Raw genomic sequence first — 144,179 nt, forward strand, 5'->3', positions numbered from 1 at the left:
ATAGATCTTAAGATTCAAGGTCCCAGTTGTGACCTATTCTGTATGTTCTACCAGGCCTGTGAGCCAATATGTTGTAACCCGGTTGTTACTGGTTGGTTGTAATCAATTTTTAAGAAATAAAACAATTTGTTCTGCATTTGCTCCATCGTATCTTTGTGTTTCCATTGTGTTTACTCTTGCTGGCCAGTCCAGATTGGTCTCTTTGAGGTCCCTCCTCACCGGTGACTCCTTTAAAAGTAGAGAGGGAGATACCTAAGAGAGAGAGAGAGAGGTATGGGTTAAGGAAGAGAGAGGGGGAATGTAGGGAAGAGACCAAAGAGATAATGTTGATATGAGCATGCTGATTACTGAAATTTGATTAAGTTTGAAACTTATATGAATACTCTAAAAACTAGAATCTGCATTATAACTCCTAGAGATTTGGAACCACTCTCAAACATCCTAACAATATATACATAAAATATAACTTAAAGTATAAACTTAAATGCTATATTTTATGTATATATTCACAGAGAGAGAACACTTTGTGCTTTCTAAGATGAAAAATTGCTATGAAATACATTTGGCATGTGCCTTTTTTGGCATGTGCCAAATATGGCACACACTAAATAAGGAGCACACCAAATGGTTTTTTGAATTTTTTCCATTTGGAGTGCTTTAAATTTGGCACATGCCATATTTGCGTGAGCCAAACTTGTTGCCTTGGAAAACACCAAGCCAAAGGCTTGGACTTGCCTTGGGCATCCAACCCAAAATCTTGGACACCCTTCTCAAGCTTGAGACGTGTTTTCTAACCAATATTGAAAATTTCTATCTTTTTTATTCGTGCTCTTCGTTAGGTTTATACATGTTTTGATACAATAAAAAAAATCATCATAAAATTGTCAAGCTCTCTCTTAGATATCCAACCATATAACTCTTTTCAAACTTTGATAATGTTAAGGTCTTCATCCATAATTTCTTTTGTTAGCGTGTCTGTTTTTTTGTCAAAAACCAACATCTCGTATTTTAGCTATAACTTTTTACCCATTTATCAAATTTTGAAACAAATTACTTTTTTAGAAACTAGACTCCATTCTACACATTTAAAAAAACTGATTTTTGATTAGTTTTCACAAATTTTTGGGGGGAGCACGCTCAAATTTTTTTTTTCATGATGTGTCCACTTCAAAAACTGGTAAAAAATCATATATTCATTAAAAATTTAGCTGAAAAATCTGGCATAAACTACATGGTGCTAGCTAATTTCTCACTGGAGCAATCATACAAATTCAAAAATAAGGGGACACTTTAGGGGGAGCACACTAGGTACTTTGTTATATTTTTCTTAAAAAAATAGGACCACTTTGTGGGATCCCCATTTTTGAAACCTCTAATATCCACCATTTTAAAAAAAAATTAGTAGTTTAGATAGTAGACTCAGAGCACTACAACTCTTGTTCTTGTTGCATCCTCATATTTTGAGTGTAACTATCTTCATTTTCTTGTCGAAGTTTAGACTTTGCTGATTTCTAGAAAAAAGGTGGCATCTTAAGACCCCTTTTTGGTCCCCCGTCTTTGTGCACTTAGCTTGTGATCTAGATTTACATACTAAATAGGGAACACCATACATGAAGGTTGTAGCCAACATATGGTAGCTCTAGTTATGTAAGACACAACACTATTCTCATAAGGCTATTATTTTGAGGTCACCAAACCAATCTCTTCGTCGAAGGGTCAGGTCGCTTCTATTAGAAGAGGCACGTGGAAGTCTAAAGTCTTGGTTGGGTATAAAATCGCTTGAGTGATGCTCTTCCTCATGCAGTTGGCTGAGATTTGAGGATGTATGCTAACATGGACATCTGGACCATTTGTTTCTCTTATGTTTCAAAGCTCATAGAAGCTTTATATGTACTCAAATATTCCTAAAGTAAATGGAAATTTGAAAAGAAAAATGTAAATACTTTCATATGTTTATGAATATGATATTATATATGATTTATGATACAATGAAAAAGTTAAAATGGGATTTATTTCAAATATGCATCTTGTTTATGAAATAGAAAAAGGAAAAATTCTATTACTTGTATGTTGGCAATTTGTTTCATTCACTTGTGGGTTAAAAACTTAGTAAATTGAATGGGTAGAGCAATGGGCATGTTACACCATCCATTTCTCTTCTTCCATATATAAGTACACTTAAAGAGTAAATATCTCACAACAGAGCTTTTGTGTCTTTGATCCTTCTTCATCACTTCATTATTTAATTTAAATTAGATTGATTTGGCTAGTCAATTGTTATTTTTAGTATATATATATATATATATATATATATATATATATATATATATATATATATTCTAGGTTTTGCATATAGACTTATTTTTTCTATTGGTTTGAGATGATAACAAACCTATAGGATGATATTACAAACATGTTAATGCCAACTTAGATGAATAACCGTTTGAATCATTTTCTATATTTTCATTGCCTCATATTTACTATTTTATAAATAGTTCTTAGATTCATCTTTTTGTATCCCTTGTTATTTCATTTTTTTCCTTTCTAGCTTCATTAATGTGATGTAAGTTTAATGTAGATTAAAATAAAAAGGAACTAGATAATATTTCTAAGGCATAGACCTCAAAAACCTACCTAAGACATGTCTAGAGAATAAAACATGTGCTTGATGATTAGGAACTATTGAAATTAGTGCATAAAGATAGCATTGAGAGAGTTATCAAACATACTTGATTCTATCCTTTAGATATTTTGCATGTTTTTTTAGAAATAAATAAACTTACAACAAAACCCTAGAATGACAACACTAATTTCACCTTTGACACCAATGACAACACACCAACACAATGAACATCTAGGTTAAATGAACAAGATGAAAGTTGGATAGAGGTCTTTACCGTACTCATTTTGAAGGTCAAGTTCATTGTTGTGTGTGATAGTGATGATAGGGAAAGATATAAGCCTATATGAGTATGAAAATAGTCATATCCTAACTTATGAAAATTCAAGGCTATATACTATATGGAAGAGACAAGTGTTGTGAAGTCCAAGTATGAAAAAATATTATTGCATTTGTAATTTTAGATTACAAAGAAACTATTGAATGTAAAGATATAAAATATTGGGCCAAGATTGTTTAAGAAGTATATAATGGAGTTAATTTTGTCCATGGTGGGACTTTTGGCACAACTATAGTTTGTAATAATGAAGTTGTTGTGAGTTGTCATAACATTGTTTTGCAGTGTGTTGAATTGTAATACATACTAAAGTTACAATTATAAGAAAATAAAAGTTGAGTTGTAGATAACTTTGCATCAAGTAGAAAGCAAGGAAGTGTTAGTCAGTTGTCAATTTATGTCTATAGTGAAAAATCATACATATAGGAAGATTTTCCACTAAGGAAACAAAATCAAGAAAGAACATAACCTTTAAGGTGTCATGCTTCTAATCATTATCTTAATATACAAATATCTCATCACTTGCTTTGAATTGAAGAGATATCCATGAATTTATGCAAATGTTGGGCCAACCAAATTGTCTCCTTGAAAATATGCTTGATTCCATGCAAATGCAAGACAACTTTCCTCTTTGAGGATGACAAAAAACTTATTGTAAACTATGGACCATGGTAGTTTCCAAGTCCCGGTTTCACTATAGAGAGTTATTGGGAAATATAAGTGCATAAGTTCAAAAAAATATTGGATAATAAATTGTCCTCAACTCCATAATATAATTCAACAGCTCCATATTATCAACTTTATTATAGTAAATATTATATTAGCTATTTGACTAATACTTCAACAACTCTTCAAGAAAATCATGGTAGTACGACATGCAACATAACCAAGATTCTTATATTATATCAAATTAACATAGGAAAACCTAAATCTCTAAAGTTGATTTGATCCTATTATTGGAAAATGATTTAGTTTGATAGATTAAGACCAACATTGTTTGAGGAAAATAAATATTGGGAAGGGTAAGCTATCATGGCCCTTGCCATTTCACAAAATAAATCACAACTTTAATAGCAAATAAAACTAGGTGATAAAATAAAACAATGATAGCAATTCAATATGAAGGGCCGACCAAGAACAAAAGAAATTAGAAAAAAATGAAGTGATTTATTTTAAAGCAGCCAAGTATGATTAAAGAGTCTATATTTGCTAGTGATTTCTTAAAAGGCATTATAGGGAAATGAATCATTATGAAGGGATGTATATCCCTTGCAAAGGCTATAGTGAAGAGGTGTGAATCCCTCCCATTTTTAAGATATATAAAAAGGGGATACACACACACACACACACACACACATACATATACATATACATTCACTTTCTTCTAAGTTGGAGATTCCAAACAGATGTTCCTTTTAGTGTTTTCTCATTCAGCAATGAGAAAACTCTAAAAGGAGCATTCTTTTGGAACTATAAGCCCAAATCGGATCTACCAGCTATGGTGGACAAGTACATTTCCATGAACAAGGTAAGCATTACAGATTTTAGTTTTTAATTGATCTATGGTATTATGGCCAAAAACTATTACTTCTGAGAGGGTTCAAAGATTTATTTGTAAATGGAGGCAAAATATGGTAGAACAAATAGAGGTAGCGTTTTCTCAAATTTTCTATTCATTTTTTTAAAAATTTGTAATGCAGTTTTAAACTTGATGAACGGAGGGGAAGTTTTCTTCTTTGGCAGAAGTTGATAGTACTAGAAGTAGTAGCGAGGGATCAAAATTTTGGGGTGGCCAATGAAAGTTATGTTCTGAGCCATCTCAAGAGGAGTTGTCAAATGAGGATTGTGGGTCCAATCCAACTGAGAATCTTTCATTCCCCCAAACTGAGACTGCATCATATTTTTTTCTAAATTATTTTTCTTTCATCTATAGAGTAGTTTTAGTTATCTGATATAGGAGCATGAGTTGTAGGGCTGAATCTCTGTGGTTAAGAGTCAAGGACTAAGGGATCCATTTAGCCAAATTTGTTTGGGGCACGATCCTGACCTCATCTCTTTTTGATGTTGGAGTCTTGCACTCAGCAAAACATGATTCATCGTGGACTCACTAAAGAACCTTTCAACTTCACCAACAGAAGAAGGGCCCATTGATTCTCTGAACTGTTTTGAACTATTTCTTTTTATTGTTTTGAATTATTTGAAATTTGAAATTTTTATATCTCTATCAAATGCACTAGGGAACAAGTTTGACAATGTGAAACAAATTCTAATTGTTGTAGTCAACTGAATCTCCATTTATTTGTTTAGATACATGAAATTCTCCTACCAATAATACATGACTATGTATTTTTGAAGCTAGGGAAGACCCAAAAAGATTATAAATACAACTGTATAAAAAATAAAAAATAAAAAAATTTCTGGTTCCAGTTTACCTTTTGCAGTTTGAGTGCGATACACATATATTCTAATCTATGTAGAAATTAGTAAAAGTACTTCAAAAGATGTTTTATGTAAGTTTATGCACGTATAAAAATAGTTTTATTGATTAAGACATCTCTTAAAGCAGTTTAAGTTTTAAGAAAAACAAGTGCTTGGAAGGAAAGAGATTGTTTCAAACATTTTTTTTGATAAAGGAATATTGAATCTAAAAATATATAGAAAAGATGAACTTGATATAATCATTCATATCAGTTTAATAGAACTCAAGTCAATAATAGCATAAATGCATAATAGATTCGTGATATTGATATTCTTAAATCGATCTAGACATCTCTTGCACTTCATTTTTAAAGAAAAACTAATATTTGAAAGGAAGGATGCTTCAAAGAATTTCTTTTGATAAAATAATATTGAATCTAAATATATTTCTAAAATTATTTATGCTAATAAGAAATAAAGAGAAACTCTTGGTAAATGTCAAGGATGAATTTGATATAATTTTTTTTTTTTTTTTTGATAAATGTGGAATATCCACTAAACTTATATATTAATGAAAAAAGAGTTTACATCGGGTTCAGACAGGGCATACCGGTAGGAAAGAACCCGCAAGAAAACCTCCGGTTGTAGCTCTTTAAAACTGACACAAATATACACTACCCTTACAACATATATGCTGACCAACCCCCCACCCTCCTATTTCTACCATTTTTACAAGAGTCCCATAGGACAACTTCAAAAACCAGAGTAACCCCAACAAAAGAATAGGTGAACATGGAGATCCACTAAGTAGAAAAATGAGAAAAATTCTCTGTCAGGACCATAGCTAACCAACCGAGCAATAAAGAAGCCTTGTAGCCTTCAAGCCTACAAAAAACCAAACCACCAGCTACAAAAAAGAACTTTGTTAGTTATCCAAAAACTAGTAGCTAGAACTCTCTTTCGGAGGTTCATGAGATGAGGACGAAGGTGGAATCACCCTCAGAGGGAATGCCATGCAGGCAGGAGCAGAGCACAAAAAACCCAGAGAGATTAATGAATGTAATGCCTAGAAAACAACCCAAGCTTTATCCACATACTGATCAGGAGCCAAATACAACAAAAAATCCATAGAGGCCCGAGTGTTTTCCATGGAATCACATATCAATCCCATTCGTAATTCATGAAGTAAATAACCAGACCAGCCATTAGCCAAAAGCTCATGCTGAGGAAGAAATCCACCATAATGAAAAGAACCCATATCAAACCGATATCCAACCAATGTAGGAGAAACCAAAGCCCAATTGCATACTGTCGAAAAAACAAACGTGGACACCAAGAGGTGGACCAAATCCATATCAAGTAAAACATCAAAACAAATAGTAACAAAGCGAGATATAAGCTCAGCATAAGAAACTTGAGGACAAACCTGTAACCACCGACATCCCAAAAGCCTACAAAATTCAAAATCCACCACAGGAGTAAACAGATTGAAAACCTTACCAAGTTTAACAGAATTGTCCTCATTTGCATTTTCTTCCCCCAATGATTAGGCTTCTAAAACCACTCTGTAAACCCCAATTGGCAGAGAAGAAGACATTTGCAGTATGGAGGGCTTCGAAAAAACCAGAAAAAAACATAAACTGCTTTGATAATGACATAAAGTAATGTATTTGAAAGAGAAACTATCCTAAATTTCCCATAAAGATACTGTGAAAAATCCATTTCAAGCATGCTTGAATAAATCAATTCGCATGAAGTAATAGCCTTCCACTAAAATCCATAATTGGCTCTCCCTCAAGTAAGGACACCAACTACAAAAATGATTTACCCATAAGCTAATTCTGACAGGACTGGACAAACACAAGGTGGCCAACAATATGGTACTTACATCAAAGAATAATACCTCGAGAACGTACTGACTTCTTAAGAGGTTATAAGCATGTGAAATCTTAATGAAGGACTGAAGATAAGGAATGCACAGATCACACATGCCACAAACTATAAATCTTATAAATGTCGTTATTACTGACAAAGACACAAAGTCATATCAATATCAAAAAATATAATCTTAAGGAAATCTCTCCTCGACCTGTGGTATAGAAACATTTGAAGCTTTAGATTAACATGCATGCTTCAATAATCTACAAAAAATCCCTTTTACCCATAGCACCCAGGGTATGCACCCCATCCTTCTGCTCAAACCAAATTTTAGAACACACCATATGTAAATAATGACGTAAGCCAACTAATTACACTTGTGATGCAAATATAATCTGAACCGAGAGGAGGATGACATGTATACCACGAGCAGTAAAAGAAACAGATGATGTAACATAAATTCCATGGCCACATAATTAAACCATTGAGCATAGAGGGCAACCACATCAGATAAAAAATAGCTCTTAAGATGAAATGCCAACTGAAAATTACCTGTCCATACCTCATGAAATACACACATTAACATCTAGCCCAGATGCAAAGTTGTAAGAATACACCATATGCAAATAGAAACATAGAAACCTCCTATCAACACATGAAGTACAAATACAATCTGATCAGAGGAGAGGATAATATGTATACCTCAATAGGAAATGGAGAGAATATCTCAAGATAAGTAGCTTAATCTTTGGGATGGGGCATATACTCGAGGAGGACATCTTGAGGAATGCCACAAACTACTACACTCTTATGGTGGGCACTAGAGTCAATAGCCAAATTAGCCAGAAAATCTGCCAGTTTATTTAACTCTCAAAAACAATGAGATAATACAAAAGTATCTAAGAAGGATAATTTCTCCAAAATATGATCAATTATGTACTTCAAGTGCCAACAATTACTCTTGCAGTTCAAAACACTTTGAATGACTACCATTGAATCCCCTTGGATCGAAAGGTGTTTGATCCCTAAGGAAATAGCCAAATCAATCCCAAGTGACAAAGCTTGACATTCAACAAAATTGTTTGATTGAGATCCAAGGGCATGAAATTGGGCAGCTATTAGGACTGCATTATGGTCAAAAATGGCCATACCAACCCTAGCCAGACCCGGATTTCCCCTAGAAGCCCCATCAAAGTGAAGCTTGAAATGACCTAGAGGAGGAGGAGCCCATCTAGCCGCAATTCTCTTATTCCTATTAGCCAAACCCCTTGCAACAGACCCATGAGAAGGGATGCTAGACAAAGATTTCCATGTCCTTGTAATCATGCCATCCCAATGAGAAAAAGACGTCATATTTTCTAAATTCTTATGAATATATGAAAAGGCCACCTCTGAAATAGAAGCCTCTATCTTGACTAAGATATCAAAAAGCGAAGCAGATGACTTTTTAAAGATCCTATTGTTTCTTTCTAACCATATGCTCCAAATAATAATCGATGGAGATATGAGACAAAGGCAGGCATAAAAGGAAGAGGAGAACAAAATAGGCCATGCTCTGAAGTGGGAGAGAAGGTCATTGCCAATAACAAAAGATAGACCTAGTTTCTCGAATAGCCATTGCCAACAACCTAAAGAAAAATCACAATGAAGGAACAGATGAGAGGACGATTCCAATTTCTGATTGCACAAAACACAAGGGAAAACAACAGATAAACTCATCCTATCCAGTCTCATCCTGGTAAGAACCCTATCTTGAAGAACAAGCCAAGCAAATGCTCTAGCCTTCAGGAGGCATGCTGGATGCTAGAATAATTTGTAAGGCCAAGAAAAAAAATCCTTAGCCGACATAAGAGAATTATATCCATCTTTCACTGAGCATTTGCCAGATGTGTTCTTGGTCCAAATCAGCTCATCTTCTTTCTCAGACAAGATGATAATTCTATCTTTGAGAATAGAACAAAAATTTGCTTTCATGTTAGGGCTAATACGGAGAAAATCAATCGATTTCCATTTAGCCATCATCATATGTCCATTATGTACTACATTAAAATAATCAGATAAAAAGACCCCCCATTTATCTAGAAGAATTGATTTCAAAGGTGACCAATCCCTAATAGAATCCATAGGACAATGACCATTCCAAGCATCATCCCAAAATCTAATTTTACTACCATTATGCACAACCCAAGAAAGATGTGGCAACAAGACACTTCTACATTTCCCCATGAAATTCCAAATAGCCGACCCCTGAGGCAAAGTCGAGGCCCTAAAAACAGACTCCCTAGTTCCATTATAAAGATACTTGGTGAACATGATCCTAGCCCAAAGGGAATCTAGTTTATCATACAATTTCCATACTAACGTGGCCCCCAGGGCCTTATTTTGATTTTCCAAACTACGAATTCCAGACCCCCCAAGCTCTTTAGGAAGACAAACCTTATCCCAAGCTAACAAGGGGATCCTAGATTTCCCATCCTTATTATTATTCCAAAGAAAAGATCTCAGAATATCCTTTAAACTGACAATAACAGCCTTTGGAGCTTTTAGAATTGACATTAAATAAATTGGCACCACATTCAACATAGACTTAATCAACACAATTTTCCCAGCCATGGTGAGCCATTTGTGGTTCCATGACAAGATTTTCTTTGACACCCCTGCAACTACTTTATCCCAGAAACTTATCTTATCCTTTTTAACAAAAAAGGGGATTCCTAGGTAGCTGCAAGGGAAATCCCCAAGTTGGAAACCCCAAAACTTCTGAAGCTTATCTTGGATCAGGGAGTGAGTGTTTAAGAAGAAGATATTAGATTTTTCCTTGTTGACCTTTTGAACTGAAAATGCTACATAAGTCCTAATCACTTGATCTATAGCTCTAGCCTCCTTCAAGGTTGCACAACCAAACAATAGGGTGTCATCAGCAAAAAGGCAATGGGAAATCCTCTTATCAAAGTTATGAATTCTGATACCCTTCCATAAACTGTTCTCATGAGCTGAGCGGATTGCCCAACTCAGAGCTTCAGCTAATAATATAAATAAAAAAGGAGACAGTGGATCCCCTTGCCTTAATCCCCTAGAAGAGTGAAAGAAGCCACAAGGGGACCCATTGACAAGAACCGAGAATCTTGTCGAGGAAATACAAGACATGATCCATTTTATCCAAGCCAAGGAGAAACCCAACCTTGACAGTACAACTTTTAATGCATTCCATTCAACCCTGTCATAGACTTTCATCATATCTAACTTAAGGATCATGGTAGGGTATTTCTGGGTTGAAATTGAATGTAAGACCTCATGAGCAACTATAGCCCCTTCAGAAGTTTCCCTTTGTGGAACAAACCCTCCTTGCTCAAGAGAAATTATTCTTGGTAAAAGTTTGGCCAACCTCATAGCAATTACTTTGGCAAATATCTTATAAATGGTGTTACATTATAAATGGTGTTACATAGAGCTATAGGATGAAAATCTATAAAGGTTTTAGGGTCCTCCTTTTTAGGTAAAATAACAATTAAGGTAGTGTTCATTTATTTAAGGATAGACCTATTTCTCCTAGCTTTCTCTAGAGCCAAAAGGACATTTGAACCCACAAAATCCCAACATTTCTGGAAAAATAAAGGAGTGAAACCATCAGGCCCAGGTGCCTTATCCAGGTTCATAGCAAAAACAACCCCCTTAACCTCATCTATTGAGAAAGGAGACCTTAACATTCTATTATCATTGTGAGAGACAAGAGAGGGAATGTGAGAAGAGATATTGTTAAAGTCATCGATATTCTCAGATGAAAGAAGGTTCTTAAAAAACTTTATCGCTTCCCTAGAGATGTCCCCTTCCTCTGAGAGAATATTCCCCTGACAATCCTGAATACAAGAGAACCTACTCCTGACCCTTTTCATTTTAGTAGTAGCATGGAAAATTTTTGTATTCTTATCTCCATCAGCTAGCCAAAGCTCCCGGGATTTTTGTCTCCAATAAACCTCCTCTCTTGCCAAGATTTCTTCTAGTTCACTCCCGAGAGACCTGATTTCATCCAACACCTTAGAGCCCATACCATGCCGCAATACGTGCTTATTCAAAACCTCTAACATATCTAAGATCCTTTGTTTTTCTTTAAAAATATTCTTGAAGTGAAGGGAGTTCCACCCCCCAATATTTTTTTAAAAAAAACTGATCTTCTTGACAATATTGAACATTCTAGAATCACTAATGAATGGAGCCTCTCCCCACCATTGTCGTAGGAGGGGAAGAAAGAGGGATCCCTAAACCACATGGGTTTTAACTTAAAAGGCAGTTTGTGAGAAGGTCTGTCTGTCACAACAGACAGGTAAATCAGAAAATGATCAAACCCAGACAGGGGAAGGATGGAAGAGAAAAACTCAATGTCTGAATCGAACCAATTAGAGGAAAGTAAAAATCTATCCAATCTTTCCGCAATTTGAGAAAATTTCTTCCTCATGTTTGTCCATGTGAAAAGACCATTATTTGGCTTGTAATCAAAAAGAGACATGTCAGAAGTGAATGCATTAAAGTCATCCATAGACTTCTTATTTGGACAAATACCCCTTGATTTTTCTCGTAAATCCAAAATTACATTAAAATCTCCCCCAAAAATGATAAAGGAGTGATTCCTAAGGGGGGATGAAACCCTAATGAGTTCTTGCCAAAGATTGTATTTAGCCAAGATACCTGAGGGGGCATAAATGTTAAACACGCATACTTTAAATCTAGAATCTGTGTATGATACTAATGATAACATCCAATTTGGCGTAGATGCAACCAATTTCACATCAACTATAGAGTCATTCCATAATAATGCCAGGCCTCCCGATGCCCCAGAGGCCGGGCAAGATAAACACTTCCACCTCTTCCAAGCATAAAATATGAACTTCGAATTCTCCAACGAGAGTTTAGTCTCCTGAAGCATACCTAGATCCCACTTAACCAAGTCTAACTGAGACTTGATCAAGCATCTCTTGTTATGGGCATTTAAGCCCCTACATTCCATGAGATAATCCTTATTGGTCTCGAGGGGAGGTCAACACTCCCCTCTTTTCACTAATGGGAGAAGAACAGTTCTCCCCAAAAATTTTGTGTAAGCTTCTCTTGACTACCACAGATCTAGTAACCGAAGGATTGAGAACACACTTTTTTTTCTTTTTAATGGAGCACGAGTCACGACCACTACTTTTTCCATTACCTAAAGACAATGTGGAAGCCTTCTTAAACCCAGAGGAAGTAGACAAGACTTGTTGAATACCTGCATCAATTTCTAGCTAAGTTTTACTGTTCTTTGGAGGTCTACCCTGCTCGGGGACACTACAGCGTTAGGTAAATTCAACTCAACTTGGGCAATAGAAGAACTAATAGGCATTTTAAGAGGAGTTGACCGATGATCCTGGGAGACATTGATAGGAACCTCAGAGGGATTTAAAGAAGGAGAAATTGGCAAACTCTTATGAATTAAATCCAGGTCATTTACAATAGAGCACATTATCTTGTCCGAGACCTCCTCTTCCACAAGATCCTTATTAGATTTAAGCAATTGCTCAACTTGCTAAACCCTGTGTTCATCTGGAGAAATATGTAAAGACACCTGAGGCATACCGCACTCCCTGATAGGCTCATTATGCAGTAACTCTTTTACTTGTTGAATTAGAGCATCATCATTAAGACTAAAGGGGGTAGACACAACCAAAGCAATCCCCCCGATATCTGCAATATGATGAGGAATATCCATATGACCAGTCGACCATTCTAAGGAACAAGGGGCCTCATCCCCTAGATTGACACCAAGCCCCTCCTTCTAAACAGGGCAAAAATTGGAACCTTGTAAAGGAGGAAGACATGTCTGGCTATCTAGATTAGCAATGCCATCTTTAACCTGAACGACAGACTTGGGAATACTAAAGCCTTCCAACTCAACCTGAGTTAAAGTGTTCACATCACTTTCTAGTATATCAGTGGTGGTTTTATGTTTAAATTGAGCGGCATTGTTGAGACCCTCCTTGGATGAGTAATCAGACTCAACGAAGACTTGAATGGATTCTTTAGCAGGGGCGGGATTGAAAGGAACAGACAGATCTTCCTTATTGTTTATACTAGCTTTTGCATAACAAAAATCCAAGAACAGGGGAGCATCCACAACAATCAAATTTTGACAAAGATCATCATTCATCTTCACAATAGGTTATTTCCAAATGCCTTCATTTGATTTAAGATTACATGAAATTGGGTATACTGAAGTAGGGGAAACTAGCACACATATTTTTACCAGAACCTTCCCTTCCTCAAAAATAGATTTAGAAGTAAAAAAATTCCCAAAGTTATCCCCTATGGATTTCAGCACCTCTGGATCTATGAATTCAAAAGGAAGCTGTGGTAGTCCAAGTAAAACCGGTAGAGTTTTAGGTTTGACCCATTCTGGGACAAAAAAGGGTTTCCAAGCGAAAACCCTAAATAAAACATTACCAAACCAATCATATGAATTCGCAAGAACATCATCCTTAAAATGGGGGGATTCAAAAACCAAAACACAGGAATTTGATGATAACAACTGAAAACAAATTAATGCAGGGCAACGTTTGTGCAATTTAGAGTGCAATTTAGATAAATTGGTTGGAGGGACCCATAATTCCCCTAAGATAGCCACAGAATGTAACTTAGAGGCCCTTTCGACCACAATAGAACCAGTGAAATCAAAAAAGGGCCGTGGAAACCAAACCTCTTTCGTTGGGACTGTATCAACCAAGTTACCATTTTCCATATGAGCTTTACTACTCGAGCTTCACGCGTCTTTACCAACAATACCAGCAACAACCGCCTGTTTTATAGACCCAGATGCCCTAGGAGCAGCTTGGACTCCCTCGACCACCACTTCAGCAAAATAATGGTTCGCAAAAATGAAGATTCCCTACTGCTTTCGCCTATTAATGTTTCTCCCATTGCCATTTAGACCTCGCCAGTTGAAGCTACCCATACGACGCCGCGGGAAACTCTTAAAAAAACCCTGAAAAAATTTGGAGACCGGATGGAATTCTCTACGCTGCCTTCCCGAATGCGGAGCCCTATCTTCCCAATGCCCCTTGTAGAACACCCACTGTGGCACATGTGGCGGATCATCCCATGCTACATCTATCCAAGCGTCAAACTGCCTATTGTCTCCTTCTTGCAGAGCCATTTTTAATTTATTATTATCCCTTGGTTTATTTTATTGGGCTTGATGAATTTGATATAATTATTCAAATTAGTTTAACAAATAAAATGAACTCAACCCAACAATAGCACACATGTGTAGTATATTTGTAATATTGATATTTTTAAATTTGTTTCTCATAAATCATAATATTTTAAGTTTTCATTAACATATCGAATTGTATTTGAGTTTATGATTAATATATGATATCTAATCCAACATCCAAAACTAATTAAGTCATCCCAATAGAGTCTCCAAAATAAAAACCTCTAGTGACAAAATTGTTAGATTGATGAAATATGATACATGCACTAATTTGTGCCCATAGAAAAACAAATTTTGTTTGGTAAACATGAACTTATAATTTTCACCTTTTGTGGGTGATACATACCATCCCAGAAAACTTTATTTCATTTTCTCTACAAAATAATTTTGATAATATAGTTTATTTATTAATAAAGCTATAATTGGGAGTGTCTATTTAGAACATGACCTACAAATTCAACATAGTGGGAAGATTCTCATTCATAATTGTCTAACTTTCATACTCTATATACTTTAATAGTCATTTATATATGTTCTAAATCATCCCAATATATTATTTGCATAATAAAAGCTTCTAGTGATAAGATTGTTGGACCACAACATTAGAATAAATACACTAATTCATGACCATAGAAAAGTATACATTGTTTGGGTGAACATAATGTATGTAATTTTCACTTTTTGTGGGAAATACATACTATCTAAAGAAACTTGATATAATTAGGCATGAAGACTTAAATTTAACAATAATGATGTATATAGTTTTAATAATACATAGTATTTATAACCAAATAGGATCTATATAGAGCACCATCTCTAAATTCAACATAAAAAAAATAATACTTACTTGAAGAAATTGTCCAACTTAGATATTTTGCATAATTTTAATTATATTATTTTTTGTATAATTAATTTATATCTCAATAACCCAATATTGCAAGTGAATTGCTGGACTAGGGTTGTTGTTCTGGTGTTGGTTCTCTGCTAGCTTTTCTGTGTTTTGTGCTCTTCGCTCTTTTTTGTGTTGGTTTTTTGCTTTGTCTGATCTTTGCCCCTTTGATGTAATGTTGTTTATTTCTATTATGGGGTTTTTTAGTTTTTGTGTTCATTGTTGGATTAATTTCTTGTTAAGACTTCATTGAGCTTTGATACTGTTAAAGGGTTTTGGGTCCCTTCAAAACCTATATTTGCCTTAATAAAAAACATGTTATTGACTTCAAAAAGGCAAAAGGTGAATATTAAAAAATAGCAATTTGTTATCAATTGGTTGGGAACATTGACATAGAGTATATAAATGATTGATTAGAGTCAAATCTCCAATCTCTCTTGATTTCATCGATAAATTAGTTAGTGGGTTTAGGAAAGCTAAGCTTATCAAGAAAGAATTCCATACACACCTTTTGGTAGCATTTAAAGACTACACAAAATTTGAAAAAACTCCTAAAAGTTAACCCATGTAGATTTAGTCATGTTTAGGGAATATTAGATAACAACTTTACAAACTCTAGATCAAAATTAACATATTCTCACTATTTGAATTCTTTTTCACCAAAACCACAAAATACAATTATATTTGATGAGTAATCAATTCAATTAGCTTCTCTAACTTTGAATACTTTATACATTCAACATTTCTATAAAATAAATAGAAGATACACCATACATCTACATATAAATAAGCCACAAGGAGCTTCATTATTTCGATAGAAGGTATTAGCAACAAAGAAAGAGGGTGATTATTCAAGAAATGCAAAGAGAAAGAGAAAAAGCATATGGACTAGAAGCATAGAAGAATTGTAAAATCTTCTAAACAACCAAGACAAGATAAATTTTTATCTCTCTTTAGCTATTTTAAAAACTAAAAAAATAAAGATAAGTAGGTAACTATTAGTTATGGCTACGAGAATGTAATGAAATATGAAATTTCTATAATAAATGGTTAGGACAAAAGCACACCAATGAGGGCATTCATACAACTCTACTACCTTCCAAATTAACTTTTTAATATTTTTCTTCACACTTCATTGTGATGAGGATTTAGGAACTAATGATATTGTGTTGAATAATTGAATTGTATTTATGAATTGTGTTATATTTTTCACTATGATTCAATTCTACAAGCATGTCTCCATGTTCTAGATTGCAAGAATATTTTTTAATCATCATCCTTTGTAGGATATTTCATTCCTCACATCAGGCCACATCAACCCCTTGCATCATCATCCTTATGGAAAAAGGTACTTGAGATGATTTGTTATTTATTTGATGCTTTTGGATATTTTTATCTTTATTTGATCTTCCTATTATACCTAATTAGATTCACCATGATCACTCATATCATGGGGTGTTCTTTGAAAGGTGAAACTAGGGGCACAGTCTTGGCTTTTATGTACTTTTATTCATGATTTTTCCCATGTTGTTCCCACCAAGATATTTTTTGATCTCGTGTTCCACTAGGGCAATACTTTTGTTTATGGTTTTCTAGCACTATTCCTATTGAATTTCCTTGTGACTTTGCTAGATTTTGGACTAGCCTTTGTATTTATTGAGTTATTCCTATGCATGTGATACAAAGTTACCTTGGTTTCTCGTACCCTGGTGCATGGTATCTCATATTAAATCAAATTAAGTGTTCAATTTTGTAGCTTGCACCCATGTCCTATTTTTTAACTTGACCAAATAGGGGCCCATCTATCCTTTTTCTTCTCCTTATATTTTTTCTTTTGTTTGTTTTATTTTCCCTTGTAATTTTTCTTATTCCTCTCTTTCATTTCTCAAGGATTGACATTTTCGCTTTTGAATTTCTAAGAGTGAAAGTTTGGACCCCCCAAAAATCTTTCTTTTCCCTTTTTTCTCTCTCATTGGTTAGACAATTGTGATTTGTCAATTTTACTTTAAAACTTTGAAATTCAACCCTTGACCTTTGCATCTTTGTTTCTTTCTCATCTCCCTATGTCAGGTAAGAAAATGTGAAACTCGACAACCCCAATCCCTGACCTCACCTAATGTCACTCCACCTAGTGTTTATGATGGTAGGTAGAAAAGAAATGTTTTGTATTTTTTATTTCTTCTAGTTCTATTTCTCTTTATTAGGTTTGTTTATTTTGGGATCATTTGGGGTCTTTGGTGCTATGTTTCTAGGTTTTTCCTTGATTTTTTTTGTTTTTTGTTTTTTATGGTTTTTAGTTTTGCCAAAGCCCTCGATTGAGCCCATCCTTCATTATGAATTAGATCATGGATTTTGTGCCCTTTCATTGTCTTGTTGTTCCCTACAACTAAGTGTACTCCTGCTTGTATTTTTTTCTCAAAATGACACTAATGCAAAAAAAAATAGGGTTTAATTATTAGAAATATTGCCTTGAGAAGAAGATAATAAATGTTGCAATCTTAAGCATCAAAATTTTCTCTTAAGATCTTCACAAGACATAAGATATTTATTTTTGCACACGTTCCCTAAAACTTCACAAAATGACCTAGTCTTCAAAACCTAAATTAGACTTTTCGGCACATGGATATGCCTTAGCAATTTATAATTTAGACAAACACAATAATTATAAACCCCGATTCTTGATCATTACAAAAGATCCCTTGAGGAAAATTACTAAATAAAAAAGGTATCAACAATCGGACTTCAAATTTTTCCTTTAGAAATTAAGCTCAAATCAAAAAATGAGAAAACATAAATCTTTATCATTGACCACCTTGAAAATCCCTTAGAAAAATAAGAAAAATAAAGGAAAGATTAGAGATCACCCTTTAGATTTAAAGAGTTAACTTTAAGTCATGCAAATAGAAAATAGTATCTATGATCCTTAATACCCAAAGAGAAAAGGTTCTTTAAATTAATCATCAATAGTTGGACATCAATGATCAATATTTCACCTTTCAAATTTAATTTTGTAATATGTGAACAATATCTACAAACACCAATCCTTGACTTAACCAAAATTCTCAGCCATAATAAAGACCATTGGGCATCAAATATTAGTGTTCATATCGATGACATTCTTCTTAAGTGAGAAAATGAAGTCCTTGATACCCTTAGCTATCAATCTCCAAGAATTTTTCAATCATTATTCTTATTATCAGCCATTGGTGATCAGTGGTTGAGGTGTTTGGTATACTAGTGCATGAGGAGTATGTAAATGTATACTTTTAAAAGGGAATAGAGTACTGTGAGAAAATAAAGTCTACTCCCGATTACATCAACAATATCTTACTAAGTAAGTCCAGTAGAGTAGTGATTAAATATCTAAGATATTACACAAGAGAGATTTCCATATTGATGTAAGAGGTTAGATTACATTAATTAGTTGGGTTTTAGGACACCCTAGTGATAAATACTGGCACCGATGGATGTTTCTAATTCTTAAATCCATCGTAAGCAATAGACACAAGATTGTTGGACAACCATCATCAATGAAACCATTCACCAATAGTTGAAAATAATGAGAAAGAGGCAAAGTTCTACATGACTTCTTACCTTGTCTACTTATTAGCTTCTCAAGCCATTTTACTTGTCCTAGAGAGAGTTGGCTACCAAAGAGACCCTAACTCAAGGATATACAAGTATTATCCTCAATTGAAATTGGAAAGTGTAATGGAGGGTAATAGGGATTCACTAGCCTAACATACAAACTAGGAATCAAGACAAATCCCATTACATTACACTAGGGAACAATCAATTAGACCTCAACTTCAAATCTATTGGTGAGAGTTGGGCACTAGCTTGTTTGATTGTTCTCCTTACTGAATTGATTTGAATTGTTTTAAAATTTAATGTAAAGCTAAGCCAAAAGGTCGAACATTGATAATGAACAACGTAAACTAGTAAATGTAGATCTAAAAATGAACTAACATGTACAAAATTAGAAAGAGGAAGTAGAGAGGAACCTATCACAAAAATCTAATTAAAACTAGGTGGACCCTGATACAAGGCATCCCTAACCAATTGGTGAATGTTTTAGTACTAGAATTGGCTCTGAAACACTAAGAGCTTGTGCCTACTTCCCACCAAACATGGGCCTAAAATAGGAGGAGAGGGATGCTAGGAACCCTTTTCTACATGATTCTAGGTGAAATTTGAAGAGGTTCTCTATTTCTAGGTCTCGAGTAATTTTTTCGTCTTTCCTCTCCATCAAAAACATGTAGCTAAACCTAGATCTACACATAATAGGAAAAAAATAGTGTTTGGTTTGTATAGGACTTTATCGTAGTCAAACCCTAATTTGGGACTCAACCCTACAACCATGATGATTAGAAAATAAAAAAATCATTTGAAATTCTTTAATGGAAATCATGAATTGAAAAGATTATACCTTTTGTGTTGGAGGGAAAATTAGGGTTTCACCAATTAAGATAATAAAACCACTAATCATGTTGGTGTTTCCAACTAATTACTCCAAGATCCCTCTATGAGAAACCAACCTCAATCTTCAAGGTCTTGGATCAGTGAACCAATTGACAGAGAAATGACTAGGGATAAGGAACTAGTCACTCTCTCTGTACTTTAGGCTTTGTAAGACCTAGGTGGGTATCCCTTTTAACAACATCTTTGGTATTTTAATTTATTTGATGTTGTAACAGATATATTCTCATCCTATTAAGTGATTCAGTAAACGTTAAAACCTTTAGGATGTGGCTTTCACCCTTGTGGAGATTTTGATCACTATGAGAACTAACTATCCCAATTTCTTCAAAATGAAATTTATGAAATGAAAATATCTTAATTGAATAGTAGATACAAATTTCCCTTTTCCATAGTTAACAACACAATACCATGATCAGTGCATTATCTGTTTGGATAGATGAACCATTATTAGAATATAAATTGTACAAACTTTGCACCATCTTTTTCCTATTATGAATAGTATCTGATATTAATATGAATCTCACAATTGCAATGCACTACTTGTTCTCTACATAGAACTCCTTTGAATAAAATTAGCAAGTTTAATCTTCTATGTTAGAAGAAGGTGAAATTTATTCAAGCTCAACAACACAATGAAGACATGTGAATTAAAAATTCTTAATTTTACTGATTCATATAAGATTTCGGATTACAAGTAAAGAAACAACTTGGAAATTATTAGATTGGATTTCAAGATGTTTATACAACTACATAGTACTTCTACCTATCCTTTGCAAAAACACTACAATTAGGACATGAGACTTCAAATTATAGTATTCTATTGCAAGAAATATGAATTTTGTTGCATATTATTCACCCTTAGTGAATGAGTATATATTCTTCTCTCTTAAAATAGTAGGTTGCCTATATCTCGAAGAAGAAGAAGAAGAAGAAAATAAGGCCTTGATTATCCTTTTATAGAAAAATTTAGGATGCAACAAGCTTCGAGCCTTTTACAATATCAAAATTTAGGTAACTGCCTAATAGGAAAAAGACAAACAACTTTTTGAGTTCCCTGCCAAGGACAAACATTCCTTTATCTTTCTCTATAGGTGCTAGTTGTTGGAGATGATCTGGAAACATTATTTTCTTTGCTCAAGCTCCCTTATTAGGTTGAAAATTATGATAACCCTACAAACCTATTAAATACACATTGACAAAGAGAAACTTACAAATCCTTCTCAAAGATATGCATTTAATAAGAAGGATAAAGGTCAACATATTTAGGAAGATATTAAAGATTTGTGATTCATTCATGAAATACACCTTTTCAATCTCATTACATTCAAAGTTGAAGAAAGGAAACAACATCTTCAAAAAGGTGGGAAACTAAAAATTCAAAAATTCAAATAAATTTAGAAACAAAAGAAAGAGGGATTACGAGAATTCAAATCAATATTGCTTGAACCCTTGCAACCTCCCGATATATTGCATATAGCTATCATCTTCTATCTTTGACCTTGCAACTTCCATCTTTGTCATTCCACTGTCAAATATTGATAGTACATCCATATGTGACTGCAACTTCCCGTGTATCTATGCGTCATCTATGAAGACATCTATCAATATTGGATTCACAATTTCCCTAATTTTTATCTTCCACTTTGCCTTTGATCTCAACACCTTTCTTCCTTTTGTATTGCTATGTTCTCTGTCAAATATGACTGGAATGTGGCTTGTGACTAGGCACTAAAAACCCTTGAGTTCAAGCTTTATTCTATGAGTTTACATCTTATAAGTAATGAAGACGCTTAGTTATTTCAAACCTTGTACTGAACTAAATCAAAATGTCATACAAATAAGCAGGAAGAGACCCGACCAAAGAAATCAAAATGTCATACAAATAAGTAGGAAGAGACCCGACTAAATCAAAATGTCATATTAAAGATTTATGATTCATTCATGAAATACACCTTTTCAATCTCATTACATTCAAAGATGAAGAAAGGAAACAACATCTTCAAAAAGGCGGGAAACTAAAAATTCAAAAAATCAAAAAAATTTAGAAACAAAAGAAAGAGGGATTAAGAGAATTCAAATCAACATTGCTTGAACCCTTGCAACCTTTTGATATGTTTCCTGTAGCTATCATCTTCTATCTCTGATCTTGCAACTTCCATCTTTGTCATTCCACTATCAAATATTGATAGTACATCCATATGTGACTGCAACTTCCCATGTATCTATGCGTCATCTATGAAGCCATCTATCAATATTGGATCCACAATTGCCCTGATTTTTATCTTCCACTTTGCCGTTGATCTCAGCACCTTTCTTCCTTCTATACTACTATATTCTCTGTCAAATATGGCTGGAATGTGGCTTGTGACCAAGAACTAGAAACCCTCGAGTTCAAGCTTTATTCTGTGAGTTTACATCTTATAAGTAATAAAGATGTTTCATTATTTCAAACCTTGTACTAAACTAAATCAAAATGTCATACAAATAAGAAGAAAGAGACCCGGCCAAAGAAATCTCCAAATAAATCTCCAATATGGAAAATTGTTGAGAGTATCAATGCCAGGGTTGATGAATCCCTTGAGGAGCCTGAGGAAACCTGCAGCAAGCAAGCAGAAGATGAACCGGGTGTAGCCTTCTGGGAATTGGTTAAGAAGGAAACAAGTTGCAAACACCAGAAAGACCTCAATGTTCCTATACTGGTAGAAGCTGCAGCAGGTGAAGAAGAAGATGAAGTGGAAGAAGAAGAGAAAAAGCAAGCAGAACCATCTAGGGTCATTCCTAGGTATGTGAAACTACATCATGATCCGAAGTAGATCATAGGAGATAAATATGCAGGGATACTCACAAGAAGAAAGGTGAAAGAAAACTCTTCTATGATTTCTAAATTTGAGCCTAAGACCACTAGAGAGGCACTTACCGATGAAGACTGGATAAAGGAAATGGAAGAGGAGATGGACTAGATAGAAAAGAATGCAACATGGTCCTTGGTAACCAAACTAGAACACAAGAATGTAATAGGTACCAAATGGGTCTTTAGGAATAAGCTGAATGAAGAAGGCACACTAGTAAGGAACAAGGAAAGACTTGTATGCAAGGGATATGCTCAGGAAGAAGGAGAAGACTATGGAGAAACCTTTGCCCTAGTGGCTAGATTGGAAGGTGTCTAAATGCTACTTGCATTTGTAGCATTCAAGGGGTTTAAGGTATAACAGATGGATGTAAAATCTACCTTCTTGAATGGAATCCTGGAAGAAGAAGTGTATATTGAGCAACCAGATGGGTTTGCTTTGTCAGAAGATAGTAAAATAGTGTGTAGATTACACAAGGCCCTATATGGATTGAAATAGGCACCAAGGGCATGGTATGAATGGTTACACTCTCATCTTGTGAAAATAGGATTTCAGAGAACAAGTAAGGAAAGCAACATATACCTTAAATCTGAAGGTGATCAGATACTGATCTGTGAAGTATTTGTAGATGACACAATCTTCAAAGGAGATGATGAAATGAGTCATGCATTTGCAGATGAAATGAAGAAAGAGTTTGAGATGTCTCTCATTGGAGAGATAAAGTTATTCATTGGTCTACAGATTCAACAGATGAAAGAAGGAATCTTCATTACCCAGTCCAAGTATATCAAAGAGGTATTGAAGACCTTTGGCATGGAGGAGAGCAAACCAGTTGGAATTCCGATGGTGATCGACTGCAAACTGACTAAGGAGGATGACTCAACATTGGTGAATGAGAAGGAGTACCGATCAATGATCGGTAAGCTACACTATGTGGTGCACAGTAGACCGGATATTGCTCATGCAGTGGGCATAGTAGCTCATTTTCAGAAGAGTCCAAGAGAATCCCACTTGGTAGCGGTAAAGAGGATTCTTAGATACTTGAAAGGGATAGCTGACTATGGATTGTGGTATCTATACAATGGTGACTTTGATCTCAAAGTATTTACCGATGTAGATTGGGCAGGTAGCATTCTTCCTTGGTGGAAAACTAGTCCCCTGGACGAGCAATAAGAAGAGATGTATTTCCCAGTCTATAGATGAAGCAAAATATGTGGCAACATTTATGAACTGCACTCAGGCAATCTGGATGAAGCATGTACTAAATGGCTTGAAAGTGCCTATATCTGAACCAATGAGTATTTTCTATGATAATACTAGTGAAATCAATATTTCTAAAAATTTGGTATTGCATGCTAGGACAAAGCACATTGAACTCAATTATCATTTCTTGAGAGAAAAGGTTCAAAATAAAGAGGTTGTATTAGAACATGTTTCCAGTAAGGAGCAGTTAGCAAACATATTCACTAAGCCCTTACCGAAGACTACATTTACCTATTTGAGAGGTGAATTAGGGGTTCTGCCCCTTCATGAAGTAAATTAAAAATGTGTGCTCAAAATCAGTCAGGTACTACAGTGACAAATCTTACAAGGTTGATGTGTTGAAAGATGCTACTCCACAGGGGGCGCAACATAGCGGAGCTTGGAAGCTTGTGCCTCCACTTTGGCATTGTTGTCAAAGGGGGAGATTATATCTAGAGGAGAAGATATTTGACGTACAGGGGAGAAGATATCTGATGATGAAGATATATGGCAGAGTACACACTAACCAATCCAGATGGTGGTGGTTGTGATCTTTGAACCGATATATGACAATTGATATATGTTATTGAGCATGGTGTAGATACTGAGCAATGATACACTGAGTATTGCCATCAATGCCAAAGGGGGAGATTATTGGCATATGATGAAGTGGTGACAATGTATGTTGTCATTGATGTCAATACAGTGCTCAAGCAGGTACACCAATATGCACCAGTATGAAGATTGGAAGCGATTTTGGTCAATCGAGATGGAGTGGACTGGTGTCGGGGCTCACTAAGTGTAATTACCAGTTGGCAGTCTCTGTTTAGTTTTAGGTTTTCTGGTATGGCCTGTGCAGTGCAACCAATGGTGTTTTGTGAATGTTAAGGATAAGGATAAGGATACCATGCCAGTTGTGTGCACATGAAGGATTTCCTTGAGGATTTTGCGCGTGGAGATCAAATGTATTGAATGCCTACCTTGGGAATGCACGATTTTTTGAGCGATGTATGAAGAGCACGTGATTGGTTACCGTTTTCCAGATGCGGTGAAGATCGGACGATTTTGAGTGACTTGAGATCTATTTAGATCATTTCATTCTATGTAATGTGTTTGGACGGTCAGATTTGGATCACTTGAAATTGTAAACCTTAAATACTTAGGGTTTAGGGTTGATGTTACTGACCTAATTTTTGTCTATAAGGTCGATGAGTTTTGATATTGTTAGTGTTGGCAAATGTTGTGTTTGTGTCTGCATGTTGAGATACTTGCCAAACCAGAGTGTGGAACTTGTAGAGTGTGATTGTAGAGGAGAGGAGCTGAAAAGGATCTACCTTAGCAAGTAGTGTTGTTATCAGATCAAAGCTTTACCTGTTGACTTCTAACCATTTCAACAGAAGGAAAATCCCTTGACCGGGTAGCTTTAATAGGCTTGTTGTAATTCCTCTAACTAGGTGACTCAAGTTCATTGAGTTCTTTAAATCCTCTAGCAAGGTAACCTTTAACAGGGTTCAACCTTTAACAAGGTTTATAGCCATCCCTTAACTGGGTGATCCCTAACAAGATTGGTTCCTAATAGAACCTCATTGTAAATTCTTTAACCGGACTAGGCTCCTAACAGAGTGGACTTCAAAAGAGTTCAAAACAAGCTTGTGGGTATTCATCTGCACCATGGTTTTTCCCATTTGGGTTTCCACATGAAAAATCTGTGTTATGGCTTGTGAGTTTTCATGTGATGATTGAGTAGTTTTTTATTAAAGTTGAATATGCATGTAGTGCTAAATTATTGTGGTATTATTAAAGCTACTCATGCATGACTAAACTGGTAAAGTTGCTATCAAAATCTGAGATCTGTTAAAATACTTTTGCTTAACCGGTTTAGTTGTCTGAAGTATTTTTGTGTTTAACCGGTATACCCATGGTTAAGCTCAGTGATGAAGACAACTAGTCAGCATTGTTTTAATATGATAAAGTGTTGAGAATGTTTTTTCTTGTACTGATTCACCCCCCCCACTCAGTACCAGTTAGGGTATCATTTGTTCATCATTATTCATCAAGCCTAAATTTATAGAAAATTCAGAGAGAAACCAACGGCTGAGATAAAATGATGATGAGCGGTCAAGATTTTCCAAGAGGAAGCACAATCCAGGTGAATTGATATGATTGGTTGCTTTTCTCAGTTTTAAAGGAAATTGAACTAAAATTAAGATAAAATGAAAAAACTAATTTATTCTTTGTTTCATTCAATTTTGATATTTAAATGTTTTAATTGCTTTCTTTGAGATTATTCTTCAATTTTTAATTTGATTTTCAAGATTATCTCCAATTGATTTCTTTTCTCAGATTTTAATTCTTTTTTGTCAATTAATTCCTTTTTTGATGATTTAATGGCAAATTGATTTATTTAATTAAATATACTAAGATATTCAATAAAATAAATAGGATAATTGTTTAAAAATGATTTACTTGGAATGATCAATTAATTAAATAAATATTTATTTAATATTGGTTGATTAATTTGCCATGTGACATCTAATGATTTAAGAAATTAAGTGTGTGCTCAAGATTAATTTAAATTGCCTTTGGTTAGGACCTTGGTGATGTTGTCGAGATTAGGGGCCCATGGTTTAGGTGACCATTTTTAGGGTATTACATTTTCCCCTCTTTGAATTAATGTGCGAGCAGTGCGTTGGTTCAAAGAATAGTTGATGTATGGGAGATACCATTTTTGAATTTGATTGATCATGAACCAGATGAAGAGCAAGGTATTCAGCTTGATTTGAAGCTATAAAAGTGAATAGAGTTTGATTAAAGAAAAACCAATCTCGAACTTGATTGAACTAGGACTGATGAAGAGCAAGGATACCGAACTTGAACTTGATTAATCAAGAAGTGGATCTTACTAATATAGAACTTGATTGAACTAGACACAATGAGCGAAGAGAAAAACCGGTCTTGAACTTGATGGATCAAGACACAATGAGTGAAGATAAATTGTCCATGCGATGAAACTGAACACCTGCTTAGATTGAGCATGTGATCAAAGAAACTCTTTAAAACCTTGATTGAGTTTAAATGAATAATCAGCTTGATGAAAAGAAATGCAACTGATTAATGTTAAGAGACTAATTCAGACAAAGACAATATCAGCTTGATATGAAGCGATGAAACTGATATGCCCCTAGAGATTGATTTGATTCAGATGATTGAGAAATCTCAACTTGATATGAAGCGATGAAGTTGAGATGCCCCTAGCGATGAGGTCTTATTTGATGTTCGGTAAAGATTACTTGCTCGACTTGCAATCAAGGTTTTGAAATAAATTCTCGACTTTGAGGATGATGTCATGAGTATGCCCCCTCTGGAGTGAAATTGAAAGATAGCGAGGGTTGTGCAGTCATTTTAAGTAATTATTTGGAGCGATTATAAGTTATTTGAGCACAAAGATTAATGTTGATGATTAAAATTAGAGTTGATTTGAGAATTAAATTGAGATTTAGCATTGATTAATGAGAAATTGAGTGCAAATTGAAGAAGAGAATGAGCAGGTGATGAAAGTGCTAAGTGGTCTCATTTGTGTGAAATTGACTAGGAGGATGATCTCAGATTTTGATTTTGATCTCGAAAATGGAATCAGGATGGTCGATTTAGCTTAGGGTGCAAGTTTGACGTCTATCGGAGCAAGTTGAAAAATTAGGGTTTTGGCTATATAAGGGGTCCGAGTGTCATTTTCAAGTCATTTTCACCTCTCCAAGTTTGAAATTTCAAAATCCCTCTGCGAAGAAAAATGGCCATTCCAATCCTAGAGCACCATTTTGAGCACCAGAGATGTCACAATCAACCGCGAAACTACGACCCGATAATAAGTGATCAATCTTAAGCCTTTTGGATTTCTTAAATTTTGAGTTTTGATTAATTTTTTTGTATTTTTGAGCCGTTTGAAGTCATGTGCCACGGTTTGTCATATGGTGAGACACCGTTTCTCGTATGATAAACTGTCTCTCATGTAGTTTATTGTATGGGCTTGTAGGGTTTGTCGTATGAAGTCGGTCCATGTCTCGTACGAACTTGTTCTTGAGTGCCCCTTTTGTCGTGTGATGTCTAATGTTGTTTTGTATGGGAATGTTTTGTCGTGCGATGTCTAATGTTGTTTCGTATGGGAATGTTTTGTTGTGCAATGTATAATCTTGATTCGTACGAAATTCTGCCTTTTTGTGAAAACTTGTATGAAAAACAACAAGCATGTTTTAGGGTCAAAATATCAATTTTTTATTTTGAATTTTGTATATTTGGCTTTGCAAGCATGTTTAGCATATTTGTAGCACAATTTAGATCACATGCTGATAGTGTTTATGTTTGATTTTGCAGATATGGTTGTCGGATATCTTGTTTCGATGTGTGTATCCACCTACTATGGGATTAGTTTGAAATTTGTCAGACATAGACAAGGCTCATATTGAGGCATGTGGATTTGGATACCTTCTTCAGATGCCAGATATCCGTGTTAATCACGGGATGTTGACCGCACTAGTAGAGCGATTCCATTCAGAGCATAATACATTCCATTTTCGCATAGGAGAGATGACTATCACACCTGAGGATGTCTATCGTATTCTCAGGATTCCATTTGCTAGTGATAAGGTAGATTATGATTCTACTCAGTGACCTGGGATTTTAGCTTTGAGACATATATTTCATGATGAGACCGTCCTTGAGTGGGCCATTACATGGGATGTTATGATGGCTAGATATAGTGAGCAGATTCCATTAGCATGTGTGTTAGCAGGTATGATAGGATTTTTTGTCATGCCATATAGGGGACAACAAGGATTTCTATGTGGTTGGGATAGGATACTGGAGAGACTACTAACTCATCCTCAGAGATTAAGGTGGGGTTATTATTTGTTAGCCCACATGTATCATGAGATGCACAAGGTTGCATATAGGGATGGGAAGAGCATGGCAACATGAGTCCTAGTTTTGCAAATTTGGGCCTGGGAGCACATCCCAGTATGTCGACCAGTAGTAGATGATGCTTGAAAGCCTCACCAGCCTATTGTATATTGCTATTCAGGTTATGCCACTCATCCCCATCTGGGCAAGATAGATTACTAGAGGAGATAGCTCGATGATTTGATTGTGGTAGTATGGAGACCATATAGGGGTTTGGAGCTATGGGATGATTGGAGAGGGCAGAGGAAGGATATGTTTATGAAACATCCTCTTATTGGTCGGTCAATGTCCATCATTGATCATTTTGCCATTTCTAGGGTTATGAGGCAGTATGGCAGACCACAGGGTATGTCACAGGAGTTTACAACCTATGCCCAATATGGAGATGAGGAGAGATGAGGATGGGCATCGAGGTTATCCTACGCATTGAGCATGTAGGAGCTAGTTTGTTTATAGAGACTGAGATGGGATTACTTGGAGGATGTCATGGATGCAGGGGTATTGCCCCAATATAGGGATTGGTTCCAGAGGTATACGTTTATGAGATTCATAGATTTCACATAGCACACACCTCTTATAGAGGAGGCTGAGGATGAGGCACCGGCCTAGGCACAAGTACCAGGTTAGGTATAGGGGTGAGGATAGGTGCAGGGACAAGGATAGTTGCAGGGTCTGAGAGCAGAGGCACCTAGGCAAGCAAGAGGTGATCTTGGGGCTAGCAGCAACAGTATATCAACCAGAGGGAGACAATGATAGAGAGGGGAGGGTGGATCGTTAGGGGTTGAGATTGGTGGTTCTAGGGTGGCAGAGGATGGAGGGAAGGAGGAGAGAGTAGCTCCTCAGCAGGTGAGACAACGAAGAGATGAGTAGGAAGGCAAAGAGGGAGGCAAAGAGCTTATGAGAGAGCAAGGGGCAGCAGATGCAACATGGTCTCTGAGGGCTAGATTGAGAGATTTGCAGTCACAGTTGACAGTGGAGCGGACACAGCTTGCAGAGCGGGATCGACAACTTGCAAAGGTCAGAGCAGAGCGTGATCAAAAAATTGTTGAGATCAAAGCAAAGAGTGATCGATAGCTTGCGGAGGTTAGAGCAGAGTAGGATACTCTCCAATGTGAGGTTTTGCATCAGACTAGCTGGGCAGCCTATTATGTTGCCATGTATAGCATAGTAGTTCCAGTGGCACAACAGGTTGTTCTATATTCGTAGTATATGGCTCAATCTGAGGGAGATAGGGCACCTAGATAGGACATCGGTCAACCGACACCACCTCCTCCAACTGGCGATGAGGGAGAGGTAGAGAGCTAGATTTTGATATCTCCTAGATTTTGTTATATGTACCCCATTTTTGTAGCCTTATTCGATGATTTCTCCGATGATACATTGTATATGATAGTTGATATCATTTGTACTCTGAGACTTTTATGATAATATATACGAGATTTTGGTTTGATTTCATCGTACTCATGTTGATTGATTATGAGATGTCTTTCTATATGCTTTATTATATATGTATGTATATTTTTCAGAATGGATGTATGCAATGGAGATGTGTATGGATGTTTGTTTTTGTTTCTTTTTCATATGCAAATAAATGATGAAAATGAGTAATGAGTAATGAAAATGTTTATTTTTCTTCATGCAATAATATGAATGCAAATAAGTAATAATGAAATGTATGGATTTATATAAGATGCTCATGTATGTAGCTAACATCTCAATACACAAGTACTCGATTGGAGAAATGATGATGAAAAAGAGACATTTAGATGAGAAATGATGATGCTTCAAACTCTCATTAAGAAGATAAAGAGATCATTGTTATTATGCCGAAATTACTCAAAATGCATAAAATTTAGAATGAATGCAACCTAAACCTAGTCATTGGATTTGGAATGCTTAATTTTCATCACTGAGCATTTTACAAACACAACAAGCAGAATAGAGTTCCTCTCTTTTCATATGCAATATTAATTATCTTGTCCGCAATGACCCTTTTTTCGTTCATATCCTTGGACAAATTATGCATGCTTCCAGATTGCACATTAAAAAATTCCCTCAGCAGACAAAGAAATGACTCCAACCTCCCTATAGCATACAAATAAGCAGAGTCGAGGTATGTGTGGCGATTTCACCTTGATGTGAAGGCACTTATCACAGACACCCAGCTAATTAGATGTTTCCAAATTATTGGATTCATTCCTACAAGAAGAAAACAAAGAAAAGTATTATGCCCCCAATTCTTGCTCCTCTTAGTCAAGATGTACAACTTTGTTTCTTGCTTAACCATGAAATTAATCTGCTACCAAGAAAAAATGCTTTGTTGGTGGTGCTTTTTTTGTCATCTACATCTCTTGCCCAATTTTCATCTGTGTATGCACATAAATCAAAATTTTCATCTCTAGGATACCATAAACCAAGATTTGTAATTCCTTGTAGATACCGGAAAATCCTTTTCAATACTGATTCATGATTTTCTTTAGGATTACTCTGAAATCTTGAAACAATACATACTGCATTCATAATATCAGGTCTTGTTTGTGTCAAATACAGTAAACCTCCTATCATAGACTTGTACCTAGTCAGATTAACAAGTGTTGATTCATCCTTCAATGATAGTTTATCAGTTGTAGTCATAGATGTGCTTACCAGTTTAGAGTTTTCCATGCCAAATTTCTTAAGTAATTCCTTCAAGTACTTTGATTGATTTATGAATATACCTTTATCAGTCTGTGAAATCTGCAATCCTAAAAAGAATTTTATCTCTCCAATCATAGACATTTCAAATTCTTCCTGCATCTTTTTAGAAAAGTCTTTACACAATCCATCTTCTCCTCCAAAGATTATATCATCAACAAAAAATTCAATAACCAAGATGTCATCATTAGTCACTTTGTAATATAGATTGTTGTCAACATTACCTTTAGTGAAACCAATCTTCAAAAGATATTTTTCCAATCTAGCATACCAAGCTCTAGGAGCTTGCTTCAATCCATATAAAGCTTTCCTTAACCTGCAAACCATATCTTTGTCATCTGTCAAAAAAAATCCATCAGGTTATTCAATGTAAACTTTTTCTTCAAGATCACAATTCAGAAATGCACATTTAACATCCATTTGATATACTTTATAGTTCTTGTGTGCTACAAAAGCCAAGAATAATCTGATTGCCTGAATTCTATCTATCGATGCAAAGGTTTCATTATAATCAATTCCTTCTTTCTATGAATATCCCTTACACACTAATATTTCTTTATTTCTGATTACCTTACCATCTTCATTAAGTTTATTTCTGAATACCCATTTAGTTCCAATTACATTTTTATCTTTAGGCCAGGGAAATAATGTCCATGTGTTATTCTTTTCAATTTGTTCCAATTCATCTTCCATAGCTTTAATCCACTATTTATCTTCACATGCCTCATTAATTGATGCTAGTTCAATTTGAGAAATAAGACATACCTCTTCATTTTCCAGTCTTCCTCCAGTCATAACTCCTTGATATTTGTTCCCAATTATCTAATTTTTGGAGTGATTCAATCTTACATACCGAGGTGTTTTTACTTGTTGTTTTTCTTTAGTCACTATAGAATTCTCAGATGATGTCAGTGTGACTGGATCAACATTTTGTACCGTTGTGCTCGTAGTAGGTTCATTTGTGATTATCTCAACTGTCGATTCAAAGTCTATAGACCCTCTAAACTGTTCATCAATCTTCACATTTGCACTTTCAATAATTTTTTGTAATCTCTTATTAAAACATCTATATGCCTTGCTCTTAGATGAATAACCAAGAAATATTCCTTCATCACATCTATATGCCTTTTAATTCCATTCACTTCACATAATGTATTAAATTCCTTAGATGTGAATTCACCTCCTTGATTTGATCTCAAACATTTAATTTTCTTACCTGTTTCATTCTCTACCATCACCTTGAATAGTTTGAACTTCCCAAAAGCTTTTGATTTCTCCCTGAGAAAAGTAACCCAACACATTCTAGAATAGTAATCAATGATTAGCATAAAATATCTATCTCCTTGTAAACTTCTAGTTCTTGTTGGACCACATAAATCAGTGTGAATTAAGTCAAGAACATTATTGGATTTCTCTGGTATACTCTTAAAAGTTTCTCTAACTTGTTTTCCATATTGACATTCCTTACATACCGGATTGTGAGGCTTAACAATCTTAGGTAAATCTCTTACTGCCTTAATTGTACTGATTTTCACAAGGCAATCAAAATTTACATGACACAGTCTCTTATGTCATAACCAACTCTCATCAATATGTGCAATCAAGCATGTCTTCTCATTGTTATTCAAATGAAAGATATTACCTCTAGTCTGATTACCGGTTACAATTTCTAAACCAGTTTTGTTCATGATTTTGCATTTACCATTCTTGAATTGTAACTAAAATCCCTTTTCAACTAATTGACCAATACTCAAAAGATTATGCTTCAAACTTTCAACATAGTAAACATTATCAATATTATGCTTACCATCAAAAGATATAGAGCCTTTTCCTCTGATCAAACAAGCTTTGTCATCTCCAAATCTTACTAGACCTCCATTGTATTCCTGAAAAAGTTAAGAATTTACTCTTATCACCAGTCATATGATGTGACCATCCTAAATCAGTAATCCATTCATCCTTATCTTCAATTTTAGTTGCCAGGGCCTGCTCTACCAGTTGAACAATAGGTGTTGGTTGATCTTCTGTTATAGCAACAAAAGCCCATCCATTGTCTACCGGTTCCTCATCAGCATCATCAGTAACTCCTTCATCAACATAGTAACATGATTTGTCTCTATTCTTCTTAAATCTGTATCTCTGATATTCAAGGCTAGGCTTATATGTTCTTTTAGCTTCTTCATTCAATCTTGCATGTCTATCAGGACACCTAGAAGCCATATGACCAATCTTATTGCAGTTAAAACATTTAAATGGTGCTTTACCTTCATACTTACTTCCAACTGGACCTTTAGGCATTTTCCTTGCAAATAGTGCTTCAAGCTCTTCCAGTTCTTCATTCTCCTTTCTAATTTCTTCAAGTTCTCTTGCATAAACGACTTTCCAATCAGATTTCTTAGATGATGATGATGCTTTGAAAGCTAAATCTGTCTTAATGGTAGCAACATGACCAAATTCCTGAAGTTCAAAAGCTTAAATTTTTCCAACCAAAGTGTCTCTGGATACTGATGCATTAGGCATTGTTCTCAATTCATTAATAGCAGTAACTTTCATTTTATATGCCAGTTGCAAAGCTCTTAAAACTTTAGAAACAATTTCATCTTCACTTAAGGTTCCTCCACAACATTGTATACCCAAAACAATTTCATTTACTCTTTCCATAAAAGCAGAAATTCTTTCATCTTCTTCTATTTTTCAGATTTTCATACCTGACCCGGAAGCATTCCAGTTTTGCAATTTTGATTGTGGTATCACCTTCATTCAATGTTTCCAACTTGTCCCAAATATCTTTAGTAGTAGATCTATATGATAATCCCATGATTTGCTGATCTGACAATGTGCTCAAAAGTGCTTCTCTTACTTTGCAATCATTTTCCTCATCTTTAGCCAAGGTTGGTGGAATAGGTTGACCTTGAGTAGGAACAACATAGCCATTCTTTGTAACATCCCAAATGTTCTTCCCAAAACAATTCAAATGTGTCTCCATCCTGATCTTCCATATGCTTCGAACTGTCCTTCCTAAAATAGTTAGAAGACATTGGATCTCCTTAGGTTGTTAAACTTCTGAAAAAAGAGGACTAGGCTCTGATACCAATTGTTAGGTCCTGAAGGCAACTGAGAGGGGGGGTGAATTATTTGTCCAATAAATACAAACCAAAACTAACTTAACCAAACTTAATGCTTAATGCCAGTAAATCAAACTTTAATGTCGACAGACAGTTTAATAGTTAATTGCAGTACCGGTAAAGTTTAATGCATGAAACAGAAAGACAAATAACATACACAACACATAACACAATTATTTTTACGTGGAAATCCTGTAAGGGGAAAAACCATGATGTGAAACCTTACCCACAATCAAATGATACTACTGCAGATAGTATGTGTGTACAATATGGAGTCTGCACATGTAGAAAGGCCAACTGCCTAGAGCTCACTGCTCAATCACAAAATGGGAGTCACATTGACTACAATTGGATTGTTAAATCCAATGATAATGTACTACCTAAAATAGCATCTTCATATGCTGGATTTAGTACCGGTTAAGCTATGATTTCTGCATGTATAGCTCTACTTATATTCGCATATACCTTATTACAATCCCTTTTTCCACACTCTATATTAATCTCATAAATGAGATCTTACATTTATACCATAACCTAAGACCAAATGTGTAGGTCGGCTCACTAAAAGATATTACAATAAAATTAATTACAAATGAATCAATATGCGATGCATGATGTTGGCTCAATGCATTTACAATAACAATAAATCATCTTCATGATGTGTCGTGCTAATCTAGAATAGATATGCTTGTCGGTCCATAATCTAGACCTATTTGCCAATAACAACAAATATGCAAACCCGATTAGACGAATGAATAAATCACCAAAACAAAACTGTCCAAACAATGTCTTCAACATAACCAAGTAATCTCCAAGTCATTCCAAGTGTCGGTGAACAATATAACCTACCAGTGAACCAGATACCAATGACTGTGCATAAGTCACTAAACATGTCGGTGAACATAACCAAAGATCTCCAAGTGCTAATAAGTGTTGACAAGTGTTGACATCAATGACAAAACCATATCAACATATCCAAAATACCAACAAAGAGACCATCATAAATGACATTTGGAGTTGAAGTTTGTGGCTTCATAACCTCAGATGGTTTTCCTAACTATCTTGGTGATGGAGGAAGAGACATTAGTGAGAGTACAGGTTCTATTTTATATCCGTCCATGTCAGTATTTGTAATTTTCAATTTCTTCTCTGAATCTTTTAACAAAGTTTCTGAACTTTTAGCTGTAGAGGTTACTTTATTATGAGGAACAAAACCATCATCACTCTGCGTTAATGCATTATAAGTATATCTTGTATTAGCAAGAACACTGACTTCAACTCTGTTGTAAAGAAATTTCAAGCACTGATGATATGTAGATGGTACTGCTTTCATTTTGTGAATCCATGGCCTGCCCAGTAAGATGTTGTATGAAAGAGGAAGGTCAAGGACCTAAAAAATAACATCTCTTTCCATAGGTCCTATCCTGATTGGTAATAGTACCAGACCTTTAGAGGTTCTTTCTTCTTCATCATAAGCTTTGATCATTATTTTCTTTGTTGGATCAATGACATTTTTTAGAAAATCCCAACTGTGTCAGTAGATTGTGGGTACAAATATTCAACCTAGAGCCTCCATCTATCAAAACACGTTTAACTTGATGTTTATGGATCATAGCTTCGATGTGTAATGGCTCGTTATGCGGGTGATTTAGTGAGTTACCATCTTCTTCAGAGAAAGTGAGGTAACGAGGAGAAGTTAGGTGACCCACCATAGATTGAAACCGATCTACATCTAAATATTTAGGAACATTAGTAGTGAGCAAAGTTTTGTCTTGGATCTCCTTATGAGTAGAAGAGATCTTAAGCAGTTCTAAAATAGAGATTTGAGCGTTAGTTCTTTTCAGTTGTTCAACAATGCTATAACTAGGAGAGGATGATGAAGCCAACTGCTTAGACTAAGGTGTGATTGTATATGTTTGTCTGTTTAAAGAAGTTGGTAGATTTGATGTTGTTTGAGCAGAAGTTGATGAACTAGCTCCTTGGAGAGTAACCTTCTTCTAAGTGTGGGTCACAACATTGATAGTTTGTGCTTGATTTTGTTTATCTTTGATTATGATCACATTGAAATATTCAGGTTGGGAAGATTCAATCATGTTGATCACGTTGTCATTGTTAGTGTAGGTGTAATTGACTTTAGCACCTCCCTTGGGTTTTGAGGAATCACCTTGTTCATAAGAAGGTAAGGGATCTTTAAAAGCCTTGTGATTAGCATTAGTCGTGTGATTTCCAACAACGATTTTGCCAGCATTGATGAGATCTTGAATTTCATGTCTAAGCTTCGTGTAGTTGTTTGTGGTATGACCCTTATTTCAATGGTATTCATAATATTCATTTTCTCTCCACCATTTAGGTTTAACTTCTGGATCATATGGTCTAGAATTGTCTAGCAATGTTATCAGGTCATTTGCTAATAAAGTTTTAAAAGTTGATTCATATGATTCATCTAGAGGAGTAAAATCATGCTTAGGCTTTGAAAGCCAAGGTTTTTCTGTAAACCATTCTTTTGATTTTTTTGGAGGATTTTCTGTTACAGTCTCAGCTGCTTTGAGTGCTTGTGTGCCACTAGCCAGGTTAAATATTGTGGATTTTGATTTTGATTGAACATTGTCTACCACTCTATCATTAACAACGTTCCTGTTATTATCTTTGTCGTATTTCCAATATTTGTTCTATTCTTTATAAGTAGAACCTTGTGATGTTTCTTTCCAAAGTGATATATCTCCTTTCTTTATGAGTACATCTTCCATTTTGTTTAATGAAGGATACACTTGCATTTGGATATTATATTTTAATTCAAGGATTAGGTTATTGACAAAGATATCCATCTTCTCAGAATTTGTAATAGGTCATGAATATCTAGAGAACATCTTTCTCCAACGTTGAAGAAAGGTGAGAAAAGGTTTTCCTATTTTCTGTTTAGTGTTGCAAAGCTCAATCATAGTGTCTGGATGACGAATGTTATAAGATTATTGTTGTAGAAACAATTGGATTAATTCCTCAAAATTTTTAATTCCCATAGGTAGGCTTGAAAACTATTCCATAGCTTGTCCTCCTAAACTTCTCGGGAAGAGGCGCATAAGGTATGTTTGTTCGTGCATGAATTCCATACATAAAACACAAAATTCTCTAGCATGGTCTTGAGGATCTGTAGTCCCATCATATTCGTCAAACTTGGGAATCTCCACTCTTGAAGGGAATGGAGGCATGTAGAGGTTTTTGTCAAATGGGAACGAACATATTGTGTCCAGAGAATATTGCTTTGATGTTTTATCCTTGTTTTTCAGTTCTATGATTTATGTTTGTAATGTTTGTAATTGTTTATTTACCAGCACTAAAGGTGTCTCTTCCTCTTTGGTGATGAGGGTTTCAATGTCATAATTTATAGGAAGTTTAGCGCCTTGCTTTTCTAGCTCTAAAAAATGTTCTTCCTTTTCTCTAGACATGATTATCTTCATCATTTTCTGGAAATGTTTATCATTTAGACATTTATTGATAACAGTTTCTATAGGTTCAAAGGCTACATATTTGTCTAATGAGGAATCACTGTAAGTAAGGTTGTCATAAGTATCTCATTTAGTAGCTTGTCTTTCTTGCCTTTCTCTAGACATGGTGGGAGAGAGGGGCTGATAAAAAAATGGTAGATTAAAAATTGGTATTTGTGACGATGAAGGTTTATTTGGGACGAGTTCTTCTACAAAGAATGGATTGTCATTTGATGAAAAAGATACTCATTTACCTTTGTCTACTTTCTTACGAGAACTTCTAGTTTGAACAAGCATTTATAACCGACGAGATCGAGAGCTAGATGTGATGCAGAAGTCAAGATCAAATTGAATCTAGTTGTTCATTTAACGTAGTGATTAAGATAAGTAACTAAGATCTGGTTTGGTTTTAGGAATGATCTATCCCGTGTAAGACGTTATCTAAGTTAACTTAGGTTTGATAAGATGTTGATTGAACTAGCTGGAAGATTATCGACAAAATTGTGCAACGCAACGATAGGGGTACACTATTGAGATTGTTTATGCTCAGAATTATGTTAGCCAGTTTTGTGTTTGTTGTAAATTGATCTGGGCAATTTTGACTATTTTGACTGACAAGATCAGGGATTCGTACGATAGAGTTTTTAGACTCAGATGACAGTTTAGCTATTTACAGACGATAAAGAAAGTTATTCATATGAGTTTCTACTTGATTTCGTACGACAGTTGGACAGACTCCAAACGATAACCTACTGACTATGATGTATATTCGTATGACAGACGGTTAGAGATCAAACGATAGTTTTTCAGATTCGTACGACAGGTTTAGCAGAGCCAGACGACAAACTATTATGAGCAATGAAAAATGGTAGGACAAGAGGTATGTAGTAGGACAATAATTCAGTAGACTCATATGACAAAGGACTGGACAGAAATGAAATTCTGACAGACAGAGTTTGCATGACTGATGAGGACTAGTTTTTGGACATAGACTGATGTTTCGATGACTGACATAGACTAATTTTGGACACAAATAGAGTTTTATCACTAAGTTGTTGATTTGTTTTCTCTAGTATCAGTATTTTAGTTTTAGTTTCAGTTTCAGGGATGAAAACACAGAAAACACACAAGATATATATAATGACTTCAATCACAACACACTAACCCTATGAAAGTTGGCTTAGAGAAGAAAACCTTTGCTTGCTGACTTAGGTACACACGTAATAGCTAATCAAAATACGGTCATTGAGTCTCATGCAATGGATTTTCAATGTCGTATTAGCTAACTCCAAATGCTAATGGGGGCACGATATGACAAGTGTCTTGGGAGAATTACTATCTCTCTTGCAAAAAGATTATCCCCCTTTCGGAGGTGAATCTGATAGCTTCTATCTTATAGTTCTTAGTCAGAAATTCCATTTGAAATTACCCCTTGAAGTCATGCAAGCATGATTGAGGCCTATAGCCTGACAAGGTACTGAAACAAACTGTAGTCACATAAACGTGATTGAGACTATGAGGCCCTACAAAATGCTCGATATGAGAGATCTCAAAGAGAAAACTCAAATAATCCCATCCTATGAGACTTTAATCACCAGAGGCCTATTTATTATAGTGAGTTGGAATGTTCAGGTCCAGTTGTACTCACAGGGTGATTAATTTTTCCCACTGTGATAGGCCCGCTAAAGGTACGCAAATCTCAAAATTTAGAAAAACCTTCAAGGGTCTAGATTTCCAATTGTTTGTAAAAGACAAGAGCATACTCTCCTACCTCTATGATTTTTCTGAAAACACAAAAGACAGATTTGTTCTTTAACCAGATAGCAATTTAAGGGCCTAAAAAAAATAAATTTAAAGAATACACGAAGTTTGGTCGATTCTCTTTCAAGCAACCTACAAAACCAATGCATCGGTAGTCATTTTTCTTTTGATTCTTTGATAGGCGTATGTTCGATTGATAGATTCTTCGGCAAGCGTTCTCCATAAAATTAGTTAGGCTTCTTGTACGAGTATTCTCACAGGCCCAATTGACAAAACACAGAGTCAAATAATCAAAGAAGAAACTCGTACGAGCTCTTTTTTGGATTTGCACGATAAAACATAGGCCTTGATAGAATGTTGTACAATGAAGGAAGTAGACTCGTACGATATTTAGCAGAGACTATACAGACGACACCTGAAAGATAAAAAAGTGATTTTTGAGGCTGAAGGATTGAATTCTGAGCCCCACGATGGGTGCCAAATATGTGTGTGTGAAAAGTGGACCTGTATCTGTATCTAAATACACAACACTTCAATTAAGTCATTAGATGCATGGTTAGTAAATAAATAATCAATAAATAATAAACCATTACAAAGAAACCTATTGCATTCTAGTAGATGCGAGTTTAGCCTTGCTCTCAGATTTTATATCCAATACCAGTGACTATGCGACATCTAAATGAAAGATTTAATCTATATGAGCATGAATTTGAGCTAAATGAATGCAAGATTTAAGTTAGATATGCATGATTAATCTAACATGATTTAAACAATATTTAAGCTAGATGATTTAATAAGGATGCAACAACTAATATGTAATATCTCAATGCATAAATCTCAATGAACCTAGAGCAAAAACAACATAATAACAATATATTCTCTAGGATCCTTGAATGAGAGATGAGAGCCTGAACTTATAGAAAATTCAGAGAGAAACCAATGGCTGAGATCGAATGATGATGAGCACTCAAGATTTTCCAAAAGGAAGCACAATCCAGGTGAATTGATGTGATTGGTTGCTTTTCTCAGTTTTAAAGGAAATTGAACTAAAATTAAGATAAAATCAGAAAAAATTGATTTATTCTCTATTTCATTCAATTTTGATATTTAAATGTTTTAATTGCTTTCTTTGAGATTATTCTTTAATTTTTAATTTGATTTTCAAGATTATCTCCAATTGACTTCTTTTCTCAAATTTTAATTCTTTTTTGTCAATTAATTCCTTTTTTGATGATTTAATGGCAAATTGATTTATTTAATTAAATATGCTAAGATATTCAATAAAAATAAATAGGATAATTGTTTAAAAATGATTTACTTGGAATGATCAATTAATTAAATAAATATTTAATTAATATTGGTTGATTAATTTGCCATGTGACATCTGATGATTTAAGAAATTAACTGTGTGCTCAAGATTAATTTAAATTGCCTTTGGTTAGGACCTTGGTGATGTTGTCGAGATTAGGGGCCCATGATTTAGGTGACCATTTTTAGGGTATTACAGGGATAAGTTCCCAAACTGACCATTATGATCTGAGAAGTTTTAGACATATACAATCATAGCAACTATCCATGAAGGTCATAGAAGCATCAGAGCAGTGGTAAATGAGATTGACAGTCCATTCAATGATTGTGAGAATCAAAGTGAGTAGTCCAATTGATAGAGGAATACAGTGTCGTCAACTCATCACAAAGACATGAACCTTAAGAACTTTATGTTAACAATGAAAAGTACATTAAGGAGTTGATCATCAAGAGAGTAAGGTAATATTAAGCTATGATGATTGCAGTTCATCAAACACTAGATAGTCGTTAACATCATCCAATAGATTCATAAAAGACAGTCACCATGAGAAATGATAAGGGTAACAACCACACGAACTAAACAATATAGCCTTAGAAAGATTGCAGCATTCTACAATCAGTTTATAGAAGGATTGAAGTCAATAACAATAATAAATTATCATCAATGGGAAGTCCAAATACCCCTGAGACAATGATAACAACAAAACCTTGATTTAAGGGAAATAAAAAGAAAGCTACAATTCATGAAAGTTACTGCTAATAGAAAAAGAGCAGACTTAGTATATGAAAAGGGAAAAGGTTGCAGTCTTAAGGGTTACACTATCAAAACCATATTAAACAAAATAAATTTTGCAGACCTAGAATAAATGCAGTCATGATCCATGTGATAGAAAGTATATACGAGGGTTCTTATTGAAACCCTAATTATATATTACAATAACTCTTTCCAAAAGATAAGCCTGCGTAAAGTGAAGGAACGATCATGCATACCATTCATGCCTTCATGCAGAAGAATTATCCCCTATTCATGTCTAAGTTAGACCTTCAAAACCCACAAGCTGCAGTTCAAAGCCTCAGGGATCAAAGAGCACATGCATGGCAGTGACGGCACAGCAGTAGGTCCTCAACAAAGAGATGCAAAATGAAATAATACATAAGGAATTAGGGCTCAAGTTTTCTTGTTTTGCATTCCCTAACTCAAGATTAAGTTGGGATTTTCTTTTATTTGTTTTTGGAAACAAATCATGTATCTTATTATTTTCCCCTTGGTAAAGGATTTTAAGATTTTTCCATGCTGTGCATGTAAAACTCTAAAATAAAGGGCTCCTTATTTTACTTCGTATTTTGATTATAATTTAAAAATATTTATTAAGGTTTATTTGAAAAACTTAATAAATATATTTTAAGTTATAAAAAGAAAAATAAAATAAAAGGAAATAATAATTTTTTTAAATCATTTATTGAAAATAATATTATCAATTATTTGAATAATTGTTAAAATAAAAATTATTAAATGATGAAAAGAAAATATATGCAACATGTAGTTTTAGAAGGACATGATCTTTTAGGAGCTATTTTTGGCACCACATAACATGCAGATTTTGCAGACAGATAGTTCTTTTTAGAAAGCTATTTTAGCAGTTCAGATATCATGCAAAATTTCAGAAGGGGGTGTTTGCTTTCTTCTCAGGGCTATATTTGGCATGATCAACATCCAATTTTTTGAAAGGGATTAGTTCTTTTTGGGAGTTCACAGTAGTCAGAGTATCAGTTGCATATTTTATGAGTTAAGGGGCTATTTTTATCATCAAAGACTATTTTTAGCAGATTTTGGCATGTGTTTTACACACTATTTTAGGCAAATTCACCTAGGGTTTCTTCATGCAGACTTTCAGTTCAGAGTTTAGTTATCTTCTATATATTCTCGTCTCTTCTTTATTATTAGGAGTCATTTCTTTCCTCGACATGATTGTGGACTTTATTCAGACCCTTTCATGCTAAAGGATGGTATGGTAGCTCACATTTTTGAGTTTGTAACAACAACAATTCTTTTATTTTCAATAAAATAGAAACAAATTCCTTCTCAATACTTTTTGTCTAGTGTTGAATGAAAGATATTGATGATTTTTTTGTGATTTATTCTTCAAATTCTTTACTATTGTATCTTTCAAGTAGTATTATTTTTAGGAGGATACATGATAGATGCAGGTTATAGTTTGTGTAATCTAATTTTGATGGGTTTGTAGTTGTGAATCTATAGTTTATTTTCCTTCAAGCAAGCTTTTCTAATTAGGCCCTTTCTATGAAATATTTTTGTATTCACATATTCAGTTGAGTTGTGAAACTTTCAAAGTTATTTGTTAAAGATTTTGTGGGTTAAGTGGTTGCTGATTTCAAAAGCAATATTTGGTGCATCACCTGGTAAGATAGGTTTGATTTCAGTATTATTTCTATCTCTTTTCTCAAGAAAGTTTACAGGAGATTCATCAGATAGGAAGTTGGCTTTGATCTCCAGATGTCTACTTTCAATATAGGCAAACCCACAAGCTTGAAAGTATTCCCATGTTTCGTTGGATTGTTGGGTTTTACACTTAGAACATCAGGCGCAATCCTTCGTGACATCAGTCTTAAAATGACATGTGATAGGACTAGATCAATTATTAGTTGTATATTGCACTGTCATGCAGCCAAATACCAATGCAATAAAGGAAAATTTGCACAAGGTGCACCTTAAAATTGACCTCCTAGTCAAAAAATAATTGCAAAATTCTCGTATGTAAGATATATGCATCCCACTGATTACACTAAATGAATTATCAATAGTATACTAATTATAAAAATGACTAAAAGGATACAAATTTATACACATTTTTGTAGAATCAAAAAGGCATGTGCCCTAAGGATAGTTTTATCTTTTTCAATATTAAAATTATAATTGAATTTGTAGTGGATAATGAAATATTATCCCTTGTGGATGGGTTCTCTAGTCATAATCAATTTAAGGTACTAGCATGTTAATATTAGCACAAAATGGCCTTCATAACACCATAGGAAATATTTAATTAGTATGTTATGTCCTTTAGATTGGGTGCAAGATACACCCATTAAAAGGCTATGACTATCATGTTCCATCATAAATATAAAGATTATATTGATGACATATTGGGAAAACCTAAAACTAGGGTCAATTATCTTACAATTTAATGACAAATCCTCTAGCAACTAAAATAATATTATTTCTATGTAAATATAAAGAAGAATGTATTTGGGTACCTTTAAAAATATTGAGATACATTATCTCTTAATGGAGTATTGATAGTGATCTTGCAAAAGCCAAAGCTATCATGGAATTACCTCTACCTCATAACCTCTAGAAACTCAAAAATCTCTAGGGGAAGATGCAAGCTATCGGATGGTCCATTACTTAACTTATAGATAAATACTAGCCATATGCTCTTTATTTTAAGAACACAAAATTCTATTGATATTAGCCATGCTAGAAGGCCTTTAAACAAATCAAGTAATATTTGGCCAATTCCCTAGTTCTCATGGGACTCAGTCTAAACCATCCCTTATTGTTATACATCTTAGATACTCAAAATTATTTGGGTTCCTTATTAGCTCAACACAATGATTATGGGTGAGAAAGATAAATTTATTACTAAAGTAAAACATTAGTTGGTTATGTATCTAACTGCACATCCATGGAAAAAACATGTCTAGAATTCATAGTTTTGGCCTTTCCAAAACAAAGATACTATATGCTCACACACAAGACAAAACTAATGTCCATGATTGATCCATTGAAATGTCTTCTATCTAAAACTAATTTGATAGGAAGAATGACCAAATTGGTTATACTTAGTGAATTCTATATTGAGTATGCTAGTGAAAAGATTATTGAGGGACAATAAATTGCAAATTACTTAGTAGAGGCACCCTTGAAAAACACTTGCTCTCTAACTATGGATTTTATAGATGAGTCCATCTCCACTCTTGCTACAACACAAGAATCACAATATAATTTGACAGATCTTTCACCACTAACAACTTAGGAGCATGCATATGTTTTCTTACAAAACAAGGTGAACTTATTCCAAAATCGTTCAGGATCAACTTATCATGTACCAATAACATAGGAGAATATAAGAAATTGATAGGTTTCAAACTACAATTTCAATGTAATGCCCACCATCTATTAGAATTTGGTGACTCCCAATTTGTCATCAAACAATCCAATGATGAATATCATGTAAAAGATGGCAATCTCATTCCATACAAATAGACGGTGGATAGATTCAAATAATACATCAATGAAATATCTTTTGAAAACATCTTTTGAATTATTAATAAAATTATTTATACTCTAATTGTAACAGGCTCTCTTGTTGACGTGTAAATAGACACAAAAGAGTACTAGTTTCTAGTGGAGTATTTATTCATCCCAACATATGATGTCCTTGAATCTAAAATGGTAGGTGATATTGTTGGTCCTAATAATCCATAGTACCATGACATCCATACCTATCTCACCCATCAAATGCTTCCATCCAACAGTAACCATTAATTACTAGATAATACATTGAGCTACTATAAAGCGAGATTTTCTTTTTGAAAGAGTTTTTGTTTGTAAATCGCTACATCATAGCATATTTCTTTTATGTTTATTTTCCTGTAGTTGTATGATCAATTATTTAATTTTTTACACTTCTCTCCTCTCATAGACAGATGTAGAAAGTTTATTTGTTAGCTCTCCTTCATTTCAAAATTATGCAAAGAGAAAGGAATAAGCTTTGGAGTAGGCACATAAAGAATTTTAACAAATAATAGAGTGGGTCGGTATTGCCATGATTAAAGTTGAATATTTAGTTGGGACTCGATCTTACAATTGATGAGTTGGAGACGCTCAATGCATGAGATATATATTTTCTACAATGAATGGTCATGAAGAGAAAGACACACACTACCATACTTATGCTTGAGTGAATACAAACTTGTGCTATAACTACAAATGATGATTTATGATTTTGTGTAGTACTTTTGATATGAAGATATGAGTTGGTGAGGACACAAATGAGACCTCATCTCCTAAATAAGCATTCAACAATAACACCTTAAATGGGGTTTGAACTTTGATGGAAAGAACAACAAGGAGGCAACTTAACCAACACATTACACCAATACCAACAATGTATAATCACAACACTTTACTAATTGAAAAATGAATTTATTTGACATTAATTTGTTAATATAAAAGATGAAAGAATGCTTGGCTTCTAGCCTCACCATTTTGTTTGCAAATATCACCAATTATATACTTCTCATTATATAAAAGATAACCATATTCAATATGATTTTTTTGTTGTTAATAAAGGATTTATATCATTCATAATATCATTTTTACTACTCAATATACAACACAAGTTTTAGATTTAAACCTCTTCGACTAAAAATCAAAGATTCAGCGATATTCATTCTGCAAAAATTCTTTGAAATACAATTCTAATCCCATCCCTTATGATGTCACTATTTCTTCATGACACCTAATTCTTAATATAATCCATATAAAATTCTTCAACTAAAAACATGGGCATGTGACAGCACCACATTCTAGACGGCTCGACTGTGAAAGTATTTGTTTTTCACGAGTCCAAATCTGATCCAACACATTCAAATTCTTTTCTCAAACTTTGTTTTTTCTTCATTATTTATATCTCGCACCAACTTTATAATATGATGTGAGTGGTACGACACAAGAAGAATAAATGACGAAAAAGATAAAAAAATGTTCATTCCAACTGCCGGCTGTATATAATCGAGATATAAAATGTTCTGTTTCATACTGCCATCTGTATTCAATCGAGATATTCAAAAGTTGATTTCATACTGCCGTCTGTATTCAATACCTGTTGTTTTTGGCATAGTTTGGCATAGTTTGGTTTAATATCTTTCTGAAATTGTTTTGATTCAAATCCAAGCATCATATTAGACAGATATATCTTTGACAAAAAAAAATACTAATTAAAATAGATAAATCTAAACAATATGTTTTTATATTTTAATTTTTTTATTCAAATCTAAGCACCATATTAGATAGGTATACCTTTGAAAAACAAAAGTACTAATAAATTATGATAAATCTAACCAAATTAATTATTATTTTGGAGAAAACGTGCATCTAATATAGTTTTGTGGGCTTTTATATAAGGGAGGTTTTATATGAAAGGGCGGAGTTTATTAGGGTTTCGCAGCTATTTCGTCTGAATTTCTCTGATCAGTTTTCAGAAGATCGTTAGAGATTAAATGGGTGGTGGGCAAAGTGTGGAGATGGTGGAGAGAGAAGCTTCTTCTTGTGGAGGAGATTATTTACCAATCTCTGCTGAGGTGGAGAATGGGAAGGTTCAAGGAAAGCCGATGAAAAGGCTCCCACCAAGGAGAGGCGATGTAAAACGGCAGATCTTTGCTTCGATGGGTCGGTCATTAGCAGAATTGGTGAGATCCCTGAAAGAGAGAGGACAAGATTTGAGCAAGCTGATATATAATCAGATTGTTGTCCTCCTTTCTAAAATGTCTCGGTCAAAGACTAACCCCATGACTGCTTCACAGGTGGAGGCTGAGAATATTTTAAAGCTTACAGATATTCAAAACTTGTAATATATAACCTAAGTAGCAAATTTTGCCCTTGTTTCAAGTAGCTTGCAGGGGCAGTCATTATTAATGTGCACGGGTGATTAGTAGTTGTTTTTGAATAGGAGCATTGTTTTGGAAATCAGGGATTTCCCAGTACAATTTGAAATGGTGTATACTCTTATAAAAGGATACATTTTTCAATGAAATAACAGAGATTTTTGTTATTGATTTTGTCTCTGTTTAGCCAAGGCATAATTGCCAAATATGTTTGAATATAAAGTATACATTATTTATTGTATTTATTGGGCATTGCAAAGTAGAGAGATACTTTGTTGTTGATTTTGTGACTAGTAGTTGTTTTCTTAATAGTAGCATTGTTTTGAAAATCAAGAATTTATTTGTACAATTTGAAATGGTGTATAATTTTGTAAAAATATCCATTTTAAAATGAGAGATGTTTAAATAAATGCCTGGACATGAAATATGTCTAAATATGGAATACACACTGTCTATTGAGCATTTCAAAGTAGAGATATTTTGTTGTTGATTTTTGTTAAATATGTTTTATATAAAAAGAACTCTATTTATGGAGCAATGCAAAGTAGAGATATTTAATTGATGATTTTGTCGATGTCCAAACATATCACAATTGTGAAATGTGTCTAAAAACCATATTACACATTATTTATAGAGCATTGAAAAGTATAGAGATATTTTGTTGATGATTTTGTCTATGCCTAGATATAACACAATTGTGAAATATTTTTTTGATATATTAAGAAGGGAAAGGGTCATGATCCCAAGTTTAAAACAGTAGAAGAACCACCTAAAATACTAAGAGCCATATAAGATCCAATCAAGATCAAAATGACACATAAGCCACAAACAGTATCAAAGTTTTAACAAAATTGACATGTAGGCCTTTATCAACAGTAACAGAAACAATAACATAAATAGAAAGATAAAAAAGATAGGAGAAAGTTTTTGAAATGTTGATGAGAGTAGGAGCAAAGGCTAGAGTACGCAAAACCATAGCCTCTTGTAAAGGAGGCATAGTTGGATGTGATCCATGCAGGAAAAACACAAATGATGAAGATGGTAACAAGGATGTTGATGATGATCTCCTTTTCGAGACCCTATTGGGTGCCCTCTTGCATACTCATCTGGAGTCAAAATCCATTATTTTTTATTAAAGTAAAATAGGCTTTTGAAGGGACCCCAAAACCCTTTACAAAAAAGGACAACCAGCACCAAGAGAGAACCAGACACACACCAACAATTGACCAATAACTAAAAAGAAGGGAAACCAAAAGATTTATAGAAACGAAAACCCATTGAAGATTCTTTAACATTGTTGTAGCTTCTACATTCTTGCAAATCACACCTTCATTGATGTTCAAAACACCATGGAAAATATGGGCTTGATAAATCTTACCTTTATCATGGTTGCGCCTTCTAGTAAAGGGGCCAAGAAAAGGTGTTGTACTCATGCCATGTTGATCAGCAATAAAATTCTTCCCATCATTCTCCATAGAAGTTGAGGGGGAGCCAAAGTTACCCTTTCTCAAACCTTTAAGGTTCCATGCCTTGTCATTCAGTTGTCTGAGACCATCCAAACTATTATGTATGGCAATTCTACTCATAGCTACAATAGCTCTAAGATTATCATGAATCTTATCAATGGTCCCTTCTAGAGACTTGATCTTATCCTCATGATACATCTTCATAGTTTTCACATCCTTGGTAATATTTTGGATAAGAGAAAGCACTTTATTTGCATTGTCCAAAGGAGTCTTATTCAAACTATTCTGCCCCAATTCCAATTTTTCACTAAGGATATTAACCGTATCCTTAAGCAAGTTGATTTCATACACCATTCATCTAAAAAGGTTGTTTTACCCCTTCATCACATCCTTGGCCACCACTAACATGTCCCCTATTTTAATGGTAGAGGACCCCTTATCCATTCCTATAGGGGTGCCTTTATGTATTTCAACAAGAATAGCTATGTGGATTTCCATCCCCTATGGGTCCATCCCAAAATCAAGGATGTTGACCTTGTCCCCTTCCTCCTCATCCAATCTCTTTTTGACATTCACACTCAAGTTCTCCAATCTTCTTGACATTGGGGGAATTTGGTCTTCCTTTTGTCCCAAATAACAAAATGAAACAAATTAGGGCCTTTTTTCTTCTTTTCTTTCACCCTTTTGTACTTCGGAGATATAGAAGATTCCCCCACCTAAAATTTACACTTCTTAGCAGAGCTAGGGGTTAGGGAGTCTGAAACATACTCCACTAAGGGCATATAATTAGAGTCTTCCTTATTTATTTCATACTCATGGGGCCAATTAGGGGTGAAATTCTTCATCTCGGGATGTTTTCAATTACCAATACAAAAGAAAAAATCATTATTAGATGGGGTATCCTCAAAGTTAATAGAGAAATTAGAAAAACGCCAACAAACATTCTAGGAAAACTTAATTTTTCATTTAGAAGAAGATGGATTAGTTTGAATAGACAAATATTAAGCATGCTCCATGATAAGGAGAATGAGGCCTTCATGCAGAACCAGGGAATTGGGGTTCCTTCTCTGTGCATTAAAATCCCATTGCTAAGAGAAGAGAGAAGATAAAAGGGCATAAAGATCCATCTATCATGCCTAAAATAATTTAAAATCATGAAATGATAGCTAAACAGGCTTAAAAAGTGGCCATCAAGTGTTAAGTACCTCATGGTAACTTTTGCAACTTCAACCCAAAGGGGTTTCATATGGACACACATGGTCATATCTCCCATTTGTAGTCCTCTTAACCCTCTTCCATTCACCTTCTTTCAAGAAGGTATTGACTGCTTTGTTAGACACCTTTCGACCCCTAAAACATTTCTTACCCTCCACCAACATTCTAGTGATTTCAGCAATGAGGTCTTCAAAGACTAAGATTTCAACCTTATATGCATGCAAAATCCCATTCTCCCAACCTTCTAGAAAAGTATTGGTCACTAGAGGATCGTGGCCAAGGAGTTTCTCTCACTAACTCATTTGAGGTCCAAATCTGACGAAATTTTCCAATGAAAGTGAATTAACTTATTGTTTTGTCAGGTACCTTTCAATTTAATGTGATTTTTTTACTTGTTTTTTTAACTGGTCCCCAATGTTCATTGAAATTTTGATGAACAATTATTATCGTTGTTATTCCTATTATATTCTAACTGATATCAATGACGACGATGATATTAAAATGAAGGAAAATAATTGGTTCCAAATTGTATTTTAAATTTGAAATATAAAATTTTCTTTTGAAAGTATAAAAATGAACTTTTAGTCTATTTGGCTTGTTTTTATTTGAATCTCGCATGCGTAGGAGCAGAGAGTTGGGGCTACGATATAGAAGGCATAATCCAATTCTACAAGCAATCCCAATAAAGCCACCATTGGCATAATAGCTGCAAGGATCAATTGAAATACCAAGCTGCCCACAAAGCATCTAGCCAGCCAAAAATTGAAACATGGAGGGAGAGAGAGGACAAACAAGTGCAAGTGCCAACAAATCCACTGTAAGTGTTGCATTCTATATTTTGGTCAATTCCCATTAATCATCAAATCTACTATAAAATCCTTCTAATTTACTAAACAAGGTTGAAATGGTACTTTGTTTTTTTACATTGAGTGGGTAAGGCTTTTGGGAGCAAAATTTGTATCAGCTCTCATGGAGTCCACAGGTATACATCTCCTTCACAAGATTGCCTAACTTGTTTGGGATCGAACGTACAACTCTCTCTTTCATAGAGTTTGCCCAAAATTTTTATGGTTCTTATATTTTATAGTTTTCTTTATGTCAATTTTTGTCATCAGATTATACAACCACGCTTTGCATTCCTTCCAGCTTCAGCATTTTGTTACAAGAGAAAGCACCCAATGATGTACTACAAAGCATAATGCTCAAAGCATATTAAAACAGTTTGTCACAACACTAAGACATTCGTCTTATGAAATACACCATTACTAATTATCATATAGGTGTTGTACCATCCTCAAAATTCCTCTGCAGCCTCATCAGCTATTTTACGATGTATATGTTGTCTTGCATAAATGATATATGAAGTGAGGGTTGGCAGGTCTAATGCATCCAATGTTTTGTCCTCAAGCTCATCATGATAATGCAATGCAACAAGATTCCTTGCAAGGCGTCGATCTGTTTGTTCATCAGCTTTATCAAGCACTAGGTAGATCAGATCAAACCTGGAAAACAATGTTGGAGGAAGTTAGATATTATAAATTACCAAAAGTCTAGGGTTGCAGGGTGAACCGCTAGGATTGGCACAAGCTAAAACCGATGTCCTTGCATTAAGAGATGCTATGATCCCAACCTTTGCAATTGACATTGTTTGTTGTTCCATAACCTCGTGTAACTTGCTACAAGCATTATTTGACATCTTGTCAAACTTATCTATGCAACAAATACCCCTATCACTCAATACTAGTGCTCCACTTTCTAGAACTATTTCACTAGTTTCAGAGTCCTTTGATACATAAGCAACCAAACCAACTACAAAAATTTCACGACCACTTGCATAAATGCCTCGAGGAGCCAACTTATGCAATAATGAAGTACTGTGTTTTTGTTACATTGAGTGGGTAAGGCTTTTTGGGGCAGAAAATTTGTATCAACTCTCATGGAGTCCACATGCATACATATTCTTCACAAGATTGCCTAACTTGTATGGGCTTGGGCATACAACTCTCTCTTTCACAGAGTTTGCCCAAAAAATTTATGGTTCTTACATTTTTCTTATGTCAATTTTTGTCATTAGATTGTACAACCATGCTTTGCATTCCTTCCAACTTCAACATTTTGTTACAAGAGAAAGTATCCAATGATGTACTACAAAGCTTAATTCTCAGAGCATATTAAAATAGTTTGTCACAACACTAAGACATCAGTCTTATAAAATACACTATTACTAATTATCATATGGGTGTTGTACCATCCTTAAAATTCCTCTGTAGCCTCATCAGATATTTTAGGATGTATATGTTGTCTTGCATAAGTGATATATGAAGTGAGGGTTGGGAGGTCCAATGCATCTAGTGTTTGGTCCTCAGGCTCATCATGTTAATGCAATGTAGAAAGATGCCTTGCAAGGTATTGATTTGTTTGTTCATCAACTTTATAAAGGACTAGGTAGATCAGATCAATCTTGGAAAGCAATGTTTGAGGAAGTTGGATATTATCAATAACTGAAAGTATAGGGTTGTAGCATGAACCGCTAGGATTGGTACAAGATAAAACTGATGTCCTTGCATTAAGAGATGCTATGATCCTAGCCTTTGCAATTGACACTGTTGGTTGTTCCATAACCTCATGTAACATGTTATGAGCATTATCTGACATCTTGTGAAACTCGTCTATGCAACAAATGCCCCTATCACTCAATACCACTGCTCCACTTTCTAGAACCATTTCACCAGTTTTAGGGTCCTTTGATACATAACAAGTCAAACCAACTGTAGAACTTCCATGACCACTTGTATAAATACCTTAAGGAGACAACTTATGCACATACTGAAGTATTGTGTTTTTTTACATTGAGTGGGTAAGGCTTTTTGGGGCATAAAATTTGTAACATCTCTCATGGAGTCCACAGGCATACATCTCCTTCACAAGATTGCCTAACTTGTATGGGCTTGGGCATATAACTCTCTCTTTCATAGAGTTTTCCCAAAAAAATTATAGTTCTTACATTTTTTTATGTCAATTTTTGTCATCAGATTGTACAACCATGCTTTGCATTCCTTCCAGCTTTAGTATTTTGTTACAAGAGAAAGTACCCAGTGATGTACTATAGAGCATAATGTTTAGAACATATTAAAACAATTTATCACAGCACTAAGACATCATTCTTATGAAATACATTGTTACTAATTATCATATGGGTGTTGTACCATCCTTAAAATTCCTTCAGATTCTCTTAACATTGTCTCTGTGGATTGTAACAAACCCCTCACTCACAAGGTTTCCAATTGCATTGTGAATACCATTGAGGTTGACTTCCTTGGATCCCTGCTTGTGCATTTCCTCCAATAACCCTATTTTACGTGTTGATGGTCCCCCTACCTGCATCTTTTCCATGATAAGAATCCTAACTGATGAAACAAGATTGGCTCGTCTTATTCTTTCATTGGCTAAAACTCCCGTAGTGATGAGATCCATGTTAATGGTCCCAGTTGAATGATCGGTGGAAGATTGCTGAAGTGCAACTTCAAGTAGGCAAAATGCTTTTTCCACATCACACCTTTTGACCCACTCAGAGAATCAAATGCAGCTATGTAAGGAAGTTAAGTAGAAGAACAATTTCCTACACTAACCTTGAGAGGAGGGTAATGCAATTTTTTTTTAAATATTGTCATAACAATTAAAAAAACTAGAAATAGATATAATAACATTCAAACCATAACACAATGATTTACGTGGGGAAAACCCTTTCGGGAGAAAAACCCCACACTCCAAAAGTCACCCAATATATTATTCCGCAATCAAAAACAAATTACGATATACTTGCAGAGCAAGTTCTTCATAGGAGTACTACTAATCAGAGATTCAGAGGTAACTCAATATCTATAAGACTCTTACACACAACCTCTACCTCACGCACCTCATATATATGAGATACAATACAAGAAACCGTCAAACAGTATTACAAAACCATGGGCTAAAATCACCCAATAAGGTGTAGCCAACCTTATCCCCCTTCTAGATGCCCTATGACGCGTCCCTCCCTTTTTATAGCTCATTTATGTGTCCGATGTATTTTATATTTCCTATTTCAAGAGTACAAACTTCCAAAGGCCATAACTTGATAACCATGTGTCTTATTGACGAACTGTTTGAAGCGTCGGAAAGATTGCAAAGTTCTCTATTGCCTCATAAGCCGCTATGTTGTTTACACCCAATTTTCAAGGCATTTTGGGGCTTCTAAAGTCATCAAAATCATATTTAAATCTTTCATTGGACCCCTCCAAAACGGAAAATTTAATATCTTCAAAACTAGCTATGATCTTGCGACGTAACTTTATCAGAATGCTTATCTAGCCAGCAAGAAGCTTTGGGGAGAATTTTGCACCATTTCATGCTCAAATGAAAAATTACTATAAATAGTAACCTCATGTAAATGCAAGGTTGAGACACCAATTTATCAACAAATCTCCCACTTGTCAAACACCTTGCAAGAGCAAAGGGAGTATCAACATAATGAATCAATTGATAGGGGCCATGAGGTTCATAGACTCCGAGCACTATTTGAAATTTTATGTTCTCACAGTCTTAGTTAAAGAATATGCAACATTCATCAAAGCTTCTACCTTAACCAGCTTCACCCTGATTTCTTCAACCATATCTCTGACAAAATGATATTGAACATCATTGATCTTGGTCTGGGCATGAAATGTCAGGTTCTTGGATAGGAAGATTGCACTCTGACTATCATGGCTCCTTGTTTTATTCCAATGTCTGAACAGAGTCTATTAAGCCAAATGGATTCTTTATAAGCATGAGTAGTTTCCATATACTCTGCTTCAGTAGTAGACAAAGAAACCATAGCATGTCACTTACTCATCCAACTAATTGCAACACCAAATAAAGTAAACACATAAGAAGTGGTGGATCTTCTGCTATCAATATCACATGCCTAGTCTGAATCCACATAACCATGAATATCAAGGGAAATCACATCTCTAATTGAATTACCATGATAACACAAACAATACGCTGAGGTATCCTACAAATATCTGAAGACACTTTTGATTGCATCCCAATGAACTCTACCAGGATTAGACATATATTTGGATAGAAATCCCACTGCTTGGGTAATGTCTGGTCTAGTACAAACCATAACATACATCAAACTTCCAACTGCGCTTTGGTAAGGAACTATACTCATGTCTTCTATCTCCGATGGGGATGTAGGACAATCTCTAGTAGATAATTTTGTTTCAACTATAAAAGGAACACACAATTGTCTACAATCCTACATGTTGAACCTCTATAACATTGAATTCACATACTTAATCTAGCCTAGCTATAGCTTTCTATTCACTCTATCTCTTCTAATTTCCATCCCAAGAATATGTTTTGCTGCACCAAGATATTTCATTTCAAATTTAGCAGTGAGTTGAGACTTTAGTTCTGAAATCATACATTTCCCTTTACCAATGAATAACATATCATCAACATACAATGCAATGTATAGGAAATGATCACCATCAATTTTATAATAAACATAGTGATCTGATTTAGAATAGTTAAATTCCAAACTCAACACATATGTATCAAATTTATAGTACCACATCCTAGGACTCTATTTGAGGTTATACATTGGTTTCTTTAATTTATAGACCAAATTACTTTTACCTTTCACCACATATTGCTCTGGTTGTGTCATATAAATATCCTCCTCCAAATCATCATGAAGGAAAGCAGTTTTCACATCCATTTGCTCAACCTCTAAATCATAAGCAGTAGCAATAGAAAGAAAAAATCTAATGGATATCATTTTGGCAACTGGAGAAAACATCTCACCATAATCAACACCCTCAACTTGAGCTCATAGCCTTTTGCAACCAACCATGCTTTATACTTCTCAATGCTTCCATCTAAACTAATCATTTTCTTGAACACCCATTTGAAACCAACAGTCTTTCATCCTTCAGGAAATGGTACAAGATCCCATGTATCATTATTTTTTAAATATGCTATTTCTTCTTCCATAGCAATCTTTCAGGATTCTGCATCATTCATACCTAATGCCTCTTCTACAGATTTTAGTTCATCCACATTAGTATTCAAAGAAAAAATACATCTCCAATCATCAGGTGAATATCTTTCAGGTGGTTGTCTATGTCTTGTAGACCTTCGAACAAGCTAAGTTGGAGGTTCTTCCTCCTCTTCTAAAGATTCGGAGCTATATGAGCTCTCCTCAACTTCTCGTCTATCTAGGGTTCTCAATTCAACTCTTTTAGGTGTAGAAGGAAATTGAATCACATCTTCCTTTTTACTCTATTATGGCTGCAATGTAATAGAAGGATACTTAATTTTTGTAAAAATAACACTTCTACTTGTTGGCATTTGGCATAACTGATGCAGATCGGGTGATGCAGTTGAAGTTGGATGACTGCACCGGTAAAGGATAGAAGTCTATTTGTGATGAAGGGATTGAGATTCTATGAATAGATGACATGATCAATTATTTGTGTTGTCATTGTTGGCAATTGATGTTGGTATTTTGGTATGGTTTTGTCATTGATGTCAACACCTACTTTGGAGATCCAGCAACATTCACTGGCAAGCAAGTAAACTATGCAACAGTTACTGGTATATGGTTCACCGACAGGATATATTGTTCACCGGTGCCTGGAATGATATAGAAGACACTTGGTAATGTCAAAGACATCGTGTGGACACTTTTTTTTGAAGAATTAATCATTGGTATATTCATATTTGCATATTTGCTTTTACCGGCAAATAGGTCCAGGTTATCTAGGGTTACATCAGTAGGTTTATCTTTTCCAGATCATCATGGCACACTATGGAGATGATTTATTATTGTTGTAAATGCATTTAGCCGACATGTTTAATCGGTTATTGCATTGGATATTATATTGTATGGAAAATGTTTTATTGTAACATCTTGTAGAGCCGACCTACTAAAATTAGTCTTAGGGTATGGTATAAATGTAATATCTTATTTGTAAGATCAAGTGTGGGAATGCGAAAAGAATTGAGTGAAGGTATATGTGAGATCAAGCAGGTATATACATGAAGACATCATTTGAAGGTGAAGTTAGGTTTTTGTAGAAGCATATCAGCATTACACCGGTACTGAATCTAGCATATGAAGATGCTATTTTGTGTTGTACATTCTTATTGGATTTAACCATCCAACTGTAGTCAGTGTGACTCTCATTTTGTGATTGAGCAATGAGCTCTAGGCTGTTGGCCTTTCTGCATGTGCAGACCCCATTTATGTACACTTACTATCTGCAATAGTATCATCTGATTGTGGGTAAGGTTTCCCACCGTGGTTTTTCCCCTTATAGGGTTTCCAGGTACAAATATTGGTGTCATGTGTTGTGGATGACTTTATGTTTATGTTTCATGCATTAATCCTTATCGGTATAGCAATTTACTGTTAACACTGTCTATCGACATACTTAATTGGTTTACCAGTATTAAGCATTAAGTTGGTTAATTAGTTTTTGGTTTGAATTTATTTGACAACTGATTCACCCCCCCCTCTCAATTGTCTCTGGGACCTAACAATTGGTATCAGAGCTTAGTCCTCTTTTGCAGAAGTTTAACAACTTGAGGAGATCCAATATCTACTAATTATTTCAGGAAGGATAGTCCTAAACTTGATGGAACCAACTATGGGATATGGAAGATCAGGATGGAGACACATCTAAATTGCATTGGTAAAGACATCTGGGAAGTTACTAAGAATGGTTATACTACCGTTGTAACTGGTCAGACTGCTCCAACTACCTTAGCTAAAGATGAAGAAAATGACTGCAAAGCAAGAGAAGCACTTTTGAGCGCACTATCAGATCAACAAATCATGGGATTATCAAATAGGTCTACTGCTAAAGCTATTTGGGATCACTTGGAAACATTGAATGAAGGAGATTCTACAGTCAAAATTGCAAAACTTGAAAGCTTCCGAGCCAGGTATGAACATCTGAAAATGGAAGAAGATGAAAGGATTTCTGCTTTTATGGAAAGAGTAAATGAAATTGTTTTGGGTATTAAATGTTGTGGAGGAACCTTGAGTGAGGATGAAATTGTTTCAAAAATCTTAAGAGGTTTGCCACCAGCATATAAGATGAAGGTTACTACTATAAATGAGTTGAGAACAATGGCTAATACATCAGTAACTAAGGATACATTGATTGGAAAACTTTCAGCTTTTGAAATTGAAGAATTTGGTCCTGTTGCTACTATAAAAACTAATTTGGCCTTTAAAGCATCAACATCATCTGCTCCATCATTTGACAAATCAGACTAGAGAGCCTTTTATGCAAGAGAACTTGAAGCGTTATTCCCAAGAAAAATGCCAAAAGGTCCAATTGGAAGTAAGTATGAAGGTAAAGCACCCTTTAAATGCTTTAACTGCAATAAGATTGGTCATATGGCTTCAATATGCCCTGATAGACATGCTAGACTAAGAGAAGAAGCTAGAAGAACATACAAGCCTAATCCTGAATATTAGAGATACAGATTTAAGAAGAACAAAGACAAATCTTGTTACATTGCTGATGAAGGTATGACTGATGATTCTGATGAGGATCCAATAGACAATGGATGGGTTTTTGTTGCTATAACAGAAGATCAACTGACACCTACTACTCATCTGGTAGAACAAGCCCTAGCAGCTAAAGTTGAAACAAAGGATGAACGGATCATTGACTCAGAATGCTCACATCATATGACTGGAGACAAAGGTAAATTCTTGAACTTTCAAGAATACAATGGAGGTTTAGTAAGATTTGGTGATGACAAAGCCTGTTCAATCAAAGGTAAGGGTTCAATATCTCTTGATGGTAAGCATAACACTGACAATGTCTACTATGTTGAAGGATTAAAGCATAATCTTTTAAGTGTTGGACAATTAGTTGAGAAGGGATTTCAATTACAATTTAAAAATGGAAAATGCAAAATCATGAATAGAACTAGTTTGGAAATTGCAACCGGTAATCAGACTAGAGGTAATATCTTTCATTTGAATAACAATGAAAAGGCATGTTTGATTGCACATATAGATGAAAGTTGGTTATGGCATAAGAAACTATGTCATGTAAACTTTGATTGCATGGTAAAAATCAATACTTCTAAGGCAGTTAGAGATCTACCTAAAATTGTGAAACCTCATAATACAATTTGTAAGGAATGTTAATTTGGAAAACAAGTTAGAGCTAGTTTCAAAAGTATTCCAAAAAAATCCAATAATGCTCTTGATTTGATTCACACTGATTTATGTGGTCTAGCTAGAACTAGAAGCTTACAAGGTGATAGATATTTCATGCTAATTATTGATGATTATTCTAGAATGTGTTGGGTTGCTTTTCTCAAAGAAAAATCAGAAGCACTTGGAAAATTTAAACTGTTCAAAGCAATGGTTGAAAATGAAACTGGTAAGAAAATCAAATGTTGAAGATCAGATCAAGGAGGATAATTCACATCTAAGGAATTTAATACATTATGTGAAGTGACTGGAATCAAAAGACAGTTATTAGCACCTCAGACACCACAGCAGAATAGAGTTGTTGAAAGGAAAAACAGAACTATCTTGGATGCAACAAGAAGTGTGTTATCAGAAGCAAATCTACCACATGTGTATTGGAGAGAGGCAGTTAGCACTGCTGTCTATACATTCAACAAAGTTCACATCAAAGGTGAAACTGGTAAGACCCCTCATGAACTATGGTTTGGTAATACTCCCACTCTTAAGTATTTCATAATTTTTGGAAGTAAATGTTATATTAGAAGAGATGAGTATATTGACAAATTTGATCCTAGAAGTGATGAAGGAATATTTCTTGGTTATTCATCTAAGAGCAAGGCATATAGATGTTTTAACAAGAGATTGTAGAAAATTGTTGAGAGTACAAATGTAAAGATTGATGAACAATTCAGAGGAATTTCAAGGTATATAGACTCTGAACTGGAAACAGAAATTGTGACAAATGAACCTATACTAAATCCACCGGTACAGAATGAAGATCCAGTTACCCCGGTATCATCAGAAGATTCCACAGTAATTGAAGAACAACAAAAAACTAAGACCTATTTTAATGATCTAGATAGCGATCTATGATGATCTCTTATGATCTAATTGTAAATTCATGATGTAATTAGGTTTTGTGGCCAACCTAGTTGAAATGGCTATTTAAGTTGACACAGTTGATGTTTATTGTGTTGGTGGTCTTAGAAAATGTGTTAAGCCGTCCAGGTGAAGTGTGACATTTTCCTGAGAGTTGTAGAGTGTTGTGTATAATTGGATCTGATCAAGAAAGTAGAGTAGTGCAAGTAAACAAATCATTTTCTTACTGTTGTTCCCTGATAATTGCAACAGGTTAAATCCCTTGACTGGGTAGGTTCTAACAGGCCTTAAACGTTTAAGTACCCTAATAGGGCAGTTCTTAAAAGAGTGTTGAATTCTCTCACAAGGTTGATCCTAACAGATCATCAGGCTCCTAATCATCTTACAAGGCAAATCCCCTAACCGGGTGACTCCTAATAAGGTCTTCTCTTAATCGGGTGTATTGTAAGCTCCTAACAGGGCGTACTTCGAAAGAATACAAATATTTGTGGGTGCCAACTCCCGCCATGGTTTTTTCCTTATTTGGGTTTCCATGTCATGTTCATGTGTGGAATGTTTTTCATGGGATGTTCTTGTTTATATTTCATTTCATGCATTATTTCTGAGATACCGGTTATGATGTTTTATCAAAAGTTTATCAGAGGTTACCGGTACTGATAAGAAGTTGTTTGAGAAAGTATTTGATCTTATTGATAAGGTTAATGAGTTGGTAATTGATCAAGTTTATATGATTACTTTGGCGATGAAAGTATTGATAAATGATTTGATTAATGTGTTAAGAAAATATGATAAAGAGGTTATTAGATCTGATTACATAAGTTGAGATATCTCAGATCTAAAATAAGTTTGATTTTGAGTTAAAGTTTGAATTGGTCTTAATACTGATTCACCCCCCCCCCCCTCTCAGTTTTAACCAGATCCTCATAGGATTAACAATTGGTATCAGAGCTTTGGTCCTCTGTGTGCAGAAAGCCTAACTGCTTAAGGAAATGATTTTGAGGAATTCAAGATGATGAAGAAAGAGGGTCCCAAGTTCAACAAGGATAACTACAAGATCTGGAAAGACAGAATAAAGATCTACATCAAAGGTCTTGGTGCACAATATTGGAAGCAAGTTGAAACAACATATGTTGCTCCTACCACTACTCCCTTGACACCAGATGAACTTAGAGAACAACAAGATAACATGCAAGCCCTAGAAGCTATTGTAAGTACTTTATCTGATTTAGAATATATTGATATTCAAGGATTGGAAACTAAAGGTGAGGTTTGAGAAACGTTAGAGACAATCTATGGAGGAGATGAGCATGTTCAAAGAGCTTGAGAGGAAAGATCGATGACATGAGAATGCTTGAAGGAGAGAATATTGGACAGTATGTTCAGAGAATCAAAGAAGTTGTTGGTGGCATTAAGAGTGTTGGAGGCAAAATAGAAGATGATACAATAGTAAGTAAAATGCTCAGAACTCTTCAACCTTAGTATGCTATAAGAGTATCGAAAATCCAAGATTAGATCTATTTCAAAGGATAAGGTAACTGTTTATTCATTGATTGGTAAGCTTACAACTATTGAGTTAAATAGTTTTGACAATAGTGTGACAAAATCTACTGAATTTTCCTTTAAAGCTTCTATTACCAGTTCATCTGCTAGAAAAGGAAAATATATATGTCAAAATCATGAGTACAAGACAAGTCATGGAAGTAACCAGGGATATGAAGACAATGAAGATCAAGTGATGGAACTTGAGGCATTGTTAGAAAAGAGATTTCCAAGAGGCACTAGTAAGTATAAAGGAAAGCTACCTTTGAAGAGTTTCTCTTGTAATAAAATTGGTCATATTGCTACTAACTGCCCTAACACCAATAAGAAAGAAAGGTTTAGAAATTCAAAGCAAAGGGAAAGAAACATTGTTATGTTGTAGTAGATGAAGGTGTGACTGATGAGGAGTCAGAAGAAGAAGATGACAATAAAGAAATTGTGTTTGTAGTTGTGAAGGAGGAACTGTTTGATAAAAAAGGCACTAGTATCTCATATGGAGGATAGTGATGAGTGGATTATAGATAGTTGCTGCTCACACCACATGACCGGAGATAAAATTAAGTTCACAACTCTTAAAGAATTTGATGGAGGTGTTGTTAGATTTGGAAACAACTCTCCTTGCATGGTGAAAGGTAAAGGTTCAATCTCTCTAAATGGAAAGAGTAATGTTGATGATGTATTTTGGGTTGATGGTCTTAAGCATAATCTTTTAAGTGTTGGTCAACTCAATGATAAAGGTTATTTGCTTGAGTTTAAGAGTGGAATCTGCATAATTCTTACAAGTAATGGTGAATTGATTGGTACCGGGAAGCAAACTAGAGGTAACTTATTCCATTTGAATACTAATGTTAATAATTGTTTGGTTGCAAGAGTGGAAGACGGTTGTGGCATAAAAGATGTTTCCATGTCAATTTTGATAATTTGGTTAAGATAAGAAAGTCAAGTGTTGTAAGAGGATTACCTCAACTTGTCAAACTGGATAGAGTGATATGCAAAGATTGTCAAATCGGTAAGATGACCTCTATTTATTTCAAGAGAAAGAATGGTATTTCTGAGAATGTTTTAGATTTGGTACATACTGATCTCTATGCCCCTATGAGAACAAAGAGTTATTATGGTGATAGGTATTTCAGGATCTTTGCCGATGACTATTCTAAAATAATGTGGGTAACATTTTTGAGAGAGAAATCAGAAGCATTTAACAAATTTAAATCATTTAAAGCTCTGGTTGAGAAGGAAACCAGTAAGAACTTGAAGTGTTTAAGATCAGACCAAGGAGGTGAATTCACATCTAATGAATTTGTGAAGTATTGTGATGAACAGGGTATAAAGAGACAAATGTCTACTCTGAGGATACCACAACATAATGGCATAGCAAAAAGGATGAACAAAAAAATAGTGGAAACTGCAAGAACCATGTTATTACAAGGTAATGTATCCAAAATACTTTGGAAAGAAGCGACCAGTACTGCTATATAAACTTTAAACTGGGTATTGGTAAAAAGAGGTAACAATAAGACACCCTATGAGCTATGGTATGGAAAAACTCCTTGTGTTAGTTATTTTAAAATCTTTGGAAGTCAATGTTTTATCAAAAGAGATAACTACATTGAGAAGTTTGATGCAAAATTTGATGAGGGATTTTTTCTTGGTCACTCTTCTAAGAGTAAGGCATATATATGTTACAATAAGAGAACTAACAAAATTGTTGAAAGTGCTAATCTAAAAGTTGATGATTTATTTGATAAGTCTGAAGGTACAAGAAGATCTGAACCTAAAAAGGATGATAATAAGGAAATGTTTGTGATCACTGAACCAGAAGCAAAGAATAATGAAGAACTAGCAAATGCAAAACTAGGTGCTCAACCAATAAGCGATGATAGTGAGGAAGAAGATGAAGAACTAGATGAAGAAGATGCAAAACCGACACAAGAAATACCTAGATATGTCAAATTGAATCATTCACAAGAGAAGATAATTGGTGATACGAATGTAGGTGTGCAAACTAGGAGAAATATTCAAGAGAAATCATGTTTGATATCTACAATTGAACCCAAGACAGTTAAGGAAGCAGTGAAGGATGATGATTGGGCTAAGGCAATGAATGAATAATTAGATCAAATTGAGAATAATCGGACATGTCACTTGTTCCTAGACCAGAGGATAAGAATATAATTGGAACAAAATGTGTCTTTAGGAATAAACTAGATGAAGAAGGAAGGATTGTAAGAAACAAGGCAAGGTTAGTCTGCAAAGGGTATGCTCAAGAGGAAGGTGAGGATTATGGTGAAACATTTGCACCTATTGCTATATTAGAAGATGTAAGGATGCTACTAGCATTTGCTGCATATAAAGAATTCAAAGTCTACCAAATGGATGTCAAGTTAGCCTTTCTAAATGGGATTCTAGAAAAAGAAGTATGCATTGAACAACCAGATGGATTTTCTTTGACCAATGATAAAGACATGGTGTGTAAATTGCACAAATCTCTATATGGTCTTAAGCAGGCACCGAGAGCATGGTATGAAAGATTACATGCACATTTGATCAAGATTAGATTCCAATGTACCAGTGAGGAGAACAAAATTTATTTGAAGACTGATGGAGATAAGATGCTAATAGCAGAAGTGTTTGTTGATGACATAATTTTTGGTGGCAATGATAATATGTGTATGGAATTTTCTAATATAATGAAATAGGAATTTAAGTATCTCTAATCAGCGAAATTAAGTTCTTTATTGGCTTACAGGTTCAACAACTAGATGGTGGTATCTTTATTTGTCAGACCAACTATATCAAAGAGGTGTTGAAGACTTTCGACATGGAAGACTGCAAATCGATAGGGACACCAATGGTGACTGGTTGCAAGTTGTCAAAGGAAGATGTTTCCCCTATTGTTAGTGGAAAGGAGTACAGATCTATGATTGGCAAGATACACTGTATTGTCCATAGCAAACCAGACATAGGCTCATGATGCTGGATTAGTGGCTAGATTTCAAAAAGAGCCTAAATAAAGTCACATGGTGGCTATGAAGAGAATTTTTTCAGTATCTCAAAGGCACAGTAGACTATGGTTTATGGTATCCCTATAAAGGTGATTTTACTATGGTTTATGGTTTATGGTATATGGTATCCCTATGAAGAGAATTTTTTCAGTATCTCAAAGGCACAGTAGACTATGGTTTATGGTATCCCTATAAAGGTGATTTTACTTTGGATATCTTTACTGATGTTGATTGGGCAGGTAATGTGGATGATCAGAAAAGCACAATCGGTGGAGCTTTTCTACTTGGAGGAAGATTAGTAGCATGGATGAGCAAGAAACAAACTTGTGTTTCTCAATCTACAGTTGAAGCTGAGTATGTAGATGCATCCATGAATTGCACATAGGCAATATGGATGAGACATGTGCTAGAAGGATTCAAGATAGATATGTTAGAACTGGTGACTACCTATTGTGATAATACAAGTGAAATCAACATTTCTAAGAATCCTTTACTTCATGCTAGAACCAAGCACATTGAATTGAAGTATCACTTCCTAAGGGAAAGAGTTCAAGATAAGGAGGTGGAGATGGAATATGTGAAGAGTAAAGATCAGTTAGTTGATATCTTTAGTAAGCCCTTATCGAAGGCTACCTTTTAGTTTCTTAGAGGTAAACTATGGGTTAGACCCCTAGACCAGAAGAACTAAAATGATGGAGATCCATCAATCCTATGGATTTCATGTTTTTTTTTCACTAATGATTGATGAGGGTACAGGATACTCCTTTAGGGAGCAAGTCTGATTTAATGCTCTGTTATAGTTTTTCTGATTTATGTAGCAGAGATGATGAAAGAGACAACAACACAATTGAAGACAAGTGATGCATTTACATATTTGGCATTGTTGTCAAAGGGGGAGAAGAAATGAATAGAAATCAGATATGGCAGACATATCAAAATTTGAAGATCAGATTGAGTGAAGCATTGGCTAAGGGGGAGATGACAAAAGGAGAACCGACAGAGATGTGATATTGGAAAGCAAGTTGTAGATGATGATGTTGTTTTGATTGTATATTTGATTAGTGTTGCCATCAATGCCAAAGGGGGAGATTGTTTGCATTTGGCATGACTAATGCAAATCACATGATGCAGTTGAAGTTGGATGACTGCACCAATAAAGGATAGAAGTCTATTTGTGATGGTGAGAATGAGATTCTATTAATAGATGACTTGATCAATTATTTGTGTTGTCATTTCTGACAACTGATGTTCCTGATATTTTATTTTGTCATCCAAGTGATTTGGTTTACCGGAAGACACGGTTTACCATCAGTGAACTAAAGTCTGTGAAATAGGACTTTAACTGATAAAGCATAATTGTTTTGATTGGATCGGTCAATTGGAGATGATTGGTGATTTGTGGTTTGGATGGTGAACTTGTATCATAGAAAGGTGTATATGACTGAAACCAGAACTTGTGATGATTACCAGAAGGCATGTTTCAATTTTTTGATGAAGTTTTGCTAAGGTTTTAGTAGGGTTTAAGGACCAACGAAGAAACCATCAAACCAGTAATGATTTCTGTTATGAGGGTGATCGACAACGAGTCTGCATAAAGTTGGTAACATGGCACAACCTGCGTGAAAGATTTAATAGCTATTTTGGCATGATTCAAGTAAGATTTTCTTGGGAATCAACAAAATGCTTACTAGAGTGTTTTGAGGATATAAACTAGATTTGTGTGATGGGTTATGATCAACCAATAGTTGATATTGCATTGTTATATGTTGTAATGATCTAGATAGCGATCTATGATAATATCTTGTGATCTAATTGTAAATTGATGATGTAATTAGGTTTTCTAGTTGAAATAGTTGAGATGGCTATTTAAGTTGACAAAATTGATGTTTATTGTGTTGGTGGTCTTAGAGAATGTGTTAAGCCGCCCAAGTTGGTGTAAGAGCACCTAGTTGAGAAAAACTCCCATTTTTTGAGTTTTTCATGCTTTCATGTTTGTAATGTCTTGTGATAAGTTTTTTATGTTGTTTTAGGTTGTTATGAGTCATGTGTAGTGGTTTTGATCTCATTTTGGGCCTAAGAGATCAAATCTTGCATTTCAAGCTTTGAGTTGACAATTTTTGGCAAAAAAGTGCAAAATTGCCAAAAAGGTCTTTTAATGCTTTCCAAAGCATTGGAACATGTTTTTTAGGTGTTTTTAGGAATTTATAAGTTTATTAGACAATTTGACAAGGTTAGATTGTGAAAAATGCCTTTTTGAGCAAGAAATATTGTCATTTGGCTCAAAAAGTTGTCAAAATTGTCAATTTTTGTGTTTTTCTTGCAAAACATGGTTATGGAAGATTCCAGTCCATACTGAGCTTGATAAAAAACTTGTTGGAATATAAAAACACCTCTCTTTTCCTTTAAAAGGGTTGGTGATTGTTAAAACCAAAGTTTCTTCAATAAAATCAGAAAATAATGGCTTTATGACTAGTTTTTTATATCTTTTAGCGAAATGGTCCGTACTGTACCTTCTTAATCCATAATTTACCTTTGGGAAAGTTTTCATGGTACTTTTATAATGATTTGTAGTTTATTTTAGCATTGGTTTCTTCAAAAATTTTGATTTTACAAAATTACTTCTAAATATGGGTGCTTGCTGCCTTGTCAAGGGTTTGAAGCTCCAAAATGACTCCACTTGACTAATCCATTCTTGGGATCCAACAATATGGATTCAGTAAAGTTGGAATTCATGTATATACTCTACATATTCTCTATTTTATGCCAAGAGTGTGGTTGGAAGAAGAACTTGAGCGAATACTAGGCAAATATTGGTTATTTGGCTAGTAGCATGAACAAAAACTCAAGATTTGCACCCAAAAGAAATTTGGAGTGAACAAATGAATGAGGAAGAGGTCTGGACATGTGACCAAGGGTGTTGAGAATCATTTTTTTTTGTTAGATTAGCTTGTTCCTTTTAAAAATATTCTAAATTTGTAAGTAAACAATGAGTTCACTGTTTTTGCAACTATGTTTGTCAAAATGCCAAATGGAATGCTTCAAAAGCATTATCCAAGCCTTGTAACTCTAAAGGAAATGTAATAGGAAGGTTTATTATTTTTTTTCAGACCTCATTGAGGTATATCTCTAGTACAAACTCCTTGATATGCAGGTCTAAAGATGGAGCAACAGATATGACTGGTAAAGGGGCAGTGAATTGATTGTCACAGTGACAGTTTTCTGATTTTCAGTTTGTATGCCAAATATTTGGCAAAATGACAAGTGGTAAAGGCTTGGATAGTGTTATCCAAGTTGTGGTAGAATTCCTCAATCATTTTTAGGCCTTTGTTCATGAAGAAGTTGACAAATCAAACTTTGCAAGCTCAAAAACCCTCACTAAACCCTTCTTTTGTGCCATAAAAAGTGGACAGTCATTAAACCTTCCTCTTGGAGCTCAAGACTTGAAAAAATATTTAAGCATAGACCTCCTAGAAATCATCCAAAACAATTTTTATGGTGTAAATTCTCATCGTTGGGCTAGGTGAGCAAAAAAGAGCCAATTAGGCCTCACAGGCTAGTAGCCTTGTTGCATAACACACAAAAATGATAGTTTTTGAAAGAATGCTCAAACTCGTTGGTAAGGAGAAATTGGGGGCTTGTGAAACTTTGCAAGAACATTAACAAACAGTCAAGAAAGTGATATTTTGAGCCTTGGGCAATGTGCAACCTCTTTTAGAGGTTTTGGCCTTTAGTTGGCAAATGTGAGTAGTTAAGGGTTATGAGCCTAAAACCAATTTGTGAGCATCTAACTTGGAAGAAAATTTTTTTGTCCTTACTTGTCCTTGAAAATGACTCCTAAAGCTCTCTGAAATAGAGGTTTGATTTCCTAAGAGCAGGGGTTGAGAATGAGTAGTTGGGTGGTGTGAGAACTTGAGTAGATTTGAGCATGGGTATGAGCCAACACCTTAAGGGGAGTTTGTTAGGAAGGTGATATTGGAAGTCCTTGACACTATAACCATCAAGACTAATTTTGTGAACACAAATAGAAGACTCAAACATATCCTTTGGGTAGTAAAGTTAACTTCTTGAGTAGGTTGGCCCTTTTGAGCACCTTCTGGATAATCTCCCTATCACAAGTGAAGTGTGAGATCTGCCTCAGAGTTGTAGAGTATTGTGTATAACTAAATCTGATCAAGAAAGTAGAGAAGTGCAAGTAAATAGATCATTTTCTTACTGTTGCTCCCTAACAGTTGTAACAGGTTAAATCTCTTAATCGAGTAGGTTCTAACAGGCCTTAAACATTTAAGTCCCCTAATAGGGCAGCTCTCAAAAGAGTGTTAAATCCTCTCACAAGGTTGATCCTAACAGATCATCAAGCTCCTAATCAGGCTGCAAGGCAAATCCCCTAACCAGGTGATTCCTAACAAGGTATACTCTTAACCAGTCATATTGTAAGTTCCTAAAAGGGCTAAGCTCCTAACAAGGCATACTTTGAAAGAGTACAAATATTTGTGGGTGCCAACTCCCACTGTGGTTTTTTCCCTATTTGGGTTTCCACATCAAAAACTAATGGTGTTCATGTATGAATTTTTTTTCACGTGATGTTCTTGTTTATATTTCATTTCATGCATTATTTTTGAGACACCGGTTATGATGTTTTATTAGAGGTTACGGGTACTAATAAGAAGTTATTTGAGAAAGTATTTGATCTTATTGATAAGGTTAATGAGTTGGTAATTGATCAAGTTTATATGATTACTTTGGTGGTGAAATTATTGGTAAATGATTTAATTAATGTGTTAAGAAAATCTAATAAAGAGGTTATAGATCTGATTACAAAAGTTGAGATATCTCAAATCTAAAATAAGTTTGATTTTGATTTAAAGTTTGAATTGGTCTTAATACGTATTCACCCTCCCCCCCCCTCAGTATTAACCAGATCCTCATCAGATTAACACTACTATGAATTACCTTTTATGCAACATGGTCCCAAACTTTGTATCCTTTCACACCATAGCTATACACGATGAAGATACATTTCACAACCTCATTCTCCAACTTTGTTTGCATCTCCTTTGGCACAAGTGGATATGCCTCACAACCAAAAACTCTAAGATGTCTCAATGAAGGCTTGTGACCCGACCATGCTTCCATAGGCATTTTATTAACAAGGGATGATGTAGGAGACTTGATAATTAGGTAGCAAGCAGTGGTAATAGCTTCAGCCCAAAATGTTTGTTCTAGACTAGCACCACTCAACATACTCCTAGCCTTCTCCATCAGTGTTGTGTTCATTCTTTCTGCAACTCCATTATACTACGGAGAATACAGATTTTTCTTCTGTCTGTTAATGCCATAGTCTTTACAAAATATATCAAAATCATTAGAGCAAAATTCACCACAATTATCAGTCCTCAAAATTTTAATTTTCTTCCCATTCTCCAACTCAACCATTTCTTTAAATTCTTTAAATCGACTGAAAACTTCAAATTCTCTTTAGAAAATATACCCATGTCCTTCTACTAAAATCATCAATAAATGAAACATAATATCTGAATTTTCTAATAAAAGGAATATCTACAAGACCAAACAAATCAGAATGAATAAGATCCAAAGCACCACAAGTTTTATGAGAACTCGAGTAAAACTGAATGCGGATTTATTTTTTATAAATGCAATGCTCACATAAATCAAAGTCAAGATTACAATCTTTCAAACCTTAAACAAGTTTTTTTATTTTTCAAGGTCCTTAGACCCTTTTCTCCAATGTGGCCAAGCCTCTAGTGCCATAAGATAGTATTCTCTACAGGTAACTTTGCTTCAGAAGAAAGAGCACCCTTGGTACCCAAAATTCATTTCCATCTGTTGAAGGTGAAACCTTCAAATGTTCCACATATTTACTTTTTATAGAAGTGCTATTAAACTCAACAGTGTATGCATCTAGCTTATAAAAAGTGTCGAACCTGACACTTCTAGAAATTACCATAGCACCCTTAATCATCTTACACCCTGCTTCAAAAAAGACTACCTACATGCCCGCATATATCGATAAGCTCATAGATAATTTTTTTTGTTTTAATCCAAGAATATGTAGCACACCATTTATCCTTTTTATTCTACCATTAGAAAACCTAATTCTAACTTTTCCTTGACCAACAATATCTAAATCTAAATCATCACCCAAGTACACCTTACCTCCATTAAATTCTTCATATTCAGAAAACCTTGATCTCTATTGGCAGTCATATGAAAAGATGCACCCAAGTCAATTAACCAGGCATCATTACTTGCATGAGTCACCAAAGCTACAATAAATGCATCAACATCTTCCTTCTCGGACTCAGAATCAAAATCAATCTTCTTCTTTTCTTCTTTGTAGTCCTTATGGATGTGACTTTGTTTATCACAATTTGAGCAAATGACTTTGGACTTATCACACTTCTCATTCTTCTTGCCTTTCTCCTTAGGTCTTCCATGAACAATTAGGGTTTCCTTCGAACTATGGGATACCTTCCTTCAAATCTCTTCACAAAGTAGGGTACCCACCACATTTTTAGACTTCAAAACAACATAAGTACTATCGATAGTCATAACAAGAGAATCCCATGAATCAAGCAAAGAAAAAAGCAAGATCTGGCATTTGTCTTCTTTGTTCATCTTAACACCAATAGATACTAATTGAGTCACAAACATATTGAATGCTTCCGAGTGGTCTGCAACTCGTCCAACCCCTTCCATCTTCAAGGAATACAATTTCTTCCTCAAAAAAACATGATTTAATAAATATTTCACTTGATACATTTCACCAAGCTTAGTTCATAGCTTCTTTGTAGTGTTTTCTCCGTGGATATTGATCAAAACAAAGTCTGCCAGATATAGTCTAATTAGACCCTTAGCTTTGTTGGAAATTGACACTCATCAGATTTATTTTTTTGTCATTGATGGCAACAAGATTAGATGGAAGTCATATACCAATAGGCACCGACTTTGGAGCATTTAGGGCTACATCGACACCGACATTGGCACCAACATTAGTACTGCATGGAAGCCGACATCAAGGCAGACTTATTTAATAAATCATTTTGTAATTATTGTCGAGGCTGACATTGAATAACTTTTGTAAAAGCATTATGAGCCAATATAAGGAATGTTGTTTGTAATGGGTATATAGGTCAGTCTGCTAGGTCATTTTGAATGAGATGAGATATGACATAGGATGCGACATAGGAGAATATAGAAGAACTATATAATGTGAAGTATATGTATGTAGATCATTTGTATGTGAATTTTATATCATGTAATGATCTATAGATAGCTTGGAAATCATTCTTGGAGGAGAAGAGATACTGGTAGTAGTGTTCAGGGTTTATGAACTCAAAGGTAGAACCGAAACTCTATTTGGCATAGCAGATGCATTTTTGAGTTTATTTTTATTATTTTAATTCAACAGAAGCATGTAGTCAGTGAGACTCTTTAGTGATGAGCAGTATGCTCTAGGCACTATGCCTTCCTGCATGTGCAGGCCCCCATTATATGTAATATCATTTCATATGGCCAGTGAACTGATATTGTGTGTCACAAATCCCACCGTGATTTTTCCTCTTTGAGGTTTTTCATGTATAAATTTTACGTGTTACGGTGTTCATTTATGTGGATGGTTTATTTTCTTCAAGTTATATATTTATTTGTTTACCGGTTTATATATGTATGGTATAAAAGGATAAAATCTTGTGTTACCAGAAAAAAACTGATTCACCCCCCACCCTCTCAGTGTTCTTAGATCCCAACAATTGGTATCAGAGCTTGGTACCTTAGAAGAAGTTTAACAACTTGAGGAAGATATTGAAACCAGAATATTTGAATATGGCTATGGAGAAGCAACTTGAGATGGCTCTTGAGGATTATGATGCGGAAAGGATAAAGAACTTGAAATTGTAAGAAGAATTGAATTCTGCAAATGAGTTCATTCTTATCCTGCAAGAAAGGTTATCCCCAGCTCAAGGAAAGAGAAAAGAACTTTTGCAAAACCTGGATGATGAGGAGAAGAATGCACTTAAGGAACAATGTCAAAAACTAAGTCAAACAAACATGCTCATGAAGAATGAAATGCAAGATCTAACTATAAGGTTATCAAAAGATATTGAGGATATAAAGAAGAAGGAAGATAATCTTGTTATATCTCTGAAAAACAAATTTGATGAATGTGGCAAATTGACTCATGAGAATAATATGTTGAGAACTGATTTGGCACACTCCTAGAATAATGAACAAGAACTTGACAGATAAATAACTACTCTGAGAGATGATCTAACTACTACAAGTGAGTATAAAGAAAAATTCAGGATTAGTGCTGCACAGTTGGATGACTTATTGAAAAGACAAAGGAATATTGATGATTTTAGAGGACTTGGATTTGTACAAGGTGAAAGCTCTGGTACTACAAATGAAGATCAGACAACCGATATGTAGAACTCATTAGAACGAAGGAAACCGGTAAGGCAATCTAATGCTTATAAATTCAATGGTAGATGTTTTGTTTGCAAAAAAATTGGGTATATGGCTAAACAATGTAGAAATAAAGCAAATCAAAACTACAATTCTGTTCCCGGTCAATGCACTAATTGCAAGAAATATGGTCATATACCAGAAGATTGTAGAATGAATATTAGATGTCATGCATGTGGAAAGTTTGGACATTTTTCTAATCACTGTAGGTCAAAGAATGACATAGGATTTGTCAAAGCAATTTAGAAGAACAATGTTACATGTTATGCATGCAACAAAATAGGTCATATTGCTAAATACTGCAGAAGCAAGCCTCAGCCGGTTAGCAATGATAAAGATAATGAGAAAGGAAAGTAGAAGGTAGATGAAATACAACAAGATCACACCAAGAGATGGTTAAAAAAAATTGAAGAACCAAGTGGAGATGGATCTACACCGGTATTTCCACTGGTAGAACAGGGTATTCCTCCACCGACAGGAAATTCCATCGGTAACTAAGGAATAAGCCTTAGGGGTTGGCAATGTCATTGCAAAATCATACATATTACCCCGGAGGAGATCTAAAGAGATCTAAAAGAGATTTAGAGAGTTATGTTCATCATTGATGAAGGTTCACCCGACACAAGACTATGAAACTAGCATCCGTAGGGTTGCTCGTAGAGCATTTATTATAGAGAAAGATTAGGGTTTGATTCATTGATAAAAAGGGTAAGTGAATTCATTTTCACTCATTGAGCATTCAATCATTCAGAATGAAGAAAAGATGAATTAAGAGCAAGTAGAGCCATTTTGAAAGGATTTCGAGCAGAAACACTCAGTCTTCCACCAGTGTTCACTTTTAGGTATTATTCAAAAATGGCATCTGGATCTTCATCTCCTACTTGTTAGAGTATTCGGGTATTTACTTGATTAATTAAACATTATTTGTTTAATTATTTAAGTTCCCTTTATCTCTTTTACACTTAAGATAATTTTAGGTGCATATAATTAATTATTTTAATTAATTATTATGTGCAAACCTAGGTTTTCCCTTTTAGGGTTTCTTGACCTATTAAAGGTTGAGTTCTTTCTTTTCATTGTATGAAGAAGGATTATTATTGATAATAAATTTTGGAGATTATTGAGCTCTCATCTTTTGGAGCATATTTTTCCTATGTGTTCTTTCCTTCTGTGATTTGCTTCATTGTTTCTCCTTGTAATAGGTTTTTCATCTTGCAGAGATTATTTGGGCTCCTGTGGTGTTGTATTTTCTCAACTCCTATATGGTATCAGAGCTCAGATCTATAGCTACCTATTCATGTTTTTGAGATTTTTGGCTTTGGAAGTAGATCTGGGGTTTCAGGTTTTTTTTTTTTATGTACCTAGGGTTTTACCTTTTTTCTGAGCACTTTGGGCCTAAACGGACCTCACCATCGTGCTTAGAAGCCAAAAAACCCCTATGGTCATATAAAATTTGACCTATTTTGGTTCCTGAGCCTCTGGGAGTATTTTTTCTCCAGATCCAGGCCGTACGACCCTGGTACGTAGTTCAAGAAAAAATTTCAATTTTTTTTTTTTGCCTTTTTATAGCATGCAGGCCGAAATTTGATTTTTTGAAAAAAAAAATTAAAAAGAAAAAATCAAAGGTGATAGTTGTTTTTTTAAAAAAAAAAACATTTTTTTTTTTTGGGGGGGTTTGTTTTATTGCAGGGTACCAGGCTGACAGTCCGGCCGCTGTAAAAAAATCAAAGGCGATAGTTGTTTTTTTTATTAAAAAAACCAATTTTTTTTATTAAAAAAAACAATTTTTTTACAAAAGAAAATAATTTTTTTTTTGTTTTGGGGTTTGTTTTATCGCAGGGTATCGGGTTGACAGTCTGGCCGCCATATGGCGACCGAACCTGTCAATCTGGCCACTTGCCAGCCCCGGTGGCCTCCATTTCCCTTCGGCGGCACTGTCGTCTCTGGCCTTTGTCGGCTCCCGGTGCCTCTCCCCACCGGCAGTACCTCCGTCGGCCTCCCGCTCGCTGCAGCTCCTCCGTGCCGTCATGCTCAACCTCCGCTGGGGACTGCCCGCTTGCACTGCCTGCGGCTTCTCTGCCCTCCTTGGCCTCCTCTGCCACCCACGCCCAGCCGCTAGGAAATCTTCGCTTGGCCAATGCAGCTCCCTGACCGCCACCTGGGGCCCATCGCCACCCCTGCGGCCCTGCTCCACTCGAACGCGCCATCGCCGCACCGCCCAGTGGCCACTACTCCGCATGCAAGTGCCGCTCCACTTGGCTGCCACCGGAGCTCCTCTTCGCCACCGGAGAACCACCAGGCTACCACCGGAGCGCCACTCCCTGGCCTCCTCCGCCCAAACAAGCCACCAGACCTCTTTTTTGACATTTTTCAAGGGGGATTTGGTTTTTTGGCCCTATCTTGGGCATACAAAGTCATTTTTTCAAAAAGGAATAGGCATCAGAAAGCTAGTTTTGATGCCAACCTCATGGTGTTGATAATTTTTTCAAATTTTTCTGTTTGACTATGTTTTTTTCAGTCAAAGTGAGGTCTAGTTTTGGCACTCCAGGAGCCATAAAATGAGCATCCAACCTTCGTTTTTCAAAAAATTTATATTTTCAGAAAGAGTGTGTTGTGTACTTTCCAGCCATCTAAGTTTTATTTCCAGATTCTACTCCATGCATATTTTATTCAGTTTTTTGTTTTTTAGCACTCTGATGGATATCGTGGTTGTTTCAGGTCTTAGGATCTCTTCTCTATGTAGGGTGTCTCTATTTTGATTCTCGTTTCTATTTGCAATCTTCTTATCATTGTAGCTTGTATTTATGCAAACGCACTGAGATAAAGTGCCATCATGCATTGTTTACTTAGAATCTTGCATATCTTGTGTCTTGTTGTACATGCACTATTGATCAAGTGCCATGAGGGGGTTGATGTTTGCCTATTGTTTGCCATCTTCCTTTGTCAAGTGAGTGTTCCTTCCACGACATTCGCCTCATGATGATGTGTCTCAACACCTTTGATGTTCTTGGTTCTTTGTCATGCAGTTGTTTTTGGCTGTCCTTTTCAGTGTTCCTGTCCCTCTCCCACTTCCGCATTATGGGGAGGTTTATCCTGTTGGTTCTACTGCTTTCGTGGTTCGATTGATCAACTCTTCAAGATTTGGTTTCTCATGCCATCTGTATCTTCAATTTCAGTTGTTTTTGCCTTGTTTGCCTCCCGATTCGAGTAGTGTCATTTGAGGGCACTCATGCAAATTATAGTCTTCTCTACCTGGTCATGTTATAGTTCAGTGGATGTTCTTCAGATCAACAGTTATTCTTCAACAGAGTTTGCAGGTTCTTCATGCTTTAGTGATATTGTTTTCCATCTCTTTTTGGAGTAGATTTTTGTTCCCACGTGGTTTTCTCTATTTCTCCAGTTCATAGAGATTTCATTGTATTTGGGTACCTGATCAGGCCTTGTTGCCGGGACCCATCTTTATTGCTTTCAGTAGCTATTCTAGGTTTTAGCTTCTCCCTAAGTCTAGCTTAAGGGGGGGTGTTAGAGTATTCGAGTATTTACTTGATTAATTAAACATTATTTGTTTAATTATTTAAGTTCCCTTTATCTCTTTTACACTTAAGCTAACTTTAGGTGCATATAATTAATTATTTTAATTAATTATTATGTGCAAACCTAGGTTTTCCCTTTTAGGGTTCCTTGACCTATTAAAGGTTGAGTTCTTTCTTTTCATTGTATGAAGAAGGATTATTATTGACAATACATTTTGGAGATTATTGAGCTTTCATCTTTTGGAGCATATTTTTCCTGTGTATTCTTTCCTTCTGTGATTTGCTTCATTGCTTCTCCTTGTAACAGATTTTTCATCTTGCAGAGATTATTTGGGCTCCTGTGGTGTTGTATTTTCTCAACTCCTATACTACTTTCATTGCAAATCCCACCATTGTCAAAGTCAAGGATAGGTTAAGGCCCGTATTCAAGGAGATTCCCAAAATTTCTAAGAAGACTCTATGGGAGCATTTTCTAGGATTATGTATGTTGAAGACATAAGGGCATACATTCACTACACCTTGGAGGATCTAGGCATAGAGGACATCAAAAGCATGTATCAATCCATGATACTAGGAGTCTCTGGAACCATTAAACAAAAATATAAAGCAATTGAGGATCTAGGGTTAACTGATATTCTGTACATACCAGAATTCAAGGATGAAGTTATCGGATACATTCTGAGCAGGGTTCACAATGAGTTTATCTGGTTGGATAGGCCTTACATGATCACAAAGGAGGCTATTCAAGCAATCACCAGCTTACCCAAAATCAAACAAGAACCTGACAAGAAAATTTCCAACATAGAGGTCGAGAAACTCACCGGTGCAACTCTTGATAACAAATCAATGAGAATCAGCATATTCACCGACACTGATGTGAAATTTGCAAGCATGATAATAGGTTATAAGGTAACTCAATCCAACCGATTGAATTTTGTTGCTAGTTCATGCATTCATGTTGCATATCGGATGCTAAGGAATAATGAAAAATATGATTTATGTGAATGGATGAGGAGTGAATTGATGTTGAACCTTGGGATGATCAAGGGAGTTAAGAAAGGAACTTTCAGATATGGAAATTTGATTGTTTGTTTAATGCTTTACTTCCTGAATGAGTTACTTGATCTTGGCAAGAAGCGTTGAGCTCGTGACATACCGATAGGTATGAAAATCAAGGAAGCAATCACCGGTCTTAGTACCAACAGAGATGAGAAACTTTGGGGGTATTTCAAAACATTCCAAGAAAACATGAGGCAGAGGCAAATAATATCAAATAGAATTGTGGAGAAGTACTCCATCGATATCTATTTTATGATAAAAACCGATGAAACCCTTTTGGAGGTAGTTGAACCTAGGACAATCTGGATTACTGAGCTTGGATATGAGGTGAATGATAGCATTTTTGAACTCTATGCAAAAATGCTGCTAGATGCCCCATTGGATGACAAAACAAAGCCTTTTGGTACAACATAAGAAAAGGCCCTTGAAGTCAAAACTAGTTTTAACAGGAAGAGAAGAGAGAAGAAAATAAAAAAAATGTATGCATATGTACAAGATGTAATTCATAAGATAGACACTCAATTGGATACTGGATCCAAATTGGCAGCAAAATTGACAGTGGCTAGTACTGCAGAGGTGAAGAAGCTTGAAACTTACATTTCTACCATCACTTCTAATTCTGACCCTAAGGGAAATGAACCTCTATCTTTCCGAAGGGTACAAAGGAAGAAAGTGGGTCATCCACCGATAGAGCAGAAGAAGGAAGAGCCTAGGAAGAGACTTGTTAGAAAGGCAACTAAACCTACTGCACCACCACCTCCGGCAAGGAATCCTATACAAAAGAGGAAACCAGTCACATCTACACCAGCAACCACAAGCAAAATGAAGAAAAGTGATGACACTGAGTCCGGTAAGACTAAAATGACTTGTGCTAAGCTAATTGATGAAATAACAAAAGATGGAATTTTGAAAAATGTATCTATGTATTATGAAGATTTAGAGTATGATGAGCAAAATGAAATAGAAGATGCTATTTTGTTACATATATACATTTATAAGAAAGCCTTAATAGAAATTTTGAAGGAGATACCTCTATCTTTGTATAATAAAATTGATGCTAGAAGAATTGACACTGTTAAGAGAGATAGGGAGATTAAGGAAGTAGCACTTTTGGAAATGTGTGGTTCTATAAACAATGAGGAAATGAAAAGATGCATGGATGTTGCAAATAGGATAGTTTTCAGTAGTAAACCCCGACAGATAAGTCTAATGATGGGTAGAGTAAATGAGGTGATAAATGAGACCAGTAAGGGTTGGACCAAATTCTTTCAGAAGAATCCAGATTTTCTTACATCTTAAGAAGAATTTGCAAAAGCTACATCTTCCACCATTCCTGACAAATCAAAAGGGAAAGGTATTTTGGGTAGTTCAACTCCAATTTTGACTACACCGATAGTAACTGTAGACATTCAGACACAACCGACAGCAAATGAGAGTGTATAGTCCATACCGACTGAAACTATTTTTGAGAAAGGAAATATACAGGATACTGTAAATACTATGGATAATACTCCACCAGTAGTAATTGACACTGCACCAAGTGGTAAAGCCACCGGTGCAAAAGAGGTTGTAGAGGATAAGATAAAGGAAACTGAATCTATACTGGCAGTTAAAACTGATTCCTCGACAAAGGTTCTGGCAATTGACACTTCTCAAGTTGAGAAGAAATCTATCACTGACATGATTCCCACTGAGTTGATGATGATGGCAACTCATAAATTATTGAAGGAGGGAATAATTGATCAATCAGTTACAATATTGCATAGATTTTTACCTAATTGTAAGATTGAAGATGGAGCAAGCCCTTACGGTAAGCTCAAGACTCTAACAGAACATATTTTTAATAATTTTCAATCTCTGAGGTAGATTGCAGACTGACAGGCTCTAGAAAGATTCACTACAGCTAAAAGAGAAGCCTTTGACCAGATCATAGAAACAGAGAAAAAGAAAATTGAGGCCAAACTCATTCTTATTGAGAATTGTTTGAAACAAGGGACAAATATCTACAGGGTCTGTTGTAACATAGGAATTCTTATAGCTAATGTAAATAGAAGATTAAATGAGTTACATGATAAGGTAGCTAGCATTGCAAACTCTTTTGATGGATTAACCACATTGACCACATCTATTGATGGACAAATTTTGTCCTTAGAGAACCAAATTTATGCTTTTGAGAAGGAGAGAGATAAAGTAATTAGGAGAGAAATAAGTCTTAGAGGATTGGTGAGTCCCAGATTGGATTCACTAGGTGTTCATAAAAGAGAGTGCATGGACATGATTGCTAAACCCACACCGACAGATGTCAAGAAGAAGGAAATACTTGCTCACTTACTAAGTGGACTAGCATCTATATCTGACACCTTCAAAACCAGCTGGGATACATATCTTCGGTTGTTGAATAAGTCTTACCCCAAAAATTTGAAGTTGGTCAAACTCCAGTGACATTAATAGTATTCATTTATTCTTTTGTTTTGAATTCTTTCAATTTTTTCACTGGTCTTTGGCATTGATGCCAACGGGGAAGTATGTAATGTGAAAAATATTAGAAAAATCAGATAGGATCACATGGGAAGGATATCAGGATATCAGAAGGAGTGTATTGCTCAGGGGGAGCATAATTCAATTGAACCGGTAGGGAATCCATTTCTCACATGAGTGTTGCCATCAATGCCAAAGGGGGAGATTGTTGGCAATTAAAACTCATCAGATTCATTTTGTTGTCATTGATGGCAACAAGATTAGATGGAAGTCATATACTAGCATTAGGAGGCATATACCGGTAGACACCGACTTTGGAGCATTCAGGGCTACAACAGCACCAACACCGACACCGACATCAGTACTTCAAGGAAGCCGACATCAAGAGAGATTTATTTAGTAAATCATTTTGTAATTATTGTCGGGGCCAACATTGAATAACTTTTGTAAAAGCATTGTAAGCCGACATAAGGCATATTGTTTGTAATAGGTATATAGGTCAGTCTGCTAGGTCATTTTGAATGAGATGAGATATGACATAGGATGAGACATAGGAGAATATATCAGAACTATATAATGTGAAGTATACGTATGTAGATCATTTGTATGCAAATGTTATATCATGTAATGATCTGTAGATAGCTTGGAAATCATTATTGGAGGAGAAGAGATACTGATAGTAGTGTTCAGGGTTTATGAACTGGTACAGAGCAGAGCTAGAACTGGAACTCTATTCGGCATAGCAGATGTATTTTTTATTTTAATTTTATTGTTTTAATTCATCAGAAGCTTGTAGTCAGTGAGACTCTTTAGTGATGAGCAGTATGCTCTAGGAAGTATGCCTTCCTACATGTACAAGCCCCTATTATATGTAATATCCTTTCATATGGCCAGTGAATTGATATTGTGTGTCACAAATCCCACCATGGTTTTTCCTCTTTGAGGTTTTCCACATATAAATTCTATGTGTTATGGTGTTCATTTTTGTGGATGGTTTATTTGCTTCAAGTTATATATTTATTTGTTTACCGATTTATATGTGTATGGTATAAAAGGATAAAATCTTGTGTTACCGACATAACACTGATTCACACCCCCCCCCCTCTTAGTGTTCTTGGATCCCAACAAGATTTTTGGTCCATAACATCATACTAAGCCGCTGCAATAGGATCTAAGGGCCTTTTGACATTCGCATCAATAACATCCCATAGATCTCAATCTATTGGCAGATCTTCTATCTTCAGCTTCCACATCTCAAAATTTGTTCCATTAAATTTCTCCACCTCTATTTTCCCTAATGAACTTGTCATCTGAAAATTCCTACAACAAGATCAAAAAGTGTCTTCTACAAAATCTCCCACTCAAATCTAGATTAGTTCAAAAAACCCAACAACCCACAACTGAAACCAAAGATGATCAAGCTATGACATCATTTGTAAGGAAGTTAAGTAGCATAACAACTTCCTACACTAACCTTGAGAGGAGGGTAATGCAAAAACTTTTACCGATCATGTAGTACCCCTACCCTAATCAATTTCTAATCTTGGTTTGACCTTGGTTAGTTTATCATAATATAATGTTATAGTCAGGTGTTGTGATTTTAGTGCATACTTGTTAATGTGGTTTTCGTACCAATTCGTATGCAGGTTATTAATTCTCATATTTCATGTTATTATCTCAAGCTAACACTCTCTTTAAGTTTATATATGTATGCATGTAGGACTCTTGGTTGTAGGAGATTTCAGGTACAGTGTCGCATGGGTGCGAGCTTCGTCTCCGCCTGAAATTGCAGGTTTGAGTGTACCTCTTTAATCCTTAGAGTTGGATTATGTGGTCGTAAGATCCTCATTTGACCATAGTCGTGCTCACGTGAGCGTCGTCAGTCATCATTGGTATTTCCTTTGGTTGGGTTTGCGGGTCGTCTGCTCGTTTGGCTTCTTGGGTTGCGTGTTTTGTGTGTATGGTTAAATTGAGTAATTAGTCCTTAGTATTTAATTTGATTATATATGTGTTTGTGCATTAAAGATTAATGGACTAAATTAAACAAGGCTTCTTTATGCGATTATTGTTAAATTGAATTGCTCAATTTAAATTGGGAGCAAGTTCAATTAAATAGTTAATTTTAATGTTAAATTTATTATGTTTATGCTTATGAAAAGAAAGATTTAAATTTAATTGAAATAGAATTAATTTTATCTTCTTAGCATTTTGGAAATAGAAAGGTTAATTTTAGTTATTTGAGAAAATCAATTTTAAATTGAAAAGCAAGTTAATATATTGATATAGTTGGAAAATAATGATTTTTGAGGAATTATTTTAAATAAAATATTTTAATTCCAAAAATAAATTTTGGTCAAACTTCTCCCATTTAACCTAGGTTTGAAAATTATTTTTGGGATGATAGTTTTTTTGGAAAATATTTTTGGAGAATGAAAATTTGGGGATTTTGCAAAAGAAAGGATTTTGGAGCTTGCAAGTTGGGCTCTCGTTCGATTTTGCCAGGATTGCTGAATCAGGTAGGCCTTTGGTTTACTTCTTGTGTTCTTGCTTAAGGAAAATTGTTTTTGGTGTTTTTGTAGAAATCTGGTAGTACAGATTAACAATCTTCTGTTTTTGGAAATGGAGGAGTTGTAGTTGAATTTTTGAATCTAAAACCCTCCTTGCTTCCTTTCCAAACCTCCAAATGTCAATTTTGTTTGTATAAATTGATTCTCAAAAATTAAAACCAAATTTTGGGGTTTGGCTGTTCTTGAGAAAAATTGGTCTAAAACTCCAATGAATCTTCACTTATATAAGTTTTAAAAAATGAAATTTAGTTTGGGGGTTTGGCAGATTTAATGTTAAATATGTCTAAATCAATCTTACCTTGCCAAGATGGTGTTTGATTGAAATAAATTTTCCTTTTCTGAGCTATTCTGTAAATGGAAATTAAAAAAAAAAAAAAACCATGTCTTGTGGGAATTTCTTTTTAAGTCTCTGTGAGACTGTGGTTTATTTTGCTGTGTGTGACATTTTATTAATAGCAAAATTTAAAAAAAAAATAAAAAATCTTAACCCCCCCACGTGGCAAGGTTTCCCCCACCACGTGGAGGGGAAAGGCGTGCTCCAAGGGTAGCATCGCTACCCTTGGCAGCGCCTGCTACATTTGGGTAGCAGCACTACCTAAGGACAACGCCTACTACCTTTGGGTAGCAGCACTGTCTAAGGGCAGCGTGAGCTACCAAGGGGGGGGGGCACGTGGGTGGGTCCACATGGGTACCCTCCCCCCCATGCCTTTTTTTAATTATTTTTGTTAAAATAAATAAATAAATAAATGTTTTTTTTTAATATATTTTTTTAATAATAATAAAAAAATATAATAATAATTCATTATTATTAAATGTAATTTTTTAAAATTAAGTTTAAATAAATTTTAATTATGGCATTCAATTAATAAATTACGATTAGTTTGTAATTAATTAATTGTATAAGTGGCAATATACATTAATTAATTTTCAAAATTATATTTTATTAGTAATGCATATTTTTCTTTTTAGATACTTAATTTGTTATTTTGTTATTAATTATTAATTGTTTATATTTTATCAATCGTGGATTAATAAGCGTATATTAATTAATAGTTAATTTTGGCATTCTTTTCTCTATGCGTAAGGAAATAATTGTTAAGTTAGGAATGGACTATCTTTAATTGGATTCCTTATATGTTTATGTTTCCTTGATCCGTATAGTTTAACTTGGTTCTGAAAAGATGAATTTGGAGGAATTATTTTTGAACCAGTATGGCAATGATGTTTTAATTGAAGATTAAATATCATATTTAGTTGGTTAATGGTTGTTTAATTATACTTATGTGAAATTGGTTTAAGAACTCATAATGGCGTATTTATGTATGTTCGATGCAAATGAATCTTAGAGAGTTAGAAAACCAAGAACAACCTGTACCTAGATGAGGTGGATAACTGCAATCTAACTTAGATCATTTAGAAAACTTGATCGACATTTAATATTTAAATCATTTCGGAAAAGATTGTATCTGTTGGTTATTGCCTATGCAAGTTTAATTTATGTATTCACTTTTGCTTAAGTAATGGCAAGCCTTGCTTTGTTTGATTGGACCCTGTTGTATGGTTGATTTGGGTACCTGTTTCAGTCCTCGGTCTTGAGTTGACTGTTATTTTGTTGTGGTGTTGTATTGGTCATATCCTTTATGTGGGTGTCGAATGATGAATTCGTGGTTGACCATAGTTGGTCAAGTCTCTGGTTAGAGTATCATCAATAAGTGTACCTCTTTTGAGTCGTGTTTGAACAAATGGTTGTTCCCTCTTTTTTGAACTCCGTTTGCTTGACCATGTGTGTTCCTTGGTTTTTGAGTTCATCTAAGTTTAGTCTAGTGTCGTATGGAAAAGTGGCTTTCAATTGGGGGCCGCATCCAAAGTGGCTACTGGGTAACCCATCGAAAGTGAGTCTAATAAGTGATAACCTAATAGTAGATTAGAATGTTAATCTCTAAGTAAGATAATTGTGCCTTGCACATGGGATGCATGCTAACACAGACTCGACATGTTGTGAGAAGGCCTAAAATGGCAAACCATCATCCTTGTCTTCACGAGAGGATGTGTGGGTCCAGATGAGGCTTGGATGGGCCAGAGGTTTGGACTAGGTTGCCAGGGTAACCTAGTGTATGGGGCCGAAACCTATGAAGACCTGCCATGGTAACCATATCAGGTTGTGTGATGGCACTTGTCCCTACATTCACTAGTGTGTGGTTGTATTGTCTTGATAGGAGCCCTTTTGTGGGTCATCCTATTGTTTATGCCCTTGTGAGTACCAGCTTCATGTTAGACCTTGGGTTGTGATGAATCAGTTTTGTGGATGCTCTAATGGACCTTTGTACTAGCTTCGATTATGTTCAGCTGGATCCTTTCCTTTTCAGGGATCGTTTACGTATTTATTGACTGATGTGGTCATTTGTATATTGGTTATGTTTCGCCTTGATGGCAGGATTGTAGATAATGAGAACCTCATGTATTCTTAACTTTATTAATTATCAGATGGGTCTTGCAGTTGAGCAGACCCAAAGATGTAGCCCTTTAGGGGTGAACTCCGAGATCATCTTGGTGTTATTTGATACTTTTGTTCTTATGTTTCATGTTTAGTGTTAGCATGTATGAATGACATTTTGATGGAATGTATAAGTGGATAAGATGGAATTAATTGTAAATGCATGTATGCAATCGTCTTTTAAAATGTGTTAAATTGGAACATGAAAGAATGTAGCTTAAGATAATGGAATATATTCAATCATTGTTAAGGAAATTAAGTGTGCATGGAAAGAACTCATTAGTTTATGATGAAATTAAAATGTGTTATTAAATTAGATGCATGACTTAAATTCTAAATGAAAGTTTGAATGAAGGGTATGAATAAATCATAATGGATAAACATTAGCATCTGATTTATATTTTCATCTTTTGAAAGAAATTATCCTTGTTTAAGAATTATCTCATTTTTAAGATAATCAGCTTATTGGATTTATTAGTGTGAGTTAAATTAAATGTGTAATTAAGTAATAATGTTGGGAAACTTTGTAAGTGTTAGTTGATGTTTTCCGCTATGTAATCTGAATTTTGATATCTCGTTGTATCTTAATGTTGTGTTTATCTTTAAAAAAAACTAAAAATTATTGCACTCTATTCTTGTGTTATGGCTTAATCCCTTCGGGGTTTCCTGGCGGGGCATTACAAATCATCACAAAAGTTACAGAAAACATAAATAGATATAATAACATTCAAACCAAAACACAGTGATTTATGTGCGGAAAACCCTTTCGAGAGAAAAACCCCACACTCCAAAAGCCACCCAATATATTATTCCACAACCAAAAAAGATTATAGTATACTTACAAAGAAATATCTTCACAGGAGTACCACTAATTAGATATTCAGAGGTAACTCAATAGCTATAAGACTCTTACACACAACCTGTATCTCACACACCTCATATATAGGAGATACAATACAAGAAACCGTCAAATGGTATTACAAAACCATGGGCTAAAACTAGCCAATAAGGTTTAGCAGACCTTATCTCCCTTCTAGATGCCCTATGATGTGTCCCTCCCTTTTTATAGCTCATTTTTGTGTCTAATGTATTTTATATTTTCTATTTCAGGAGTACAAACTTCTGGAGGCCATAAATTGAGAATCATGTTTCCTATTGACGAACCATTTGAAGCACTGGAAAGCTCACAAAGTGCTCTATTGCCTCATAAACCACTATGTTGTTTACTTCCACTTTTCAGGGCATTTTAGGGCCTCTAAAATTGTCAAAATCAAATTGAAACCTTTCATTGGACCCCTCCAAAATGAAAAATTTAATATCTTCAAAACTAGTTGTGATCTTGTGATGTAACTTTATTAGAATGCTTATCCAGCAAATAAGAAGCTTCGGGGAGAATCTAACACAATTTAATGCTCAAATGAAAACTTACTATAAATAGTATCCTCATGCAAATGCAAGGTTGAGACACCATTTTCCCAATAGGCTAGTGCTTCACTAATTCTTATCAACCTTTCAATTTGATGAGGTGTTGCTGTGATAACCTTTTTGCTACTACCAGGGAAGTTGTCCTTCCTACACATTTCAACATAACCATTGATTAGATCCTCTGCAGCCTCATCAACTATTTTAGGAAGTATATGTTTTGCATAAGTGATATATGAAGTGAGAGTTGGGAGATCCAATGCATCCAGTGTTTAGTCCTGAGGCTCATCATAATGCAATGCAAAAAGATGCCTTGAAAGGTGTCGATCTATTTGTTCATCATCTTTATCAAGCACTAGGTAGAACAGATCAAATCTAGAAAGCAATGTTGGAGGAAGTCGGATATTATCAATAACTGAAATTCTAGGGTTGCATCGTGTACCGTTAGGATTGGCACAAGCTAAAACTGATGTCCTTGCATTAAGAGGTGCTATGATCCGAGCCTTTACATTTGACACTGTTTGTTGTTCCATAACCTCTTGTAACATGTTATGTTGGCATCTTGGATATGTTGATATGGTTTTGTCATTGATGTCAACACTTATCAGCACTTGGAGATCTTGGTTATGTTCACCGGCAAGTCAAAGACTTATGCAAAGTCACCGGTAGTTGGTTCACCGATAGATTATATTGTTCACTAGTACTTGGAATGAATTGGAGACTAGTTGGTTATATCGAAGACATTATTCGATCACTTGGTTTTGGCGATTTGGTTAATTGTTTATTCAGGTTTGCATATTTGCTTTTATCGGCAAATAGGTCCAGGATAAGCACCGACAAACATATCTATTCCAGATCAACACGACACGTTATTGAGATGATTTATTATTATTATTATAAATGCATTGAGCTGACATCATGCATCACATAATGATTTACTTGTAATTGATTTTATTGTAATATCATTTAGTGAGCTGACCTATTCAAATTGGTCTTAGGTTATGGTATAAATGTAAGATCTCATTTGTGAGATTAAGATGTGATTGTGAAAAGGATTGCAATAAGGTATATGCAAAATAAGCAGAGTTATACACGCAAATATCATTTGAAAGTTGAAGGAAGGATTTTGTGAAGGCAATCAGAACTAAAATGGTACTGAATCCAGCATATGAAGATGCTATTTTATGTAGTACATTATCATTGGATTTAACCATCCAATTGTAGTCAGTGTGAATCTCATTTTGTGATTGAGTAGTGAGCTCTAGGCAGCTGGTCTTTCTGCATGTGCAAAATCCATATTGTACACACATACTATTTGCAATAGTATCATTTGATTGTGGGTAAGGCTTCCCACCATGGTTTTTCCCCTTACAGGGCTTCCACGTACAAATATTTGTGTTATGTGTTTTGGATGTTATTGTCTTTCTTTTTTATGCATTAATCTTTACCGGTATTGCAATTAATTGTTAACACTGTCTATCGACATAAAGTTTGGTTTATCGGTATTAAGCATTAAGTTTTGGTTAAGTTAATTTTGGTTGAATTTAGTGGACAACTAATTCACACCCCCCCCCCCTCTCAGTTGTCTCCTGGACCTAACAATTGGTATCACATCATAGTCCTCTTTTTGCATAAGTTTAACAACTTGAAGAGATCCAATATCTTCTAACTATTTCAGGAAGGACAGTTTGAAACTTGATGGAACTAACTATGGCATATGGAAGATCAGGATGGAGATACATTTGAACTACATTGGAAAGGATATATGGGATGTCACAAAGAATGGCTATACTGCTCATAGACTCAAGGTCAACCTATTCCACCTAACTTGGCTAAAGATGAAGAAAATGATTGCAAAGCAAGAGAAGCACTTTTGAGCACATTGTCAAATCGGCAAGTCATGGGATTGTCAGATAGATCTACTACTAAAGCTATTTGGAACAAACTGGAAACATTGAATGAAGGAGATCCATAGTCAAAATTGCAAAACTTGAATGCTTTCAGGTCAGGTATGAAAGTCTAAAAAATGGAAGAAAAAGAAGAAATAATTTTTGCTTTTATGGAAAGAGTAAATGAAATTGTTTTGGATACAACCTATTCCACCTAACTTGGCTAAAGATGAAGAAAATGATTGCAAAGCAAGAGAAGCACTTTTGAGCACATTGTCAGATCGGCAAGTCATGGGATTGTCAGATAGATCTACTACTAAAGCTATTTGGAACAAACTGGAAACATTGAATGAAGGAGATCCATAGTCAAAATTGCAAAACTTGAATGCTTTCAGGTTAGGTATGAAAGTCTAAAAAATGGAAGAAAAAGAAGAAATAATTTTTGCTTTTATGGAAAGAGTAAATGAAATTGTTTTGGATATACAATGTTGTGGAGGAACCTTAAGTGAAGATTAGATTGTTTCTAAAGTTTTAAGATCTTTGCCACCGGTATATAAAATGAAATTTACTACTATAAATGAATTGAGAACAATGCATGCATCAGTATCTAGAGACACTTTGGTTGGAAAATTTTTAGCTTTTGAGCTTGAGGAATTTGGTCCTGTTACTACTATCAAGACAGATCTAGCTTTCAAGGCATCATCATCAACTACAACATCATCATCATTTGATAAATCTGATTGGAAAGCCTTCTATGCAAGAGAACTTGAAGAAAGCAGGAGAGAAAATGAAGAACTTGAAGCACTATTTGCAAGGAAAATGCCTAAAGGTCCAATTGGAAGTAAATATGAAGGTAAAGCACCTTTTTAAATGTTTTAACTGTAATAAGATTGGTCATATGGCTTCTAGATGTCCTAATAGACATGCAAGATTAAGAGAAGAAGCTAAAAGAATATATAAGCCTAACCCTAACTATCAGAAATACAAGTTTAAGAAGAATAGAGACAAATCTTGTTATTGTGCTTTTAAGGAGTTACTGATGATTTTTATGAGGATCCAGCAAACAATGGATGGGCTTTTGTTGCTATAACAGAAGATCAACCGGCACCTACTGTTCAACCGGTACAATAGGCCCTTATAGATAAAGTTGAAGATAAGGATGAATGGATTATTGATTTAGGATGTTCACATCATATGACTGGTGATAAGAGTAAATTCTTAACCTTTCAGGATTGCAATGGAGGTATAGTAATATTTGGAGATGATAAAACTTGTTTGATCAAAGGAAAAGGCACTATATCTTTTGATGTTAAGCACAATACTGATAATGTTTACTATGTTGAAGGTTTGAAGTATAATATTTTGAGTGTTGGTCAATTAGTTGAGAAAGGATTTTAGTTACAATTCAAGAATGGTAAATGCAAAATCTTAAATAGAACTGGTTTGGAAATTGCAACTGGTAATCAGACTAAAGGTAATATCTTTCATTCGAACAATAATGAGAAATCATGTTTGATTGCACATATTGATGAAAGTTGGTTATGGCATAAGAGACTTTGTCATGTAAATTTTGATTGCACTGTGAAAATCAGTACTACTAAGGCAGTAAGAGATTTACCTAAGATTGCTAAACCTCACAATCTGATATGTAAGGAATGTCAATTTGGAAAGAAAGTTAGAGCAACTTTCAATAGTATTCCAGAGAAATCTAACAAGGTTCTTGATTTAATTCATACTAATTTATGTGGTCCAGCAAGAACTAGAAGTATACAAGGAGATAGGTATTTTATGCTAATCATTGATGACTATTCTAGAATGTGTTGGGTTGCTTTTCTCAAAGAAAAATCTAAAGCATTTGGGAAATTCAAACTATTCAAGGTGGTGGTAGAAAATGAAACTGGCAAGAAAATCAAATGTTTGAGATCAGATCAAGGAGGTGAATTCACATCTAATGAATTTAATACATTCTATGAAGTGAATGGGATCAGAAGACAGTTATCAGCACCCCAAACACCCCAGCAGAATGGAGTTGTGGAAAGGAAAAATAGAACTATCTTGGATGCAGCCAGAAGTATGATATCAGAAGCAAATCTACCTCATATATATTAGAGAGAAGTGGTCAATACAACTATTTATACATTCAACAGAGTTCACATCATAGGTGAAACTGGTAAGACCCCACATGAACCATGGTTTTGTATTACTCCTACTCTTAAATATTTTAGAATATTTGGAAGTAAATGCTATATTAGAAGAGATGAGTATATTGACAAATTTTATCCTAGAAGTTATGAAGGAATATTTCTTGGTTATTGTTGGTGTAAATAATTATTCATCATGGATATTATTACACTTACTTAAGTTTACTTAGGATAATGCATTTCATAGTAGTTTGGATATGAGACACTTGGGTGTTTGTGCCACATTGGGATAGTGTGTGTAGGAGAAATTCCACCTCTTATGGTGTTGATCTTGTTATTACACTATCATATCCACTTATTGTGGAGTGATAATTCCACCTTCTGTGGGTGATCCACCTCATGTGGAATATTATATTATTTCTCCTACCTACCCACACCTATTTCCTACCTACCCTTGTTTCTTATTGAGCCACATGTCATATTTGTGTGTTCATACATATCCCTAGCCTTGCCTATATAAGCAGGCTCATCTACATTGTATGTAATAACGATAATCCAGTTGATTATTGATCATTTTCTATTGATGAGAATACAGTTTATTCTTATCCCATATTATGTCTCTATCTTGTACATTTCATTGACCTCTTGATCTTGGCAAAATCCAACATGGTATCAGAGCTATTGGAGCTTCATTGATTCATCTTGAAGAGGCATTATTGTGACGTCAAGAGGCAGATCTGAGGAGCATCATCATTTGGAGGCGTCCTAGACCAGATCCGACCTCTCCATTGCGTCCGGAAGGCCGTTTCCATGAATTTTGGTTATAAAGTTGGCCTATTTTGGTGAGAAAATTTTTTTCTCCATTTTTGCCTATATCGTACAGATTTCGAAATTTTTTTATTAATATTCAAAAAAAAAATTTCGTTTTTTCAGAAAATTGTTTTTGAAAAATCAAAAAATAAAAAAAAATTGAAAAATTGAAAAAATTTGAAAAAATCAAAAAAAGTTGAAAAAAAAAAAAAAATCAAAATTTTTTTTTTTGGTTTGGGGGTCCGCAAACCCCTGTATCCCCGTGACTGTACCTTGCGCGCAGGTCTGCAGACGTACCAGTCTGTGCATTGTACCACACGTCGACCGCACGTACCTCGTCCCGCGCCGCCGTCTGCAGACTTGTTTCCGGCACCGACGTCCTTCTCGCCGGCCGGATCCCGCACCTGCGCCACCGTCTGTGCACCTCTCGGCCTCGGCTCCTCCTCCGGCGCCCGTCCCTCCGCCGGCACCTCCCCCGCAGCACCGCACCCGCCGCTCCGCACCCTACAACCCCCGCTCCGGCAGTGCTACCCCCGACGGCTCCCCCGTCCGCCGCCTCCCGCGAGCGGCCCACGCAGCGAAGCCTCGTCCCTTCTGGCCGAGTCTGCTGCCGTCCCCAGCCACGCCGCATCTCCTCCGGGTCCACCGGCGCCTCATCCACGATGCCTCCCACCGTCGCAGCCACACCAAGGCTCCCCCCTCGGCCAGCTCACCCGCCACGCAGCAACCAGTCCGGAGACTCCCGCGTCTGCCACGTGGCAGGCGGCCACTGGCCCGCGGGTAAAACCTGAAACAGTCAGCTCTTCCGTACGCCGAGTCAGATTCCGTACGGACGCCACATCAGCTTGCACGGTCAGCGTTTCCGTACAGTACGGACCATACAATCAGCAGGCCGAGTCATTCGTCCGTACAGTACGGACATCCAGTCAGCAGAGGCGAAGTTTTGGCGATGGTCATACGGTCGTCAAATTTAACACAGTGTTTTTCTGACATCAGTGCCACATCAGTAGGGTTTGATAATTTTTGGACCCCCTCTCATTTGCATTTTTGATTTTGCAGTTCAACTTCAAATGGCCATAACTTGCTCATTTTTGCTCCTTTTTGAGTGCAATTTTTTTTGAAATGGGCTAGAATTTCGTGCTCTCCATAGTGGTGAAATAACTTTTTGATTTTGATGTACGGATTTTTTAGAAAATGCAGTTTTTGGTGACTGTCCCTGAGTAATCCCAGTTTTTGCAACTTCAGAGGCTTCGTTTGGGGTCATCCGACCTCCTTTTTAGGTGCCGTTTTTTTTGAAAGTACGTATTTTTTTGTCTACTTTCACATGATGCTATCAGATTGATGTCATTATAAGTAGAAATTGTACTTTCAGATCTTGGCCATTTTTGGCTCTCTTGGTACTTGTATATTTGCTTGAATCTCAGTTAGATTCATTGCACTATTGATTGAAGTCTCTTGTATCTCATTTGAGAAGTTGTAAAATTTGCATCATAAGCCCACTTTGCCTTGTTTTGCAAGTGGCTCATTGTAATCGCACTAAGTATAAAGTGCCAAAATCATCACTTTAGGGGGGGTACTTTGATTGATTGAATTTGGGGGGTGTCTCTTGTGCTTTTGTGCTCTTGTGTTCCTTCCTTTTGCTGCTATGGGTTCTTCTAAGTTTCCTCTCTTAACTCCACATAATTATGCTACTTGGAAAATTGATGCATGGAGTAAACTTATGGAAAAAGGACTCACTCATTACATTGATGGAACTATTGTTGCTCTAGCTGATCCTAAGGCTGATCCAGTTGGTCACTTAGATTGGCTCACTAAAAATATCATGGCAATTGGTACCTTAAGAAAGTATGTATCAAAGGATCTCATTTTTCACATTGAGAAATGTACTCTAATCAAGGATGCTTGGCAAAAGTTTCAAGACTTGTATGGTCAAGTTGATGAGATTAGGGGATATCAAATTGATAGTGATCTCACCATGTTAGATCCCAAGAACTTTGATACTATACAAGATTATGTCACTAAGGCAAATGAGTTGAGGGCACAACTCAAAGATTGTGACATTGATAAAAAGGATACTCAATTGATATTCAACTTGATAGGCAAGCTTCCACAAGAATATGCAGCATTTGTTTCTAGTTTCCAAACTCATAGGATGACAATGGGTTCAAGCTACAAAATGCCTACATTTGATGCTTTCAATGAAATGTTGATGATGGAACAAACTAAGTTGATAAGCATGGGCATTCTTAAGGCTTCTTCTAAGTATTAGTAGCAAATCAAGGGAACAAAGGAAATCAAGGAAAGGACAACTCAAACAAGAAGAAATGGCAATCAAAACCTAAGGAAAAAGCACCATCTTCTCCACAACAAGGAGATTCATCTTCTTCCAAGAGAGATAATTCACCAAAGAGAGAGAGACCTACTTGTGCTTATTGTAAAAAGATTGGTCATGAGGAACATCGTTGCCATACTAAGAAGATTGATGAGCTCACACATATCATCAAAAAGCATAACATTGATTTGCCTAAAGTCTATAAGAAGGATGATTCATCAACTTCCACTTCCTCACATTCAAAAGGAAAAGGGAAAGCATTCATGGCTTCTACAAGTGGAAAGACTCACTCTTTTGGAACAAGAAAAGGAAAAGCTCTATGTGCTACAACAAATCATACTTCAGAGAGATGGCTTCTAGATTCAGGGGCTTCTCATCATATGGCATCTTCACAATCTATGTTCTCTACATTTGAGCCTTGCACCATGCCACGGATTTTGATGGGCAATCATACATACATGGATGTGATTAGGAAAGGATCTATTGACATTGGGGATAACTCCTTCAATGATGTGTTGTGTGTACCCCACTTGACAAATAATCTCCTTTCTATCTATCAAATCACACATGGTGCAACTAAGAGAGTTGTGGAGTTCACACCTGACTCAGTTTTTATTAGAGACATGGAGACTAGAGCTATCATTGCAACTGGGGTGGTTGATCATGCATCTCGGTTATACTCCTTTTCAGATTTTGTTGATGATGATGATTTCACATTTGATGATTCTACACATGATGATCACACTTATTGTGATGATTCAGATTTTGAGGAGAACTTTGGACACTTGAACATGGGGATTCTCACATGTGACCCCATTATTGAGTCTTGTATTTCATCTTCTCATATTGATATCACATCACCTATTGCACCTGATTATGTGGATAGTGTGACAGTTTTGCCTTCATGTCATTCAGTGCAGCAGGATATACATTGTCTTCCAGCTTCAGATTCATGGGATGATTACATGACAGATATTGCAGGTTTGTTTGTGGAATCCTACATTGCAGATTTGGGAGACATCATTGATGACATTCATCTTCTCTTTGATGAAGATGATCCTTCTTCGATTGTTGCGAGGGCACACTTTGACCCTCTTGTTCATTCTCTACATGATCATTCTTTCAAGGTTGACATGATTGTGGATACTTATGTACAGCAGTTGGAGGAGGTCTCTTTATTCTTTGAGGAGACACATGAGTCTTTGGATATTGTTCTACATTCATCTTCACTAGATGTTGGAGTTCCTTTTTTAGTAGTGTGGAGCAGTTCACCACCTTTGGAAGGGGTATCTTTTAGCATCAACATGGGGACACTTGAGCAATTTTCAGAGATTCCTTTCATCATGAGTTTTCTTCATACATCTTCCCTTCATGATTGGGGAGACTTCATGGATACACCTTTGGTTTTGTTTCTTCCTAAGGGGAGGAATGTTGTTCGACGTTCGTGGAGCAGTTTCTTCATACATCGAGCTTCTATCATTGGTGCAGATTCTTCATTGAGGAAGGATCACAGTTTGACTTCTCTTCTTCTCTCATATGGGGGGGACTTTTTCCTCACATGGGGTTTTGTTCCTCACATACTTCTTTGAGAGTTCTCTTGTATAGCTTTCATCTCTCTTTTTGGGCGAGGGTTTTTTCCCATTGGGTTTTTCTCTCTTTCCCCACTTTGTGAGAGATTTCATTGCATTGGTTTGCATGCATTTGCATTTGTGCATGGGTACCTAACATGGCCTCGTAGCCGGGACCCATCTTGCATTGCTTAGTTGCATTGTAGACTTAAGTGCATTCCCCTAAGTTGCACTTAAGGGGGGGTGTTGGTGTAAATAATTATTCATCATGGATATTATTACACTTACTTAAGTTTACTTAGGATAATGCATTTCATAGTAGTTTGGATATGAGACACTTGGGTGTTTGTGCCACATTGGGATAGTGTGTGTAGGAGAAATTCCACCTCTTATGGTGTTGATCTTGTTATTACACTATCATATCCACTTATTGTGGAGTGATAATTCCACCTTCGGTGGGTGATCCACCTCATGTGGAATATTATATTATTTCTCCTACCTACCCACACCTATTTCCTACCTACCCTTGTTTCTTATTGAGCCACATGTCATATTTGTGTGTTCATACATATCCCTAGCCTTGCCTATATAAGCAGGCTCGTCTACATTGTATGTAATAACGATAATCCAGTTGATTATTGATCATTTTCTATTGATGAGAATACAGTTTATTCTTATCCCATATTATGTCTCTATCTTGTACATTTCATTGACCTCTTGATCTTGGCAAAATCCAACAGTTATCCATCTAAGAGAAAGGCATATAGATGTTTTAACAAGAGATTGCAGAAAATTGTTGAGAGTGCAAATGTGAAGATTGATGAATGGCTTAGAGGAAATTCAAGGTACACAAACTCTGAACCGGCAATAGAGATAATCACAAATGAACCTACTGTGAATACACCAGTACAGAATGGTGATCCAGGTACACCGACATCATCTGAAGATTCAATAGTCACTGAAGAATAACAGCAAATAAAAACACCCCGGTATGTAAGATTGAATCACTCTGAAGATCAAATAATTGGAAACAAATTTCAAGGAGTTATGACTAGAGGAAGATTGACAAATGAGAAGGTATGTCTTATTTCTCAAATTGAACCTACATCAATTAATGAGGCATGTGAAGATAAATATTGGATTAAAGCTATGGAAGATGAATTAGAACAAATTGAAAGGAATAACACTTAGTCATTAGTTCCTCGACCTAAAGACAAAAATGTAATTGGAACTAAATGGGTTTTCAGAAATAAACTTAATGAAGATGACATGGTAATCAGAAACAAAGCAAGATTAGCGTGTAAGGGATATTCATAGAAAGAAGGAATTGATTACAATGAAACCTTTGCACCGGTAGCTAGAATTGAAGCAGTTAGGCTTTTATTGGCTTTTGCAACATACAAAAACTATAAAGTATATCAAATGGATGTTAAATGTGCATTTCTAAATGGAGATCTTGAAGAAGAAGTTTATATTGAACAACTTGATGGATTTTCTTTGACAGATAACAAAGACATGGTTTGCAGGTTAAAGAACGCTTTGTATGGATTGAAACAAGCTCCTAGAGCTTGGCATGCTAGATTGGACAAATATCTTTTCAATCTTGGATACACTAAAGGTAATGTTGACAACAATCTATACTACAAAGTGACAAATGATGACATCTTGGTTATTGAATTTTTTGTTGATGATATAATCTTTGGAGGAGAAGATGGTTTGTGAAAAGACTTTTCTAACAAAATGCAACAAGAATTTGAAATGTCTATGATTGGAGAGATAAAATTCTTTTTAGAATTTGAGATTTCACAGACTGATAAAGGTATATTCGTATGTCAATATAAGTACTTGAAGGAATTAATAAAGAAATTTGGCATGGAAAACTGTAAACTGGTAAGCATACCTATGACTACAGCTGATAAATTATCTTTGAAGGATGAATCTACACCTATTAATTTGACTAGATACAAATCTATGATAGGAGGTTTACTATATTTGACACAAACAAGACCTGCTATTATGAATGCAGTATGTATTATTTAAAGATTTTAGAGTAATCCTAAAGAAAATCATGAATCAGCAATGAAAAGGATTTTCTGGTACCTACAAAGCACTATAAATCTTTGTTTATGGTATCCTAGAGATGAAAATTTTGACTTATGTGCATGCACAGATGCTAATTGGGCAGTAGATGTAGATGACAGAAAAAGCACCACCGACGAAGCATTTTTTCTTAGCAGTAGACTAATTTCATGGTTGAGAAAGAAACATAGTTGTACAAGTCTATCAACAGCAAAATCAAAATATGTTGTAGTAGCAACTAATTGTACACAGGTATTATGGATCAAGCAAATGTTGAAGGACATAAAGGTAAAATGCAAGGAACCTATAACTATCTACTGTGATAATATGGCAACAATTGATATATCAAAGAACCCAGTATTTTACTCTAAGACTAAACATGTTTCTATCAAATTAAATTTTCTAAAGGAGAATGTTGAAGCAAAAGATGTGAAATTGGTTTATGTGAATACTAAAGAGCAGATTGCAAATATTTTTACAAAGCCTTTGCCTAAGCAAACATTTGAGCATCTCAGAGAGAAACTTAGAGTCGTACCCCCACTAGTAGAGACATAGACAATTGATGTTTGTCATCAACCGATAGAATTAACAAAGAAATATTTTATTCCGGCTTTGATGAGGAGAGCTACTTCTTAGGGGGAGTAGTTGGCATAATAAGTTGGTATTTTGTATTTGGTTTTGTATTGCTTTGGCATTTGTTGTCAAAGGGAGAGATATTGATATGGAAAAACACATTATCTTTTTCTTTTGGGAGAGATTATTCCTAGGGGGGAGATATTATGTATTTTTTATTTCTAGTTAATGATCTCTTTGGGAGATTGTTAGTTTTTTTATTTTTGGCATTTCTATTTTGACACTTTGATGGTTTTTCCATCTTGTGTTGCCATCAATGCCAAAGGGGGAGATTGTTGGCATTTTGGATATGTTGATATGGTTTTGTCATTGATGTCAACACTTGTCATCTCTTGTCAACACTTATCAGCACTTGGAGATTTTGGTTATGTTCACCGGCAAGTTAGAGACTTATGCAAAGTCACTGGTATTTGGTTCACCAGCAGATTATATTGTTCACTGGCACTTGGAATGACTTGGAGACTACTTGGTTATGTCGAAGACATTATTCGATCACTTGGTTTTCATGATTTGGTTAATTGTTTATTAGGGTTTGCATATTTGTTGTTATTGACAAATATGTCCAAGATAAGCACCGATAGACATATATATTCCAAATCAACACGACATGTTATTGAGATGATTTATTATTATTAAAAATGCATTGAGCCGACATCATGCATCGCATAATGATTTACTTGTAATTGATTTTATTGTAATATCTTTTAGTGAGACGACCTATTCAAATTGGTCTTAGGTTATGGTATAAATGTAAGATCTCATTTGTGAGATTAAGATGTGATTGCAAAAAGGATTGCAATAAGGTATATACAAAAATAGGTAGAGCTATACACACAGACATCATTTGAAGGTTGAAGGAAGTATTTTGTGAAGGCAATCAGAACTAAACCGGTACTGAATTCAACATATGAAGATGCTATTTTATGCAGTACATTATTATTGGATTTAACCATCCAATTGTAGTCAGTGTGACTCTCATTTTGTGATTGAGCAGTGAGCTCTAGGCAGCTGGCCTTTCTGCATGTGTAGAATTCATATTGTACACACATACTATCTACAGTAGTATCATTTGATTATGGGTAAGGCTTCCAACCATGGTTTTTCTCCTTACAGGGTTTCCACGTACAAACATTCATGTTATGTGTTGTGGATGTTATTGTCTTTCTATTTTATGCATTAATCTTTACCGGTATTGCAATTAACTATTAAGACTATCTACTGGCATATAGTTTGGTTTATCGGTATTAAGCATTAAGTTTTGGTTAAGTTAATTTTGGTTGAATTTATTGGACAACTGATTCACCCCCCCTCTTAGTTGTCTTTGGGACCTAACATGCTATGAGCATTATCTAACATCTTGTCAAACTCGTATATGCAATAAATACCCCTATCACTCAATACGAGTGCTCCACTTTCTAGAACTATTACACCAGTTCAGGGTCCTTTGATACATAAGCAGTCAAACCAACTGCACAACTTCCATGACCACTTGTATAAATGCCTCAAGGGGCCAACCTATGCACATATTGAAGTACTATTTTTTTTTACATTGAGTGGGTAAGGCTTTTTGGGGTAGAAAATTTGAATCATCTCTCATGGAGTCCACAAGCAGACATCTCCTTCACAAGATTTCCTAAGTTGAATGGGCTCGGGCATACAACTCTCTCTTTCATAGAGTTTGCCCAAAAAATTTATGGTTCTTACATTTTTTTTTATGTCAATTTTGTCATCAGATTGTACACCCATGCTTTGCATTCCTTCTAACTTCAACATTTTGTTACAAGAGAAAGTACCCAATGATGTACTACAGAGCGTAAACAAGTATAGTCAAATTAGTTATTAAAGAAATATTCATACAATGAGATAGTGTTGAAAATATATTTATGTAGGGTGGCTTATAGCCGTTCTCCCTATTCAATGCTATCTTGTAGGGCGCCTTAAGGTTCTGACTAAATAAGGCTTTGATTTTACAAATTTGTAATGTCCCCTAGGGTAAATGACTAACTAAGGTTCTGATTTTAGATGTTGATTGGATTTTGGAAGCAAAGATCTTTAACCTCTATTGATCTGCAATTGCAAATAGAATCAAAAGATACTAATAATTATATTAAGGGTTGCTTGTATAAACAAGTATAGTCAAATTAGTTATTAAAGAAAGATTCATATAATGAGATAGTGGTGAAAATATATTTATGTAGAGTGCCCTATAGCAGTTCTCCCTATTCAACACTGTCTTGTAGGGTGCCTTATAGTAGTTCTCCCTATTCAACTCTTAAGTCCTTGCTGGCAAGATGCTCATTAGATTTTGGTGAAAAGCTAAATTCATCCATATCTAAGGTATACATCCTTAACTCTAATTGCCTTGTAAAAGATAATATTACTAGGGTCCTACACTTCTAGTGATAGAACTACCTTGAAAGCACTTTGGCATTCCTTCCTTCATGGTTCATAATAAACCTTCAGACTATCAAAAAGTCATTCAAAGCTTAAAAAGTAAGATCTCTGATTGGAAAGTTAAGTGGTTATCAATGGCATCTAGAATACAAATTATAAAATCAACTCTTGACACCATTCTCAATTTTTACATGGTTGTTTTCAAATCTCCTAAATTAGTAGTCTCAAAATTAGAGACTTATCAGAAATTTCATTTGGAAAGTAAATCTAGATTAAAAAATAAAAATACTTCTAATCTCATTAGCAAACATAAGTTTAGATAACTCTAAAGGTGGATTGGGTATTCACAACATCTCAGTGATAAATTTAGCTCTAGGTACAAAATTGGTTTAGCACATGTACAATAAGCCTCATGTCAAATCGTGTAAATTTATGCAAAGGAAATACCTTTATTTTTCTAATCCAAGAAATAAGTTTACAGTTTCTAATCCTTAATTTTATTATTATTATTTATTATTAAATTATATTTCAAAGTAGGGACATTATAGTCCACCCTTCCCGAATTTGCTTGTCCTCAAGAAATGTTGGTTCTAATTTTCTCAAACAAAGGTGATAAGAATAACACACCTATGACCTTCATATCCCATTTGGTTCACTCTTTTTATTCTCATATTATAGATTAACTAAATATTTAGAGCCAAAAACAGAGCATACACTTGAAAATACAAAGCATACACATGGATATATGAAGACATAGAGCATACATAGAGTATACACATGAATATATGCATTGTTAGACCCTTCTTATTGGTTAGAATGCATTAATTATTGTATTGCTTGGAAATAAAATATTGATCCATAATTGATTGATAATTTATGTACTGTATTGCTTGGAATAAAAATATTGATTGATAATTTATGTATTGTATTGCTTGGAAATAAAATATTACAAATATGCAAGTATAGGTGGTATTAAAAAACCACCAAAGTTTTGCCACACAAAAAAAAGCCCCAAAACCACCCTCAAAACTACCATCCTAGCAAAAAGCAAACCCTACTATATGTAGAATTGGCCCACCAAAACTACTAGCATAAATCCCTATGTACATACAAAATTGGGTTGAAAACAGACATAGACAAAAAGATACAAACAGACAACACAAACTCCACCAGCCATGGCAGGATTAACCCAAAAGTGGCCTATACTCCGGGTCCTCATGGAATTCTGAGAGCCACTTCATTGCTTGGGAAGTCTTGGGTCTCAGTCGCAACTCTCAACCCACCTCTGCTCGTGCCACTTCATGAAGAACCCCTAAAACTTGATCACATTGCTTCAACCTTTTGAAAGTTTTGAATGCTTGCGATCCACGAAAAGAAAGAGCTCTGCATTTTTGCTTCAAATCATCATTAGCCCATACAATGTGTGGTAGCAGTGCCACCAGACCAACCACCCCTACCTCAGGAACAATGCCCACCATTGGTACCACATGAGCACACACACTATCCAGGTTTAACAGATACCTTGAGTCAATTACAACTCTCAAGGCATTCTTCACCTTGTCCACCTCAGCCTCAAAATGGAAACCCCGAGCTGCATTCAATGAATATGCCTCCATGTTTGTCTTGTAGCGATGACTTACATGGAAAATTTCTTCTCCCAGCAGCATCTTCACAACCTCATATAGGTTCTTGTCCTTAAACAAAAACAAACCTTTCAGCCTCTTGTCCATGAATCATCTAAAAAATGGGACTAATTTATTGTCAGTATGGAAGGAGAAATTGACTTCCATGATGCGTAAGGTACCCAAGACAACTCTGCATACAATATGATACCAAGAAAATGGCACTCCAACAACACTCTACCCAATCCACTAAAGCTTTAAACACCTCACACTCAATAATGACAGCCATCTGCCATCGATATTTATCACAATATCTACCATCATTACTCTCAATGTTCTCTAGTTAATTTGCACAACTCATCTGCACAAGACGACATTAAAGCCATCTAAATATCAGCCATTCAATGTGTATGACAAGGCAATATCTCTACTTATTAGCATTCTCGATCATCACAAGGCAATAATGCAAGACAATTCATTCAAATGTATTCAAGACAATTTGCATCATTTAATTCTATTCAGGTCGATCCACATGTGTGCATTGTCCCATTAAAGGTTCTGATGCCATTTCACAAACCCACTTTATTCCTCCTTTTGAAATAACATCGAGTTTTCTATTTCTCAATCCTCACTTTTATCTTTCGCAAAATAGTGATATATTCGCCATTTTGCAAATTGTTATTTTAGCTTCACGAAACAATGACAGGTTAGCTATTTCACATCCTTCATATTTAGACTATGTGAAACAACGAAAGATTCTCCATTTCACATCCTTTATTTTTTGACTCTTGCGAAATTGGCATCCGATGTGTTGTTGTATGTGCGACAATATTTTTGTCAAATTGGCATGCTCCACATTGTCTCAATTGTGACAAACCACTTAAATATTTGATGAAGTTACTATATGTGCAATGATTGTTTTCATCGCAAGACTAACAATATTTTTTCGCGACATCATCCAATGACAGTTGGTTGATAGTTTGACAAAAATAAGAACGTCGGACAAGTGACGAAATTTTTCTGGGTATTTCATCGATAATCCAATGATAGTTAGTCAAAATTTCAATAAACATGCGTCGGAAATTGGTACCAAATACAATAGTGTCCAGATATGGAGTAACACCTCCCAGCTAAAGTTTATCCCAAACAAGATGTTTTTTCTGTCATTTTTTATAAGAGGTGGGCTCTTCCCAATTTCTCTCACCACTCATAATGTTACAATAGGTAACAAAGAGCCAACAACTAAATGTGGGAAATGTAGACCCCAAAAAGAAAGCAAAAACCAGATGAAGAAAACTTACAAATAAATGTCCTACTATTTCCTTCCATTTTGGAGAGTAGGAATCTCATCCTTCCCATCCACACAGGTCAAGTGAAATGAGCCATCATTATAAAGAGAGTCATCGGATTAGCATAATCAATTATCATCAACACTGAGATTTTTTATTTCCATGGGGATGTGATCATAAGATCCCCACTATAAAATATGAGGTTGCTTGACACCAAAGTTAGCAAAACCATTAGCAAATTTATTACCTTTGTGAAAAATACATGGGTGATTTTTAAATCATCAATAGATTTAAACATTTCAATGGTATCAAGAATTACGCTTTTGATTGTCCAACTAGGAGCCCAAACACCCCTTAAATAGTTGATAATGTTTAAAGAGGCACTCTCTAGCCAAACCTTCTGATAGCCATTAGAGATTGCCAATTTGATTCCAATGTAGGCTACATTTTCCTTGACATAATGGTTGAATCAAAAGCAAGTAATTTTGACCCATGTTTTTGGTGATTTAGAATGTTGATCCAATGAGTAGCTTTATGACAATGATGTGGAGGTCAGAGAGGCACTCCAATCTAGGAAGAGTAGATCTACTATTGTTGATTGTTCACCATTTTCTTCCTCTATTATCTTCGACTGTGGATTTCATAGGGGATTTATTTTTTCCACTTCAACTTCTAAGAAGTTTGGAGTTGAGAAAACTACAATTTTAATGTGTGTTTGTACCAAGCCACCTCTATATCCCTTATTTCCATCACTGGTGGGGTGGACTATGTGGGGTAGGTTGGTTTGCTTGATCTTGATGGGTCACTAATGGATGGGCTACTTCGTTGAAGAAGCTGGGGTTTGTGCCCCTTTGAATTTTGAGAAGAAGGATGATCCATTGCAACTCTTGTCCACCCTATGGTTTTTACAAATTCTAGTGGGTTGGTTGTTCTATAGAATAATGTTCAGAACTGTGCTAGTGAGGTTGTGGGTGTGGATACTTCAAGAGATTTTTCTTTGTCTACAAAATCGATTGCTTCCCCTGAGACTATTCTTTTTTCCTTTACCTATAGATCCTCTCTATGTGAAGGAGATTGTAGTGGAGGTTTCTAATTCTCTTCTTATCAAGTCTTTAGAATGGTTAGGGAGCTCACTTATTGAGATATTTTATGACAATCTTTCAAATATTAACACTATAAGAAGATGGGTCTCTCATGTTTTGAAATTGAAAGGGCAAGTTAAGGTAACTATAATGTTTAACTATCATTTCCTCTTTTTTTTTTTTGATATTGAGGACTATTTTAGGATTCTTGGCAGGGTGGCCTAATTCCTAGGCTTGGTTAGCCTTTGTCTTGCTAAATGGTGCCCTAGATTTTTGGAGTTAAAATATCCTTACATCCATTGCCAACTCTTTTAGGAAATCGTGTTCTATTGATCCTATCACTAAATTCATGAAGTCTTTGTTGTATGCAAGATTTTGTTTTCTAATAGAAAATGATTTAAGGTGATCCCTTCTCATCTCACCCTTTCTTCTAATTATGGGAAATGGGTGTAGGTTATTGAATGTGAAAGTTTTATGATTGTTTGTAACCAATATGGTCAAGTGGGTCATACTTTTACTACTTTCTACATCAACAAGAATACCCAATTTATTTGGATAAAAAAGTAGCAAATATCTTTTACTTTAATGTCCTCTACCAATATCACTCATAAAAATTTGGTGGATAACAAGGAGAAATCTTCTTTATAGATTAAGAAGTTTCATAGGGATTTAGCTGGAGGTTCTTTTGATAGTAATAAGAAAAGGTGCTTGAGGGATATAGATCACTCTTTTGATACTAATTTGGAGCAGATGGTACATAATAGGGGTACCTGTCATTTGCTGATTTTTAATGTTGTTTATTTAGAGTCTCCTTGCCTCAAGAAAATGAGTTTGGGGGAGAAGAACCCTGATTTTAAAATTAACCAAAAATCTTTTGATTGTTTATTTAAACCACCATAATTTTGGTTAGGTTTCTCTTTATAGTGGTTGACTGTGTTGGCAAATGACACTCATTTGATTCATTTTGTTGTCATTGATGGCAACAAGATCAGATAGAAGGCAACAAGACTTGATGGAAGTCACAAACCGCCACTAGGAGGCATATACCGGTAGATAGCGGCATTGGAAGCATTCAGGGCTACACCAACACCGACATTAGTACATTAAGGAAGCTGACATCAAGAAAGGTTTATTTTAGTAAATCATTTTGTAATTATTGTCGAGGCCGACATTGAATATTCTTTGTAAATGCATTGTAAGTCGACATAAGGCATATCATATGTAATAGGAATATAAGTCAGTCTGCTAGGTCAATTCAAGAAAAAGAGAAGAGATGGTATATAGATAGACATATAGCAGAAATATGAGATGTGAAGTATATGTATGGAGATAATTTTTGTATGCGAACATTGCATCATGCAATGATCTATAGCTAGCTAGGAAAGAACTCTTGGAGGAGAAGTAATACCGGTAATAGTTCAAGATTGTGAATCGGTACAGAGCAAAACTAGAACCAGAACTCTATTTGGCATAGCAGATGCATTCTTGAGTGCATTTTTCAGTAATTTACTTTGGCAGAAAGCTTGTAGTTAGTGAGGCTCTTTAGTGATGAGAAATATGCCTTCTTGCAAGTGCAGACCCTTGTTTATATAATATCTTTTCATATGGCCAGTGAACTGATATTGTGGGTCACAAATCCCACCATGATTTTTCCTCATTGATGTTTTCCACGTATAAATTATGTGTGTTATGGTGTTTATTTATGTGGATGGTTTATTTGCTTCTTGTTATATGCTTATTTGTTTACCGGTACATACATGCATGGTTTAGAAAGTTAAATATTGTTGATTCTGGTAGAACACTTATTAACCCCCCCTCTCAGTGTTCTGAGATCCCAACAATTGGTATTAGAGCTTGGTTCCTCGGAAAAAGTTTAACAGCTTGAGGAAAATCTTAAAACTATAATCTTTGAATATGGTTATGGAAAGGCAACTTGAGATGGCTCTTGAGGATTATGATGCTAAAAGGATGAAGAACTTGAAATTGCAAGAAGATTTGAATTCTGCAAATGAATTTATTCTTATCCTGCAAGAAAGATTGGCATTTTCTCAAGCCAAGAGGTAAGAACTTTTGCAACAACCAGATGATGAGGAGAAGAATGCCTTTAAGGAACAATGTCAGAAACTAAGTCAAGCAAATATTCTCATGAAGAATGAAATGCAAGATCTGACCATGAGGTTATCAAAAGATATTGAGGACATAAAGAAGAAGGTAGATAGTCTTGTTTTATCTTTGAAGAACAAATTTGATGAATGTGGAAGATTGATTCATGAGAATAATCTATTGAGAACTGATTTGGCACACTCCCGAAACAATGAACAAGAACTTGAAAGGCAAATAACTACTCTGAGATATGATCTGACTACTGCAAATGAATACAAAGAAAAGTTTAGGATCAGTGCTGCACAATTGGATGACTTACTGAAAATACAAAGATAGATTGATGATTCTAGAGGACTTGGATTTGTACAAGGTGAAAGATCTAGTACTGCTAATGAAGATCAGACAACCAATATGCACAACTCATCAGAATAGAGGAAACTGGTAAGGCAATCTAATGCTTATAAATTCAATGGTAGATGTTTGTTTGCAATAAATTTGGGCATATGGCTAAACAATGTAGAAATAAGGCAAATCAAAACTACAATTTTATTCCCGGTCAATACACAACCTACAAGAAATATGGTCATAAATCAAAAGACTGTAGAATGAATGTTAAATGTCATGCATGTGGAAAGTTTGGACATTTTGCTAATCATTGTAGGTCAAGAAATAATAATAATATTGGATATGTCAAAGCAATTCAGAAGAACAATGTTACATATTATGCATGCAACAAAAGAGGACATATTGCTAAGTATTGCAGAAGCAAAACTCAACCGGCTAATAATGATAAAGACAATGAGAAAGGGAAGCATAATGTGGATGAAATAAAACAAGATCATACCAAGAGATGGGTTAGAAAATCTAAAGAACAAAGTGGAGATGGATCTATACCAGCAAATCCATAGGTAGAACAAAGTATTCCTCCACCGACAGGAAATTTCATCGGTAACTGAGGCATAAGCCTTAGGGGTTGGCAAAGTCACTGCTAAATTTTGCATATTATCTCGGAAGAGATCTAAGGAGATCTAGAAAGAGATATGGAGAACTATGTTTATCATTGATAAAGGTTACCCTAACACTTAACTGTGAAACCGACATTTGTAGGGTTGTTGGTGAAACATTAATGACAAAAAAATAGGGTTTTATTTGCTGATAAAAGAAGCTAAGTGAATTCATTTTCACTCACAGAGCATTCAAGCAATTAGAGCGAAGTAAAGGAGAACTAAGAGCGAGCAAGCATTGAGGGAGGATTTTGAGCAATAATCTAAAGCACTCAAATCGTCCATCGGCATTCACTCAGGTATTTTATGACATGGCATCTAGATCTTCCACTCCTACTTTTATTGCAAATCCGACAATCATCAAAGTTAAGGATAGGTTAAGGCCAATCTTTAAGAAGGTTCCTGAAATTGCAAAGAAGGAAGACTCTATGGGAGCATTTTCTAGGGTTCTTGAAGGAGTAATGTATGTTGAATATGTGAGGGGATACATCCACTACATTCTTGAGGATCTAGGTACCGAAGACATAAAAAGAATGTATCAATCAGTGATACTGGGAGACACCGGAAAGATCAAACCAGAATTTAAGGCGATTGAGGATCTAGGGTTAACCGATATTCTGTATTTATTGGAATTCAAGGATGATATTATTAGGTACATCCTAAAAAGGCTTCATAATGAATTCATTTGGTTAGATAGACCCTGCATGATCACAAAGGAAGCTATTCAAGCTATCAACGATTTACCTAGGATTGGACAAGAACCTGGTAAGAAAATTTCCAACACAAAGGTTCAAAAACTCACTAATTCCACGCCGGATAACAGATCAATAAGGATAAGCATGTTGGTATTTTGGTACGGTTTTGTCATTGATGTCAACACCTACTGAAAACAAGCACTTTGGAGATCCAGCAACATTCACCAGCAAGCAAGTAAACTGTGCAACAATTACTGGTATATGGTTCACCGGTACCTAGAATGATATGGAAGACACTTGGTAATGTCGAAGACATCATGTGGACACTTTGTTTTGAAGAATTAATCATTGGTATATTCATATTTTCATATTTTCTTTTACCAGCAAATAGGTCCAGGTTATCTAGGGTTACAACGAAAGGTTTATCTTTTCCAGATCAGCATGGCACGCTATGAAGATGATTTATTATTGATGTAAATGCATTAAGCCGACATGTTTAATCAGTTATTGCATCGGATATGATATTGTATGTAAAATGTTTTTATTGTAATATCTTGTAGAGCCGACCTACTAAAATTGGTCTTAGGGTATGGTATATATGTAAGATCTTATTTATAAGATCAAGTGTGGAATGTGAAAAAGAATTGTGTGAAGGTATATGTGAGATCAAACAAAGGAATACACGAAGACATCATTTGAAGGTGAAGTTAGGTTTTTGTATAAGCATATAAGTATTACACCGATACTGAATCCAGCATATGAAGATGCTATTTTATGCAATACATTCTTATTGGATTTAACCATCCAACTGTAGTCAGTGTGACTCCCATTTTGTGATTGAGCAGTGAGCTCTAGGTTGTTGGCCTTTCTGCATGTGCAGACCCCATTATGTACACTTACTATCTGCAGTAGTATCATCTGATTGTGGGTAAGGTTTCCCACTGTGGTTTTTCCCCTTACAGGGTTTCCACGTACAAATATTTGTGTTATGTGTTGTGGATGACTTTATGTTTATGTTTCATGCATTAATCCTTACCGGTATAGCAATTTACTACTAACACTGTCTACCGACATACTTAACTAGTTTATTGGTATTAAGCATTAAGTTGGTTAATTGGTTTTTGGTTTGAATTTATTAAGACAACTGATTCACCCCCCCCTCTCAGTTGTCTCCGGGACCTAACAAAGCACACTAACTGACTGAGACATAAAATTTTCAAGCATGATCATAGGATATAAGGTAACTCAATCAAACTGATTGAATTCCGTTGCAAGTTCATCCACTCATGTCGCATATCAAATGTTAAGAAATAATGTGAAATATGACATGTGAATGAATGAGGAGTGAGTTAATGTTAAACCTTAAAAAGATCAAATGAACCAATAAAGGCACATTTAGATATGTAAACTTAATTGTCTGTTTAATTCTTTATTTCCTGAATGATCTACCTGGTTTAGGAAAGAAGCAATGGGCTCATGACATACCGGTAGGTATGCAAATCAAAATGGCTATCACCGGTCTTGGTACCAGTAGGGATGAGAAGCTTTGGGGTTACTTCAAGATATTTCAAGAAAATATGATGGAAAGGGAAAGAATCTCTAAGAACATTATGGAGAAGTACTCCACTGACGTATGTTTTATGGTGAAAACAGATGAAACACTCATGGAAGCAGTTGAACCCGGGCAAATCTGGATCACCGAGCTTGGATATGAGGTAGATGATAGTATTTTTGAGCTTTATGAAAAGATGTTATTAGATGCCCCATTAGATGACAAGACAAAGCACTTTGATATAGCAAGAGAAAAGGCTCTTGAAGTGAAAATAGGTTTCAATAAAAAAAGGAGAGAAAAGAAAATTGATAAAATATCTGCATATGTGCAGAATGTGATTTACAAAATAGATACTCAACTAGGTTCCCAATCTAAACAGGCAGTCAAATTGGAAGAGGTTGCTACTGAAGAAGTGAAGAAGCCACAAGTTCACATTTCCCCAATCACTTTTGACTCTGACCCTGACGATAATGAGCCTCTGGCTTTCAGAAGGGTGCAAAGGAAGGATGTGGTAAAACCATTGGTAGAGCAACAAAAAGGCAAGGCCAAGGAGGAGTCTTGTCAGAAAGGTAGCTCAGCCTATTGCACCTCCACCACCGGTAAGGAAGCCTATGCAGAAGGGTGATGATACTGGATTTGGTAAGACAACAATGACCTATGCTGGAGTTATTGATGAAGTGACAAAATATGGGATATTAAAGAATTTGTCTAAATATTTTGAAGTTTTTAAAGAGAGTGAGCAAAATGAGTTAGAGGAAGCTATTCTATTGTATATAGATATCTATAAGAACGCATTAGTTGAAATTTTGAAAGAGATACATATATCTGTATACAATAAACTTGAAGCTAGGAGACTTGATGCTATCAAGAGGGATAAGGAAATCAAGGAAGTTGCACTTTTGGAACAATGTGTCACTATAGATAATGAAGAAATGAAAAGATGTATAGATACTGCTAATAGGACAATTCTTTGTAGTAAAAACTGTCATATAAGTCTTATGATGGGTAGAGTGAATGAGGTGGTAAATGAGACAAGGGGTGGACAAAATTCTTTCTGAAAAACCCAAACTTTTTCACATCTCAGGAAGAATTTGCAATGGCAACATCCCCTACAATTCCTGACAAATCAAAAGGAAAGGGTATTTTAGGCATCTATAATCCAATTTTGACACATTCACAACTGGCTGCAACTAAAGGCACACATCCACAACCGACAGTCACAGAGAATGTATAGTTTATACCGACACAAACCAATTTTGAGCAAGAGAGTGTACAGGACACTGAAAACACTGTAGATAATAATCCACTGGCAATAAGCGACACTGCACCAAGTGGTGAAGCCACTGGTGCAAAAGAGGTTGTGATGGACAAGGTCAAATCAACTGAGTCCATACTGGTAGGCAAAATAGATTCACTGGCAAGAGTCTTGGCAATTGACACTTCTCAAGTCAAGAAGAAATCAGTTTCTGAATTAAGTCCAACAGAACTAATGATGATGGCCACTCAGAAATTGTTAAAGGAAGGAACTGTAGACAAAGGGTTAATTGACAAATCAGTCTTTGTATTACACAAAATAATGCCTCACTATCAGATAGAGGATGGAGCAAGCCCTTCCGGTAAGCTCAAAGCTTTAACATAACACATATCAAATAACTATGAATCCTTGAGACAGATTGCAGACCAACATGCTTTAGACAATTTCTCTATTGTAAAAAGAGCAGCTTATGATCAACTTATAGTAACTGGGAAGAAGATAGATGACAAACTTATCTCTATTGAGGTTTATTTGAAACAATGCACCAATATTTAGAGAGTATGTTGTAATATAGGAAGTCTAAAAGCCAATGTAAATGACATATTGAAAGAATTATATGACAAAATGGCTACTATTGCTAATTCTTTTGATGGGATAACTACACTAACTACATCTGTTGATGGACAAATTTTGTCCTTGGAGAACCAAGTTTTTTCTTTTGAGAAAGAAAAAGATAAAATACTGAGGAGAGAAAGAAATTTAAGAGGACTGGTGAGTCTAAGACTTGACTCTTTGGGTGTTCACAAGAGAGAATGCATGGACATGCTAGCCAAGCCCACACCAGTAGATACCTATGAGAAGGAATCATTTTCCCACTTACTTAGTGGACTTGCATTGGTATCGAACACTTTTAAATTAGGCTGGGACACATATCTTCAATTGCTGCAAAAGGCATACCCAGAAATTTTGAAGATGACTAAGTTTGAATGACTCTAATTGTATTCTTTCATTTTTTTATTCCTTCACCTATCTATGGAATTAATGTCAAAGGGGGAGTATGTGCATATGTGAAAAATATTAGAGAATATGAAGTGTGTTTCTCAGGGGGAGCACACCAGCAGGGAATCCATTTTTCACATGAGTATTGCCATCAATGCCAAAGGGGGAGATTGTTGGCAATTAACACTCATTGGATTCATTTTGTTGTCATTGATGGCAACAAGATCAAATATAAGTCAACAAGACTTGATGGAAGTCACAAACCAGTACTAGGAGGCATATACTGATAGATTCCAGCATTGGAAGCATTCAGGGCTACACCAGCACCAACACCGGCATCAGTACTTTAAGGAAGCTAACATCAAGAAAGATTTATTTTAGTAAATCATTTTGTAATTATTGTCGAGGCTGACATTGAATATTTTTTGTAAATGCATTGTAAGCCGACATATGGCATATCATATGTAATAGGTATATAAGTTAGTCTGCTAGGTCAATTTAAGAAAAAGAGAAGAGATGGTATATAGATAGACATATAGCAGAACTATGAGATGAGAAGTATATGTATGGAGATAATTTTTGTATGTGAATATTGTATCATGCAATGATCTATAGATAGCTAGGAAAGCACTCTTGGAGGAGAAGTAATACCGGTAATAGTTCAAGATTGTGAATCGGTATAGAGCTAAACCAAAACCGAAACTCTATCTGGCATAGCAGATGCATTCTTGAGTTCATTTTCAGTAATTTACTTTGGTAGAAAGCTTGTAGTCATTGCGGCTCTTTAGTGATGAGTAGTATGCCTTCCTGTAAGTGTAGGCCCCTGTTTATGTAATATCTTTTCATATGGCCAGTGAACTAATATTGTGGGTCACAAATCCCACCGTGGTTTTTCCTCATTGAGGTTTTCCATGTATAAATTTTGTGTGTTATGGTGTTCATTTATGTTGATGGATTATTTGCTTCTTGTTATATGCTTATTTGTTTACTGGTACATACATGCATGGTTTAGAAAGTTAAATATTGTTGATTCTGACAAAACACTAATTCACCCCCCCTCTCAGTGTTCTCAGATCCCAACAGCTTGCTTTGCAGTTGAGATGGGTTTCTCTTAGCTATGGTTTGTTGTGTCCATTATTTTGTTGCTAACCTTTTTCGGTAGTTTCTTTGTTTTTCTATGCTTAATGTCATATCTCTCTTAGTGCACAAGGTTTTGGGCCCTTTCAAAACCCTACTTACCTTAATCAAAATCATACAAAAGATAATAGCATCCCTAGTTGCAAAAAAAGTCATTTTATTAGGTTCCAATAATCAATTAGGGATTTTAGAAACTCCTTGCAATATTTTATAATTTGTTTCATATTTCCTTTTTTATCTTCTTTCTTTTTGGTTCCACTATCCTTTCTCTTCTTCTTCAAATGTTTCTTTATCTTCAAACCCCCTAAAATTGTACCTATGACTACCCTGTGCATAATTACATATGTTACATTACAATTATATATGTGAGATTCCATTCCTTCTTTTTGATTTTTTGTTTACTAGTCTTCATTTTTATCCTCAATCTCTACCATACAACCTTCTAATTCAACCAAGTCTTAAGGGTGTTGATATCCTTTGTGTTTTATCCTAATCATTTTTCTTGATAGACATTATCCCAATGGTTTTTAGTTTTTGTATTAGCCTTTGGTAGTCTATTATCATCCTCCTATTTAATACAAGGTACACACTATTTATGGGGCATTGAGAAGTATAGAGATATTTTGTTGTTGATTTCATCTATGCATAGACATAACACAATTATGAAATATGTTAAATAAATAAAAAGTGCACACTATTTATGGGGTTTTGAAAATGTACAAACATATTTTATTTTATTTTTCTATGTCTAGACATGATAGAGTTGTGAAATATGACTAAATACAAAATACACACTATTTATGGGGCATTGCAATATACAAAGATTTATTGCTATTTATTATGTGATGAGTATTTTTTTTAGTAGTAGTATTATTTTGGAAATCAAAGAGTTTCTTTGTACAATTTGAAATGGTGTATAATTTTGTAAAGAATATCCAATTTTTTAATGAAAATACAGAGATATTTTTGTTGTTCATTTTGTCTATGCCTTGACATAAGATAATTCTAAAATATGTTTTATTATAGAGTACACACTATTAATGGGGCATTGCAAAGTATAAGTATTTTTTGCCAATTTTGTATGTGCCTATACATAACATCATTGTGAATTATGTTTGAATGCAAAGTACAGTGTTATTTTATTATTGATTTTATCTATTCATAGACATAACACAATAGTGAAGTATGACTTTCAATATAAAGTACACACTATTTATGGAGCATTGTAATAGTATGGAAAAAAAAAAATTGATGATTTTTTCTATGCCAAGACATAAAAAATCTATGAAATATGTTTAAACACAAAGTACACAATATTTATGGGGCAATGCAAAGTACAAAGATATTTTATTATTTTTATTAGGTAAGTAGGGTTTTGAAAGGGCCCAGAACCTTGTACAAAAAGAAGGAAAGAGCATGAAACATAGAGAGACACCACAACACAACTAGGAATAACTAGTAGGAGACTAAAAAAGAAAAAGAATTACAAAATCTTATAGAAACCAACCAACCAAACCAAAGTCAAGTTGGCTTAAAAAATTGTTCCAAACACTTTTGATTTATCTTAATACAAGGATCCTTCTCCCCAAATATTTTTTCCATAAGACAAGGAGAAATCATAAGACCATTGGTGAATCCTTCTTCCAACTCCAAAGCTTATAAAGAGGTGGTGTCCATTTCTTGATGGAAATAAGGCAAATCAAAACTACAATTTTATTCCCGGTCAATACACAACCTACAAGAAATATGGTCATAAATCAAAAGACTGTAGAATGAATGTTAAATGTCATGCATGTGGAAAGTTTGGACATTTTGCTAATCATTGTAGGTCAAGAAATAATAATAATATTGGATATGTCAAAGCAATTCAGAAGAACAATGTTACATATTATGCATGCAACAAAAGAGGACATATTGCTAAGTATTGCAGAAGCAAAACTCAACCGGCTAATAATGATAAAGACAATGAGAAAGGGAAGCATAATGTGGATGAAATAAAACAAGATCATACCAAGAGATGGGTTAGAAAATCTAAAGAACAAAGTGGAGATGGATCTATACCAGCAAATCCATAGGTAGAACAAAGTATTCCTCCACCGACAGGAAATTTCATCGGTAACTGAGGCATAAGCCTTAGGGGTTGGCAAAGTCACTGCTAAATTTTGCATATTATCTCGGAAGAGATCTAAGGAGATCTAGAAAGAGATATGGAGAACTATGTTTATCATTGATAAAGGTTACCCTAACACTTAACTGTGAAACCGACATTTGTAGGGTTGTTGGTGAAACATTAATGACAAAAAAATAGGGTTTTATTTGCTAATAAAAGAAGCTAAGTGAATTCATTTTCACTCACAGAGCATTCAAGCAATTAGAGCGAAGTAAAGGAGAACTAAGAGCGAGCAAGCATTGAGGGAGGATTTTGAGCAATAATCTAAAGCACTCAAATCGTCCATCGGCATTCACTCAGGTATTTTATGACATGGCATCTAGATCTTCCACTCCTACTTTTATTGCAAATCCGACAATCATCAAAGTTAAGGATAGGTTAAGGCCAATCTTTAAGAAGGTTCCTGAAATTGCAAAGAAGGAAGACTCTATGGGAGCATTTTCTAGGGTTCTTGAAGGAGTAATGTATGTTGAATATGTGAGGGGATACATCCACTACATTCTTGAGGATCTAGGTACCGAAGACATAAAAAGAATGTATCAATCAGTGATACTGGGAGACACCGGAAAGATCAAACCAGAATTTAAGGCGATTGAGGATCTAGGGTTAACCGATATTCTGTATTTATTGGAATTCAAGGATGATATTATTAGGTACATCCTAAAAAGGCTTCATAATGAATTCATTTGGTTAGATAGACCCTGCATGATCACAAAGGAAGCTATTCAAGCTATCAACGATTTACCTAGGATTGGACAAGAACCTGGTAAGAAAATTTCCAACACAAAGGTTCAAAAACTCACTAATTCCACGCCGGATAACAGATCAATAAGGATAAGCATGTTGGTATTTTGGTACGGTTTTGTCATTGATGTCAACACCTACTGAAAACAAGCACTTTGGAGATCCAGCAACATTCACCAGCAAGCAAGTAAACTGTGCAACAATTACTGGTATATGGTTCACCGGTACCTAGAATGATATGGAAGACACTTGGTAATGTCGAAGACATCATGTGGACACTTTGTTTTGAAGAATTAATCATTGGTATATTCATATTTTCATATTTTCTTTTACCAGCAAATAGGTCCAGGTTATCTAGGGTTACAACGAAAGGTTTATCTTTTCCAGATCAGCATGGCACGCTATGAAGATGATTTATTATTGATGTAAATGCATTAAGCCGACATGTTTAATCAGTTATTGCATCGGATATGATATTGTATGTAAAATGTTTTTATTGTAATATCTTGTAGAGCCGACCTACTAAAATTGGTCTTAGGGTATGGTATATATGTAAGATCTTATTTATAAGATCAAGTGTGGAATGTGAAAAAGAATTGTGTGAAGGTATATGTGAGATCAAACAAAGGAATACACGAAGACATCATTTGAAGGTGAAGTTAGGTTTTTGTATAAGCATATAAGTATTACACCGATACTGAATCCAGCATATGAAGATGCTATTTTATGCAATACATTCTTATTGGATTTAACCATCCAACTGTAGTCAGTGTGACTCCCATTTTGTGATTGAGCAGTGAGCTCTAGGTTGTTGGCCTTTCTGCATGTGCAGACCCCATTATGTACACTTACTATCTGCAGTAGTATCATCTGATTGTGGGTAAGGTTTCCCACTGTGGTTTTTCCCCTTACAGGGTTTCCACGTACAAATATTTGTGTTATGTGTTGTGGATGACTTTATGTTTATGTTTCATGCATTAATCCTTACCGGTATAGCAATTTACTACTAACACTGTCTACCGACATACTTAACTAGTTTATTGGTATTAAGCATTAAGTTGGTTAATTGGTTTTTGGTTTGAATTTATTAAGACAACTGATTCACCCCCCCCTCTCAGTTGTCTCCGGGACCTAACAAAGCACACTAACTGACTGAGACATAAAATTTTCAAGCATGATCATAGGATATAAGGTAACTCAATCAAACTGATTGAATTCCGTTGCAAGTTCATCCACTCATGTCGCATATCAAATGTTAAGAAATAATGTGAAATATGACATGTGAATGAATGAGGAGTGAGTTAATGTTAAACCTTAAAAAGATCAAATGAACCAATAAAGGCACATTTAGATATGTAAACTTAATTGTCTGTTTAATTCTTTATTTCCTGAATGATCTACCTGGTTTAGGAAAGAAGCAATGGGCTCATGACATACCGGTAGGTATGCAAATCAAAATGGCTATCACCGGTCTTGGTACCAGTAGGGATGAGAAGCTTTGGGGTTACTTCAAGATATTTCAAGAAAATATGATGGAAAGGGAAAGAATCTCTAAGAACATTATGGAGAAGTACTCCACTGACGTATGTTTTATGGTGAAAACAGATGAAACACTCATGGAAGCAGTTGAACCCGGGCAAATCTGGATCACCGAGCTTGGATATGAGGTAGATGATAGTATTTTTGAGCTTTATGAAAAGATGTTATTAGATGCCCCATTAGATGACAAGACAAAGCACTTTGATATAGCAAGAGAAAAGGCTCTTGAAGTGAAAATAGGTTTCAATAAAAAAAGGAGAGAAAAGAAAATTGATAAAATATCTGCATATGTGCAGAATGTGATTTACAAAATAGATACTCAACTAGGTTCCCAATCTAAACAGGCAGTCAAATTGGAAGAGGTTGCTACTGAAGAAGTGAAGAAGCCACAAGTTCACATTTCCCCAATCACTTTTGACTCTGACCCTGACGATAATGAGCCTCTGGCTTTCAGAAGGGTGCAAAGGAAGGATGTGGTAAAACCATTGGTAGAGCAACAAAAAGGCAAGGCCAAGGAGGAGTCTTGTCAGAAAGGTAGCTCAGCCTATTGCACCTCCACCACCGGTAAGGAAGCCTATGCAGAAGGGTGATGATACTGGATTTGGTAAGACAACAATGACCTATGCTGGAGTTATTGATGAAGTGACAAAATATGGGATATTAAAGAATTTGTCTAAATATTTTGAAGTTTTTAAAGAGAGTGAGCAAAATGAGTTAGAGGAAGCTATTCTATTGTATATAGATATCTATAAGAACGCATTAGTTGAAATTTTGAAAGAGATACATATATCTGTATACAATAAACTTGAAGCTAGGAGACTTGATGCTATCAAGAGGGATAAGGAAATCAAGGAAGTTGCACTTTTGGAACAATGTGTCACTATAGATAATGAAGAAATGAAAAGATGTATAGATACTGCTAATAGGACAATTCTTTGTAGTAAAAACTGACATATAAGTCTTATGATGGGTAGAGTGAATGAGGTGGTAAATGAGACAAGGGGTGGACAAAATTCTTTCTGAAAAACCCAAACTTTTTCACATCTCAGGAAGAATTTGCAATGGCAACATCCCCTACAATTCCTGACAAATCAAAAGGAAAGGGTATTTTAGGCATCTATAATCCAATTTTGACACATTCACAACTGGCTGCAACTAAAGGCACACATCCACAACCGACAGTCACAGAGAATGTATAGTTTATACCGACACAAACCAATTTTGAGCAAGAGAGTGTACAGGACACTGAAAACACTGTAGATAATAATCCACTGGCAATAAGCGACACTGCACCAAGTGGTGAAGCCACTGGTGCAAAAGAGGTTGTGATGGACAAGGTCAAATCAACTGAGTCCATACTGGTAGGAAAAATAGATTCACTGGCAAGAGTCTTGGCAATTGACACTTCTCAAGTCAAGAAGAAATCAGTTTCTGAATTAAGTCCAACAGAACTAATGATGATGGCCACTCAGAAATTGTTAAAGGAAGGAACTGTAGACAAAGGGTTAATTGACAAATCAGTCTTTGTATTACACAAAATAATGCCTCACTATCAGATAGAGGATGGAGCAAGCCCTTCCGGTAAGCTCAAAGCTTTAACATAACACATATCAAATAACTATGAATCCTTGAGACAGATTGCAGACCAACATGCTTTAGACAATTTCTCTATTGTAAAAAGAGCAGCTTATGATCAACTTATAGTAACTGGGAAGAAGATAGATGACAAACTTATCTCTATTGAGGTTTATTTGAAACAATGCACCAATATTTAGAGAGTATGTTGTAATATAGGAAGTCTAAAAGCCAATGTAAATGACATATTGAAAGAATTATATGACAAAATGGCTACTATTGCTAATTCTTTTGATGGGATAACTACACTAACTACATCTGTTGATGGACAAATTTTGTCCTTGGAGAACCAAGTTTTTTCTTTTGAGAAAGAAAAAGATAAAATACTGAGGAGAGAAAGAAATTTAAGAGGACTGGTGAGTCTAAGACTTGACTCTTTGGGTGTTCACAAGAGAGAATGCATGGACATGCTAGCCAAGCCCACACCAGTAGATACCTATGAGAAGGAATCATTTTCCCACTTACTTAGTGGACTTGCATTGGTATCGAACACTTTTAAATTAGGCTGGGACACATATCTTCAATTGCTGCAAAAGGCATACCCAGAAATTTTGAAGATGACTAAGTTTGAATGACTCTAATTGTATTCTTTCATTTTTTTATTCCTTCACCTATCTATGGAATTAATGTCAAAGGGGGAGTATGTGCATATGTGAAAAATATTAGAGAATATGAAGTGTGTTTCTCAGGGGGAGCACACCAGCAGGGAATCCATTTTTCACATGAGTATTGCCATCAATGCCAAAGGGGGAGATTGTTGGCAATTAACACTCATTGGATTCATTTTGTTGTCATTGATGGCAACAAGATCAAATATAAGTCAACAAGACTTGATGGAAGTCACAAACCAGTACTAGGAGGCATATACTGATAGATTCCAGCATTGGAAGCATTCAGGGCTACACCAGCACCAACACCGGCATCAGTACTTTAAGGAAGCTAACATCAAGAAAGATTTATTTTAGTAAATCATTTTGTAATTATTGTCGAGGCTGACATTGAATATTTTTTGTAAATGCATTGTAAGCCGACATATGGCATATCATATGTAATAGGTATATAAGTTAGTCTGCTAGGTCAATTTAAGAAAAAGAGAAGAGATGGTATATAGATAGACATATAGCAGAACTATGAGATGAGAAGTATATGTATGGAGATAATTTTTGTATGTGAATATTGTATCATGCAATGATCTATAGATAGCTAGGAAAGCACTCTTGGAGGAGAAGTAATACCGGTAATAGTTCAAGATTGTGAATCGGTATAGAGCTAAACCAAAACCGAAACTCTATCTGGCATAGCAGATGCATTCTTGAGTTCATTTTCAGTAATTTACTTTGGTAGAAAGCTTGTAGTCATTGCGGCTCTTTAGTGATGAGTAGTATGCCTTCCTGTAAGTGTAGGCCCCTGTTTATGTAATATCTTTTCATATGGCCAGTGAACTAATATTGTGGGTCACAAATCCCACCGTGGTTTTTCCTCATTGAGGTTTTCCATGTATAAATTTTGTGTGTTATGGTGTTCATTTATGTTGATGGATTATTTGCTTCTTGTTATATGCTTATTTGTTTACTGGTACATACATGCATGGTTTAGAAAGTTAAATATTGTTGATTCTGACAAAACACTAATTCACCCCCCCTCTCAGTGTTCTCAGATCCCAACAGCTTGCTTTGCAGTTGAGATGGGTTTCTCTTAGCTATGGTTTGTTGTGTCCATTATTTTGTTGCTAACCTTTTTCGGTAGTTTCTTTGTTTTTCTATGCTTAATGTCATATCTCTCTTAGTGCACAAGGTTTTGGGCCCTTTCAAAACCCTACTTACCTTAATCAAAATCATACAAAAGATAATAGCATCCCTAGTTGCAAAAAAAGTCATTTTATTAGGTTCCAATAATCAATTAGGGATTTTAGAAACTCCTTGCAATATTTTATAATTTGTTTCATATTTCCTTTTTTATCTTCTTTCTTTTTGGTTCCACTATCCTTTCTCTTCTTCTTCAAATGTTTCTTTATCTTCAAACCCCCTAAAATTGTACCTATGACTACCCTGTGCATAATTACATATGTTACATTACAATTATATATGTGAGATTCCATTCCTTCTTTTTGATTTTTTGTTTACTAGTCTTCATTTTTATCCTCAATCTCTACCATACAACCTTCTAATTCAACCAAGTCTTAAGGGTGTTGATATCCTTTGTGTTTTATCCTAATCATTTTTCTTGATAGACATTATCCCAATGGTTTTTAGTTTTTGTATTAGCCTTTGGTAGTCTATTATCATCCTCCTATTTAATACAAGGTACACACTATTTATGGGGCATTGAGAAGTATAGAGATATTTTGTTGTTGATTTCATCTATGCATAGACATAACACAATTATGAAATATGTTAAATAAATAAAAAGTGCACACTATTTATGGGGTTTTGAAAATGTACAAACATATTTTATTTTATTTTTCTATGTCTAGACATGATAGAGTTGTGAAATATGACTAAATACAAAATACACACTATTTATGGGGCATTGCAATATACAAAGATTTATTGCTATTTATTATGTGATGAGTATTTTTTTTAGTAGTAGTATTATTTTGGAAATCAAAGAGTTTCTTTGTACAATTTGAAATGGTGTATAATTTTGTAAAGAATATCCAATTTTTTAATGAAAATACAGAGATATTTTTGTTGTTCATTTTGTCTATGCCTTGACATAAGATAATTCTAAAATATGTTTTATTATAGAGTACACACTATTAATGGGGCATTGCAAAGTATAAGTATTTTTTGCCAATTTTGTATGTGCCTATACATAACATCATTGTGAATTATGTTTGAATGCAAAGTACAGTGTTATTTTATTATTGATTTTATCTATTCATAGACATAACACAATAGTGAAGTATGACTTTCAATATAAAGTACACACTATTTATGGAGCATTGTAATAGTATGGAAAAAAAAAAATTGATGATTTTTTCTATGCCAAGACATAAAAAATCTATGAAATATGTTTAAACACAAAGTACACAATATTTATGGGGCAATGCAAAGTACAAAGATATTTTATTATTTTTATTAGGTAAGTAGGGTTTTGAAAGGGCCCAGAACCTTGTACAAAAAGAAGGAAAGAGCATGAAACATAGAGAGACACCACAACACAACTAGGAATAACTAGTAGGAGACTAAAAAAGAAAAAGAATTACAAAATCTTATAGAAACCAACCAACCAAACCAAAGTCAAGTTGGCTTAAAAAATTGTTCCAAACACTTTTGATTTATCTTAATACAAGGATCCTTCTCCCCAAATATTTTTTCCATAAGACAAGGAGAAATCATAAGACCATTGGTGAATCCTTCTTCCAACTCCAAAGCTTATAAAGAGGTGGTGTCCATTTCTTAATAGACTATAGGTGAAAAATATATTTTTAATATCTTCTTTCAGAAGTTCCATAAAGGAAGTATTGGAATCCTCCATAGAAGCTAGCATTTGTTTCTTTTCTTCCAAACAAAGTGGTGTTTCTTATTTCTCAAGGAAATAGTGGAGCCATGTCCCACTTTACCACAATAATGACAAATAATCGAAGAGTCTTCACATTCAATATTAAGTACCCAAACTCCAAAATTTGAAGATAAGGAAATTTAAGTGGGGAGCACCTATATTTTCTCCACAAACACAAAAAATTTGGTGATCTTATCAATAGCACAATATTTCCCAAAAGAATTAGCAATAATCATAAAATATTTTTATTCCAGAACTCTAAGGGCACCTCTGGAAAATAAGCACAAATATGAAACTTCAAAGTATCTCTCATTGAGCTAAAACTAGGAGATTTTTTTTGAAGAAAAAGGCTATTCATGCCAAGAAACCAAGGTTCATCTAGTGGGATCCTAGAGAAATCTTCCAAAAAGGAACAATTAGAAGGGAAAAAATCCATTCAACATTGTAGCTACTTACCTCAACCTAGCCTCTAATTTTCCAAACCTAAAGAACCTATCTTGTAATAGTATCAATGGTGGGATGATTACCAAAGAATATCCCAACAAGAAAACTCCTAAGCCTAGTCATCGACTCAATATGAAGGGAATTAGGAATAAAAATTTAAACCTTCCATTCCTTCATAACCTTATTAGACTCGCCATTACTAGAACACCTAGTTTACACCATAGAAAATACACAGGCAAAGCAAGGGAACCAACAAGAGGAGAAGAAATGGTACTTTCCACCAACCCAAACCAATTTTAGTGAAGAAGTAGTAGCCACATATTTGCCTCACATAGTTCCTCTGAAGACCTAGAGGGGACGGGATACAAACAACAACAAGAGGGGAAGAAGCCATCACCCCACATCCTTCAAGAACTAACTCGAGATGAAATTAATTTATATCATCCATAATATTTTGGCTATCAAATATTTTTGAATAGAAGCCATAGGAACCATCTGGTCTTTATCAATATTTTGGGGGAGAAGAAATCCTTTTCTCAACCCCCAACCTAGATTACCCTAAACAATAGCCATACTATCCTACCTTGCAACCTTTGACCCTTGAGCCTTCAAGTGAGGCTCTAAAAGAATATACAGTAAGTAGTAGATCATCCTCCTCTTCAATTCATTCACTTATATGATCAAAGCCACCATCCTCATCACTAGAGACACTAGCAAAATCATTATCCTCAACATAATCCTTGAATCAAACTTGAAGCAAATCATAGCCCAAACAACTATAGTCTTCCAACAAATTATTCATCTCAATCCATTATATGCTTTGTCCCTAATTTGGTATGCAATAATTCATCTTTTGTCTAGCCAAGAATTTCTAAGAACAAATAAATTAATAAAATAAAAATAAAGTAATAGAATAAGAATTAAAAAATGATTTTCTCAATAAAAAATTAAAAAAATCTTCAAATAAAAAATATTAAAAAGATCTTGAACAAAATAATTTTGAAGAAAAACAACTATGACTAGTATAATAGAAATTAAGTTTTCTTCTTTACAACTAGTATTTGTTAAATTTTTATTAGCAAATGGTTTGTTCCTAGGTAGTCTTCATAATTTGATTCATCCATTTTGAATTCTATAGCCCAATAAAATAAAATAATTTTTCAATGATTCTAATTTAATTGCTTGATTTATGTTATTTATGAATTATTTAAAATAAATAGATTTTATAAGTCTCACTAAAGTGTTAAAATTATTAGACCTCACATGACCTTCAAGTTTGAAGTTGAGTTTTGTTCATTACAAAAATGTCAAGAATTATTTTATTTTATTTTACTACCAACATAAAACCAATAAAAACTACAAAGGCTCTTTAGAAACAAATCATTTGCTCATCAAAATATTTAACAAATATTGTTTCTTATGAAAAAATCAGCTTCAACTATGCTATTTATAATTGTTTCTACTATTATCAAACTTGAGTTCAACATCAATCATAACAACTATTCATTTCCAAAAACTAATTAATCTCAAACTGTATCCTATTATACCTTATCATCACTCATCTATAAATATTTTTATTAAAGTAATAAAAATGTAGCCATAAAAAAAAAAAAATAGCCATAACATCTATAATATTGATCTACAAAATTTTGTTAATCTCAAATTGTAACAAACCCCCCCACACACACACATATATATATGGGATGCAGTAAAAAAAAGTGCACCATTCCTCTCCCCTAGTAAGATGGCACCTTTTTTAAAAAAAATTAAGCATATAAATTTTTTTAATATTAAAAAATTTATAACTATCATCCATTTTATTGACTGAAAACTTTACCTCTTAAGGACGAACAAATTGGTAAATGGTCCATTGTGCAGAAATTATTGGTGCTTAAATGGTAATTCTCCATAGAAATTGACGATGCTTTTGATTTAACATATGCACAACTGGGGAAACCAATATGATGGGGAACATGGAGAAATTGACGGTTGTGTTTTCCAATGTGCAAGACTGTTGTTCATCGCAAATTGCTTATTGTTTTGATTCCAACCTACAACCGTGCATTTCAGGCATTTTATTTATAGGCTATAGCTCACACTTTAAGGCTTGTTGAATCACTGCTCTTTGGATTTTTGTCGAGATGCTTTTGTTGCAGTATTGTCTTCATGGCATTGTGTACTTTGCAGATGATGATAACATTGGAGCTGTTTGAGCAACTGACAGATATTAGGTTTGACATACTTTCATCTTCATATCTGTTTTTCATATTATGTGCCTCTGTAAATTTCTTTGTGTTTTAGTGTTTGCTTTTGAGCTAAATTTTTCAATTTAGATATTATACGTACACTTCCCCAAATTAGTATTTCTGGAGCAATATGTACAGGTCAAAACTGTAACAGGATGTTTTATTAATTTATATAGAAAAAATGTGAAGATAAGGCCTTAACTTAACTTGATTTTATCCTTCGATTTCATTATATGATAAGAGGAAACATGAAAACAATTTCTTGATAACATGATTCCTTGTGTTCTCTCTCTCTTCGTTGTGATTTACGAGTGTTTAATTGTATTAGGAGAAAAATGTTTATTTCTTTTGTGCATGTCTGAAACCCTCAACCAAAACATGTTGAATGGTGATGTAAAATGATTTCTATTCCACATTTCTGTAGCACAGAATTTTACTAAACATTGATCTTTTTAGGAACTACCTTTCTGTGCTCTCAGACTAAATGAATGACTATTTATGACTAGGGTAAAGCAAATAGCAAAGAGGACGATTTTTTAATTTATTCTTAAATAGTCTTGAAACTATTTTTTAGTTTGTTTTCCTGTTTTACTCTCCTTGCAAGTAAAGGGGGACCTACATTAAGCATATTATTAAAATTCTAGAAAGTGAGTCCCCTCTACTAAATGCCATTTCAGATTCGACTGGACTCCTTTCCTAGGTATAAATATGACACCTGTTATGAAGAGTTTATAAACTATCAGTATAATCCATCTTTGTAGTCAGGGCCACTCTGGACTTTGAATGGACTAGATCCAAATGAAACAAGAATTCATAAAGATTTGGATATCCCGTTTGATGTCTATCTTATTTCTGATAGTTGTGTGTTGCTTGCAGGTTTCTTTATACCAACCTGAGCTTGAGCTGTTTTCCTGATAGTTCACGAGGTCTCTGCTATTATTTTTTATTTTTGCGTTGAATTTCTCGGTGACTGTCTTAGCTTTTGCTCAACCCTGTTTATCATTTCTAATTATTTTTCCATTGGGTTTTAAGTTTCCATTACTATGTTCCGTGTATGACATAAATACCAAATGAGGTTATTAAATAGCATTGGCTCGAATGGTGTAACTTCTCTTTCACATGGAGGAAAGATTTTAGTTCCTCTTCTCTCCTCTTTTCAAATGTTTTGAAAACTAGATATTTTTTTAGGGTTGGGATTCTTTTTTCTCATCTGTTTATAGTTTAGTTGAAAGGCTTTTATTTTTTGGTTGTTTTGTGGCTTATGAAATCCCTCCATGCTGTGTTAATGGCTGATATGTATATGGATTTAGGTCTTTTCCAGTTTACTTAATCAAAACTTCTCCTTCACATCAATTAAGATTACAAGTTACCAGATTCAAGTCTCTTATCATAATCCTGATGTTCATTTTGGTGCAGGTTGTCATAAGAATTTTATTTTCTCTTTTCCCTCTTTCATCTATATCCCAAAGAGTAGATCTTTTCTTAGGGTCGGGATCTTTGTTACCTGTCAATTCATAGCTTTGATAAAAGATTTTAATTTTATTTTTTGGTTGTTTCACCACTGGTAAGACCCCTGTTGGCCACCTTGAAAACTGATATGTATATGGATTTGAGCTCTTCCGGATTTACTTAATCAAAACTTCTCCCTTACACTAACTAAGATTACAGGTTACCAGATTCAAATCTCTTACCATAATCCTAATGTTCATTATGGTACAGGTTGTTATAAGAATTTTACTTTTTTTCTTCATTGATCTATATCTTCAAAATGAGAAGTGTGTTTACGTGACTTATGATCTATCTCTTGTATTATCTTTCTCAAACACTGACTATTTTTCTCCTCTCACATGTGAGCAATTGTTTAGTCATTAGCTTATTTTTTAAAGTTCTTCCACAAGCTAATTGACATTGGGAAAGAGAAAATAATTTAAATAATTAAGTTGTCAAAAAGTTACTTTTTACTATTTTAATTAATAGCTTACATTTAAATATTTAAGTGGAGATAAATTGTTGCTAGATTACTTGTTTTATTTGATATATTAACTTGAATTTTCAGATGATTTGATGGTACAATTTTAGTAGGCCATATCCTTTTAAGATGAACTTTGATAATTTAATAAATTTTCAATGAATTTTCATGTAACTATTATACCAAAAAAAAAAATTCTATTTCAAATCTGTAGTTATTAAGAATTCTTATTATTACCATTTCGTGTGTTTATGCATTTTAAATAGTTGTTCAATGGTTAGGCTTTCTTACATTCAAATTGGGTTGTTTTAGCCTCTCCAAGTGATTAGAGAGTATTTTTAGTATGCATTAGTTCTAATTTTAGTGTGATGGTAGTACAGTTGTATCAGCACTGTTTCAACCTTTTACTTCAACTTTCAATGTATAATTTAGTTGGGTTGATGAACACACATTCTAGGTATGATATTTTATGTTCATTTTGAGTCTTTTATAGTAATTCATGTTAATGCAGCAGTCTAATTTTATAATCAGAATATTATATCAGACATACTATTTTATAGTGTATTCATGTTTACCTTGTAAATTCAGATAATAGTATCATTGAAGACCTATATATTTGTATACATTTTATCTTATAAAACTAGATGATATATCACCATTTTATATGCATATCATGCTAATAGGTCTTGGTTGGTTCACTATTAGATCCATTGTTTTTTCATTATTCCATTTTGACATTGAACAAGTTGATACATAATCAACCATTTTTGCTTAAACTAGCTTAGACATTCTATTAGTGGTTTGAATTAACATACATCATTCACTAAAGAAGTGTTTGGCTGGTTATGGTACATTTGTGCCATGGTCAACTTACCATCATTTCATTTTGTTTCCCTAATAGCTTAACAAAACATTGTATGTTCTCACCTTACCCACTTGGATAATAAAACAATATAAAAATAATACACACATATGATTTGTTACGAAAATGTATACTCTACTTCTTAATATTATACAGTAGTTTCATATGCTGCAGCTATTCGATTCTATTACTATTCCCCAATTTAAGAAATGGCTGCAAGCTAGTCTCAGACATAATGTTTTTCTCTGACACTGATAGTGCTTATGTTTTACTACTTAAACACCATCATCTTGAATGTTTTATGCGGATGTTTGGTGATTTATTCAACCATGTATCCTGCCTTCATCCCGATATCGACCAGTTTAACTAAACAAAATTGTCATTGTTTAGATTAAGAAAGGAGTCCCTTAATGGATTTGTTATTAGCTAATTTTTTTTTCTTTCTTAAAATTGTATTAAACTTTCTTAAAAATTTCTCAACCCTAGTTTCTACATTTGATTGAAAAATCCTCAATTGTCCATGATCTTGGTCTACAAATATCTGTTCTTAGAGTTGTCTCATATCAATTTCCATAGCATTATGGAAGAACATGAAATACATACACAATTCACAACAAATGAAACATAAAATTTAATTTGAGAAACTCTTTGGAAAAAACCTTGCAAAAGAAAATGTCAACAATTATATTAATCTTGGGTTCTCACTCCCAATGAACCCTTGATTTTATCGCGATATGTTAAAGTTTTAACCTCTCCTGAATTAATATATTCAGAACAACTGCATTAATCTATAAACATAGAATCTAACTATGAATCTCCTTACCCCACCTTCCCCAATCTATAGATTTCTATTGTACAACCTCTATATGTGCACTTCAGAATCTCTCATCGCACATCTTTACATCAACAACTGATTCCATACATGTCATGATTAGATGTAGACCAAGTCATAAAAATTGTATTAATCTGTAACATACAAACTAGATACAATACAGTCTCCTTATTTCACCTTCCTCAATCTGCAAACTTACAGCCTACACATACTTTGCAGTCTCTCAACAAGCATCTCTGCATCATCAACCGATTCCATCCATGTCATGAACTAAATGTCGTAACAAAAATAGTTTTAATATATAAAGATACAATCCAAAGACAATAAAGTCTCCTTATTTTGCCTTCCTCAATCTGTAAACTTTCAGCCTACACACACTTTGCAATCTGTCAAGGCATCTCTACATCATCAACTTTTTCCATCCATGTCACAAACTAGATATAGTCCAAGTTGTTTCTTAGAATCCCAATCGATTCCACACTCTAGCTGTTTGTTGAATGTCATCTATAAAACAACCGAACTTAAATTATGTTGTGATGTCATCACTGCTACATATTATTTCCATGAAGAGTCTCCAAATGAACAAACTACTCATCAGTCTAGATGTTCTGGAAAATGATTCAAGTTATTAGTTATTGACTGAAAATCCTTGTATAGAAGAGTAGTAAAAAGTCTTCTATAGTATTGCCAAGATCCTTTCCATGGCTTGTGGTAGGGCAGAAAGGAGTCTTATGAGCTGTGGTACTTCTAGAATACATACCTTCCTCTGCTATTACTACCGCATGCACACGAGTACTGCTACACATATACCAGATATGCACAATATGCACGCAATAACCATAACACAACCAAATCTCATGTAATTATACCATGGCTTCAACACGGTATAAGACACCACCAAGCCATGCAGCAAAAGCTAAATCTCATTTGATTTTGCCAGATCAAACTTCTGCATAACAAATAGGAACTCTCTACAGGTGAACAACACACCAAAGTCCCAACACATCCAATTCTTTGAATGGCCCGAACATTGATAATCAGTGAGCCCTATCTGCTATACTTAAGTCATGAGGAAAACGAATTTGATCGTTGTGATCATGAAACCAGTTGCCTAATTCTGGTCTGCTCAAATTGGCCTTAACGTTCACGTCAAACTTGAGTTTATAGAATTGCAGACGGATTGTAGGTTAGTGATCTGGTTACTTAAAATCTTGCTCTTTAAGTGACCATTCTGTTTTATCCTTAATATTACAGATAGCGCGCTCACAAAATCTTTCTGGAGTTATTCAGAAGACTGTATGTGCATTGTGGTCATGGATGAATTTAACTTTTCTATGAATATTTGCTATATTTGCTACACACAAGGTGATGTTGTGCACCTCTTATTCATAATATGGGGTTCATCTATAGATTGTCATGTGTTGCTTAAAATGTTTTCTCCTTAAACTATAAGACCATCATTTTCATCGCTCTTTCTCTTGATATTCTGTTAAAATTTTAGCAATATATACGTTAGATATATTTGATTCACAAGTGAGGGATTTGTATTCTTAGGTCACAATTGTGTGGCAACTCTTTGCATGATCTTTTCACACGGATATTAATAGGTTTTGAATTGTTCATTTTTATTGGCAAGTCATTTTCGACATAATTATCATTCTATTTAGCGTGAACCGATGCCTCGAAAATAACCCATGGCATTATCATATCTTTAGGAAGTGTTGGCCCCTCGTTTTCTCATCTTGTGTTGTTTTATGGCGTAGGAACACTGACCTTACACAGTCTCAAAGTTAGAGTTGGGTCTTCTTCTCCTTGTGCCTTGGTATCCTTTCATATCATGTTAGTACCTTGCAAAGGTACTAATATCTTTCCAAAATATTCTAAACTTTGGATGTGTTATCCAATTATTGCTTTGAAGTTATGTGGGCGCAAGCATTTTAAGAAAGTGACCAAACTTTATATATTTCAATTTTCTAAGAAAGTTTAAGGAGGTTATAGTCACAATTTGAACTCTAGATCCAAACCTGAATTTTAAATAATGCATTTTTTCAGTATACTAGGGCTAATAGATGTACAAATTGAGCTGGTATTTATTATCTTTAATGTGACAATTTTAAGTGTGATCTTCAGGCGTTTTGGTACATGGCCAGTTTGCATGCTTGCTCATAGTAAAAACAAGGCAATCTTCGAAGGTTCAGTACGCAATGAAAGTCAAGCGATTGGGTGGCACACAAATGAAAAGAGAAAACAAATCTATTTTAGATTTCATATTAACATGTCAGGATTTGCGTTCAGTAGCACCATTGCAATTTTGGCAGTAACAAAAATTTCAATAAAACGCAGTGCACAATTCTGATACCAAATCTTGGTGTTAAAATACCAAACAGAGATCAATCCTCTCTGTTTCCCAAGCAGCTGGTAATACAAACAAAATTGCTGGAGGCAAACAAATTAATTTCTATTTATAATAAAATTATATTTGCAAACTGATTTTAAACTCAAATTACAATATTGATTACAAATAAACTATCTATAGTGATCTGGAGCTACACGGATTTTAAACTTAGATTACGATATTGATTACAAATAAATTATCTGCAGTGATCTGAAGCTGCACGCAATTAAAAGTTCCAAAGCTATCTGAACTACTTTGAACTCCCTGTTCTACTACACGTCTGGAGCTCCTTGCCGCTGCACTGCTCCCTTCTATTCTCTATTGGTGCTGCAATTGTTGTTCATAAAACATTCTTTCAACTCTCCAACTGTCCATTGCAACTACATTCCTTTCTTTTGTCTACTTTTGTTTTCACACAAAAAAATGTTGGCAGGGTAATTTCTTCCACTTGCATAGGAAGAATTGCAGTCTTTCATGGAGCTAAAAATATAATTTCTAAATATAATAATTGCTCCCACATTGCATAGGAAGAGCTAAAAATAAGAGCAAAATTGTTAACTATAGTTGTACATGAATATACATTCATCTCTTCTATTTTATTTGAATGATAGAAAGATTTATCTGCTATTGAACCAATTTTGTGTGTTTGTTTATTTTCTTCAATTGATATCAGAGCTTTATTCAAGAAATTATCCCCAAAACTCAACCGTAGTTGGTTTGGTTGTGCATCTTTTTTTTAAGCAAAAGATTATGGTAAGTGTTAAAGTTGTCATTTAAAAGAAAAAGCAAATAGAAGAGATTGTCAAGGCAAGAAGATCTAGCCAGCATAGTAAAGTTGAAAGCCACCCTAGCTAAGGCGAAGTCGATCTTCATAGGAGGAGATCAAAGTCAACGATATTTGTAGCCTAGCAAGAGGAATCAAGATTTTTTTTTGTGTAAACTTATGATTAATGATAAAAATTTTCCAGTCAGCATAATATGTCAAGTTTCAAACCACCTATGAAAAAAGTGAAGACCTCAATTTGTGATGAAGAAAAATCAAGGTCTTAGAAGAGGCCATAGTGTTTTTTTGTCAAAAAAAGGAGGAAGCCCTCGATAGGAGGGAAGAAAATCTCATTGAAATCCAAAGAAGTTATCATTGTTTTGTGTTAAATTCATTAGTGGTTGAAATTAACAAGGAGATTGTTCTAGCATTGTAACTTCTCCCACTTGCATGAGAAGAATTGCAATCTTGCATGGAGCGAAAATATAATTTATAAATATAGTAATTTTTCCAACATTGGATGGGACTAACTATTGTCTGCAAGAGCTAAAAATAATGGTTCTAAAATTAGAATGAAGTTGTTAACTATAGTTGTGCATAAATATGCATTCATCTCTTCTATTTTTAATTTGTATTCAATGTGTCAACGACCTCTATTTATTGAGGTTAAATTGTAATGTTTTACTTGTCTCTGATTGCTATGATCAGTTGATCTTTTATCCAAAAGATTTTGTAATTCATTTGAATGAATAAAAATATTTAGTTTCTATTGAGCAATTTTTGTATATTTATTTTCTTCAAAAAATATCCATCTCCATTTCAAAATTCAAACTTACCTATCTTCATTTACTCCACTGTCAAAAATAATAACTATTGTTTATGTGCATTAGGGAGGTGTTGACAATTTTTCCTACTACCCTCAACCCTAAGAGAAAATAGGAGAACCTAGACCATGTGATTGAGAAATCTTAGTTCCCACTTGACTCTATCTACAAATTGAAGACAAGAAAACACAACACAACATGGCTTAAACCAACCTTCTTCACTTTGAGCTCCACCAAACTCGAGAGGGTATTACCCAAATCACAAGTTCATGCAACATTATTAATTCATCCCTAAACAACAACTGCAGGTAGCTAATAATGGATAATTCTCAAGTTTACAAATAATGGCACTAGTACATTTGGAGAAGTTTTCTGACGACCGTTCGTTGGAACTTAGACAACTAAACATCGAAATTTTGACGTATTTGTTCGTCACTATTTTTTTCGTCGGTGATTCCAACGACGGGATTCACGTCAAAATTCAGACGACACCACATCAGAAATTTCTATGCACCCTCGACATGTTTTTTTGACAAGGAGACGTTGAAATTTTGACCTCGTTGCATCCTTTATCATTGTAACCTTTGTCGATGACCCTTTATTTATCATCGTAACATTTGCCGAAGCATTTGACTTTGGTAGTGTCTGTTGGGATAAGTCTTACCGATAGCCTCATCGGCTATCGACAAGACAATATTTCTCTATTGCCGCTAGGCAGCATGTTTGTTTGACGAGGAGACGTCAAAATTCTGACCTCGTTGCATCCTTTATCACTGTAACCTTCACTGATGACCCTTTAATGTTGTAACCTTTGCTGATGTATTTTACTTTTGCCAATTTCCATTGGGATAAATCTTACTGATAGCCTCATCGGCTATCAGCAAGACATGATTTCTCCATTGTCGCTAGTGTGTGTTTTGTCGATGGACCATCTTCAAGGAGATGTCAGAATTTCAACAATTATGATGACGAATGAGGCTACATCTTGAGACATTTTTGTCGTCGCGGGTATGGCAACATCGTCGGTTGTCTTGTGGTATTTGTTGGAATTCTGGCCTTCCCCAACATTTTAAAAAAAAAATCCAGACTGCTTTTGTCTACATTGATGACCCTTTATTGCCGTAACCTTTGTCGATGCATTTTACTTTTTGCTAGTGTCCATCGGGATAAGTCATACCAATAGCCTCATTGGCTATCAACAAGACAAGATTTCTCCATTGCCGCTAGTGTGTGTTTTGCCAATGGACTTAAACGGTGTATGCTATCCCAATCACATGCTTGTGCTTGTCAGTGTTACCATCGAGTTGACTTTTGCCGATTACAAAGGATTAATATCAATGAGCTTACAAAGGATTAAGCATACTAGGTACTTCATTATCAGGAAGATAAAGATGAAATAGCTACAAGAATGCATGAGAAGATTTATCATAAGGAATCATAATAGTAAATGCCAAAAATATCTTGCAACCACTACATAAAGCATTCATAAATTCTCATACAAATGGTCATATTGTTGTTTAAAAATACTATCAAAAGAGGATATTATAAAGATAGAGACCTAGAACTCATTATGCAGTCATGGATAACAATGTAGGATTAGGTATAGTCGACCTAGACCTTGTTTAAAGGGAAACATTTGATAGTGCATGTGCCTAAGGAAAACTCTACAAAATAGTGAGCAAAAAGACTATCAAGAATAGTATTTTAGTCTTAGGCATACACAACTCAAGGAGATAATGATTAACAAAGAAAGCACTTACAATGATATATCTAGTCATAAAAGATAATCATCTGAGTTGGAGACATGAGAATATTATAGAACACAAAGTACACAGTGCCATAATAAGGTGTACACTCCATTTCAAGGCTTCAAACTTAAGGGCAACACAAGGAGATTCCATCAATGCTAATTGTAGTCCATAAAAGCCTTGTTGCAAAGCAAATCAAAGACAAAGTACAACCATAGAGAAATAAGAAGATCAAGTCTATCAAAGAAAAAAAAGAACTCAAAGGCATTCAAAGATGTAATAGTCATAAGGCATGCACAAAGGCTTAGTACAATGGTGATACAGTGTTTTAGACCAGTAATGAGGAGTAAAGAATAAGGATTGTGATAGAAATCAGGTTCTAAATATAGAGGCATTGTTAGATGCAATGGCAGTCCGAAAGACACTAAGAGGGGGGGTGAATCAGTGTCTAACTGGTTAATAGAATATTTGAAATTATTAATAACTTTGCGACCCAAATTAATTTACCAGTAAACAAGTAATAATGCAATAAAGAGAAATAATAGAGACAACATAATTGCACACCATAACATAAGATATTTTGGTGAGGAAACCTGGTAAGGGAAAAACCTCAGTGGGATTTGTGACCCATAATATTCTCATTGACCAATATGAATAAATATTACTTACAATAGGAGTCTGCACATGCAGGAAGTCACTTCTCAATGAAAGAGTCTCACTGACTACAAAATGGATAATTAAATCCAAGACAATGTACTGCTCAAAATAGCATCTGCAATGCTTGATTCAGTACCAGTTTAATCTTTGTTAGAAACCTTAACCAAAAACCTGTCAGTGAATGATATTCATTAACATAACCTATCTGCCTTATTACAAAATATTTTCGCTATCTTTTACATAATACCATTGCATAATTGCCTCTCTATGATATATCAAAAATGATGTATAAGATCTCATACATATATGAGTCTTTACAATACATCACATCGGCTTTACAAATAATTACATTATAATACAATAAATAAAACTTGTCTCATGTCGGCCTAGATGTCAGTATGCTTCATTGTCAGTGTAAACTAGATGTCAGTGAATGATGTCTGTGTTGCCGATGAACCTGTAGAATCCTATTACCAATTGGTTGCCATCAATGACAACATCAACCATTCTCATATGAGTTTAGAATTCCAACAATCTCCCCCTTTGGAATTGATGGCAACACTCGTGAGAAAAATCCAAAAACTGCTCCCAAAAAAAGGAGCGTGCTCCCCCTAAGCAAGTGATTTCTTCTGTACATTTTCTTCCATACATTTTTCTTCATACTACTCCCCCTTTGACATCAATGACAAAGGATGTCAAAAAGAATCAAAGAATACAAAAAATCTATCTCAGCTTGTAACCGATTATTTACAATTTGAAAGATATCTGCCAATATTAGATTCAGGTTGTGCATGAATTTATTAATGCCAGAGATAATGGTTTTTGTCTGTTGGATCATGTCAGTCAGATAATGCATCTGTTGCTTCGATGATCATTCTCCTTGAATTAATGCTTTAGATAGCTCAACCTACTGAGTTATAAGACTGTCCAATTTTGGACCAAGTTTGTTTTTCAACTCCTGGGCCTTCAACTTTATCCTTGCTTTTTCCTGTTCCAATTTCTCTATCTTTTCCTCAAAAACTGCCATCTTTTAATCAAGAATTGTGGTAAGTTCTAAAGAACCTATCATATTATCTTCTATGTTATCTATCTCCTTTTGTGTTTCCTTAATCTTCTCATCAATATCTTCAGTTAGGTGGTGAGTCTTACAAGCTTCCTTATACAATTCTTTGTATTCCAAAATTGTGGACTTAACTATCGGTAATAAGGAATCAATATGCTTAGTGTAGTCCTTGATAGTTTTCTCAAAGAATTCACCTTTTTCTTTATTTACCCTTTCCTTAATGGTTTCTTCGTTGATCTTATCTATAGCTAGAACATTTGAAGCAATGAATTTGGACAATGCATCCAATTTACTCAAAGAACCATCAATATGATCTAACTTACATGCTAGTGCAATCATTTTCAAAATAGGCAATGTATCATCAATGGCCTTGTATGATAAGGCATTGCACTCTGTGATTCTCTTAATTGAATCCAAAAGAACATATGTTACATTTGTAGGTCGAAAATTTGTAGTGGATGTGCTTGGTTTTGCAATAACTTTCTTTTCCACAGATACTTGACCAATTACCTTAACAATTTCTTCCTTGTTACCATCATTTATTTCCTCTTTATTTACAGTTGCTACCGGTTTCTCACTCTATGTTATTACCTCTGCATCTACCGGTTTCTCAGTGTCAGACTTCTTAGCTTCTACTGGTATTTCAATGTTCTGGGAGTCAACAGTGTTAACCAGTAACTCAGAGATCTCAATGTTTGTAGCATCAGTTGTCTTAACCTCTGCAGTCTCTTTATCCTTAAAAATATTAACATCCTATGTATCTACATTCATAGTAAAGAGAATTTTAGAATCTGGATCAGTATCATCATGAGTTATTTCTTCAGCCTCCTCCGGTTGACTGTATGTATGTACTGGTGTTCCTGAAGTTATTGGTGGGGTGTCCTGTGCCGATGGAGAAAGGTTATCTATGACCTTTATAACAACTACACTACCAATTTTTCTTTTACCTTTGTCCTTTTGATATACCTTCACAAAAGATTTATCCATTTTCTGTCTCTCCCTTTCCTCTTTCTTTTCTTTTTCAACAAAAAGTATGTCCCATTTGTCTATAGTTTCATTAGCTATCTCTTTCACTATTCCTGCCATTAGGCTAACCTGTTGATGAACACTCATAAAAACTGACTAGTTGGCTTTAGCAATTAGTTCATCAATCTCTTCTCTGGAATTAATAGGGTGAACAACCAACAATGCTTCAACCTTTAACTTTTTATCTAATTCCATAACTAACATTCTTTTATCCTCTAATCTTATGTTAAGTCATTAGGTAGATCATCTACAACCTCAATCAAAACTTTCTTGTAGATGTCAAGATGCAAAATGATGCTCTCCTCTATTGTGTCCTTATTAGAATCCTTGAATGAATGATAAATTTTATTCACATTGCAAAGATTACCATCTTGAGTTATCTCATTTACCAATTCCTCTAGTGTAAGGGTATCTGGTGCCTTAGGTTGTTTCTTCTTTGGAGTTAGCTTCTTCTTAGGCTCCCTTACAACCTGCTGCTTCTTCCTTAATGTTCTTTCCTTTTTAGGAGAAGGAGAAGGTACCAATGAGGGTTTCCTTTTCCTCCTTTCAACTCTCTTGAATTCTGCTACCTTACCACTGTCTATATCAGAAGAAGTGACAACTGGTGAAACATGAGCTACCGCTTCCAGTCCTTCCAGTTCACTAGTAGAAATACCACTCAAGTTCATCACATTTTCCTTAACTTCTTTAGCCATCTTGGATGCATCTCTAATGTATTTTTGTCTTCTTTTTCTCTTCTTTTGCATCAAAACAACACTCTCAATAGTCTCAGCACTGCCAAAAATTTCTTCTGAAGGTTCCCTTGGTGCATCAAGAAGTGTCTTAGCATAAGCCTCAAGAATATTCAGATCAACTTCATATCCCATCTCTGTTATCCAAATAGTTCTAAGAGTAACAACTTCCATCCATGTTTAATCTCTTTTGATTATAAAACAAATTTGCTTGTCATACTTATCCACAATGCTCTGCAGTATCCTTTCTCTAGCCTTCATTTGGGTTTGGAAGTTTTTGAAATAGGCTTTTACCATGTCATCACTATTAGCACCAATTCTGGTAATAGCTTCCATGATATGTCTACCTACCAGGATGTCATATGCAAAGTTCTTGTGACCAATGCTAGGTATCTCCTTTGTGAAATAAAGTATTAAACACACAAGTAGATTTCCAAAATAGAATTTTCCCTTCTTGTCACCCTTAATCCTCTTTAAGTTATCTAGCAATTCATCCTTAAGCCACTCACAGATGTCAATTTTAGCATTTTTCTTAGCCATCTCATATGCACTATGAATACACAAACTAGAAACAAAATTTAACCTATTTGCATGTGTAGCCTTGTATCCAAATACCATGCTACCATATTTAACATTTGCATCAGTGATATCATTAACCTTAAGAGATCTGTTGTCAAATGTAGCTTCGGTTAGGTCCATAACACCCTTGTTTGGTATCTTCTTCTTTTTATCGGGTCTAGTACCAGTTGAGGGTAAACCAGTAATTGCCTTGATTGCCTCCTTACTGATTTTAAAAATAGAGACTAGCCACATAAACTCCCCATGAACTCTACTCAGTACAAGATGAACTATCTTATCCGGAAATTCAAGAATATTCAAAATTTCAACAAATCCTACATCCTTAACAATCTTATGTTCTAGCTTGACTAGACCTAGTTCATCTGTTATAACATTTATGTACATGTTCTTCAAGTCATCTAACCCTAAATTCTCTATGTTGCAATGAATATAAATCATCCAGTCTTTGGAAAAAGCAACTCCCTTTGGAATCTTAGAAAAGGCTCCGATGGAATCATCTTGCTTAGCAATCTCAGGGATGATTTTAAACATGGGTCTAGGGTGCTTAATGTTTTCTACCACAGTAGGGTTTGCAATAAATTCAGGTGCAGAAGATGAAGATGCCATTTTGAAAGATAAATGCCTTTTGACTTGAAATCCTTGAATGCCTGAAAACACCTTGCTGCTTCGCCTTAGAATGCATTTGCTCTCTCTTTGCACTCTTTGAATGCTTGGTGGATTGAAATGAGGGTTTTTTCAATGTTTTATAATAAAAAATCCTTCATCAACCGCATTAAATGCTTTCCGGTTAAGTGAAATCTTAACATATCTGCTAATAAAGAAGAAATATAACTTCTGACCATCAATCGAGGGTAGAATGCATGATTTCCAATATTCTGCCATATCCTCTAAGGATTATTCCTTAGTTAGATGAAGAATCTCCTACCAGTGGAGGATTACTCTGTTCTACCGGTACAGAGATAGATTCATCAACTCTCTGATCTCTCTTCTTAATCCATTGTTTTGAAAATTATTGCTTTATTTCGTTTACTTTTCTTTTCCTTTCTCATTTGATCCTTTATTGTTTGCCGGTATAGTCTTGCTTCTATAAAATTTTGCAATATGCCTAATCTTGTTACATGCATAACAAGTTACATTATTCCTCTGAATAGCCTTTCCATATCCTTGACCGGTTTGTGTTCTGCATTGATTAGATATATGTCCAAATCTACCACAAACATAGCATTTCACATTAATTCTGCAATTTTTTGAGTTATGAGCAACTTTATTGCATTTGGAACATTGACTAGTGGGTAAATTTGTATTCTGATTATTTCTAAATCTACACTGATTTTCTCTATGACCAAATTTGTTGCAGTTAAAACATTTCCAATTAAATTTATAAGCATTAGGTTGTCTTACCGGTTTGCTGTGATCTTGATTATTTCAGTCCCAGAACTTTCTCCATGCTCAAATCCAAGTCCAATTGTATCTCCATCAGATTTTTGTCTTTTCAGTATGTCATCAAGCCTTTCTGAACTTTTCTTGAATTTGTCTTTGTGTTCATTTGCAGTGATCAACTCATTTTCCAAAATGCCAATTTGTCTCCTAAGCTCCTCTTTATCATGTTGCATGTGAATCAGATCTAATTTTAGCATATCATTCTCATGACAAAGTCTCAGATTTTCATTTGCTCCATCATTAAGTTTCCTAGTCAAGTCTTCTTCATTCTTCTTCCTGTCTTCAATATCCTTACATAGCCTCATGGTTAAATTTTGCATTTCATTCCTAATGTTAGTGTTCTCTTGCCTCAACTTCTCTGCAATATCTCTAAGAGTTTCCTTTTCATCATCATGTTTCTACATTTGCTCATGAAGTTCCTTCCTCTTGTTTTGTGCTATAACCAGGTTCTCCTGAAGTCCTTTAATGAATTCCTGGGTAGTCCTCAAATCATCTTCAAGTTTGATACTCTTTAATTTTTATGCATCAAAATCTTCAAGAGCTCATTCCAACTATTTTATCAAACTCTCCATCAGTACCAGTTTCAGAATCTTCCTCAAGCTGTTAGGCTTTTGCAAATAGAGGACCAAGCTCTGATACTAATTGTTAGATGCAATGACAGTCCCAAAGACATTGAGAGGGGGGGGTGAATCAATGTCTAACTGGTCAATGGAATATTTGAACTTATTTATAAATTTACAACCCAAATAAATGTACCACTAAACAAGTAATAATGCAGCAAAGAGAAATAATAGAGACAATATAAATGCACACCATAACACAAGATATTCTGGTGAGGAAACCCGGTAAGGGAAAAACCTCGGTGGGATTTGTGACCCGCAATATTTACTCACTAGCCAATATGAATAAATATTATTTACAATAGGGACCTGCACGTGTAGGAAAGCCAACAGCCTAGAGCTCACTTCTCAATGAAAGAGTCTCACTAACTACAAAATGGATAATTAAATCCAAGACAATGTAATGCTCAAAATAGCGTCTGCAATGCTTGATTCAATACCGGTTTAAGCTCTATCAGAAACCTGAACCAAAAACCTGTCGGTAAATGATATTCACTTGCATAACCTATCTGCCTTATTACAAAATCTTTTCGCTATCTTTTACATACTACCATTACATAATTGGCTCTCTATGTTATATCAAAAATGACCTATAAGATATCATACATATATGAGTATTTACAATACATCATTTCGGCTTTACAAATAATTATAATACAATAAACAAAACTTGTCTCATGTCGGCCTGGATGCTAGCATGCTTCGTTGCAGGTGTAAACTAGATGTTGATGAATGATGTTTGCCTTACAGCTGAACCTATAGAATCTTGTTACCGGTTGGTTGCCATTAATGACAACATCAACCATTCTCATGTGAGTGTAGAATGCCAATAGGCACATGACAGTAAGTTTGAGATTAGACAATGCAACATGGAGATATGATCACTTTCTATGAGAACTGAAAGTGTAGTCATGATAGTATTTTTTAGTAGATTGGACTACCATAAACATGCACATGGAAATGACTAAAAGGTGGTAGTTTTAGTTAAGTGAAATCCAAGTTAGAATGCAAGTTCTTAGTATCATTCATCAATTCAGGCATTAGTTTTTAGAGAAAATGTGGATTTCTAAGTTCATTATTAGTTTGAGGCCTGAAAAGGTGGAGTTTTGAAGATAATTTTTCTACATCAGTTAGAAGCCCCTAATAGGTCATACATGAGACAAGATGTCTTTTAGATAATTTAACAACTAAGTTATCGATTTGGGTACGCATACGGATACAAAATCGGGTACGGATTCACGAAATCGACAAACAAAAAATCTTGGGTATGGGTAAGGGTACATCCATACACACACACACACACACACACACACACACACACACACATATATATGACATAAAATCTACTCCAATGATATAAAAGCAACTGAGAGAAAATGTAATCTTGAATTTATTTAGTTTATGATAGATTGAAATGAAATCAAAGTAAACACTCATACAATGAATTGCATAGATGCAGAAATTGATTTGATTGATGATGCTCAATTAGGTCTTGAAACCCTCAGAAAATATTGATAATACTAGATCTAGTCATCAAGATAGTAGGATGATAAAATCTAGTGATAAATAATGCCACTATAACTATTGGAAGATCTGAGAGCTGATTATTAGTCAATATGATAACTAGTTGACCAATAAGAAATCACTAAAAGTAGTTTCACATCCTTATGACAGTATGAAGAAATCAATAAAAATAGAAATAAAGATCAGATTCACATCCAATGATAACAGGTTGTGTATTTATGACAATTGCAATTTGAATAGCAGTTTGGGTTAGATCGCACCCCTTACAAAAGGTTGCAGCGTATATGAGATAGCAATTTAAATTGTACACTTTGCAGCCAACACTACTTTATTAATTTGCTCCAAAATTAGGCACAATAGATGATGAATAATCACTAAAGACCCAGCCACCTAAGAAGGATCTTGGAGGAATCCAAGGGGAATCAGGCTCGAACTAGGACCTAGGTAGAATCAAAATTAGGATCTAGGAGTTTTAGTGAAGAATCAACAACTTAGTTTAACAGTCAGTTTCCAGCAGTTCCACCTCCTTTTATGCATGCCCTTTCTTCAAATTCGACCCAAAATAAACTCAAAATGAACAATGAATGAACAAAATAAGGTGGTGTGTCTATTCTAAAACAAAATGAACAAATGTTAAGGAATGAAAAGAGAAAGCATGTCTATTCTAAAAAAAAATAAACTCACAAAACCAATGAGGCATGCATTCACTTGTAATGGAGAACTGTCTCGTAGAAGCATGCTCACAACCTGCAACACTGAATATGTAACCTCCAAACAAGATACTTAGCATCAATAAGATTAACAGTGGAGCATAATGAAATATTCAAAATTGCATTACTTTATTGAGCTTCTCTTTGTTTCTAGTATAGTTTAATATTCTCTACTTAACAGGGCCAACCACGCAAAGGTAGAAGCTCATTTGGC

At 34.9% G+C, this 144,179-nt stretch overlaps 1 pseudogene; it reads right to left on the reverse strand.

Moving 5' to 3' along the window:
• Nucleotides 1–53,862: 53,862 nt before the first annotated feature.
• LOC131070158 (DNA replication licensing factor MCM4-like) lies at nt 53,863–102,932 on the reverse strand (annotated as a pseudogene).
• Between the last annotated feature and the right edge of the window lie 41,247 nt (nt 102,933–144,179).

This window comes from Cryptomeria japonica, chromosome 1 (genome assembly GCF_030272615.1).
Source record: "Cryptomeria japonica chromosome 1, Sugi_1.0, whole genome shotgun sequence".
Classification (NCBI taxonomy): domain Eukaryota; kingdom Viridiplantae; phylum Streptophyta; class Pinopsida; order Cupressales; family Cupressaceae; genus Cryptomeria; species Cryptomeria japonica.